The sequence below is a fragment of the Pecten maximus genome, chromosome 8 (genome assembly GCF_902652985.1).
Source record: "Pecten maximus chromosome 8, xPecMax1.1, whole genome shotgun sequence".
In the NCBI taxonomy this organism is placed as follows: domain Eukaryota; kingdom Metazoa; phylum Mollusca; class Bivalvia; order Pectinida; family Pectinidae; genus Pecten; species Pecten maximus.
The window spans coordinates 11,747,482-11,869,377 of NC_047022.1; the positions used below are offsets into that span (position 1 = coordinate 11,747,482).

Consider the following 121,896-nt stretch of genomic DNA (forward strand, 5'->3'; position numbering starts at 1 on the left):
TGCATTTGTAAACAAACATGGCGGCGCCAACACGTTGTCGTTTGAACGTCGGAGACCGTGTATTTTACAACGGTGCAAGACTGCTCTGTCCACCCAGAGCAGACTTTTCTAAAAAAAAAAAATATGTTTTAAGGTCAATATCCACAGGCAATTTCTACATGAATTGCTGGCCGACGTCCCCGAAAGCTCTCGTAACGTTGCCGTCAACTGCCTGGGATTGACGTCAGCTTTTGAATATTCATTAGCACGCGCGCCTTACCGTTTCTTGTGAATTGTAACAGTCATAAAGCGACACATTTCCCGGGGTTTCGTTGCCGTTTTTCTATTAGGAAGAGGAATATCTCAGAGCTAAACAAATAATCAACTTTGACTCGTGTATTGTTGCAGGATATACAACTCGGACTCGGATACTTTGCAATTTCAATTAAAAACTCCAGCCTGCTGCCTTCGTTATTAATTTAATTAGAAAATATCCTCGTCCTCGTTGTATATCCTGCATCTATACATGAATCATCTATAATTAATTCTTAAATAATATGTTTTTCTAGAGTATATAGATTATATATTGTAACAATACGATATTTACATTCAGTATTAAATTCTTTCGAGAATGGTATTAGAAATAGATTTTGGCTTGGTTTTGTTAAGTAATTCAAGGTGTGTGTACTTTAATAGTAACATTCTTGTAATATATGGGCAACAATGAAAATTGAAGACAGACGCTTAAGTATTACAAGTCATCATCCAGTGTAATTGATTGATGTATTTCACACGTACACCGTTACAATTTCCAGAACCTAACCTCCTGGACGAGACTACATACCATCCGGTGGATTCCGTAGACGAATTTTGGCTGTAAGTGTGTATAAAACAATTGTGTTTTTTAGAACTTTACAAGTCCCTGACTGGTTTTTTTTTCAAATTTATTTACGTTCTGTTTTCTTTCATCAGATATCAAATCCTGAGAACATCTGAAGGGATAAACGTCCTTGGGTCAATCAGTATTGTATTGGTGTTCGTACTGAGACTTATGGCTGGTATCAGTATTGTGAAAAGCGTCGCCAGTTTAGGCAAGGTATTAAAACACACACACAATGTCAATAAACAAATAATGCTTTCGTTTCCAACACAAGATTGGAATGTACACTTACACGAATTGTGCAGTACAAAATATGTTATTTTGAAATTTTTCTTATAGTACATTGATTATCTTTTTCTCTTCCGGTTGGAATCGACGTGGGGGTTAAATGTACATGGATGAAAATTTTACAGACGATTGTGCCAATATTACATTCTATAACATATTTTTGTTTCCGTTAACCTGGCAATATGTCATTGGGTTTATTTATTAATCATAGTATCCAGTATAGCGTTTTCAGTTTAATCTCAGTAGGTAATTGTTCTTCTTGTCAACAAAGAATTACTACCATGTGATTCTCAAAACATATACAAAAATATGAGACAATGTTACGACAAAAATATGATAATCTAATTACCTGTATATATATATATTGTTGATGCTGTAATAAACCTTCTGCACAATATTATTGGCATCCACTAGTTATCTTACAGATGTTGTATATAACCGCACTTCTACCCGTGGTTCTTGTCCTTGCGATCTGGATTCGAGCTTTGACATTACCAGGAGCTTCAAAGGGGATGTTGTATTTTGTATCGGCTGACTTCAGAAGGTTTGCTGACCCACAGGTATTGCATACATATAACAGGCACATCAGAATCTGAACATCTCAATAATGGACAAATATCACGTGTTGTATGAATTACATTCCTCATTTATGATTTTTGTTTTGGTCTTTGTTTCATTTTAGCTGTGGATAGAGGCCTCATTTCAGACTTTTCTTACTTTGGGTCCTGGCTGGGGAGGACTCATGGTGATGGGAGGCCACAACAAATTCCAGACAAATTCCTTCCGGTATGTGTCTTTCCTGATTACAAAATAGGGAACACAAACGGTAAAGTAAGAACAGATCTTGTGATCTAATAATGCTTTAGTGACAGCCTCAGTAAATATTTTCAATGTATGTATTGATATACAAAATAAAGTTTTATCCCTGAATCATAATGATTAAAATAGCATCAGCTTTGTTGTATTTAAGTTGGACATCGAATCAAATTTTATTCCAATATTAACAATTGTTGTACAATATTGCAAGATAACATGCTATATCAACACAATAGTATATCATAACTTTACATTCCATCGACAAAGAAATAAAATGAACACGATAATAATAAAAAAAAAATAATTACAGAGCGTCAATGATATCAACAACGGCGACCTTGATCTTCGGACTAGTCAATGGCCTCGTGGTGTTTTCCGTACTTGGTGTGATGTCATAGGAGATCGGTATTCCTATCCCAGACGTGATGACGTCAGGTCAGCTATGTTAGAAACATATAAACCACTCTTTAGACTAGACTCTTTATGCAAGAGTGAACAGATTTTAATTGCAGAATGTTTTATTTTATTCAAAGATTTTTTTTTAAATACATTTATATTTTTGTACATGATTACCGAATTTCCTCCATCCAGAATAAACTGCGTGTTAGTGTTTTGTGCATTATTTATAAAAGTTTGAGGGTGAAAAAATTTTACTTTTATATTTGTCGTCATTTAGGAGGCTTTTCCATAGGATTCATCGCCTATCCCAAGGCATTGAGTTCCCCTTGCCTCAGCTTTGGTGTGCCATCTTTTATCTGGTCATTCTACTTCCGGGTTTGGATACCATGGTAACTAGCGTTTGATATCAATACATGTTTTGGTAGTATAAGCCGGCTTTATATGGTAAATGGTTTCTCTGGACAGTCTGAAATCATTCAGAAGATCTGAAGAAATAACATCGTTCATTGTAATGTTCGGTTATATGTATTTCATAATTAACAAAAAACAATTAAGAGCAAGGAACACCATGCACAATTGATAAAATTTGCCTTTTGTAATTATCCATTAAGTACATAAATATATTTATTTATAGTTGGTGATTTTGAAATACTGAATACTATTTTCCTTTGTTATTTACTTATATAATATCCTTGCTGTGTTAATAACATACAGGCGATAGTTACAGAACCATTTCTGATGATCGTGGAGGAAATATTCCCGAAACTATTGAAAAATCGAAGGATCCCTCTATTGGTTTTCGTCAGTGTTGTGATGTTTCTGCTAGGTGTACCGCTTGCTACACAGGTAAATAGTATTTAGTAAAGTAGATTGTATATTACGACGTATTGGAAAGGAGGTAATTGTTCAAGGGTGTTAGGATAGCATATTTTGGCTACCAATATATCGGACTTCCGATGGTTCAGGGTAGTGGCTACCTAGCAAGGGCTCTTGGCACTGATACAGTGCAATCGGCTTTATCAAACAGAGCAAATCAGCTCCACACACTGTAGAAGCCAACATGTCGAATGGCCAACAGTGTACTCTTGCCCCACGGCTAATCACTTTTTCAGCAATCACTTCTCGATACCTAGCAAAAAAAAGTTTTTTCAACAACAACACGTATGGCTAATCACTCGTGAAATACATAAGGTATTACTGAAGACACTGTTAGATATTCTCTATGTATTGAATGACACTGGCACTGAACACCTAACCAGTACCAACACACGCTCACCCACAGTATATATTTATATAAGAGAACTGTAATATTTCTTTTTCATACACATGTAAGATATATTTACCGCATTGCCATGATTTTGTGACTTTGACTTGCATCAGTATTAATGTTGTCAGATAAAGTAAGACGCAATAGGAATGTGACGATAAAATAAGAGAAAATGTGTTTTTAAAAGGCTGGCGTCTACATATTTATGCTGGTGGACTGGTACACGGCAACTTGGAGTGTTATGTTGATATGTATGGCGGAGTGTGTCGTATTTGCCTGGATTTATGGTAAGTATAAGAATGCTGTTTGTGTCATTACGAGAAAAATTTGACTATTTGTCTTTTGGATTTGACGAGAGACATTGGGAGAAATTGAAGGCAAAAGTATTGAAGCAGACATTTATTTTAAAGAACTTTAAATATTTCTCGAATATATGAATATCCCCTCCACCCACTGACACTATGCAATGTATATATTCGCCCCAATATCAATACTAGGATACTTTGGATATCAAATTGCTCTCATATAGCATCAAACAATGTTGTAAGTAAAACTTCAATGTTCATTTTTAGAACTCATGAACACTTGCTTGATTTCTATTGAGATTACTTGGCGGGTGTAATTTATGAATCAGATCAGGTTTACATATCCCAAATACCTGTTCTTTTTTTCTCGTACTTTAATCTTGTATATTCACATTAAGATTTCTTCGGTTAAAAACAATCTGTTAAATTTTGATTTAGCGTTACCCAACGGTGCTAAAATTATCATAAGTATGATTATCTACAAACCTTAGTTACGAGTCATTGAATTGTGTTGTCACGCTTAGTTTCTTTGTTGTAGTCTAATACGTTGTCTTCATGATGAGCTTTCAAAGGAATATGTATTGTTAATTGCCTAGGATTTCGTTCACTCTGTACAGGTACACACAGAATAGATCGTGCTATCCGCCTGATGCTTAACCGGCCACTTCCTTCCATTGTCCGTATAAGTACAGCCTTCATTATGCCTGTTTTTCTCACGGTACCTATTTTGACTAATTGAAACACGGAAAGAAAAATATTTAAAAACGTGATTCGTAATGATTGACTTCATAAGAATGTTCTAGGGATGTCAAATCGGCCTTTCGGGAAATCCTTTGACACTGAACACGGTTGACATACTGTTCAAGCAAACAGATATTTATACAAGTCAAAATAAAATAGAAAATATAATAAGAAATGTTAAGAAAGGTAACATTGGAAACCAGTTCTATGTCAATGCTATTTCATTCATTCGAAATACAAAAATTAGTATAGCTATCTTCCACGAAAAACAATGCTTTATCGCGCCCCTGTAGAACATAGACCTGCGTATTGCTTACAAGTCTTAAAGACAAACAAGTGCATTTTGATATATCCTCGATATAACGTTGGAAAAGAATCAAGAATTTGTTGCCGAACAACTTTTTGGATGATATCTGAGATTGATACCGTGCATAAGAATAATATTGTTAATTGATATAATATGAAAACACAGTTTTAATTATTATTGAAATTAAGTATCATTAACCGATGTATCAATAGATAAGTGACATTTAAAAAAAAAATCAAAACTAGGTAAAGTCTGTTCGGCATACCATACGAGTCTTTCTTTTTTTCTTTTAGACTAAACAATAAGAAAAAAAGAATCACAAAGAAAACAAAAAAACCCCAAAAACAACAAAATAAATAACTAAATAAATAAACAAACTAATAAATGAATAAATAAATTAACGATCTTTTTCTTTTGTTAAACATTTTTTTATAACTTATGATGATATGTATTGTCATGTTTCCGCCAGTGTCTCCTCGTGATCAGTGTCTTTACATACAAGCCGCCGTCCTTTGGAGAGTATAACTACCCTGTGTATGCCCGGGCTATAGGATGGTGTTTTACAATGGCGTCCATATTACCAGCTCTTGGCTATTCTGTGTGGGTCATAGTGGAAGCGAAAGGAACTTATGGACAGGTATACCAATAATGCATTGATGAAATTTTATCAATAATGACAAATATTTTACTATAGAAATAAACATTCATAAATGTGTGTCCCTTTGGTCGCGCTGAATGCCTAAACATTTAAATATGGTGAAATGTTCTATAATTGCTGTAAACCACTGGAATTCCTAATCATGATTCCTTTTTTTGTACAAAAAAAAACCTTTTATTTTGACTTTGATGTGTTATAAAAAGTCATCAACATGTTCATTCAAAATCAGGACGATTCAGCTTTATTTTCACGTTGCACATTGATAGTGTATGTTAAAACAATAAAGACATGTTCTGATATGTACATAACAGGCAGCTTGCATTGTTCAATGTACGATTATCCCCCAAGCAATTAATTAATTAATCAATTAACAAATTGTGTGAGACATGAGGTACTATTCTTGTTAGATGGAAAGGTAGATGAATTATCACTGACAAAGAAGTTTATCACATATATGGTATATATAATACTATATACATTAATATGTGTCACTACTGATGTTTAAACTTCAAAGACACAATACATCATAAAGTACTCTATATTCACCTAAATATTTTGTAATTGCAAATACATGAAACAAACGATGGCAAAACAGATAAGCTACCTATAAAGGGTTCGGTATGAAAGAAGTTATATAATTACTTAGACATCAGATAAAACGGTATGTAAATATGGTTACAAACATATATATTTAACAAATATGTGCATTCTGTAATAAATATATTTAAATGATTCACGAAACTCTACGAGACACTGCAATACTTAATACTGATTTAAACGTATTTTATTTTTCAAAACATAAATGGGATAAGACACTGGTATAAAACTTATAATCCGTCTTTTCCTTTATAACATACATGTTGAAATGAATCTACATGACCGAAAATAATAAAGACAATTGATGATGATGTGAACATGTAAAACATAGCTACTAGATAAAATCCACCATATACATTTGTCATTTTATGAACTCACCGTACCCGCATGTCTGGATTGAATATGAATTAACTTACAATGTAAATCTATAGAGATATGTTTTAAGTGCATTTAGTTAAATTGCTTGCTTTAATGACTATCTTACTGATTAACATATCCGTATGTATGCTTGTATGCAATTACAGATAATATAGATAACAGATTGCTAGCTTCAATAGACATAGGATGATGAAATACATTACATTTAAGAAAAATAGCTTTTGCACATGTGCTGTAATAACTGATGAACTTTTTCAGGAATGTCTTGTATCGTAGAGAGCGCAAATTACAAGTCTAAGCCCCTGTCACACTTTACCGGATTGGGCCACCGGACGTGAAACGGATAACATTTTTGGATATCCGGTGATGTTCGTCAATATCCGTTTTATGTCCATTTTATATTCGGTTCATTCGTTTCATGTCAGGTGATGTACGGTGCGTCCGGTGGTATCCGTTGGAAAGTTTTGTGCAAGCACAAAACTTGAAACGGACAGTAACGGATAAGAATATTCGTTGGCTGTCCTGTGCATGTCCGTTTTGTCCTGTATATATCCTGTCATTGTTCGTTTATATGCGGTAGGTGTACGGAGGGCATGCGTTACCCAGTCCGTTGATGGAACTTGAACGCATACGCCACGCATAAACCGGACCTTCAGCGGACACATAACGAACACATAACGGACAAACACAGGATGCTTGCAGGATTAATACCGGACACGACGAATAGACAAACGGATTGAAAACGGATAACACGCACAGAACGGATGAATACAGAATACCTACAGGATACCTACAGGGGGAGGAACTGACTACCGACAGAAACTGATTAATTATCGCAGGCATATAAAAAGGTTCTTGGAAGCTTCCAAATTAGATTCACAGACAGTTGAATATCATCACCACCTTTATCATGCTCTGTTTTAGTTTCGGTTTCCTGTGCAACAGCATCAACAGCATCGACAGACACTTCTTCTGTGTCTTGCGCTTTTTCAGGAACGTTTTTTTTTTTTTTTTTTTTCTACCGCGAGGCATTTTGGCGAGGCAGTCAGCACTGTAACTTTTTGACAACTGATCGCCGGAGAAATGCATATATCTTGTTTTTTTCTGCACGCGCGCGTTAATGTCCGTTAGGTGTTCGGTTTGTCCGGAATGCATCCTGTACACGTCCTGATTCACCGGTTCATGTTCGTTTGTTGTTCGTTACTCATTCGGAGACACCCGGTTGGTATACGTTACATGTTCGTTATTGGTACGTTTTATCCGTTCCATATTCGGTGCAAGTACGTCGTCAGTTTGGATTTTTCTACCGGACTGACAACTTTGCCACCGTATACCACCGGATAACAAAAATTTCTATCCGTTGATGTCCGGTACACCAATCCGGTCAAGTGTGACAGGGGCTTAATTTTAACTAGAATGAGAAATTTAAATCTGCTATGAAGATGTAATGTCATAACAGTATCAAGGTTCGATAAGATTTGTCCTTTGTTTAAGCGGATTAAATATCTTGCCCAACATCATACATTGTGCTACAGATTAAAGATGAAGATGTTGTGTTCACATTAGTAGTAGCACGGATCAGTCATGTAAGGTACTTTTGTCCTCGTTTCAGCGGATCAATCATCTCTCACGTCACACACCACGATGGAATTCCAGCCAATGAGAGGGTCGCTAACATCTACAGAGAATCGGAACGTTCAGCGGAATTTACCTGGAAACAACTGTTCTGGTTTAATCTTACAGGACGGGGTGTCATTGTTATAAAGGCGTGTTGGGACTCTGTACCAATGTTGTAGATCATCTATGGGGATTATATAGCAGTTTAATCTGTATTCCCAGAAAAATGTCACTGTCATAATATATTTTAACATAACAAGGGAAACGCACGTGTAGCGTAAGGTAGGCATGAATTAATCAGTTTTAATCTAATATTTTGATTAAAATAAAATCTGCAAAGGTAAATTGTCATAGCAATTATTCTTTTAAGAAAGTTATATATTTATTTCAACAAATAATTGTTTTCCTTACAAACTTGACGTTTTTATGTCATTTCTGAGTATTCTCCCACCACTTATAGTTGTCTTTTTATTTTCATAGTGTAATGTCCTAGCGATACCTGTGGATGTTTAAGGAAAGCCTTGGCGGGCAATGACCTTTTGTCTTTAGAGTTCGGCGTATTCTTGGTATCTAGACTAGCTTGTGACTATTTCACCAAGCCTTTTCATCGGATGTTTTGGATTCTCGTTTACATTTTGATTACATGTGAATGAAATTCTGGTATGATAAAGACACAGTAGCTCTTCTTAACAAATCCAACATGTTTAACGCCTTGAGACAAATTGAAATCACGTATTCAGGTATAAATGTTTTAAATTAATAATATTGCAGATATTTTTGGTTTAAAGATAATTTATCAATGGAAGGATAACAAGAGAAATTAACACAGGACTGCATGTGTAGTAGAACGTGAACAGATTCGAAACCGATCGCAATGGGGTTAGTTTATTCTATATCAAATATACTTTTATTTTTCCTTACAAAGTAAAAGATGAAATATATATATATAAATATATGATTCCTGTAAGGTATTGGTCAAAAGAACTAAGCATGCCTCATTTCTAGTATGCAAATGCTCAGTCACGCACTTAAGTCTGAATAACAACATTAGGTTTTAGATAAATTACAATATTATTCCATAAATATGTGGACAATCGTTTTCTTTTTTCTTTTTTTTTCTTTTTTTTTTTCCTTTTTTTTTTTTTTTTATATCAACACAATATAGGGCATTTGATAATCGTCCGAATGTTCAAACTTCATATCTATTATAAGGGATTATGTGGTATTATTGACATCGGGCAGGTATATTGTGAATATGATAATACAAAGTCTGCTCGTCCCTCTGTTCAAGACTTTCCCAGCAAGTCACGTGTCAAATTAATCTATAATGCACAAATATAGACTTATCTAATAAACAAAGATGAAGTTGTTTTTTTTATTAAAGCCGATAAAATATTGTTCTCCTTATTTTCATACATGAAGGTGGTTGCCTTCACCTGCCATCAAAATTTTGGCATTTTGAGAGAAATGAATGTTTGTGGCATGCTAATTCTGTACACAAAGAAAATAACACAATAAGTTTTTCATTTTTTCATGACAAGTTTCATGATAAAAAATTTAATCAAACTAAAACATTTACTAAAACAGTAGTCTGTACTTGTTTTAGAGGCATCATTTTAAAATTACAATTCACTTTAAAAATTTAGACAAAACTAGTAGATGGGTTTCGATAAAAACAAGAGATCCCAGAGGGATCTTGGCGCCCACCATTGAATGATCTGCATAGGTTCCATGTCAGATTGATCTTTTCTCTTTTTCCCTTCCTCTTACTAATCTGTATAAATTGAGAAACATCCCTCCAGTGCTTTTTAAACAAGGGAAACTTGTATATAAAATTTGAGATTTGGCGATAATGGTTGTCTGTCAACAATGTTTTCAGATTGGTCCAAAAATGCAATACAACGGACCAAGGAGAACCTACATATGAAATTTGAGAAAGATACCTTCAGTACTTCCTCAGAAATAGCAATAACAAACTTCAATTGTCAAATTCCAAGATGGCTGCCTGTCGGCCATGTTGTTTTTCGATCGGTCCCAAAATGTAATATGCATAACAAGGCACCAAAGGGAACCTACATATGAAATTTGAGAAAGATCCCTTCAGTACGTTCTCAGAAATAGCGACAACAATCGTCAATTGTCAAAATCCAAGATGGCTGCCTGTCGGCAATCTTGTTTTCTGATCGGTCCCAAAATATAATATGCATAACAAGGCACCAAGGGGAACCTACATATGCAATGTGAGAAAGATCCTTTCAGTACTTCCCCAGAAATAGCGATAACAAACTTCAATTGTCAAAATCCAAGATGGCTGCCTGTCGGCCATCTTTTTTTCCGATCGGTCCCAAAATGCAATATGCATAACAAGGCACCAAAGGGAACCTACATACGAAATTTGAGAAAGATCCCTTCAAAACTTTCTCAGAAATAGCGATAACAATCTTCAATTGTCAAAATCCAAGATGGCTGCCTGTCGGCCATGTTGTTTTTCGATTGGTCCCAAAATGCAATATGCATAACAGGGCACCAAAGGGAGCCTACATATGAAATTTGAGAAAGATCCCTTCAATACTTTCTCAGAAATAGCGATAACAAACTTCAATTGTCAAAATACAAGATGGCTGCCTGTCGGCCATGTTGTTTTCCGATCGGTCCCAAAATGTAATATGCATATCTAGGCACCAAGGGGAACCTACATATAAGAAAGATCCCTTCAGTACATTCTCAGAAATAGCGATAACAAACTTCAATTATCAAAATCCAAGATGGCTGCCTGTCGGCCATGTTGTTTTCCGATCGGTCCCAAAATGCAATATGCATAACTAGGCACCAGGGGGAACCTACATATGAAATTCGAGAAAGATCCCATCAGTACTTTCTCAGAAATAGCGATAACAAGAATTGTTTACGGACGGAGGGACGGCCGGACGGACGGAGGGAAGGACGGACGGACGGACGGACGGACCACGGACCACGGACCACGGACGCAGGGCGATTTGAATAGCCCACCATTTGATGATGGTGGGCTAAAAACCCGTATGATTTATTTCATTTTCTTGACGCATTATCATTGAAAAAAAAAAAAAAAACATTATAAAAAACTCAACACTCAAAATCACCCAATAGATAAGCATGACGTCTTCGCTTCTGCTGAATGCCACAAAACTGTGGTGTTGTAGTTATTGGTATTATTTAGTCATGCCCTATGAAGTATAGATATCAAAACACGGAGTTCTTCTGTAGATTTTGGTTTGTTTTTGTTTAACGTCCTATTAACAACCAGGGTCATGTAAGGACGTGCCATGTTTTGGAGGTGGAGAAAAGCCGGAGTACCCGGAGATAAACCACCGGCCTACGGTCAGTACCTGGCAACATGCCCCGCGTATGTTTCAAACTCGCAACCCAGAGGTGGAGGGCTAGTGTTTAAGTGTCGAGACACATTAACCACTCGGCCACCGCGGCCCCTCTTCTGTAGAACGATTATATTTAAATACTTGATTGACATAATGGTATCATTGTCTAACACTCTCTGTACTATTGCATAAGCATACTCTATAATGTATGTCTACAATTCGAAGTGTCTTTAAAAAAAAAGAAGCAAAATAATCAGAATCTGAGAAAATGTATAGTGAGAGTTTCAGCCGTATACATTGATAACGAATATTTCAAGATATAGCAGCGTCGATAGTGTATACACTGCCTGTGTCACAAAAACGTATAAATTTGCACCAACGGTATCAAAACAATTAATACACAATACGTAAATGCGTTTTATAACCTTAATTAATTAATGTTATATTTACATTTAAACGACGGTGTTTGTTATTTTCTCTCTCATTTTGTGTATTTATATAGACACATTGAGTATGTGACAAAAATAACTCTATTTATTGTATTATTAACCAATAATGCATTAGGATTCTTTTTAAAGATCCGTCACTATTTCCAAGTAGCTTGTATAAGTAAATAAAATAACTTGTACATGTACGTTTAGACCGAGTTTCCTCTTATCCTGACACTCTGAACACCAGACAAGATGTCAGGGCCAGAGGAAACTCTGGTTATTGCGCGTTATGCACTCGTTGCAGAGAAACATGCCTACGCATAAATGATCACCCATGTGACATAGTGTACGTACAGAATACTAACTTGTACGTACAAGACAGATAATGAGTTGTAAAGGATATCAATTTGTGTGTGCAAGATAGAAAATAAGTTATACAAGATAACAAGGTGTACGTACATTTTTTTTTCTAATGACCCCTGACCCGGATGAATATAATTGGTATTTGTCACACATATTCATGTCTTTTCCTATAAAATGTAAAGCATTCTATGTTGAAACCTATATATTTTGCTCCTCGGATGTTGTTCTTGACCAGAAAAAGTTGTAAAAATTGAAAATATAAGTGTGACGATCTTTTTATGAAATTAATGTCATAATAAAGCATATATGGTAAAATTAATGGTGGTCTGTTCACAAAATCTAAGTTCAAAAGAGTTACTTCCCCTTATAAACAAATCGCCGAGTGATTGTCGTTATAGATTGTTGTATGCTAATTGTCACGTATGGCATGGATTCGACCTAAGGACAATCCGTTGCCAACTTTGGGCATACGCAGTTAAATTAGGTACAGTCTTTATTTGTACATCGAACAAGTCGTTTTGATAAAGTGGAATACGTTGAAAATAAAAAATAGGGCGTGTCGCGACGTTGTCTACAGTAGCAACGGCAGCCGTGGTTGCTAAGATAATAGATGTCTAGCTAGATTCTAGTTCAAGTAAGTCTACGTCAAGACACTAATATTTTAAACAAAATTAAGACACAACTGAATATTTTTGTTTTATTCCTTTTACATTTTCAATTAATCTATATATTCACAATCCATCATTCCGTCTCAGATTAAATATGGTGGTCAAGCGTGTATTGACAGATTTAGATCCAAGTAGTGACGTGATCAAATGTTCTCTAGGAACTGTACGCTTCAGCCATTTGATGTTAATTTTCCTCGTGGAGAAGTAAAATACGCACAAATTTCCGCAATATTCAGTTTAGTTTTTACCATAATACTCACTTGACGTTAGCTTTTGGTACATAAATCATCGAATAACAGGAGAAAACGCTAAAATTGCGTTGAACAGTCCGTCCAAAATGGCGTCGTCTAGTTGACATTTCTGTAACGTCACAAATAGACGACATCATGATTATGTTACCGATTCCCGCGCTTATTAATCCGCTGAGCCTGTTTTTACTATATTTACCATTGTATGGCACTGCCACTATATAACCCTACCAATTCAGTTGCGAGTTCACCAGCTTATGAACTGCCAACTGCAATTTGAATTTGAAAATTTCAAAAACAAATCGCACGACAAATAAAAAAAATCGCAGATGGTAAATATAAGCGTTGAACGGCTTTCAGGTGGCATTCATAGTTTTCTTATTGAATGTAAATACAGTTATATGCATCAATGGATTTTTTTTTCTGACATTCATTCGCAGTTCAGGCCAATGGTTTTTCTCGGGTTGCTCCGCTTTCCTCATTAAATGGCACTGGCTGTTAATAGGACGTTAAATAAAGTGAACCTAAACCTTAGATTAGTATGATATGGGAATGTAAAACAGTTTTACTTTCTTAATTTTTTCATGTTTGTGATTTTTTTTTTTTTTTAGATAATGATGCATAATACCAGAAAAAAAAGTGAAGCATAGCAATGACGGCATCCCTCTAAGCAAGCAGTGAACTGAGGACTAACTACTTCTTGAAATAAGGACCATCGTCTACAAGGATATAAAATGGCTGGCCTAGTTTCTTACATTTGTTCCTTTATCTTTAAAACTTCTACTAATAGGCGTTCCAAATACAATTTGCTACTTCCGTTAAACTGCCACCTCGTCTTAGACGATGACGTCATTGGAAATAGAAGCGTCTTTGTGATTGGGGACGTGCACGGTTGCTATGACGAACTTTTAGAATTATTGAGTCTAACGTCACAGGACCCCATTTGGTACAAGACCCCATTTGGTACAAAATTTGATAAAATAGCTCCCAAATCCTCGCATGTCCATTCCATGACCCAAGATTTTATGGCGTCATAATGTAAACATAAACGGTCATTTCAGCGTCAATTTTGAGGTATGCAGCGATCCAGCTTGCTTAATACAAGATATTTAAATGGGTAAGTTATAGGAAAACATCCGTTTTGTGCATAGTTTTGCCTTTCGACGACAGTGTTATATCAACTTTTGAAATGTTTTCCGCCACATTTATCACTCCAAATGATTTCTTATAGTCCTAAAAGTCTTCGTTGTTCGTATTACACAGGTACCTGCCTTATAAAGTGAACATACATTCATTTTCAGTGTGCTGTACCTGCAATTCGAACTTCCCCCGCTTCGCCATTGCAGTAAAACTATTTGTGCGCATGTCGGAAGTTGATCTCTAATACACTCTCACAGGTGCTTGATCAACGATAAGTCCGGATTTTTTAAGGCCTTTATTAAGAGTTATTTCCCTTTTACTATGAATACTTAACATAAAGGGGCATTCACTGAAAACTGAAGCGAAATAATTCAATAAATAATTTAATTCATAATAATCCTTCTTATACTTTTAACATGCATAAATGGGAAATATCCTCTCTGTACATTGGAGAAAAAGTAATTCACCATTTCCTTTCAATGATATGCATTATCATTAGCAATATTATCATGAAGAAAAAATAAATACAAATTAATATAATATTTATGACATGAATACGTATATATATATTTTTTTTACATTCACCCATTCCCACCAAGCTGATATTAACACCTAAAACACTCTGGGACTCCCAATTTTTTTTCCATTCAAATGAGAATATGAACCCATTTTTTTTTCTGAAAAAGACCCCATTTATAAAATGCCAAGCCCACCCTTTTGTTTCAATCTTTATGTCCTAACTTATGGCATGACTGTAACACATGCATGAACAGGCCGGCTAGGCTAAGTGATAAAATTGATCAACATATTATATTGAACAAGATCTTGCCGGAGTATGCAACATATTCTAACATATTATTTATTATTAGTTTTAATGAATGAAAACCCAATGTACAAGTAGAACCTGTGTATAAAGGACACCTAAGAGACAAGTGTCCTTTATAGAGAGGTGTCCTACATATAGATGTTCAACAAGTTATGTCCCTTATAAACAAAGAAACAAACCAAATCTGATTACTGTACATTACCATATATATCTCCTGATTTATTATATTTAAACAATAAAACAAATGAATAAAAGACAAATTCCTAATTAATTTTTAATTATTTATACGACACAAACACTGAACTTCAGAAGTTGATAGTTTTAATAATTTATAGTAAGCCAATAGTATAAAAAAATCTTCACAATATCATCCTATAATGAATGTCTAGTCCGACAAATACTCAACATAGAAAAAAGGTAAAGATAATTCTGATTAAAACAATTTTCATTAATCATCAATATTTTGGGAAAAAAAAGGTTTGAAATATCTTTTCTATTACAACATTAACCCTTTAAAATTAAAGAGAATTTTTCTCTGATAATTTCAATCCTAAGCGTTTATTTTGAGATATATTTTCTGAAATCCATGTTGGGATTTAATTTAATAAATACCCATTTCTGGTTCAGTCAATAACTATAGTGTATACAAAGACACTCGGAACTCTCCTGCTGTTCTGTCAGATTTGCATTTGGTTGTTTTTGTAAGTAAAACAATTATGACTGACATAACTATTGCTTTATCCTCTTTTGTTGGTCTTAATAATGATTTAATTACCACCTGACCATTCTTGTTGTCTGGGCCATGGTTGAATGGCTTGCTGTCACCAGTGGGGTTGAGGAAACAAACGCCTCTGCAGATGGCGATCGGTCACTCTCTTGTAATTACTTTTGATTTTTACAGGTAACAGGACAATTAGGGACTGATATAGTGGCTTCCTAAGTTAGCATTGCTGTCGGGGGAATTGAGCAGTAAAGGCTATGTTTTGTTAGTTAGAACCTTTTTACACACAAATAACAACACGGCTATGGTTTAACTCATACTTTAATCTTTCATCTACAGAACAAATGCAATGAACTTGCAGAAGAAATATTTACATGCAAAATTTGCAACATCAGTGATCGATGTAATGATGAGGAGGAAGATATCCTTTGGGTTAGATACGCTGGTACCTAATGTGGCTACTGGTTTCACCATTATCATTTGGAAAATCGTGCCAAGCTCCTGTGGGTGACATGCTACTTCTGTAAAAAGTCCTTTCATGCATATTGTTTTCCACCCAGAGTGTACCGCACATTTGAAATGAGGAAGGCATCAGATTCATCCTGGTGTTGCCAAATGTGCCCTGCAAGTTGAGAAACAATATGGTTAACTTTTAATTTCACTTCTGTTGATTGAATGTTCTTAACTCACACTATATTAGTGTTTTAGCATATAATCTATATATACATGTACATTACAATAGTATTATAACTATTTCTTTAGTCACACTTGTGAGAATTACTAGTACATTTATTCAAAAATTCAATATCTTTCATTTCATCCTAACTTCCTGTATGATGTAAGTGATCAATCTAATTATATTCAAATTAATTTGTTGACATTTTTACATGAACTGTGATATCTTGTTAAATCTTACTCGTGTTATGTTGCGAGAATAACACTTGTGCTAATGTCATCATGTTTTAAATACATGTATTCAATTTTAAATAAGGTTTCTTGACTTTCCATCAAGAGTGTTTTAATTGATTGATTGATTAAAATAAATTTATTGTCATTTTAAAGGTTTTTCTTGTAATATTTCATTTCAATAATTACCCCGGGAAAAAAATAAACAAAAGAAGGCAAAATTAATAAATGATACTGCCAGTAATAGTCACCAACATGAAACAAACTTTGTGTTTTTGTTATTTTATATTATAACTGTTCAATCACAGGGACAATGATACTCAATGTAACATGTTTATAACTTTAAACTGATCAGATATGACCCCTATACATTTTATGCATACTTTTAATATTATATTGTAACGTCCCTGTGGTTCAATATGTATCCTGTAGACATACATCTGAGCTGCCCGACGGCTAGTAGGAATGTCCTCACTGGAGCATTCGACATACCTCCTGACAGCGACAAGTGCCCCTTACTTCAATATTCTAATTAAGTAATCTATTATTTATATTTTTTTATGCAATTTTAATCATCCTAAAAGAAGTATAATGTATTGCCACTTATAAAAAGTTGTGAAACCACTTTACATACATGTGCATTTATGATATTTGTCACAAAACATCGTTCAATGAAATCACGTGGACTCGAGCTCAATGGAAAAAAATACGGGAAATACGGGCCGGGATATTTGTATTTCTAGCTATTGTATTTATAAACAAATGACTGATATTTTGGAAAAATACTGATGTCATAAGTAATAATATATGTATTACCATCGCAATCGCTCACATTATTGATGATATTTTTGGAAATAATTGAAAAAATCGATGTCTCACCACTTTGTACCAAATGGGGTCCTCTCTGCATGCTCCAGACCGGAAGTTACGTAACACAAAAAAAGCGGATCTATAAATAGCTATCACGTACTATTTATTTTTTGATCATGCAGTTGGAAGTACTAAAGGTTGTCTTAGTAAAATATCAATATTAATTTGAAATTCTCACGTGAGTATTTTCTATATTAGTATAAATGTGTAAAAATTGTACCAAATGGGGTCCTGTGACGTTAGCTGAAAATGAAGAACAGAACAGGCCCATTCTGCCCGTTTTTGTTGGAGATTTGATCAACAAAGGACCAAAAAATAAAGATGTTCTCCAAAAAATCAAAAGTATGGACGCATATGCAGTCAGAGGAAATCACGATGAAGCAGTTTTAAGACAGCTTTTAAATCGCAGAAATGACCCGGAATATGTGTTTCCGCCCAAATACAAATGGTGCGAAAGCCTGACCGATTCAGATGCGAACTTTCTGACTGAACTTCCCTACACAATATCAATCCCGTCATGCAATGCGTTAGTCGTTCACGCGGGTCTTGTCCCTGGGATTCCCTTGGAAAACCAAGACTTAACAGATATGATTGTTATGAGGAACGTTGAGAGAAAAAAAGATGGAAGTCTGAAAGCAAGTGAGGCCCGTTTTGTCGGAGAACAGTGGGCTTCAAAATGGGCAGTTCCCGAACATGTGTATTTTGGCCACGATGCCGTCCGAGGGTTTCAGAATTTCCCATTCGCTACGGGTCTAGATACAGGCTGTCTGTATGGAAAGGAACTAACGGGATTATTCATAAACGGATGTAATAAACGAATTTCAGTAAAATCACAAAAAGTGTATCGACTACCATTATGATGAAATAAATTGTTAAATAATAAATAATAATAAATAATAATAATAAGTAATTGTTATTATTTTTACTTTTTGTCTTTGAATTGTGCGTGGCACATATATATGCATGCGCGGCTTATGAAAATTGTCGATATGACTTGTGCGCATCAAATAAATAAAATGTTGCTAACAAAATGTTTTCCTTGATTTCCTTTAACGTTGATTTCGTTGTATGAAGATTATAAGATAAGTCGAGATCATTTAATTTTACAATCAACTCGAAAATTCTCGATGTAGCGATAATCGTGTATTCACAGATATTCGCCTCATCTGTTAATGCACTTTATATATATTCTCAGCCTTTTGAAACGACCCAATATCGAGAAAAATGTAATTGTCAGATAAACCGTTCAAGATATGCCGATGGAAATGGTTTCGATCGCAGACGGATAATCTTTCTTTACTTTGGCGACACAATATTAGTTCTTTCTTTGATAATATACATTGTATCTATTCGAAATGAGATAAGGGGGGGGGGGGGGGGGGGGGGGGGGGGGGGGGGATCAGATAAAAAGATCAAAAAAAGATCAAAACCAAAAAAACATACTCAAATTTATAATAAGAATCATAATATAATATGGATGAAAGGATATTAAAAAATAATAATGATAATTTATCTATTCTAGTACTATAATAAAAGGACTTCGAAGGTTCATATCACGATTTTTAACATTGGATTTTATTATCGGAAATGTATATATCCAATGATAAATATTAAAACTCACGAAATGAGTTTCCGAAATCTTTATCACAGTCTTAGAATAGATATACAATTGTAATCAATACCACAGAACTGCCGCTAGGCATCATGAAACACCGGGGACAACAATATTGTTATAGTCGATATGGCAGCAAGATGTATGGTGGACAAATGGAAACCTGTTAGGGTTTCCATGCTACATTTGTCCACCATACATCTTGCTGCCATATCGACTATAACAACATTAAAACACTGTTCAATACTTATATTTGCATTGTCTTACCATCCAAATACATGTATATATAAATCTCAAGTCCCTGAGCCAGTGATTAGATATGGGACAAACTATCAAGACCCCGGACTCAGCAATAGTGTTACAGAGTGTTTTCAGACCCTGATAATAAATTGCGAGATATCGATAATAAATTAAATGAATTGTTAACACTTCCCAATGTTAACAAGGTTGATATTAATAAGGTTGTTGATGATCTATGTAATGTACTGACAACTACTGCCTCGAATGTATTTGGGGTGATTTCTAATACACGATGTAAAGTTAAAACTAAGCAAGGGAGTAAACCGTGGTTTAACAAAGACTGTAAAGTAGCCCGTGATGCATTTAACAAGATAAAAAATAAATACAAAACCGTCACAAGAAAATAAAACACAGTTAAAGGTAAAACGTAGGGAATTACGTAAACTAATTAATGTACATTTTAGGAATTACCAGGATAAATGTGCCAAAGAACTAAGGACACTCTCCAAGAGTAACCCAAAGATGTTTTGGAAAATACTTCACAAATTTAGTATATCAAAAAAGAAGAGCCCATACGTACCTTTAGATTTGTTTTATAAATACTTCAAGAAAATAAATAGTGACAGAGATGATGATGATGATGATGCCTTATCTGATGATGATGATGATGAAGATGATGATGATGCCTTATCTGATGATGATGATGATGATGATGCATTAAATGTTAATATTTCGGATGATGAAATATTGAAGGCCGTCAAACAATTAAAAAACAACAAAGCCCCTGGTGTTGATAGAATTTTAAATGAATACTTAAAAAAACTATCCACCTATACTGACAAGTATATATCGTAAACTTTTTAATGTAATATTTAACACTGGAATTATACCTGAAAGCTGGACAATTGGTGTCATCAGGCCTATGTATAAAAACAAGGGAAATGAAAACGATCCAGATAATTATAGAGCAATAACTCTTATCAGTTGTCTTGGAAAACTGTTTAACTCGATAATAAATACTAGATTGAATGCATTCTCGAACCGAACAAATCTAATATTAAAAAATCAAGCAGGGTTCCGACAAAAACACTCCACAGTAGATAACATATGCATAATGCATGCGTTGATATCTATTTATCTGGATAGTAATAAAAAAATTATACTGCGCTTTTGTTGATTTTCGTAAAGCATTCGATACCGCCTGGCGTGCAGGACTATGGGATAAACTTAGAAAGAGTAACATAAAAGGGAAATGCTTTAGAGTAATTCATAATATGTATGATAATATAAAATCTTGCGTGCAATATAATTCACAAACTTCTGATTGCTTTCCATGTTTAGTTGGTGTACGCCAACGGGAAAATCTCTCTCCATTTCTTTTTTCAATATTTTTAAATGATTTAGAAGAATATATGGGGTCTGAAGGAGTTAGCTCCCTTGACATTATGTCTACGAAACTGTCCGAAACTCTACATTTTTTTATGAAAATATTGATATTATTATACGTAGACGATACCGTAATTTTTTCTGAAACGCCAAAAGATATGCAAAATACACTGGATATTTTTCAACAGTATTGCGATACATGGAAATTACAAGTCAACACTAACAAAACAAAAGTGATGATTTTTAGTAAGAAAAAAATAGACAAGTTTCTCATTTTGTGTTAAACGGGCAAGTACTAGAAACTACAGATACGTTTACTTATCTTGGTGTCAATTTCAAATATAATGGAAGTTTTTCCTCTGCTATAAAGAGATTGGGTGATCAAGCACAGAAGTCTATATACTCAATATATAAAAAGGTACGTAATCATGCTATACCTATAGATTTACAGTTAAAATTATTTGATTCATTAGTCCAGCCAATATTGTTATACGGCTCAGAAGTATGGGGTTTCGAAAATTGTAGTCAAATTGAACAAATTCACCTTTGATTTTGTAAACGCATATTAAAAGTTAGAAGCAGTACTCCAAATTATATGGTATATGGCGAATTGGGTAGGTTTCCACTAGAAGTTGATATTAAACTGAGAATGTTATCATTTTGGAACAAAATTATACAAAATGAACACAAATTAAGTAGCATATTGTATAAACTAATCTCAAAATTGCATGCTGAAGGATCCTATAGCTTTAAATGGATAACTTATATTAAAAATATTTTTGATGAAGCTGGTTACTCGAACATTTTTATGAACGATATACAAATGTTTGAGTACTTTTATAAATGTATCATGAGGCAACGCTTTCAGGATTAATTTATTCAGAAATGGTATCGAATGTTGAAAACTCGTCTAAAGGTCATACTTATGTATTATTCAAACCGGAATTTGGTTTTGAAAATTATCTTACTAAGTTATCAGAAAGAAATAGAATAATTCTAACCAAATTTCGCACGTCTAATTTTAAAATGCTAATCGAGACCGGTAGATGGCATAATGTATTAAAAGAAGAAAGGATATGTACTTTATGTAATGAAAATGTTGGAGATGAGTTTCACTATTTGTTTATATGTAAGCATGAAGGAGTCAAAATTATACGCTCAAAATATATACCACATTATTACTGTAATAATCCAAGCTTGCATAAAATGAGTGGTTTAATATCAATATGTAATATTCAATTACTGAAGAAAATTTCACTGTTTATTAGAAAACTGACGGTGCTTTTGTAAAGTTATTTATATATAGCAATAAAGACTGTAATCAATATAACTGTGTAGAAATGTAAGCTTATACATGTAGTTAGATCTTTTAGTATAGTCTATTTCACATTTCAATCAAGATGTGTAATATCTATACTGTATGTATTGATTCAAGATCAACTCATCAATTATAAGATTAGAGTAGGTATTGTTATATAGATATATGATACACATGCATATTCTATAATTATTGTCTAAAATTAATTCTAAAAAATCTACACTGTTCTACTGTCCATCTTGCCATGTGTTGTTTCATGATGTAATCCATGTTACACATATCAATGTGTCTGGGTGACTAAAAATAAAATCTGAAATCTGACTAATGGGAGGAAGTGTTTTACTTTATATAAACCATTTAATGTAACGGAAAACAAAATGGAAGGACCAGACCAGGACTCGAACCAAGCACTCTGAAACTTTTGTGTCTGGATTTTAAAAGCGATACCAACATGATAACAATGAATAAAAATTCCATGAAATATCATCTGTCGTCTGCTACCGGTGATCAACGTAAACAAACATTGCTTTCAAAATTGAGAGGAAGTCAAGCGAAATTTCAGAAAGTAGCAAAGAAACTATTGTGGAAATGAAATCAGTCGGACATAAAACGTCAGAATTGGTAAAATTAATGTGAAAACCGGAATCTACCGTTCGTTAGAACCGGAAAAGGTATAAACAACAGCAGGTCCAAACATGGCCACTCCGGCACAAAAAAAAACAATTGAGGGAGAAATTTAAATTGCATTAATCATAATTTAGATAAAAAAAATTACACTCTTGAAATTCGGTAAATCGGCAAAATGTGTAAATACTTTTACATACTGGTCAGCCTAAGTTTTTTGGTCGAAATTTGCCGGATTTTGATAAAATTCTGTACATTGTATGTATAACTTCAGTTTCACATTAAATGACGGCCAATTTCTGACCTCTGATTGGTCGAAATTCCTATATTGTCAGATTCCATGTTGGGATCCTTCTCGTAGCCTCATTTTCACATTTAATCAAAGTCGCAGCCATTTCTTTGCTTCTGCAAATTCAACCGGGTTGGTTTCGTTGCCATAACAACCATACTGAAGCTTCTGATTGGTCGAAATTGAGATATTGCTTGATATCATTGTAAATTCGTATATAGCGGTATTCGGGAACTGCATATACATCTGCATAGGTTTCGTTGTCATACATCAACAGGAAGGCTTCTGATTAGTTGAAATTTAAATTGTTTTTGCTATGAAGGGGTAAAGTTGCAAAATGGAATGGAATGAAAACGGAATGTGAAAAATGAAAGAAAACGGAACTAACTTTATTTTGACGAAAATTGGTAAAAAGGTGTAGTATGGAATTACAACAATATTGCGATATCAATTTCGTCATTTACCATTGCAGGGGTCATTTTGGGGACATATATAACGGTTTCTGTTACAATAAGCACGTGTTGCTAGTTGCGTTTGTTCCTGCTGTCCCTCATAATCCGCCATACTCGTTTGATCTGGAAGATTAGAGTTAATTACGAATGCATGCATTCTCCAACCATTGTTTACGAATAATTTTCCCTATTGATACTGCGTTGGCAGTATGTGAACTATTCTATATACTTTGACAGATCTATTTTTATATTTCTGTACTTATTTCAATCTTATCTTGATTAACACGTGTTACAACGTGTTGCCCATCAATGCGTAACATTTATATTATTGTATGTAGTTAAGGTAAATATTTTCAAATAGTTTATTTGTATTTTTAATGAATACTCTGCCAGTTATTACTCCTGGAACACTAAAGTGATGTTGTATTGGGAGAGTAGTACTTTATATAATATGAAAGTGAGATTATTGTTTGTACTGTAAATGAATTGTTAATTTGAACTCAAAATATCTAAATTTTAATTTTTCTACTCGACGTTCGTGCTCCGTTTCAGTAATTACGTCTTAATTGTCAGATTAGTACGACTTGATTATCTTGTAATTATGATATAAGTATTTCGCGATTGCCACACTTATCTCGTTATCACGAGACTTAATTACCTCATTATTACGACATAGCTGTCTGATAAATACGATTTAATCTTCTCGTTATTACAACGACTACGTTGTCTCGTAGTTACAACATAGTATATGTTATACAACACAATACAATAATCTTTATTTAACGTCGCATATACTATGTACTATACAGATAACAATAGCATTAACTCACGAAAGCTATTAGCGTGACAAGCAGATGTATATAGTTAATAATTGAGGAAAAATAGTTTATCAGAAAAAGGCATAAGGTAAGAATATTATGAGATAAGAATGGACACTAGCATTTAATACACAAACACATGCGTACTACATATGATACTAAAACACTATCTAGACAAGTGTAATAATATACACATACCGGTATATGCTAATATAGCAAAGATTAAAATTTGTCATGACATACATTTATGTAGTGTAGTTTAAAATTAATCATAAGGCAGAAGAATAAAATATTACATTATAATAAAGCTGAATAAGTTGATGGTCCAAAAGTAACTATATCTGTTATGAACTGATAACAGATCAGTTTTATTATGAAAGCTTGTGAGTGCCATATGAAGAATTGGTTTACTGTAGGATACCGATTTTTCGATAGAAAATTTCACATCAAGATAAGTTTTAGTTTTTTTTTTCTAGTTTTTAAAAGTGACGTTGATATTTCACAATCGAATAGAGAATGTTCATATTCAAGAAAGTGGGTCGTACCAACATCTGTTCCATACAATACACGCTATAAAATGAACCGAAACACCCTATAAGCTTTTTTTGTGACGTCATAATTACGATATATCTTAGTCGTAACTACATACTATCTTAGTCGTAATTAAAAGATATTACAACGACAATACGAGATTACGATGTCGTAGTCATGATATATTTATGTCGTAAATACGAAACCAAATGGCAGTAACCGGCTTCCGTAATAATCACAAACTTTGACCGGTTAAAAGAACACCCCTGTTGCCTGATCAGGAAAATCTTGATCCACCATACCACCGGGTGCATACATATGTTGCAGACGTTTAAGAAGAACGTGTTTCAGAAAACTTGACTTTTTGTTACGAACTCGCATAGAACCTGTGTTATTATTGAGAAATTTAGATTCGGACACAGAGTGCATCCAATACGTTTGTTATATGTGGACAACCTGGAGTTGAAAGCAGGGTGAGTAATTAGAACTTATTACTGTAGTTTGATCACAGGCGTCTGCCTCTGGTAAGTATTTATAGAAGAAATATATCAGCTACTACTCCAGGCGCCTGTGGTTTGATGATGTTCCGAAATGTCACAGCCAATCAAATTAAATTTAAATTCAACTCCCTTAACGCCTTCCACTGACAACGTAAAACAATGCATGCATAATTGCATTTTTTCGTTTACATGCATTTCGATAACTAATTATCCGTGTATTCCTTTTTCTGATTAGTACCAGATGTACCAAATATGTACGGTGCAATATAATGGAATGCAACTGAATATCAAGTGAGTTCCTAAGATGGCGGCCGTCTCTACAAACTAAACGCTTCAAATATATTTATTAAGAGTACAGCAGATTTGTACCGGTACAATTGGTAAGAACCCGATAAAAGAACGCACGGGACAATCCCAAATATTATAGCTTCACAAGAAATATCTTTTTTAAAAAGAAAAACGGCATAGTTTTAATGCTGGTGTTATAATGTAAAACTGCTGGTGAAATAAATCAACGTACTAATGCGTTTCAGCACGGATAACCAACGTATATCAGTTTGAATAAGTTTTGGTGATAATAAGACAGCATTTGAATCAGGAATATGATTTTATTAATGTGTCATTTGAAAAGATAATCCACTCTTTCAACTTGCATTCAATCTTAACATTGTTTCATTTTTAACTGCATATCTGTATTTTGAATCTACAGCTACTTTGACAAATCACATACTTCATCTTGACAGGTAACGCCACCTGTCGCGTCATATCCGGGGCCAAACGATTATGATACGGCTATGCCGAAGAAAAACTATTTTTTGCTAAATCACTGGTGGTAAAAATATGATTTTGTTGTTTTTAATAAAAATATATATTTACGCTATATATATATATTTGACCAAAGCGCAAATGCGAGAGAAGAACTTCCGTTTGGAACTGGCAAAAGTTTGACACCTGGTCAATAATGTCTGTATTATCTTTGATAGATAAAACATAACAATGACAAGACAAATTGCATTTGACATCATTTATAAATAGACTTAATAAAATCAACCAATTACAGGTTTATTTCCACAAGGTTGTGCCACGTTGATAGGCCAGTTGCAGAGTTGACTACTCTCGTCATATACCAAACCTGAAATATCAAATTATACCAAAACCCAATATTATTTCAGCTCTGGCGTATTATCAGTCTATTTATGGCTCAAATTTCCCCAAAATAAAATGGAAATAAAACTGACATGGAAATATGATGAAAACTTTATTATCTCACGTTTATAGCCCTTAATTAAAACTATTTAACCTGGAATTGCGTAATCTTGTGTGTATGTCTGTAGCAATCAATTTACGAGTTATATGACACCAGAATAAATAAATAAATAAATAAATATACATGTATGATATTCTAAAATGTCATTGCAATTTGTAGAAATGAGATAATCTTCTTTCTTTTTTTTCAATATCGTTCCATATTTTGCTTTTGATATAACAATAAATAAATATGTTTTAGCTTTCGCATTTCTAATGGACAAGTAACATGTTAATGCTCTTGTATTGGTACTGTCACCTATCCATATTAATGTATTGTGAAATAGAACACTTTTCCTATGAAGGAATTGGTATCAAAAGGTTCATTCGTCAAACGCGGTTCTGATGGACCTTTGTATAAAAAAACAGATGACAAATGTTTCCCACACTAGGTGTGTATTGTATTTAAGTACGTAGGTTAAAATCTAACAATAAAACTACCGCTGTACCAAAGAAATTGTGAAAAAAATAAATGATGACAGAACAGCAGGCAGGACATAACAAGAAATATCTTTAAAAAGATAAACGGCATAGTTTTAATGCTGGCGGTTATAATGTATACTGCTGGTGAAATAAATTATTGAAATGATTATACGTTTCAGCACGGATAACAAAGTTATATCAGTTTGAATCATTTGTGGGGATACGACTGCATTTGAATCAGGAATATAATTTTATTAATGCATCATTTGAAAAGATACATTCACTTTTTCAGCTTGCATTCAATCTTAACTTTGTTTCGGTATTAACTCCATATCTGCATTTTGCATTGACCGCTACATTGACCAATCACATACTTCATCTTGACCAGTAACGCCACCTGTCGCGTCATATCCGAAGCCAAAAGAATATTATACGGTTATGTCGAAAAGGCACACTAAATATTGACGTGTTTGTAAATCATGTAAATGCAGGAATGAGTGGAAAACACTCCACGCAGCTGTTCAATGCTGTCAGAACTTGAAAATTATGCTTAAAGTAAAACGGCCTAAAGACGCCAAACTGTAGGAGGGATGCATGAACAACAATGTGATTGAGTTCATGTTATTTCTTTCTTTTTATTATTTGTTTTGTTGTTATTTGTATGTACATTTGTATAATTAATCTTAATATTATTTGAAAACATTATCAAGATAATCATGGTTATTTGTTATGTTATTAAAGTAATACGTACCTGGATTACAGAAGTTGTGACCGTAGAAAAAGCCGTTATAACATGTATAGTAGGAATGGCAATTCGTTTCCAGGTCGGGGTAACGTTTGTCAGCTAAACCGTTACAGTTCCGGTTAAGGCTACAGGGCGGACTCGGCCTTTAAGGAACAAATAATCTCAGAGTAAAATATATATTTTGCATTGAAGGAAAAACAAGTTAATAATTTTTGTAGAAATAGTTATCATTCAGTAAACTCTTAATGATACATCCGACACAAAAAATATGAAAAGTTTGGTGGAGGATGTTTACCATCATATAATCAGCCGTGGATCAGACTGGAAAGTCAATTACAGATTCGACAGGTTTTCATTTTTTTTTTTTTTTTTTTTTTTTACACTAAAATTTACATCAACATTAAGTTACCGAATGATTTATCAACAACATATGTAATAACAAAAACGTAAAGATGAAATAAGACAGCCGTATACATGATAATAAATTACAGCAATAAAATAGCCGCAAAGGTATATCAATCTAGATATAAACATAACACTAATTGCAGTAACCTATTCGTCACACAAATTACGAATAAGGTGTGCTTGCCACGTTCGCCACAAAGATATGTGAGAGTGGTTCAAAAGGTTATCTGTCTTAGGTGCAATAGTCACACACAAACACTACACGTACCCTCCCTCACATAGTCATCTTACACAATAAGTTAACATATTCCTTGTCACATACAACGCTTATCATGTTTGGGTTACCGTTTACAATATGAAGAAAACAGGGCCAGTAGCTCACCTTAGCAAACTCATGAAATTATGCAATAGGGTATAAGTCATAGTAACATTATTCAGAATGATGTCAGAAGACTCTCCAACAGCGAGAGAATGAAGTGCATTTAAGTGAAAATTATTGTCTTTTATATATTTTCGATGCGATATAAAATTATTTATTCGCTATATAATTGATGACAAAATGCCAAAGTCGTTACAAGCAGAAGACATGATCACTTGTTTATTTTATAGAGGCCTCTACGTAAACTTAAATCTCAAATATTTAGAAAGGTGGTATGTAAAATGTCATATTTGAAACCCAATAAGTCTTCTCGAGATAAGGTTTTAGGCACCAAAAATGCAAAAGCAAACTCTTAAATGGTAACATATACTAACAATTGTAGTCATAGTAACGCCGATATGCTTACATAACGGAAGTAGCAAGTAAAGTTATCGCGCTCCTATTTTAGGATACAATTGAACCTTTTCAATTTTCCACAAAGATATTCTTGCAGTAAGTCATTTTTACTGGGGATAAGTTAGTTATTTGTTCTTGAAAGAGCGTAGATACATCTTTCATTTGTCAGTATATTCGTCCCTTCTCTGGATGTAAAACTAACTACCAAACCAGCTGTCAATCAGAATATATTTCGGCTACTGTGATTCTGTTCTTACATGAAAGATATCAATCAAAGTATCTAATTATGGGCAAATTAGTGAAAAATTTCATTACCGAAAGACTTTGGTTTTAGTTTTTATTTTAATCACACAAACTGTATGATTAAACAATGCAACGCCCTCAAATACGACGTGTATTTGCTTCAGCAACGTTACGTTACATTATTTCATCAACTGTTTGCTCATATCGAAGAACCTGACCTCGAGTTGCCAAAATCATTTTTAATGCATTCCAATTCTTCAGTTTTTCAGGAATTTCAACATGCAAAATGTAGTGAGGAAAAATCAATTGTTATCAAAATCAAAGTTACGGGAATTATCGGTTGTACACATCTTTAAAATCGCTAACAGTTGATGACTAAGGCCATCAAAATTATCAGTTTCTCGGGTAGATAAATCAATGTATCCAACAAAAAAGGTCGATAATTCTATAATAACATCTGTTTAAAATGACCAAATCGAAATCCTTTTAAAGATAGTTCTTGTATGTTCTACGGTCCACTGACACCTACAGCAACTACAACAAATTTAGGTTCGATTAAGCTGTTAAAGGATATCCATTGCCAGAGGTCTATCTCAGGAAAACAGCGCAATATATTCGAGACAGAAATAGGTTTGAAGTGAAAATGAAAGCATTTTCACATATTTGTCTGAAGACAAAGATTCACATATTTAATGTCTGAAGCTTAAATACGTACCAAAGGCATGGCTAAAGGAAAATGTTTGCCCCACAACACAAACGTAAGGGGTCAACATTCGAGTTATGAATTAGGTATTTTTAGCACCTGAACATTCGGTCTAAAAAGTTTTATATTTTGTAAATAAAAACAACAATGATAGCAAAGTGCTGTTGAGATTTTTATATAAGATCACTTAATGAAATCAACCGAGAAACAAAGGTTTCGTCCCACAAGGCTCCGCTACATTGTAAGGCCAGTTGCAGATCCCTCCACTCTCATCGTATACCAAACCTGCATTATCGGAATAAATAATTATCAAAACTTATCTCAACATCATTGTAATATCGGCTGTCGCCATTAACATCATTGTTGCATGTGGAGCATGCTTGGCAATTTGCTGTAAAAAGATCGTTCTACGTAAGCATTTTCGTAACACAACCAGTGAATATTAATACATGTCTGATGAAGGTGATAGTGTACATACCTTCTTAGTCATCGAAACGTCACGTATAAACATTCATTGGTTACATTACGAAAATCCTTACATAAACAATACTTGCAGAAAATGTTAAGAAATATCGTTCTTCCCCCTTTAAAGCTTTTCCTATCAGCTTTAGAGCAGGACTGTTTGAATCTTACTTTTTTATGCGGACTAGATCTATCGTTCTTTCTTTCTCAATATGAGTGTCAGATTAAGAGGTAACAAAAGAAGAGATTGAAAATAGTAGAATGGTTAGGATTTCAAAAACAAATCAAAGTCTGGAGAATATCCTAAATTGTACAATTTTTTTAATATGCTTAATTGCGTTCATTAAAAAAGCTACACCGCAGAGAGTATGATTGTACGTACCCGAATTACAGAAGTTGTGACCGTAGAAAACGCCGTTATGACATGTGTAATAAGATGTGCAGTTAGTTTCCAGGTCGGGGTAACGGTTGTTATCAAGATTGTTACAGTCTCTCTCTATGAGGGAACACTCGGCCTTCAAGGAAAACACCCACAGAGTAATTATATTAAAGCGAAGGAGTCAATTATATGCATTGAAAAAAGGGGCGATAGCTATTAATCTTTTGATAATGAATAACATTGTTGCTTGAATCATTCTGCAGTCTCACACACTAAGAAAAGTTAAATTATTTCATCACTAAAAGGTTAAGTTTCCTTTCCTGGTTCCGTACAAAGATCACTGTCTTGTCATTATCTCAACTTTCAACATCAACTTCACCTTAAAAGATAATTTGACTTACTCACTCTCACTTATTGATACGACTTTCATAACCAAATAATAAACCAGAGGCTGCTAGCTAAAAACAATTGTATATCAACGGATAAATGAATAAGGACCCTAACGTAAGAAAATATATTTCTATGTTCTAAGTTAGCAAAACAAAAGCAAAAACAAAAAACAAAAAACAAAAAAAAAACTTTCGCCAACTATAAATTGACACGTTGACACGCATATGAAACTCATCTCACGCTACATATCATTTCACTCGTCACAAATGATCTAATTGACTCATATAATGACTAAACTCACGCGCCACATTGTTTTGTTTCTGGGTTGTACATCTGGTGGTCGCTACAAGTACGGAGAATAGCAATCCCGTTCGAACACTGGGTGTATTTGTGGCACGTTATTTCATAATTCCCGTTAGTTTGACCATTGCAATCAACCACGCAGTCAACTAAAAAAAAAGAAATAGACTGTGATCATATCTGACATAACATAGCATATAAGAAAGCATCATTAAAAACTCCGAATGTGTATAAGTTCATTATGCAGAATTTTTAATGCCATAATTACCATTTATTTCGAGTTAAGCAAGGTCTTTTAGCAATCATGAATCGAGATAACCAGATTTGACGGTATGTTGAAACTACTTTCAGGTGAATATTAACTAATACTTTGACATTGATGTAGTAATTTTTACAGGTTTTGCTTTATTATCAATTTCAAATAAGAACACCCAAGCGTTTCGTCCTGTCATAACTTGTCAATGATGTTAGAAGTAGGAGCTAACCAATCAATTGTTTTTCCATATACTTTAATGTTAACGATTTGGACTATATCATAAGAATTCTTGAATTTAATCAGGCAACTATGGTTTATAACAAAAGTTTAGGGTCTCATATAACACTTAATAAAAAGGGGGGGGGGGCCTTCAGTTTAATTTTTTTCCATGGTAGCCATTTTGAAAATGAGTGAATTTCGCAGTAAAATTATCAAACATCTGAAATGTTTACCTGTTATTTATTATGACCTGAACTTTTGAACATAAATTCAACCGGACTTACGAAATTTATATCAACATTTTTGGATAGTTTCCTATCAGTCTATTATCTATTTTGTAACTTCATAACATACTGGTCAATCAGTGGCTGCCAGACATTTTATCCCTGTCTCAACTTTCTATACACAGGGGATGTTTCAAAAGTATATTTTTTTCAATTGGTTAGTTGTTTCCTAGTAAGCGAGTGTGAAAGTCTGAATAATATGTTAGAATATTGAAGCTGCTATACATTAATGACGCTTTTATACAATATAAAAATGGTTTTCATTTAATTCGCGATTCGGTTTCTATTGATATACATGTATGTATCAAAATCAAAAAAGAAAATAAGAATAAATACTTAAGAAGTGTAAATTATTGTTCCGTAAGCAGTGTATAACGCCAAAATATCTTTGAAATTTTCTTTTATGTTTGAAGCAGGTTACAATAAAACGAAACAGTAAAAAAACATTTTTATTAAAAAGCAAGAAAATGCCTAAGGGAATCAAATAAAGTTATTTTTAATGTTTTAACACTATTACAATTAATACACTAAACGTCATATTTAGATGTCAGAGACGCTTGTTATACATTTTACAATACCGAAATTCTGCTACCTTAAAACATTTTGAATCGCAAAAGAGAGTTTACATCAGCACCGTAGATTACATCATACATAGATAGATACCTATATAAATAATCCTGTCATGCAAACGTTAAGTTGATAGATACTTACCAAATCCTTGAGAGATGAAGATTAGGAGACATAGAATAATCATGGTGGCTGATGGTTGTTGAAATGTGGACGTCCTAATCTTGTCTACAAGCAACTTACAAGCTTGACCAGCTAGAACATATACAGAGATAACCTTTTAGTGACTTTATCTGAGACTACACCAAACTTATCACGCAGTTCCTGCTTGTTTGCTTCCTAAATGCACTTCACACCAACGTACCAAAACGTTAGAATTCAGAAAGACGATTTGAGAATTGTCTCCGTCTGTCTGTCGTTCTCTGTATTTATTTTTCACGATCGCATTGTGTAAAAGAAAGAATGAAAACGAAAACGAAAAACAAAACAAAACATTAATTTCATTCCAACAGTGGTTTTAATTTCAAAATATTTTTTATTTCAATCATTTATCGCTTTAGACATTCCGACTTTGCACTGCAGTAGTTTAAAAAAAAATAAGAATAGAAAGGAAACATTATCCTTTAAACCATATCTATTCCTGCTCAAATTACTGCTATGTACATAGCGATTGTCGTATTCATTACTTACTATCTTTTAATGAGGAAACATATAGTTATATGAATTAAATAAATTATCTATAAATGGTACAAACCACACTCCTCAAAAGACGAACTACACTTTATCTGATGATTACACCTATATCACAAATGTTTATTTCAAGCTTTAGTATTTTCAAAAACACTTTCAAAACAATTTGGTCCTATGTACGTGAATTCTATTAAAGTATTTTCACTTCCGGAACATCTCTTGTTATCCTTGCACATTTTCGAGGGTTTTGCAATAAATTTCTATTACGAATTACAATATGAGTACACGTTTAGCACAAAGAAATAAGGCATAAACATATGTGTATCTTATAATGTGTTTTTATAATGTGTACTATCTTGGTCTTATCTTTGAGAACACATCACCTGTCACTTGTAAACGGTAACGAAGGAACCCAGACGAGATAAAGACAAGACAAAAACAACACCATACCTTTCGTACGTAGAAATCTTTCTATAACTGTAGCCGTATGTGTTCTATGTGTGTAATAGACACGTTTGGACCTGGTTATTTACCCGACGATATGATATCTAAATATGACACCCTAAGATAGATTAATAAAGGCTACACAACGATTGGTTGCTTATATTGTATTTATTTTACTCAAGTTAATTTGTTTTCAATCGTTACAACAAAAATGAGCTTTAGGGAGTGTCTTTTATGTAAATTTGAAAAAATAACCAACTTAAATGTAATAAAAATGAAGCAAACATAAAGGTAGTACAAAGTAAAATATAAACAAGGGTTTATAGGCAGGATTCATACCTCTAAGTGATGGCATTCATATGTAAATAGACCATAGAGCTATGCACAGAGTTATATGCAGTGAATGAATTGATGTTAAACAAATCATTGCTGAAAAATAGGTAAATCAGAAGGAACATGAGCATATTGATGAACTTTGTTTTTAAAAAGGCAGGGTTGGGAGGAACTGGAATTTTGAACTAGTCATATGAAGTTTTGCATGTTGGAATCATCTAACTAACCGGGTTCTTGTGCTGAAAGTATAATTCGGATATAAAGTGTGGGTGTGTATTGGAGGGTTCTGGTTCAGAAAAACATACATATATCACAATATAACGTAGGTTTAGCTTAACATTTCTAACCTGTTTCCGTTTTACTAAAATTCCACGCAGGAAGAGATTTGTACCCGATGTTCAAATTGCATCGTTCGAGGCGACTAAATCTGGGATATCATATTTTCATCCGTTTCTGAATAACTTTCTCCCTTGACACTGTCCTACTTTAAGTCTTCAGTTTAGTGCTCGCTCCTATGAGGCTTACTTTGAATACTGTCGTCCTTAGGCTGAGTTATACCAGTAGTTATAAATGGTAGAGCTTCACGCCAAGTAATTTAAGGAGTTGGACGACTAAATTTTCTGAGCTAGACACGAGGAGTGGTGAGGGTTGGGGGGAGATGACGTTCTTAAATGACCATAGCTATTAATAGAAAATTAAACAATACTTAAATCTGTTTTACAATAAGTCTGAATACTATTATCGACCTTGGGAACATACACAAATCAGACTTCACACCAGTCACAATCTAATGAACAAAGACGACTTATCATATGGAATCCATATAGAGCCTAGTGGCATTACCATTTATATAGCCATTCTAAAGAATTAACATATCTATATATCCAATGTACATATAAAAATTAAACTTTATTTAAGAATTAAGTTTAACATAATTACTTGAAATACTAAAAGGAATAAAAGGAGCATTAACACATTAGTATAGTTGCTCATGTTACATCACTCTCAGCTAGGACTGGTTTCCACGCAGAGTGAAGGAACACTTTCAGCAGCAGGAATATTATAATGCGTGATAGGAAAATACAAACCTTTTATATGTAAGTGTATATACATACTGTTGCAAACGTAATAAAGTAATAATAAAGTACACATATTTGTTGGGATTTCTGCCGTTGTTTTTATTATTATTATCACAAGCTAACTGGTTAGAAGTATTTTATATATGATAAACGTTATATTCTTATACAGTATATAAAACACTGGACGAAGTCTGAGTGCATACAGCCCCACAGAGTAATTTGCATAGTAACATTATCCTTGACCTTTGAATTTTAAGTCAGAAGCTACATGCAGTATTCCAAGCAAATATTTTTCTTAGTAACAATGACATTAGCCACCAAGCCTAATAGATTATCGCGGCAAACAGGCACAATGTAGAATTTGATAAAAACAGCTCAGCAGAATTAGAAATGCATTGTACATCAACTGATTTTCAATGTACAGTGGAACTTCGTTAACTCGAAGTCGACGGAACCACGAAAAAACTTCGAGTTATCCGATTGTTCGAATTAAGCGAGTTATCGTTTTTGGTGAAAAGTTTGGTCAATATTTGTCAGCATTATATAATCATTATAACTTCGCTCTGTCGCTAATCAGTTTAGTGTGAAGACTGGTCAATACATGTAAATATATATGTAATGTTTCGTTATGTCACTTGTAATTTGGTATAGTATTGCCGATATACAGTCACGATAAAGTTTCTTTCACTTAGTCACTTCAATAACGATCTGATGTGCAAGTCATGTTTGCAAAAGGTAAACTTATAAAACGGAATTCGACAAAATAACAAGTTATTAATGTCAAAACAAATAACCGTTTAAGTTTAACACAGATTGCATACAAAATGTAACAGAACCATTACCTTTTATTGGACATATATGAAATACTGTTTGATCGGCCTACTTACTTTTTATTGATAACCACGCCATTTCCATGTGTATTAGCACCGGAAGTTGGGCTGCGCATGTGCGTATAAAATGTTACTGTAACTGAGTTGGCGTTTTATCCGATTTAATAGACAGCACTGACCGTTACAGTTGTACTCTGAACACCTCGGCAGTAATTACGCTATTGTTTCAGCAGTTTAAAGATTTAATAGGCGCCGGTGACTGTGTCATTTCTACACCTGTAAAAAAACATCAGCCGGGTAGATCTACCGGTGTGTCAGAGATTAGTTCCGCTTGAGCGAACGGGTAGATGAGTTGTTGACTATCGTGTGTACTGATATCGGCGACCGCCTTGGGAAATTACCTGATGTAAGTAAAGCAGTACTTTTTATCACCAAGACTTGTTGTTATAAGATTCAACCGACAATTTCTTTTATGAATTTATAAAACACTTATAATAGCATGTAGGTTAGTAGTGCCGATATGTTCAGTATTACAAACGGAATTTAGCTCTGAAAAAATGTCGGCGTTTGCCACCGATCGACGAAAATTATACTTCGAGTTATTCGAACATTTCAAGTAGGATTTTTATTGTTGGGACCAAATTTTTACTTCGTATTATCCGAGTTTTTCGTGTTATCCGAATTCGAAGTTTCCGAGTTTTTTTTACTAAGATAAAGAGAGAATTCGGCCGGGACCGGCGAGGTACTTCGAGTTAAGCGGGGTATTCGAGTTATCCGAGTTCGAGTTAACGAAGTTCCACTGTATATAAATAGTGACAATGACCTTTGATCTCTGTGCCTAAAAGAGTATTTAGGGTATTGTGCAGAAACCAAACAAGAGGTTATATGGTCCTGTATCAATCACCTTCATATCTGGACCTCTTTCCTTTTGAGCATGTTTGATACCTTGAAGGTTCATCAATGTTGTTCATTTTAATAAAGTTTATATCATGTCTCTTGGCCTCTGGGTTATTGAGTAGAAGCATTTCAAGGTGTTTACATGCTGGCCCCCATGGCCGTTAATGAAGTTAAAAGTCATTCATTCAAACAAACTTGTCAGTCTTTCAGGCAGTTGATGGAGTTAAAAATATATAGAGATCGTTTTACTTAAAGGCACCACATTCGATAATTCGAACCATAGCTATAGAGTGCTACGATAGAAATTAAAGAAAAACAACTTAACAACAATATGTTATGCTTGTCCAAACTATTCAGTATATGGGAAAATCCTAAAATTGACTAAAGTTAATGATAAAGAGGAAGTCCAAAACAGTAGAAAATGTCTCAAATGTATTTAGAGACATGAAAATTATTGATGTTTTGCAAAGCAAAAATCAAATTTTGCAAAACAACCAATTCTAATAGTTCACCTAATTATCCCAAGAAAACAGGAAATCTGTGGAAATGGGGGAAAATGAAAATATTTAGCAGTAAGAAATTACTTAGAAGAACAAATGCCATACATGTTTTTTTTACGTCTTTCTGTTATTTCCTGTCAAGTGTATACAATCTCATCTTCAATAACCAAAGTTTTATTTTTGTAATTCAAATTTTCATAGGTTACACTTAAAATCTTTATATCTCAAGGTTTTCAATCCATTAAATAAACAGTTCCATTGTTCTATATTTCAAATCTTCGTATGTTTATATTATTTTCACAATGTTGTTTTTAAAATATCCTACCTACCAATCAAACGTTTTTCTCTTTACCTGTAAGTAGAAGTAAACACGTAGTAAAACAGATCATGTGATCACATCTCATTTAGTCGATCGGCCGATCATCGCAATGCTTCATGGATGACAGGCCGGTGACGTAAATCTATGGTTATGTCCTTATATAGCGATCGACTCGACCTGCAATGATATGAATATGCTTGTAAATATGAAGCAATATGGATATAAACCTCATAAATTGTTGACTACTGTTAAAAACTGTACTCGTAGGTTACATGAAGCCAAATATTACATCCAAGAACAGGGGCATACATGGCGAAGCATGTTTTACGTAAACTACCACAACTAACATGGGTGCGGCCATATCATATTTCCATAAACAAGACGGCGAGTTCAACAAACAGCCGCAGTAACTTTTATAACAACTGACATTACTTGTTACTCATGTAAACTCTATATAACATCGTTATTTATAAGAAAACCCGCCCATTGTTAAGTATATCACCCAGATCAGTACAAAACACAGCCTTATAAACACATGCTTCATCAGCAGCCTAACTATCAGTGGCACAATGTACAGCCTCGTTCTGACACAATGTACCTGCGTGACATCAGATTATGGGGAACGTTGATATTGCGTTTTTGCACCAACACGTAACAAATGACCCAAAACGAAGTAGTCCTTCTTGTAGCATATCACTGTATCGTTTTCATACTTTTCCAGTAATGTTCCGAAAAAGTAACTAATCTATTCCCAAAAACAAAGGAAAATAACATTGAAATATTGACCTCGATTTGTACCCTTGGACCCAAAATATTTTTATCAAGGGGTAATCTCTATTTACACTGTAATGAGTCTTCATTATTCAGTCATGATCCAGAATAACATAACAAAATTTCCCATCTATATGTATCTAAACTGGGCACCGCTTTTATCTCCACTAAGGCTTGACACACGTCATATATCTTTAAAATCATCTTGTAGAAGAAAATAATTTTAAAGTTTTGCCATAATATAGATCGATGGGACACCCTTCGTCCATGGATGAGTCAGACCCTAAGGCAAAATTCAGTGAAGAGTTCATAACTAGGCCTCACCCAATCTCTCCCAGGGTTCCGTGCGCTCTGCTGAGTGTAAGGAACGATAAATCCGGTAGAGATTGGGTCTCACCATTAATATTAATGACAGAAAGACGGACAGACGACGGAAAATGCGCATTTTATGAGCTTATCGGTCCGTTGGAATTCTGTAATATTTAGCTGCAAATCTTTATCAGATATTTCATCCATTTTTTTTTTTTTTTTTTTTGTATTTTTAGATTTTCAAGCTGACCCCATTGATGAACTAAAACTGCAGCCTTACTTTCCTGATAAGTTGAAATACGCCGATGTGATGTCAGTAAACGATTGCGAAAAAGAAGAAGCAGACACATTACCGGACATCCCAAGGTTAATTATACGAAAATTGATCATACTTGTTTTTACTAGTAGGGGAAAATATTTAGATATATACTTCAACGAAATTAACAGAGTAGTAAGTGATGAATCTTTTAAAGCAGGCCAAGACGGCAGTTCGATGCCATCGAACGATGATTTTGATTCACTTTTTGTTGACGACGATATGCACGACGAGGATGTATCAAATGGTGTTAAGTATAGCCCTATAGATGTGTTTCTGTCGATCTTTCGTTGTTTACATCCCACATTAAAACAGAAGGTTTGCTCGAAAATGTTCGCGTGTCATCTCGCAATACCTCTCATGTTTCCGGTCCAAAAAGACAAATACCATGCAAAAGGTTTAAATTTTTCTATGTGGCCTCTACGATCAATAACTGTTCATAATGGTAAAACAGAAATATCTATAGTTAACTGTAAACAAAACGTTGTGTCATTTATAAGATTAGGACGCCCATTCATATCGAAATCTAAACTCGCTAATGAAATTTTGAACGATTCGCCTCACGATACATTTTTTAATTACGATTGTGCATTGGGTTCGAGTGATAAACATGCATGTCTCGGACTTGTTGAAGCTTCCTGGCTTGCACCTTCTCCAAAACAGCAGAGCGCATTTAAAAGAGTAACATTATTTCTTAATCTACGGGGAGATGCATTTTGTAATTCAGAACAAATTGATTATTTAAAAACTGTATCTCAAGTCATGATAATAGTTACAGATATACAAACAATGATAAATCAAAAAGCTTTGGATTGTTTTAAAGTACCTCATTTAAATGTGTTGTTCCTGCTAACAGGTAAACTACCAAAAACAGATTTCATCAGTAGATATAAACAACACTAGTTGGCTTCATGTCCAGATGGTTTTAACACTGAGTTTATTCCAATCACCGAAAACGGTAAAGCAATCAGTTCATCGGAAATAAAGATGGCAGTTCTAAAAATAACTGGACCATTGCTTTGTGGAATTAACTCCTGTAAAACCGTACACGACATGTGTAAACAAGCAAAAACAATGGGAATATATGTAGATGAGGACGTCCATACCTGCGAGACAGGAATCAAGATGGCGAATCTGATTTTTCGCCAAGTCAAGGACTGTGATCTTGCAGATATCAAAACGAGGTTTACACCATTACAGAAAGAGTTTCGTAAAGTATATACAGACACAATGAAAGAATTAAGTAAGACAAGAGATGACAATAAAAAGATAGAAAAACTGAAGCATAAAATGCACTTACAAAGCCAAAATCAATGGTATGCTTACAAAACTGGCGATCAATTTATGAAATGTGTTATCAGTATGATTTTTAAACTGGATGGTGATGATCTGGTTTACTTTCTGGACTCAATGAAATTTCATCTCGATGAAAAATCCAGAACGGAAATGCATATGTATCGTGAGTATTTTGCTAAAGCCTGGGATATATTACAGAAGCCCAATACAGATAATCCCGAGGCTCAAAAGAATTTTGACAATGCTGGCCAAAACCTCAGCGATGCCTCATTTGGTATCGAGCATATTTTTCGTGAAATGGGTCAAATTTACGAGGCCAGTCTGATTACAAATGAAAGTGATTTTGGATCCAAATTAGCTATTGCTGTTGCAAGGTCCATAACACTAGGATATCCATTTGAGTTAATGGATGGCGATGTAGCTAACGTCCCATTACATTGGATAGAAAGCGTTTTCAAGGAACTTCGATTTATGCTACATGACGAGCGTGTACTTACATTGTCTATCCTTGGACTACAAAGTTCCGGAAAATCAACACTTCTAAATGCGATGTTCGGCCTGACATTTTCAGTAAGTGCAGGTCGGTGTACACGTGGTATTTATTTGCAGTTATTACCTGTACGCAAAGGTGCCTTTAAATTCAACTATGTACTTGTGGTCGACACGGAAGGACTGCGCGCACCCGAACTACTTAATCAGAAATATCAACATGATAACGAGCTGGCAACCTTAGTTTTAGGAATGGCAGACTTAACGCTTATCACTGTAAAGGGTGAAAACGCTGGCGAAATAAAGGATATTTTACAAATCTGTGTCCATGCATTCCTACGACTGAACATGGCAAACCGACGTCTTAAATTACGCCAGTCTTGCATTTTCATACACCACAATGTTTCAGCTGTGGGCGCTAGAGATTCTATGATGCGCGCAAGAATGAAGCTTGACAAATTACTGAATGAAATTACTTTGGTAGCTGCCGAAGAAGAAAACATCAATGACATAAAAGTTTTTAAAGACGTGATAAACTTTGATAGTAATCAACATGTGTGGTACTTTTCTGATTTGTGGAAAGGGGATCCACCCAATGCACCAGTTAATCCTGGATATAACAGAGATGTTCAAAGCCTGAAATTATGTCTATTTGATAAAACAACCAAACATAAAAATTCTTATTTGACTATTTCAGAAACATTTGAGCATATCAGGGACCTCTGGAAAGGTATATTAGCGAACGATTTTGTTTTTCAGTTTTAGAAATAGTTTAGAGATTAAAGCATATAATGCACTAGAGTCTAGATATCAGGAATTAGTCTGGGAACTTGAAAGATTTGAAAAAGGTCTGGAGAACACTGCCAAAAACAAAATGATGACACAAGCTGCATTATGTAAAACAGACAAAGTGTATCAAAATGCACGGTTTAAAGATGTACAAAGCGAATATTAAAACGATTTTAACAAAAAAGCAAACAAATTGAAAGAGAATTTGCATACGTATTTTATGGTGAGTGAGAAAAAGGATGACATTGCTCAATGGAAAGATAACAAAATGTTGTTCTGGGATATGTTTGCCGACAAATGTCGAGATAAACTGGAAAAACAATTGACAGATATGCAATCACATTGTATAAACGATTATGCAATGACTATCTCTGTAGAAAAGCTGAAAAGGGACATTTACAGTAAGGCAACAAGCGTAGCTGAAGAAATGAGAGGAAAGCGGCCTTCCGCTGACGATATGACGAGATTTTTCGATGAAAGGTGGGTATATTGGATAAAAGATATTAATGTTGTAGAGAATCAACCGATTGATATCAAAGAGTCATTGATGTTAATGTTACACCAGACTTTCAAAGAACACGGAGAAATTGTTGATGCTGAAATAGAAAAACAACCCCTCGAATCTTGCGTATGTAACCAGACTTTGGAGAAAAGCCTCGATGGTTTTGACTTTGACGATAGTTTCATTAGCATTAAAACGTTATTCAAACGGTTCGCAACAAAAGTCAGTCGCACTAAGTCTAAAAAACAATACGATGTGGTTCAATTTACTAATACAATTCTACGGGACATTGACACAAGATTGAGAGACCTAAATAAAAAAGATTGGAAATTTAACGAGACAGACATTAAAGAAATTCCTATATGTATTCTGAAGCGCATAAAGCAATTTAACGATGACGCAAATAACAGTTTTACACTTCTCGAACCTTATAAAGTAAAACTTGTAGTGCATGTTTTGCGACAGGCTCCATTGTTGGAACGCCTTGATTCAGAATATATGGATAAGCATAGCTTGAAAACCAAATTAAACAATCATAAACAGGACATTTGGCATCATTTCCAAGACACTGTAGATGAAAAGTCTGCAACCATGATAGCAAGTAACAGATTTTGTGAAGTCATTGGCATCTATGTTGAAGAAAATGTAAGAAGCCAACTTCCTGATTTGATATTTCAAGATATAGTTGAAGACTTTGAAAGAGAAAAGTATGCCTTAATGAGGCGTGTAATGGAGGACCTAGCAAGGCAACACAATTTTAAATCCTACATACAGTATATCGAAGATCCTTACTCGTATACCTTCAACTGGTTAAATAATGCCATCAAAGACAAGTTATATGCCAAAAATGCATCAGCGAATCTGGAAAAGATATTTAAAATTATTTGTGCAAATATTGATAAAATATCAGCTTCGTCTTTGCAAAACTGGCTTGATGTTTTCCAACACGGAATAAAGGATACATTCTTGATTCCAATGGAGTCATTTTTCGCAGTTGAAGGTCAAACGGTAACAAATTTCGACGATTTTATAAAAACTGTCAAAAAAGGTCTAACAGATGTGTGTGTCGAACTAAAAAGCAAATTTGAAATAGAGACAAAACATACAATCAAATGGCATGGAACACCCGCCCAAATGGCAATGGAGAAACTTTGGGGTTGCCGAGCTATGTTTCCCTTTTGCAAGGAGCCATGTTAAGGTAATTTTGGTCATAGCAATAGTCATTCGTGTATCATGCATAGACCAGAAGGTGTCGCAGGATTTAGAAGGGTAATCACAAATAAACTTTGTGTAGAAAGTTGCAGTAATCTTGTGAACTCTTGGCTTCATGCATACAAATGCTTTCCCCATCCAGACAGTATATGTAAAAAAAATCCCACATTCTCCATTTCTACAGAAATTACCAGTACTTTTTTCCGGACTGGGATATTCCTCCTTGCAATGACATGTCGTCATCATCCACATATTGGGCATGGGTTTTATGTACCTTTAATGAAGAGCTAGCTAAACATTACCGTGTACAAATTGCACCTATTCCATCATCGTGGAAATTAATTACTAAACAAAACGCCATTGACAGTCTTCGGGCAAATTACTAATCGGAAGTGTGAACAATACCGAACAGGATTGATGACCAGGAATGTAATCAATTGCTATTATATATTTATGTTGGCGCTGGTAACTTTCAGTATATTACTGAATGTAAACAGATAAGCGGAGTGATAAATTTAAGCACTCTCAGTACTTTCTGCAAAAAACAATATACAGAGAGTGCAATTTGGCGCAATCAGGATTCAGCAGAAGACTTTCCACGCGAATTAAATTTTTGATAAAAGTCCATTAAAAACAACCCGGATTACTACGCGTTGAGCCCACAATCAAACATTGCGTGTCTAAGTAGACCTAGAGAGGGAAAATCTTGACGTATGCATGGCTTAGCTTGTGGACTTGTAACAGTAAGTTAATTAAATCATATTCAGTTTGACGTTAAACTGGGAGATCCGGACACGGTCTGGCTTCTTGTTTGACCAGTGTTTTGATTGGTGAAATCAGCAAAAATTTTGATCTTTTTATCACTTGTATCGAATGAATATGTCTTCTATTCTTTACTGGTAAACAAATCAGTAATATATAATTTTATATTCAGAAGTGGACATAAACTGTAGGTATTTCCATGAATGTATTCGCTTGTATAAATAGATCAGGACGTTAACTTGTTATTGAAATATTTTACAGATTATTGTTTTAATTCTATGTACTGTTTTTATTATATGTTTGTTAAAACTATTTGTTATTTTCTTAAGAGAAAATGTATATGATGTATAATAATTGCAATGGATCAATAAGAGTATTCCGATTGCATTCGGGCCCTGAATTTATACAAGGACATTTACCGTGTTTTGCTTAAAATTGATCACATACAAGTTTATATTGGTTAAAAGAACATTATATGTTATTGTGTATTAATCAGATTACATGTTTTCGTGTTTATCTATTGCTAAAAATAATTATCTTTACGTAATATACAGGGAGAAGGTACATATAATATGACTTTTTCGATATTTCCGATATTTTAATGATTTTCGACATGATGTTCCAATATCATCACACTTTATCTATAACTGTAATGTGAAGTAACACCGCGAATGACTCACAGTATCTACAGGAGAACACTTAATTCTCGTTTGGAAAACGTTTTCCTTTAATAGTTTTTGTGTCATTATTGATCAATTAATTTGGTTAGTATATTTATCTAACGTCTGAAAAATATCAATATATACAGTGTATGTTTATTATGAATATGATAACGGCCATATTTGCTTTTTATTTATTCATTTATTTATTTTATTTTTTTAATTAACATATTATCCAGTGAACTTGTGCGTATCGCCAATTATGAAAACTTTAAACAAGCCTGGAAAGGCTTTGCGATATGCAATAATTTGAGAATTTACTTTGTTTGTGTTAAAATTCATATATTGAGGGAAATTGAATTGATAAGCTTCAAATGACCATTATCTCTCATTGAAAGAATATGATAGTTTCATCAATCGTTTGAAATTCTGCAGAAATATGATAATTTTATCAATTGTTCGAAATTATAATACATATTTTTTTTAAATGTTTGTTGATTTGATTATAACAGATATGCCGATATTTGAGAACATCGACACAATGCGTTGAATTATTGAGTATTCTTGTCTAACAATGGAATTTCGTGTAATAATTGAGTTTGTTTTTGTTTGATATTTCTTGCTTTGTTTTACTATCTAATCATTGTGAAAATTGAATTCGTAGTAAGTGGACACTAACAGTATTTAACCTCTTAACCTCTCCGTGATTGTCCTTATTTAATTATGTTCAATCCTCTGTCTGTATTGTCGGTACTTCTTATCCTTGTATGTAGATATAGGATACAGGTATAATCAATGTATGTAATGGAAGTGGTACTTAATAAAGAGCTTGAAATATTACCAGTTCCATTTGTGTTTATTTCATTACTGATAACGTTCCTTTTATTGTAAGAAAGCAATCAAAGAAAACCGCTATAGCACATCTTGTTTCTGAAGATACTGCATAAATATGTATATATCATTATACTGCACCACTTTTTTCAATTTTTTTTTTTTTTTTTTTTTGAAACGTTTTGCAAATCAAGTAAATGAAGTACAGTGAAAACTGACTTTACCGAATACTTAAACGACATCCTGAATCATATGTCCGTATGCAGAAAAGCGGCACCATGCTGTTTTGTCATTGCCGACAGTGACTTTATCGTCACACTGTGATTTCCGACACACTGTTGCGGCCCCATACAGTGTCAATAAAATCAGGTTTCTTTCTACATCTATGGGATATTGAATGTCGCAACAAATCAAAGTTTAACTGTAACAGGAGACGGGTATTGCTTTGCGAGTAAAAGCTAGTCTGGTATAGCATTGCGTATACGAGGTTTACAACTACATTCTGACATAATAACGAAATCATGATTCAAAATTAATAAAAAGGGACAAAATATTTATACAAATATGAATTGGCAAAGAGACTTCTGAAAAACAACAAGGAACTTCAGACCAGGAGAGTAAACGACTTAAACCTCATCGACGACAGTCGTCATACAAATCTTCATCTAATCCGGGTTAGGTCACAACCTCAAATGAGAGTTAAGGTGACAACGGAATCACTATATGCTTATCAAACGGCATCAAACGGCATCAAACGGCATTATATTTGCGTTAAACATTAGTTTGAACAGTTAAGCTGGAGATATTGGCCTCACACGACATGTCGATGACAGCGGCATTCCGACTGTTACGTCTATCGTAAGACCTCTGGTGTCATTCACACGATGTCTAAATTGTGATAGGTATATAATATGTCGATATATTTATTCACCTGAACACTATTATCATTTACTCCAAAATAGCGAGGAGTTACTGTACTTTACAAAAACATTTCAAGATTGATATAGGACAGAAACGGCAAAACGTCAGAATGACCACAAATACAAATATTAATACAACAATGTATTTTGGAAATAGGGTACATGATAAAAGCCTCTTTATCACGTCAGCGGTAATGAGTGACAATGCCGTATGAACAGTGACGCCTTAGCAGTGTATTCCTCGAATATCCTTTGTCTTTTTATTTTTTAGATCTTAGCCTATTACGTTTGTGCTGTAACAGTAACTGGATACTTATACGTGCTCAAATTGTAAAATATTTGACGTTCTACTCAAGATGGACTCAGTGAAACTACCAAAATTAACCTCTTTCATTTGTCCATGGATTTGACCAGACTAACATTAATATACAGGTATGAAAAAACATACATTAGGTCTAAACTTATGTGAAGAAAAATTCTCAATATGTTTATTTTGCAGGAACAGTTCTGAGTCAGAAATAATACAAACATTGCAATAATTATGTCCAAGTGTGGCGTTTTAAAAGTGAATATATCCCCATCTTTTGGACAATTTTTATGCTCAGGATGTATCTATATGTGTTAAGTCATATTTCAATTATGGGCATTTAGAATGATAAATTTATGTAATACATAAAGCAATTTATACATTCTGTTATCTAATTCACAGGCGTCTGCTTCTGGCTAGTACGAATAGAAAAAAACCTCCTACTACATCAACAAGATGTAACTCTTGAAGATCTACGATGCATCGACTGTGGAACGGAAGTAGGCTTGATTGGTCGACAATCATAACTAGTATTGGTTATAGAGCTGTCGACCAATCAGATTGACCCTTGCATACCGCTCTAAAATATACAGACTACTTCGTTCCACAGTTGATGCATCGTCGGCTATCACGACCGCTTTTGATCCATTTTTTCATCTTTGAATCATTTTCACACGACAAAATAATAACATGCATTGATATTTAAGGAATATAAAAAAAAGGTTCGCTACTGAAGTATGTGTGCATTGAAATTTTAGTCGGATTGAACTTAAATTCCAAGTGAATCGAAGCACACACCCTCCTTTCAGTTTTTCGAGTGTTACACCTTGTTTGTATAGTAGGAGTAGGGGGTGATATATTTGTTCTATAAATACTAATCAGAAACAGACGCCTGTGATATAGTATTAATAGAAAACATATCAGCCACAGATGGGTACTTATAATTTGATATATCTTCAACTAGTTGAAATGTGTTTTAGAAGAGAATGACAAATCCTGAAAATTAACCAGAAAGAATATATATACAATAAAATACATTGAACACAACACGGTAAATAATTCTCAACCCAGTAACACTTAAGCAATACATAAACGATATATTTGTATCGCAACTCGGACAGAATATCAATTATGGCATTTGATTGATTTAAATTGGGTGACATAGTGACCCCGTGTCTATCGCTTCGAAACTAGACAAATCCGTTCTTAAGTAGGCCTTCCCAAATATCCACGAAAAAAAACACTGTGTATTTATCTTATTTTATTATATTTATTTAATTTCATAATTCTTTTTTTTTTCTTTTTCGCACAGAATCGTCCTTAAATTTTTAAAAAGATGAATAAGGGTTGCTTCCCGTACGCCTGTTAAAAATAGTCGATTTCAATAGGAAAACTACTCGGTCTCTGCGTCATATCTTCTATTTTTCGAAGATATGACGGAAAGGCCCAAGTGGTTTTCGATTGGCTGGCTTAGTTTATTAACAAATGTGACACGTTTTGGGCAGACGATTCAAGCAGAAGAGTATTCACACGTTGAAATGTAACAATGTAACAGTCATGAATTGTAGGGTTATATCGAAGTATTGGTTGAGTATTCATATCAAATATGAAACCTTTATATTCCAAATGTTATAGACAGGTTTTAGACTAATTGCAGAAACTTGAACAGGAGAGAATAAGTCCCAAATGTATCAAAATTGGTGTTCAAAAGTCATCGGTGTGATAAATTCATCACATGTTATGTTACTGGCCTACTATGATTTATAAAAAAAACAGTAAAATTCAAAGGAGGTTAAGCATTCGGCCTCAACCCCTTTGAATTGTGCTGACCCCCTGATCAAAACATATTTCATTTGCTTCAAAACAATTTTTATACAAATGATAAAACAAATCAAAAACAAAAATCTGATTTACATCAAATCATATTACCGACCCCTTCAATTTCTATCGTAGGTCAGCAACAAACCATACAAATAAATAACCTTCTATAGAAATAATCATTAGTGAGGTCCTGAATGATTGGGGATAGCTATCATACAGCTTGTCTGGAAGGACCAGCATCTCCCAAATACATATCCACCGTTTAACACAATAAACTCTGGTTTGATAACTTTGAAATTTCTCAATAACAACCTTTAATCAAATAATAAGTTAAATGAATATCGCCAATGAAGCTAAAAATGAATACCTCCCTTTCAGAACACTAATTCTTCTTCTCTTCTCTTCTATTTTTACGAGGGTCTCCATAGAAATCTTCATTATAGTGTATTCAAAAAGCCTCACGATTTCATTGATGTTTATACCGTTGATAAAGAAGACTGCGAATGCGATATATGTATGCATTTCGATTCCTTTCCATCATAAACACCATTACATTCAAAATCTCTGTTATCACGTCTTTTCCGTTTGTTTGTGATGTTATGAAATTATTTTTCGATATCCAGGTTTATTTATTATTTGAGGTGTAAATCCTTTCTTCAGTATCGCTATCCTTTCTCCACAACCTTTGTTATTGATAACTGGAGCTTAGCCAAGTTTGTATGCTAGTATGCCTATATATCGTCTATGGGGAAGTGTTTTGTATATCGGATGACTGTCCGTACGTCCGAAACAAAGTCCATGGTTATTATGACTGTACCAGCTTCCAGGAAAGGCGAATATCTGCCCCATGTGTACTCAGACACTGGAACATACCACTTACTCGTAATGTTACGATATGGTTTAAATGCATAAATTGTTCATCCGATGTACAATTGAACACGTGAGCTCAAAGGTAATTGATGAAGGAACAAAACTTTTGTTTTTAGTGATACGTAGATATCGTCGTCTACTAAAACAACAAAGTGTGCTCTCGGTCAGAACTTGGTACCCAGTTAAATTCTATGGAGGTCTTTCATGTATTGTTAAAATAAGTGCTGTAGAAATCCATTAAAAGTATGCCGTTGAATTGCCTAATTCCATCCGAAATGAAATTAAGCGATTTGTTCACATGTGAACCTAACTAAAAAACTGTTTTAATGTTGAAATTATTAAATGATGTTCATTTCCCCATGTTTGTCGGATGACATTCCTTTGTTGCCGGTGACTTCTGGATTTTACTACACATAGCACAAAGTCCTCTGTATGATATTGAACTAATCTACCAGTAGGCGAACACATGTTGGCCGGATTATGAAGGTGACGTTGTGTAAAGATATTGATAACATGATGTTGTACATATCCAGTACAGTACTGTACTTCTATATTCTTCTATAATTTTCACCATATTTACATCTAACGGGTAAGAAAAATCACTAAATGGAGTCTCTTTGTATGAAGTTGATATTTTAGTCTCATTAGAGACTGTCACCCGTGATTTCTGCGCTTTGCTCTTTGTTTAATATTTTTCAATGGTGCTGTTCTGTTCGATATAACAATTCTAGTCTTCACCCGAGACTTTTAAAAAAAATTAGACAACAAATTTCTCAATTTGTTGTTAGATACATAAACCTAATTCATTTTGAACTGGGCGAATAAAGCGGTTGCCTATGTCAGATTTCTTTCTCGCTTGCTTTCGTGCAACAAGCAATATGTACTTATCCCAATACATTTCGATGCAGCTACAAAATATAAGTTCTTAAGTATTTTACGGAGCCCCTTTTTCGACATGCTAATATGCATCTCGCAAGGATGAGCTATTCCATCTTGAAATGAAGTGTATAAAAAGATCTTTGCATTCATCCACATCTTTTACAAAATTTCCTTTTATATTACAGTCGTATCCAGGTATCAAATTTTAGATCGGGGAGTTTTGATATTCCCCGATTAAAAATATTGTCATTATCTGGTATATTGCAGTTAGGGCGTACGAAATATATTCAATGTCCTAATAGCATGATCGTAAGATCGTAAATTTGAGATCTTCGATTTAGTTTCTTTCAAAATAACTCCATTCTTCCCAATGTCTCCCTTGACATTGCCTCACTTTCGCCCTTTAGTTGAGCGTTCGCCCCTGTGATGAAGGCATTGGATTCTGCCACTAGTGGCCGAGACATTGTACAGTCTATAAAAAGGGTAACAGTTGCTACAGCTGCCAAGCGCCTAAGCCTTTTGGAGTGTGATGACTGGTGGTGTATCCTGTTGGATGCCCTCGATAAGTTGGCATCAGTTCCGCACTATCACAAGAAGACTTCCAAAACCACCAACTCACAGCACACCGGAATCTCGCATACAGGACCATAAATAACCCTAGGTGTTGATAGTACGTAAAACAATAAACAAAACAAGTCAATTATGATTCCTATATTTATTAAGTATCCATGAATAACAAATGATATTGCAAATAATAATGTGCTTTTAAAGAAATTATTACATGAGTGTTCTCTATATAGAAAGCAAATGGAGACAACGTCACTTAATGACATGGAACATCTACCATCATTACATAGATATATATAACGACCAACTGCAACCTCTCCAACTGACATCTCTATATACATATATAACATAGGTAATCAAGTACAAATGTAGATAAGCGGGTCATCCAATATAAAACAGGCGGTGCACTAGCCCTCGAACCTTACGACACGCATTACACGCCACGAGACTAAAAAGTTAAAACAAAGTAATAATATTCATCTGATTGGTTTCAAATGGCCATGAAAGTCAAAGGAGTCTGTGACCAAGACCACATGCATCACCTGCGATGTCATGAAGAAGATTCGTTGTGAATATCACAACGAATCTTCTTCTTTGCTGGTTGTATGGTGTAGCCTGCTATACGGTATAGCGGGCTGTACGATGTAGCGGGCTGCACGGTGTAACTGACTGTACGGTGTAGCGGACTTTGCGGTGTAACTGACTGTACAGTGTAGTGGACCGTACGGTGTAGTGGACTGTACGGTGTAGTGGACCGTACGGTGTAGCGGACTGTACGGTGTAGTGGACTGTACGGTGTAGTGGACTGTACGGTGTAGCGGACTGTACGGTGTAGTGGACTGTACGGTGTAGCGGACTGTACGGTGTAGTGGACTTACGGTGTAGTGGACTGTACGGTGTAGTAGACTGTACTGTGTAGCGGACTGTACGGTGTAGTGGACTGTACGGTGTAGTGGACTGTACGGTGTAGTGGACTGTACGGTGTAGCGGACTGTACGGTGTAGCGGACTGTACGGTGTAGCGGACTACGGTGTAACTGACTGTACGGTGTAGTGGACCGTACGGTGTAGTGGACCGTACGGTGTAGCGGACTGTACGGTGTAGTGGACTGTACGGTGTAGCGGACTGTACGGTGTAGCGGACTGTACGGTGTAGTGGACTGTACGGTGTAGCGAACTGTGCGATGTAGTGGACTGTACGGTGTAGTGGACTGTACGGTGTAGTGGACTGTATGGTATAGTGGACTGTACGGTGTAGCGGACTGTACGGTGTAGCGGACTGTGCGATGTAGTGGACTGTACGGTGTAATGGACTGTACAGTGTAACGGACTGTACGGTGGAGTGGACTGTTCGGTGTAGCGGACTGTACGGTGTAGCGGACTGTACAGTGTAGCGGGCTGTGCGCTGGAATTACGGTCAATATATATTCACTTATAGAGAGGATATACTGCCCAACGTTACAACATGTAAAACTACTTCGCAAATAAATTCATATACATTAATGCATTTCAAAATAAACTAATGTCGTCAATATGGACAGATAAACAGTGAAATATGTTCCTGATAAATTATCACGTTGTCGATCAGATAACAAACAATTAACAAATTATATGGCTCTTTTTCTGTAAACAGTTATTATTTTCCTTTTGCTAAATTCAAAACAAAACTTATCCCGTTTTCTGTTTTAGCAAGACGCAAAGAGAAAATTCAATGATAGCTTAATATTCAGTAATTAAACAAAGTGCTATCTTGTCCTTACTGCGTGATTGAATGTTAGATAAAAAAAATGTGTCAACAGTGAGCTTACAATTTTGTCTGTATCAAATAGAGTTAATCAACGCTTCCAAACCCTACCCCGTACCACACCCAAACCCCACCCCGTACCACACCGAAACCCCATCCCATCCCACACCCCCTCCACCATCCCAACCCCGTCCACAAACAAACCCCCACCCCTCCCCAACACACCCCCCACCCCACATCCAACCCCACCCCTCCCCCCAACCCAAATCCCCCACCCAAACACCCAAACCCCACCCTCCCACCCCCAAACCCCCACCCCTCCACACAAACCCCCCACCCCGTCCCACACCCCCCCCCACACCCCACCCCCCCCCCCCCCCCCCCTCCAACCCAAACCCCCCACCCCCCCCCCCACCCCCTCCCCCATACCAACCCCCCGGTCCCCACACCCTCTCCCCCCCCAACCCCCCAACCGTCCCACCCCCCTCCCAACCAAACCCCCACCCGCCCCCACACCCCTCCAACATCCGACCCCCACCACGTCCCACACCCCCTCCCCCCCGCCCCCCCAACCCCTTCCCACACCCCCCCCCCACCCCCAAAAACCCCCACCCTCCCACCCCCCTTCAACCCCACCCCAACCACCGTTCCCCCCCAACCCCCCCACACCAAACCCCACCCCGTCCCACCCCCCTCCAACATCCAACCCCCACCACGTCCCCCACCCCCTCCCACACCCAAACCCCCACACCCCCTACAACATCCAACCCCCCACCCACGTCCCACACCCCCTCCCACACCCAAACCCCCACCCCGTCCCACACCCCCTCCAACATCCAACCCCCCACCACGTCCCACACCCCCTCCCACACCCAAACCCCCACCACGTCCCACACCAAAACCCCAGTCCGTTCCACACCCCTACCACACCCAAACCCCCAACACGTCCCCACACCCCCTCCAACATCCAACCCCCATCACGTCCCACACCCCCTCCCACACCCAAACCCACACCCCGTTCCACACACCCTCCCACACCCAAAACCCCTCCCCGTCCCCCCCCTCGTCCCACACCCAAAACCCCCACCCCGTCCCACACCCAAACTCCGACCCCGTCCCACACCCAAATCCCCACCCCGTCCCACACCCAAACTCCCACCCCGTCCCACACCCAAACCCCCACCCCGTCCCACACCCAAACCCCCACCCCGTCCCACACCCCCTCCCACACCCAAACCCCCACCCCGTCCCACACCCCCTCCAACCCCCATCCCATCCACTATCCCAACACCTTTTATAATTGTATTACTACTATAAGACGAAATATTGGATATGAAGACGATAACTATTCCGTTATTTAAAGAAAATGAAAATGTCTCCGCTAATATATTCCAATGAACCTATATGGTAGCACATAGCATCCAAAAACGAATATATTTCCCAGCATAATGCATTACGATCTCGCATTCATAAACCATAAATAAATATATTCTCCTTAACAATATAGTACCACCTCGTGTCCAAGAACCATTAATAAAATATATTCCCATGAACAATATAGTACCACCTCGCATTTATGAACTATCAATAAACAAATTCTCCTTAACAATTCGGTACCCCCTCTCGTCCATGAACCATGAGTGAAAATGTAAAACCATGACATGTCAACAGAAGTGCCTGGGACGGTGTTATACACAATCAACATCAGTATTTATTTCTGAAGAATATTGACAAGGAAGAACAAATGATTCTAACGAGTAAGTGCTGGTTTAACAAATCCTCTTCCTTTGGTCTAGTCACAGATCATTTCTACGAATGTTCAACATGTTCATATAATAAATAATAAATGCGTCAGTGTATTCAAGAAATGTACTGATTGGTATATCACGAAACAAAACCAAGTAATTTTTATAAAATGGACTCGATCAATGTTGTACATTGTTTTCGACAGCAATACACGCTGTAATCATCGTCGATGACATCAACGCTCTCTTTCTTTAAAGGAACACTGCAGTAATCCAATCTGTCGATGTTTATGTTGTCACTTTAATCCCTCTAAGTCCAACAATGGGCAGCGATCATGATTGCAGCAGCTGGATTAGGACGTTGTCTGTAAGACTTCTTAAATGCTAGGATGGCCTGCCTTGTGTTCCCTAACAGTTGGTGACATATCCCGACCAGATTGTGTAAGATGGGATAATGACATACACCGTAGATAGGATTGGTCCGTACAGCCATGAGATCCCCGAGGATTGTCTGGGACTGGTCGATGTTACCGAGTCTGAAGGTAGACAACACAAGAAGGAAGAGGGCGTACGGTAGTGGTGGAAGAAAGATGGGGTACTCATTTGTTTGAACCTCGACTTGTAATTCTGGTGGATACAAATTGTGACTCTCTTTACATGTTATAAATGGTAATACAAATGAACGTTTTGCCTTCTGTAGTAGTGTGTATCCTTTACCGCACATCTCTGCCATGTATTCCAAATCATCACCGTGGTGCTGTAGTAACCCCGTCCTCTTACAGGACAACACCACTCGTGTTGCTACGTCAGAAGCTTTATTGTAAGTTCCAACATTGTAATAAAACGTTGCCAGTGATAACAACCCATTACAGACATCTGTGGCTAACGACAAGTGGAGGAAGCGTTTGTACCTTCTGATTTTTTCGTACGCAGTTTTATTGCTGTTATGGTGGGTATGAGTTAGGTTGGCAATACTGTTACCAGAACTGTGTGATATGGCCTGAATAAAAAAAAACAGCAATCCTATATCGAGCATGTTGTCGTCAGAATATTTCAGAAATACTTTGTGAATTAATCTCAATGCGATTGCACTATCTATATAGTTTTCAGTATATACTTTTGGTTACTTACTACAAAAGAATCATTTTTGAATTCTATATATAAAGTTCACCTGCCAATGGATACGTTGATTGATTTTCTTGTATGATTCGAGGTAAAGCCTGAAGACTCGGACACTGAAACAGACAAGTGTATCCCTGACACTGGTATCTATTCAGGACACGGAGTAGTCTTCTCCTGTTGTCGCCAGTTACTTTAGATAGAAATATGTTGTTGGTAGGTACAAAGTAGTTCGGCAAGTATCCGGTCTGTACACATTCCAGGAGTATGGTAAAACAATACCAAAAACACTGGACAATGTTCTCGTCCACCCACATAGATGGTGAGGAATGTTCTATCGCATGGAATACAATTGTCTTCATGAAGTAGGAACAGAGCAGTTCATTTATCGACTGATCGCGTTCGATGCACTCTTTTAGGAACATTTTCAATAAAGCATACGTTTTCAATTGTACGTGATTGAACGACCAAACAAGATATTTTTCGGCTGATGCAAAAGAAATCCGCCATTGCATTGCAAAGAGTCTAGATTGTTTGTCACCAATTGCAACAACATGACAACCACCTTTAACGATATAACTAGCCAGATGTCTGGATGGCCAAACACAGTATTTTGTACGATAACTGAAATCGCTGAGGTGATATGGCCATGACCGGCAGTGGAAACAGTATGCACAATCAATCTCACTGCCAAACCTCTCACGAGGCAATGTCGAACAAGGTCCGTGAAGGAAACTATCATGTCTCAAGAGGATACTGCTGAAAAGAACACTAGACAAGTACTTTGATCCATTGAAATCTGTCAGCGAATCTATGACTGCATTGATCGTAAACGTACTTCGGAGCAATCTGAGTAAAGTATACCCCGGTCTGCAGTCAGTGTTGTCCATGACCAGGATAGTTTTACTGGCATCTCTATCTGGTATCTCATCATGTGGTTGAACAATGATCACGCTATTCGGTATTACCATAATATCGTAATCGGAACTGGCAAAATCCAATCCCTCTGATCTTGAACCAGTAGATATGAATGTGAACCCTTCAGAATTTAAATACGATTTCTCTGAAATATATTTCACAAAACGTCTTATATTCACTGTCTTCTCAGAACCTACGCCGGGATGCCGATCAAGATGTTGGGACAGATACCTGGACACTTTCCTTGTGTCTGTAAGATCCATGTTACAGCGTGCCAATTTGGGAAACTTGTACTGACATAATTCTGAAAGAAAGAATATTAGATAAATGTTATGTAACTTTTGATATGAATGTGCATCAAATATATCCTTCGGATCCTAGAGAAGTAGCACACGTGTCCTTTTGAGAGTGAATATTGATAATGTGCATTTTGTAAGACAAGGATTTATTTGGTTTCAGGATATACCTTTACTGATGCAAAATGTCCGTAGCGAGAACCTTTGGTAACTTCCACAAGGGCCAACAAGAGTAACTGATAAAAGTATTGGATAAAAGAGAAGTTTTTTGCAGCTAAAATTTATCTGTTACAATTTGTCATTCAACGCAAACAAAATTAAAAAGAAAATTAAGTCTTATCACTGCTTTTTCTCTTTTTTGAATATAAGACTAGACATCACCCTGTTTAAGACAGAGATAAATCGATCGCGAATACATACAAGTAATCAATGAATACAGCCCATGAACATATATTATATTTCTATAGAAGAACTAAACAAAGACCTCAATAGTTTACACCCGTCGATTAATTATACAACGGAGGCGAGTGATTCTTCACTTCCTTTTCTAGATGTGTTGGTTGCAATAAAAGGTGATACTATTTCAACAGATTTATATAGAAAGCCTACAGATTCGCATAATTACTTAAATTTTTATTCTAATCATCCTAAACTTATCAAAACTAATATTCCTTTCAATTTAGCGTCACGCATAGTATCTATCGTTAGTGAAAAAGAAACAGTAAATACAAGACTAAATGAACTTACAGTATTCTTAAAATCACAAGGCTATCCTAAAGAAATGATAGAAAAAGGTAAACAATTAGCAATCGATAAGGGACCTTTTACATCCCGTCATTCTGTTGACGACAATAAATCAGTATTGCCTTTTGTATCTACTTTCAATCCTCGTAATTTTGATATATTTCCTATTATTCGCAATAAATGTGAAGAACTTAAGCAAAGTAATGATAGAATGGGTAAGGTTTTAAACAAGTATACTTTAATAAATAGTAAAAGACAACCTAAAAACCTACGTCATATTTTGACAAGTTCTAAGTTCAATGATAATTTCAAATGCACAAAGGTTTCTAAATGTAATACACCGCGTTGCGGTACATGTAAACTTATTGTGGAAGGTAGCACTTTCAATTTCAAAAATGGCTTCACTTTTAATGTTAAAAGAAATATAGATTGTAAAAGCCGTAATGTTATTTATGCTATGATTTGTTCTCAATGTAGTGATTTTTATATTGGACAAACTGGTAATGAATTGAGAACCAGAATGACAGTCCATCGTCAACAAATACGTTCGGATAATCTCAGATTTTTAAATGTTAGTAAGCATATTCATAATTGTAGTAATGGTGATTTTAAAATTTTCCCTTTATATAAGATGGATACTTCTGATACAATAAAACGAGAATCAAAGGAGTCAGAGTTTATTAAAGTTGTTGGTATTGTATGACGTAACTGTTATTATGACGTCATGATCATTATGACGTCATGGTGCAATTGAAAATAAACAGTCTGAAGAGTCCCCTAGACGGGACGAAAACGTTAGATGTTGTCTGAGTCATTTTTTTAATTTTTCCATATATTTTCTTCCACAAGGACTACTATTATTTTTTCTATATATATATATATATCAGAATTCCAGTTATGAACTTACCTCAGTGAAGTATAGATGTTTCCCATGAGGCTCTTCTTCTGGTTAATCAGGTGTACCAGGAAACCCATTATCTGGCTGTTTCGTGCGATGTACAGAGTTCCCCTGAGAAGATGACGCTTAAGTCTGGTAACTTTAGGTGATGTCACTGTTCATTTTGTGTTGGAGAATCCTGTAAAGTTTTAGTAAGACGTTCGGGCAATACATCCTCGTAAATACCGCCCATGTGGCGTCAAAACGGGTTTTATTAATCAAACATCGCAAGTCTATAACCATTACCAGAATGGTCGTTAAAATGAATCATAACTTCGATTGTTGGCTGAAAGATGGGTTCCCATACATCTTCGAATTTTCTTCTTCCACGAGAACACAATATTTATGATGGAACATCTTTATGAATGACTTGATGAACGAACTTCAAGTTAATATTTCCAGCACCTTTTGTCGGAGAATAGGCACTCGCTTACCACCGTATTCGCTCCATTAGTATGTATGACAGTGTGTAAAGTGATCGTTAGGAGCCAATGAGCTTGTAATACGTATGTTGTGAAATCACTATATATGGAGGTTAGCAGAAATTTCCATGTATGGAAGTCAAAACTTATATTTCGATTTGATATCTATGTGTATATTTAAGTTTATTTCCGTTGAATGATGTTGAATAGTATAGACTTTAATTCAAACCATCTCAATGTTTTCACCTCCTAGTCCAACAGGATGGTAATCGATCCGTATAACGGCAATATACCAAAATGTACAAAATTTTATTTAGTATCAGTTGATCATGTTTTAACAAAAGACTAACATTTATTAAAACTAGAAAATATGATAAAGAAATTAAGTAATAGCTACAGTACATATGGTTTGTCTTTCTTTGTCTGGTTATATTGCATGCGGTCAAACCTGTGGAAATATAGACGGTTAGTTGGGGGGCGGGGGGGGGGGGGATTGATATGAGAAAATATGAAAATGTAGCAATTCGACAGGCAGGGAATATTGTCTTGAATATAAAGTCAGATAAGGTTAAAACATACGCTAGTTTTAAACCCTCTGTTACAGGAATGATACCTTCGAATATCAGTTACATTTGAACTGTTACCAATCCCATATCAGGACAAAGAAATCGTATTTTGAAATTTAGCTTGATAGTAGGATTTTGGGGAAAATATCGATAAACGCTTTAGAATTTTGTTCCAGTCTCTGCGATTTTTGCTTTACAGAATAATCAATTAATGATTAGATAATTAGGTAATTAAGCATTAGTTAAGTCCACACAAAATCCTTCTTATATATGAGTTTACATATCAATACATTACATATAGACATCATTTTTAAAAAAAAGTACATAAGGGTTAACGTAAATATTTTTCATATTATGGAAAAATGACACACACGCAAAAACGGAGTAAACATATCCCAGTTTTTGTATTATAGCTTAGAGTACACTCCTGGTTTGTGTTACAGCTACATAGATAAAATTATATTCAAGTTCATCCTTGTAGTTTGATTAACTATAAACAATACCTGTTGGAATCCACCTCACTTTTATTGATGGACTCTTTTTCTTAAACATTATTACGTCACTGTATCAATCAATCAATCAAATGCGACGTTACAAACAGCGACGCCATTTTTAAGCTATGATGAAAATGCTTGTTATAAGCAATATTAATGAAAACATTTAATAACATTACTGTTTTAAGATTATTTGATATTAATGCTGTTATGTTAAAAGGACTATTACCTTAGATTTCAACCTCAGAAACTATAGAGTCCGGCCTATGAAAAATATGAATATTAAAAATAATATGAATAATAAGATATATATATCAATACTCAATATAATAGAAAGTGTTAGTTTTGTAACACACTAGTAGAAAATATAACATTTTATATCCTTTTCTCAGCGTTTTTTAACAATATGGTCCTTTTAAATTTAAAATAAACAGAATAAAACGACAGAATATGAACCTTTTTAACGTCGCAGGTTTTACAACAAGGCTGTTTGGATAGAATAAAAATTCCTATCAGATTTCCACGATGACAATGTAATAGCGACTACATGTGAAGTCATAATGTTGATCTCCCATTTGAAGATTGCTTGTATTATTATACAAACAAATTATCAAAAGGTGTAGATATATCGCAGTCAAAGAGTATTACTAACGATTTTTTATCTGCAATCCGATGTCATTCTTGTTTTAATGGCAGTCTATATTCTTGATCTTCAAATCTTAAGACCTCACCTTTTTGTATCTTCATACTCCAATTAGTCAGAAAAATAGCTACTAACCTAACAAACAGATTTTCTTTGGGGGCTTATTTCCCAGTGAAACAGCAGCTCATTGGTTGCATTGCCATTAGAAATGTGAGACCTTAACCTTTACTCACTGTTGGGTCTGTAGATATTGGTTACTTATTACAAATACATTGACAAGTCTGCAGAAATATTTTCTTAAAAGCAAGTTTATTCTTCATGCACACTAGAATTTCCAAGAGAATACAGACTAGTGTTGAATGGTTTTTATCCATAATACAATCCGATCTGTACAAACAATACTTACAAATTTAATATATATATATATATATAAAAAGGTACAAGTACACACCAACATTCCGCTCGCCATACATACGAAACCAAATATAAGGATCAATATCCATGAACTTTTGTCATCTTCAATGGTTCAGAACAAACTACAACAGGCAGTTTTAATGGTTTATAAACATGAACAACAATCTGCCTTGAAATCATCTTAAACTCATCAAAGAGTTATAAGTTATAAAACATCATTTCCCATTTTGCAAATGCCTTGAATGACTGGATTTCAAAACAAATTTATTGCAGCAGAGAGGAATAAATTAAATGTTCACAAATGATTTTGTATTTCATTTTTACCTATTGAATTCATTGTGATGATAAAACCACCTAAGTTACAGTGAAACCTGACATACACATGTTATGTATTTTGTATGTACAGCCCCCATAGGCAAATTTCTGTATTTCCAGCTGAACTAGATTCACACTGCAGCTAATTGCTATGTAAGATGAACATTTTGCTTAACATTAAAAAAAAAAATTTAAGTTTCTGTCGTGTTCATCACCCAATAAATATGCATCCCTACTAACCTTCTTAAAAAGATGAACATTTCTGTTCATCAACCAAGAGTTAAGCAACTCTGCTCACCAATTTTTTCGATGTTTTCATTTCCTGTATATTTTGAATTATGACTATATGTTTGTATAATTTACATTTATTTAAGCATTGTTGTCAATCTTATTAGTTTCACTGGGGTATAATTTTTTTGTTTTGCAAACTGTATGAATACACGTAGCGGATTTTTTTACAAAAGTTTCAAACAGATTTTGTTTTCATACCCCTATAAACTAGAAAACAATTAACATCAATGCTCATAACTAATTTTTAAAATTGATTTTTTAAATCAAAACATGTTTTATGTTTTACAATCTAACTGATCTGATAATGGATTCTTTTCAAAATCAATATGCAACGTTAATGACCGTATTGTGACGTTACATTTTTCGCGCCATTTGCGGATTTTTTCATAAAATTAATTTTGAAAATTAAATTAGTTACTTTACTGTACATACCTATAATAATTTTCAATTTTGATTTATCTTAACTTTATAGGAATTAGGTCAATTTCAAATTTAAAATGTGATTTATTTTTACACATCTCTATACTCTAAAACCCCAATGCTTCAGGTCAAATACTATTGCACCTCCAAAGAATTAGAACTTGAGCTATGGAATTGTATTTAGTAAGCCAAAGTTTCTTTTTAACAGCTGTGATACATACTGAATACATAGTATATATACTGATGGAGAATTTTTAACAAATTGAGAATATGAATCATTTATTTTCTTTTGACCCTTGTTATATCAAAAGTAGGTCATGGTCATTCATGTGAACAAACTTGGTAAGTTCTAAAAATTCATTTTGACAATTTCTTCTGAAGAAGTTGGAGGGAAAATATTTCTTGAAATTCCAAAAACACAAATCTGGTATAACTTATGCATGATTTCTTGTTATGCACACACAACATCAAATTACAAAACCCAGACATATGTAACAACCCAATGGCATAGCTTTAACATGTACAGATACATGTTCTATATCCAAGTATCTGAAAATTAAAGAATCATCAAAATTTCACAGAATAATATATGGAAAAATGGAATATCACAGTTTAGAGACATTTTCATACATAGTTTTTTCCTCAAAATTAATGTAACAGGATATACATGTAAATTCTTTTGTATCGATATACTATACTTATTTTCCTCCTACAATCAAACACTCTGGATTAGAAACATGCATTTGTAAAGTAATTACAAAATCCTTGTTTGCAGAGATCTACAAGACATTTAAATACGAGCAGACAATGACCCTTAGTTTTAGAACAGAGAACATACAATTTCTATTTTCATATGACAGTCATGAAATACAATTTCCATATTCATGACAGTCATAGCATACAATTTCCATATTCATGATAGTCATAAAATACAATTTACATATTCATGAGTCGTAGCATACAATTTACATATTCATAACAGTCATAGAATACAACTTCCATATTCATGAGTCATAAAATACGATTTACATATTCATGACAGTCATAACATACAATATCCATATTCATGACAGTCATAGCATACAATTTCCATATTCATGACAGTCATAGAATACAAGTTATGACAGTCACAGTGTCCAGCTCAAATAAAAAAAATTAAATTTGAGCAAAACGTATTTAATATCAAATCACACCAATCCTTGGAACATGCTTTTAGTAGTAGATGCTTCTGGTTATTGTCACAGCACTAGTTACCAACTACACTAGCCTTCAAATACATCACAAAGACAATCATCATTTCTTATCTTTATGTCCTAAATCCACTGGTTCAAACCTCTGAGGGACGGACAAACAAACAAACCCCAGTACTCCTATAACAGAATAATAAAAACCAAGAACAGTTAATAAGAATTTACCCTATAAGATGTATTGGCATGGACATCAACTCATGATTATATGTTGTGACACTAAAGGTATTAAGACTTATGCCATGACCTATTGATATGCATAATCCAGATCATTTTAAAAACTTTTTTTAGTCCACTTCAGCATTTTACCAAACCAGATGTGTACACATCTCACACCTGATATGCTCAACCAAACACAGGATGATATGTAGATTCATTGTTTAAAATAAAGGTGAAATTACCAAGGTACTCCAGGAGGCTGGCTGTTCTTTAAACCCTAACTCAAGGTCAAACAAGGTTAAGATGACCTGTACCTGGCCTTCTACACAATCTACATGTAGCTGCATCGATGCTTCAGAAATTGATAATAAACCATTTGCCAAAAAACTAATTTAGAATCATTTTTCACAATCCAGTGATCAATATTATTGTCTAAACAGTAGATATCAAACTGTTCTCTCACAGTGGAACCGAAAACATTGTGGGTACTTTTTTTCATCACTTTATATTTCTAAAGATTTGTTTGTGTTTTTTGTTTTTGTTGAACGTTCTATTAAAAGCCAGGGTAAGTAGTTAAGGAATTGTCAGGTTTTGGAAGTGGAGGAAAGCCGGAGTATTCGGGTGGGGGGGGACATTGGCCTACAGTCAGTACCTGGCAACTACCTGCCGTAGGTTTCGACCTCGCAACCCAGAGGTTGACGGCTAGTGATAAAGTGTCGAATACCTTAACCTCTGGGCCACTACAGCCCTTTAATGTCAAAATAAAGATACCACATCATCGAAAAAGAGTTATTATGATCAACTGAAATCAAGAATAGGCTGTTGTGATTTTACAAAACATTGATATGTAAATACCATATGCTCCTCCTGCCCTCTTTATCAGTTACGTTACTTTCAGCTTGATATCTAGGCGATCATTTTTTTCAAGGACGCCATCTTCATTTTTGTTTTTATTTCGTCAATTGGATATATTTTCTTACCATGGGAGCCATTTATGTATTTTCATGAAAAAGGTAGTTGTCAGCGATGTAGTTACTTTAACGGTGTCCACAGAAGAATGTCACCTATACTAATATCCACAGACGATAATCCTTGTTTATAAATGTAATATAACACCGTCCATGTTTATAAATGTAATAAAAAAGCACTGTCAGTTACTAACTGGACATTTTTACACAGTACTATAAAGTTAATACATAAATACTCTAATATATATTATGGTAACAGTACTTGTTCAATACTCTAAAATACAAAGCACTGTCGGCAAAAACAGACAACAATCTGTTACACCAATATACCTAATAAATACCAATAAGGGCTTTTCCAATAAAACATCTACCCCACTTTAGGTTTGGTTAAGGGGTTACGGTACCACCTATAGAATTTATTTTAAAAATTACATAGAAGTAATAGGAAGGCAATCCAACCATTGATAGAAGTGATGTAATGTGGAGTCCTGGGGTCAGTTAGATATTTCAATGGAATAGCCCTGACAATAGCTATATAGTACTGTTGGTAAAATTATTGTTTCTTTATCTTAATTCTCCTTTAAGCATCATCTTTCCGTATCATTTTGAAAACTGTAACAGTATTTTACATGGTGTACTGAATTGACATTTTGTATGGTTTATATACATTCTGCCTCAAGCCATTTAGCTCCATACGTCATGAACATTTGAACAAAAGAATCTGGTCGAAAAGAATATTTATCATTTAAATCTACATTAAATGATGCTTCATCTCTGACAAAAATTATCGATTGAAAGCAGGAGCAGAATGCTGTTTATTTTCATCCTTTATGCTATTGCCTCCCTATAAAAGGTTTAGCTTATTGTATTCTTTAAAGTTCAAATGAATAATCATTTTTAATTTGGTCCAGAAAAATGTTTAATTGTGCCTAGCCCCAATATTTGTAATGCAAGTATCAGTCTTATAGGAGATCTTTCATTTTTTTGTGTGTGTTAATTATAATTAGAAATCTAAATTATTTTGGTACCGTGTATGTCGGTGCTTCAGTGTTTAAGCTGTTGGCAGTGAAACATCTTCAACATGTTAACTGTAGCAGTTGTTAGGCACATTCCTAGAATACCAAACATCATCTGAATATTTGTATCTATGATATTGCTTTATATGAGTTGGGGGGAGATATAGTTTAAATGATGAAGATCTAATTGCATTAAAAAAAATATTGGTAACAATTGAAATCAGAATCTTTTTTCTTTAATATCCCGGATATAAATGCATTTATTCATAACCCATTCACATTTTCCACAATGATAACAGACTAATAATTGGTTGACAGGCACACAAACACGATAAAAGGGTTACTCCTTATCACCAAGGATTGAAATAATATAGAGATCAGAAGGAATTCTTCACATAGTTTTATATTACTTTATATGGTAGAATGTTGACGATGGCAGTACATATACCAAAAACTAGAAAATGTTTTTAAAACATAAATGCTCATGCTCTTATGCAACAATGCACTCCGTGCAGGCGAGGGTCAAAGATGACCTTTGACCCTTTAACCTTGACCACCAGAATGTGACCAGGTGTAGAGTTAGATGTTATGACACAATGGTGTAAAGAATAGATGAACCCCAATCTGTTCCAGGTTTCTCAAGATATGTCACTGATTCGGAACGGGATGGGACGGGATGCCACATGATGAGATGGGACAGACAGACATTGGTAACACTATGCGTGACCCCTATAAAACAGTGGGGCCACAAACACCGTCAGTTATCTGTACTACAAGGGTAAAATAGCCCAGCTGAAATCTGACAATGTATCTATGGAACAGTTGGCAGTATACTGGCGTTAGTCTGATTGTCCTTGTGTCTGTATACAAACACACACATCAAGTTTATATTATATTATGCATATCACAGTCGTAGTGTGCCCAGGTACTGCATTTTGTTGCGGAGAAATTCTGTGACTTCTCGTGCCGACACCTGGTAGCTGTTTTCAACCTTACACCACATCTCTTTTTCAATAGCACTGTCTTCCTGTCAAATTGAAATAAAAAAAATGTTAGTTACTAACTTAATAAAGTTATAATGCTGTTTGTAAGTATTTAAGTATTTTAACTTTTTTAAAGAAAAGAAAGTCGTCAGAGGAAAGAATTAACAAGCTAAAGCAATAAATGTCTCTTACCGGCCCCTGCTAAACCTACAGTTGTATCCCAAGGGATAATTAATACCCCCCATGGGTGTCTACAGCTGAGTAGGCTATTGGTGAGTGTAGTTATATCTAATCCAGTCAGTTATTACATTTTATGAACAACAATATTAAGACACCAATCGATCCAAAACCAGATCCAATTTATAAATATACATGACATACACCATCCAATACTGCAATTGTACATCGGTTTGGTAACAAATGACTTTTATCTTAGTTGGGCATAATTTCATGCCAAGTTTGGTTAAAATCTCTTTTGTACTGTCTGGAGAAGCCTCAACCAATAATAAGTCGGCAGCCGTTTTGAAAAATGCAATATCGTAAAACAAAGTCGGGATGCACAGCTACATGTTGTACTGATTATACATGCAAAGTTTTGTTGAAATCGGAACAGTACTTTAGTAGGAGTTGTCAGCACAAGATTATGGGACAAAAGACGGACAGACAGGCAGATTCCAGTAACCGCCGCGAACTTCTTTCAGGGAGTATAAATAGTAAGTGACATTGACCCAAAAACCCTGAAACTTGATCTTGATATGTAGCTTCTCATACCGATGTTACATACAAACTTTAACCAACATAACTTGAAGCATGGCTGAGAAAAGTGAGGAAAACTGAATGGATGGACTGACTGACAGACAGACAGACAGACAGACAGAGTGACAAACAGACAGACATGGAGGAAAACTATAGTATCCCCTGGTTTCACCAGTAGGGGACTAAAAATGATTCCTACTGAGAAATAGCTTTATTGAGGCAAGTCTGAAATGCAGAGAAAAGTCACATACCAAGACTCTGGGCCAAAAAGTTCAATGGAAATTGTTTAAAGGGAACAATCAGAACACTATTCACAAATAATTTATACCTAGTGAAATGTTATTTCAACTAACCTATCAACAAAACATGTTTTGAAATTCATGTACCAAAGTAAAATCTCATCCTGTACGAACCTCATTTTCACATAGACTTTGTGTAAGGTTGAGCTTGCTTAGGTCAAGGGTCAGAAACACTGGATCCATGTCCCTGATAGCTTGGTGTAGCTCATTTCATGCATCATACCTTCTTTATGTATATTGACCATGGGTTGGAAATATGGGCCAAGTCCTCATGAGTTTAAACAGTAATGGCAGTGCCAGTACAGTCATCTTGTCGACTATGTCACACTTATTTGTTAAGAGACAAAAGAGGAATAATATTTGCGGAAATATTTCCTGCATTTGATTTGTTTACAGTTGATGTCAATGACAACCACTGGAAATACATAGGCAGCCAGTGCTGACACAAGATTTGTTCAGTTTTACTGGTAAAGAGTGATACATCTCCACTAGGTGGCAGGGAAAGGAACTATGAAAACCAAGCTCAAACTGCCAAGGGTGAATACAAAGTTATGGGGCGATGGCTAGTGAGGATGAGATCTGGCCAGCTATTTATAGTGGTAATATATGCGACAGGGCTGAACAGACAGGTATCATATTGTGAGCTAGTGCAATATGTTGTTTGTCTGCATTGGCGGCATTTATAATGACCATAAATACCATAGCGATGAAGTTAATTGCTTACAAGGTAAGTCATTCGTTTCCATCAACATGATCCTTTAGATTGACAGCCATTTGACAGTGAAGCATTGTCATCGCCATGACTACAATTACGATGCCATAAAAGCCATGTTTTACGATATTTACAGCACTTTAAAACACATACTTTTTTGCCATGGAAATGAAAATATTCTGTTAGTACAAAATTTTTGGCGCTCAAAGATATGTGACTAATTAATAACTAAAGTTTTATAATTTATTTTCTATTATTCATATTGTCAATGAATTAATCTTTGAATGCACTTCATTTTCAAATTTGATCAAAATTACAAATTGATAGCAAGTTAATTTTTAAGTAAAGGCACAAACAATTCTTTATTTACGGAATTACAAAATCGGTTACTTGAAAATTTATAATGCTTGTTCTAAAATGAACCCAGCATCACCATTTTTACCTGAAAACACTAGGAATACTTACAGCCTCCAAGGGCGCTCCTTTTCTCTTTTTACTCTTTTTGTTCCACTGACTCTTTAAAGGCTTGAGGATCCGATGACAAACTCCGACGAGAACCGTATCATGGGAGAAGGTCTAAAACAAGAGAGAATATTTCGTAATTCAATCATGTCATAAACCTCGCAGATGATACATGTTGACTGGTATGAAAATTCCAATACAACCATGTATGTTTGTGATTTCTTTGATAAAGGTGAAAGGGATAATAGCGAATCTAACAGGATCAGGTGAAATTGGTCCATAATCTTAAAAAGACATTATTAACCTTGAGCGAGGTGGTCAGTTTTTCTAGTCCAAATCAAAATGCTATCCACCAGCCTACCGTTTTGTCATGACATATTCCAAGGAATCAGATGGTAAGAATATTAAAATTGAAAGACGAAAACTGGCAGAAAGAGGGATTCATTTTTTTAAATAACTTTCTGAGAATAAGAATTGACTTTATATGTGTTATATCCAGATCTTCTCAAAATAGTTTAGGTTAATACATACATGTAGTTTCACAATTCAGTTATTGGAAAAACTCATTTTCTTCATCAACTCTACACAACAGTACTTGATAGCTAATTTATTAGACTAAGATGGCATCTTTGATTTGTCTCTGATCTTGTGTGGAAATATCAGGATAAAGTAAATCTCCGACTTAAGAGTTGGATCATAAAATGGATTGATCGGTTTAAGGGTGATATTTATGTCTGTATGGTCAGTTATGCTGAATCAAAACACGGAGGCTGGAAGGAAATTGTAAACAGCCAGTTCTAATGCACACAAGGACGAAAATGTAAACATCTGGCGCTGCGCATATGAATACACTGTACAAAGTTCATCGTTGACCTCTAGCTGATTCTCACAATTTTACTTCATTAAGCATTCACATTCATCATGGATATAAATTTCATACGCTCATATATCTGCAAAACGATCTTCCGAATATAGTTCATTAGTTTGAGTAAAATTATGGACTTCTGTGTGAATCTATCGCTAAGTGATTTGAAGCGAATGTTTTAAAGTCAGCCATATTGAATTGAAAACGGATGTAGGTGGTGCATGGTGAAAAAGTCACCAAATATGGGCATACACAGCAATTCTACTTTGGATAATAATAAACGAACATTAACGTTCATTTAAAAACAATTGATGTTCAATTGTTGAAAACATACGACAAAGCACCGGTCTGCCTTTTTCCTCCCTTTTCACAAGATATTTGGCCAATATCAGATTTTTAGAAGGCTAACTAATAACAGAAACATTCGGATTAGATGAAACCTCGTGCTATAATGGCCGGTAATGACCTACCTCAGCTATAAGGACTAAGTTTTCCAGAATACTTGTGTTGATACGGTTTTCTCCATCTGTCACCACACTACCTTTGTGCTTGGATATTAAACCTATGCAAAAAAAAAAAAAAAATCTACAAAATTGTTAAATTAATGCCACCATACTCTTTCTTTTTAATTATGAAAGGAACGTTATGATTACCCAATCGGAATACTTAAACCAGCTTTTTGGTAATTAAAAGTTAAATAGATTTTGAGCTATTTGCAAATTAAAGTTAATTTTTAGTACAGAATACAATATATGAATACATGTATATGATACTTACCACTAATTAAATATGAATACATGTATATGATACTTACCACTAATTAAATATGAATACATGTATATGATACTTACCACTAATTAAATATGAATACATGTATACGATACTTACCACTAATTAAATATGAATACATGTATATGATACTTACCACTAATTAAATCTGGTACAGATGCTCTAAATTTTTCTTCTTTTTCGTTGTCTATTGTATCTGAAACAACATATAGTACATTTTCATGACCACTAGTAATAATCAGAAGAAAATTTCCACAATGTATGATATGTTTTGCACACAATTCTTTTGTAGATTCATTGCCCCATGAACAGCAAGGATCATTCTGAGGATTCATTGCCCCATGAACAGCAAGGATCATTCTGAGGATTCATTGCCCCGTGAACAGTAAGGATCATTCCAAGGATTCATTGCCCCGTGAACAGCAAGGATCATTCTGAGGATTCATTGCCCTGGAACAGCAAGGATCATTCTGAGGCAGAGTGTTTTTGTAGTAGCTGGATGCTACCTCACTAAACATTAGCGTGGGACGGTAGGTGATCTCAGCCTCCATGAGAAACACAAAACACCTAGGTGGAGATGAAGCAATCACTATAGATTTTCACTACCTAGGTGGAGATGAAGCAATCACTATAGATTTTCACTAACAGTAATATCTGGTCAGACTGATGGGACGGGGACAGTGGCTGTAGAGCGTGTCCATTTTCTTTACAGGACCATTACATTGTCCAGTATATGTGGACAATTTATATAAAATCAAAGGGCCAAAGGCCCTGAGAAATGTCAGGGTCCGAGGTCATAAAATAAGAAATTTAAAATTGTATTTAATAGTCAGACAGCTACATTTGTATCAGATGAAATGTCTTAATCTGGTTATTCCTATTCTGTAAAAATTCAAGAAAACATGTATAATATATTTATCTGCTGACAACTTTCCAATAGCTGAGTATAGTTCTTTCCCTATTTCTTTAATGCTCGTGGAAGATTATTGTTATACTTCTGAATCGGTAAAGCTGCTTGTAAACTTTGAACTTGTAAACTTAAACTTATAATATATTTATCTGCTGACAACTTTCCAATAGCTGAGTATAGTTCTTTCCCTATTTCTTTAATGCTTGTGGAAGATCATTGTTATACTTCTGAATCGGTAAAGCTGCTTGTAAACTTTGAACTTTTGAACTTTGAAAAAATCAACTGAAGGACAAATCGGTCTATTAACACTTACATGTACATGTACAACTAGAGATAAAATCCAAGATGTACACAGCTCAAATTTTTATGTTATACTTCATGTATAAGATGATAATTAGGCCTAGCGAACATCTATTTTATGACCCCTAGTAACATCGAAATTGCAAATATTTTAACCTCGGATAGAAAACTGCGGTCGTGCTGTCGGTCAAGCTGTCCGACGAGCCAAGTTTATATATGCCTACAGTTTCGACAAACAAGATGCCAGTACATCAGTCATGGATCACAATTGTGAGATTCTTTTCAAATCAACAAATAATAATCTTATTTAATAAAATCCTCATGAAAAACAGCAATGTAGTTTGTTACAAGTTGTCTTCAATTCCTGTTGATATTTCTTGCGTATTCAAGCGACATAAAATAAATATGAAACTGCGAACGGTCGCTTACAGTGGACATAACCGCCATTTTGGCCGATTAGTGATCATGATGATCACATGATTAGTCACATGACAGCTGAAGTGGTTTGCTGCAAAGCTATTTATAGAATTGTTAACATTTGACTACATAAACATGGTTGGTTTTATGAAATGTTCCTGCACATGAACTCAGAATGACCATATGAGTCTATGACATGTGGATAGTTTCTCTGTGAACGCATTTAAATTTCAAGGCAATCAAACTGATTTTTTTACTTTCATTTTCAAGACAGGATCAAAACAGATCTACGTAATCCTACGCCAACAAAATTGCATTATACTGGTGAGGAAAATGTCTATATCTATAATCTAAAATAGTTTAGAACACCAAACATTTATATTTCATTTTAAATAATTGCAGTTAACACGGGAACCATCAGTTAAAGCGTGTCAATAATTGCTTTCAAAATACGAACTTTATTAGGCTGCGAATGTATATCATTTGTATTACAGAAAAGAGAAGTGGTTAGCCGAAAACAAAAGTGTGACTTACAAAATTTACCCACCACGACTATAACGGCAGGTGCGAAAGGCATCCTGACATTAATTGTCTTACCTAGGCCATTGTCGTGTAGGTGGAGGATGTACATCACATTGTTTTACCTAGGCCATTGTCGTGTAGGATGTACATCACATTGTCTTACCTAGGCCATTGTCGTGTAGGATGTACATCACATTGTCTTACCTAGGCCATTGTCTTGTAGGTGGAGAATGTACATCACATTGTCTTACCTAGGCCATTGTCGTGTAGGATGTACATCACATTGTCTTACCTAGGCCATTGTCGTGTAGGATGTACATCACATTGTCTTACCTAGGCCATTGTCGTGTAGGATGTACATCACATTGTCTTACCTAGGCCATTGTCGTGTAGGATGTACATCACATTGTCTTACCTAGGCCATTGTCGTGTAGGATGTACATCACATTGTCTTACCTAGGCCATTGTCTTGTAGGTGGAGAATGTACATCACATTGTCTTACCTAGGCCATTGTCGTGTAGGTGGAGGATGTACATCACATTGTCTTACCTAGGCCATTGTCATGTAGGATGTACATCACATTGTCTTACCTAGGCCATTGTCGTGTAGGTGGAGGATGTACATCACATTGTCTTACCTAGGCCATTGTTGTGTAGGATGTACATCACATTGTCTTACCTAGGCCATTGTCGTGTAGGATGTACATCACATTGTCTTACCTAGGCCATTGTCTTGTAGGTGGAGGATGTACATCACATTGTCTTACCTAGGCCATTGTTGTGTAGGATGTACATCACATTGTCTTACCTAGGCCATTGTCATGTAGGATGTACATCACATTGTCTTACCTAGGCCATTGTCGTGTAGGTGTAGGATGTACATTACATTGTCTTACCTAGGCCATTGTCGTGTAGGATGTACATCACATTGTCTTACCTAGACCATTGTCGTGTAGGATGTACATCACATTGTCTTACCTAGGCCATTGTCATGTAGGATGTACATCACATTGTCTTACCTAGGCCATTGTCGTGTAGGATGTACATCACATTGTCTTACCTAGGCCATTGTCGTATAGGATGTACATCACATTGTCTTACCTAGGCCATTGTCGTGTAGGATGTACATCACATTGTCTTACCTAGGCCATTGTCATGTAGGATGTACATCACATTGTCTTACCTAGGCCATTGTTGTGTAGGATGTACATCACATTGTCTTACCTAGGCCATTGTCGTGTAGGTGTAGGATGTACATCACATTGTCTTACCTAGGCCATTGTCGTGTAGGATGTACATCACATTGTCTTACCTAGGCCATTGTCGTGTAGGATGTACACCACATTGTCTTACCTAGGCCATTGTGGTGTAGGATGTACATCACATTGTCTTACCTAGGCCATTGTCGTGTTGGATGTACATAACATTGTCTTACCTAGGCCATTGTCGTGGAGGATGTACATCACATTGTCTTACCTAGGCCATTGTCATGTAGGATGTACATCACACTGTCTTACCTAGGCCATTGTCATGTAGGATGTACATCACATTGTCTTACCTAGGCCATTGTCGTGTAGGTGGAGGATGTACATCACATTGTCTTACCTAGGCCATTGTCGTGTAGGATGTACATCACATTGTCTTACCTAGGCCATTGTCGTGTAGGTGGAGGATGTACATCACATTGTCTTACCTAGTCCATTGTCGTGTAGGATGTTCATCACATTGTCTTACCTAGACCATTGTCGTGTAGGTGTAGGATGTACATCACATTGTCTTACCTAGGCCATTGTCGTGTAGGATGTACATCACATTGTCTTACCTAGGCCATTGTCGTGTAGGATGTACATCACATTGTCTTACCTAGGCCATTGTCGTGTAGGATGTACATCACATTGTCTTACCTAGGCCATTGTCGTGTAGGATGTACATCACATTGTCTTACCTAGGCCATTGTCGTGTAGGATGTACATCACATTGTCTTACCTAGGCCATTGTCGTGTAGGATGTACATCACATTGTCTTACCTAGGCCATTGTCGTGTAGGATGTACATCACATTGTCTTACCTAGGCCATTGTCGTGTAGGATGTACATCACATTGTCTTACCTAGGCCATTGTCGTGTAGGATGTACATCACATTGTCTTACCTAGGCCATTGTCGTGTAGGTGGAGGATGTACATCACATTGTCTTACCTAGGCCATTGTCGTGTAGGATGTACATCACATTGTCTTACCTAGGCCATTGTCGTGTAGGATGTACATCACAATGTCTTACCTAGGCCATTGTCGTGTAGGATGTACATCACATTGTCTTACCTAGGCCATTGTCGTGTAGGATGTACATCACATTGTCTTACCTAGGCCATTGTCGTGTAGGTGGAGGATGTACATCACATTGTCTTACCTAGGCCATTGTCGTGTAGGATGTACATCACATTGTCTTACCTAGGCCATTGTCGTGTAGGATGTACATCACATTGTCTTACCTAGGCCATTGTCGTGTAGGATGTACATCACATTGTCTTACCTAGGCCATTGTCGTGTAGGTGGAGGATGTACATCACATCGTCTTACCTAGGCCATTGTCGTGTAGGTGGAGGATGTACATCACATCGTCTTACCTAGGCCATTGTCGTGTAGGATGTACATCACATTGTCTTACCTAGGCCATTGTCGTGTAGGTGTAGGATGTACATCACATTGTCTTACCTAGGTCATTGTCATGTAGGATGTACATCACATTGTCTTACCTAGGCCATTGTCGTGTAGGTGGAGGATGTACATCACATTGTCTTACCTAGGCCATTGTCGTGTAGGATGTACATCACATTGTCTTACCTAGGCCATTGTCGTATAGGATGTACATCACATTGTCTTACCTAGGCCATTGTCGTGTAGGATGTACATCACATTGTCTTACCTAGGCCATTGTCGTGTAGGTGTAGGATGTACATCACATTGTCTTACCTAGGCCATTGTCGTGTAGGATGTACATCACATTGTCTTACCTAGGCCATTGTCGTGTAGGATGTACATCATATTGTCTTACCTAGGCCATTGTCGTGTAGGATGTACATCACATTGTCTTACCTAGGCCATTGTCGTGTAGGATGTACATCACATTGTCTTACCTAGGCCATTGTCGTGTAGGATGTACATCACATTGTCTTACCTAGGCCATTGTCGTGTAGGATGTACATCACATTGTCTTACCTAGGCCATTGTCGTGTAGGATGTACATCACATTGTCTTACCTAGACCATTGTCGTGTAGGATGTACATCACATTGTCTTACCTAGGCCATTGTCGTGTAGGTGGAGGATGTACATCACATTGTCTTACCTAGGCCATTGTCGTGTTGGATGTACATAACATTGTCTTACCTAGGCCATTGTCGTGTAGGTGGTGAACATACATCACATTACTGATCATATCTGTGAAAGCTTCGCAGTGACGTTCACTGAGATATGAACACAATCGCGTCCTGAATGGAACGTGGACAGGGTACTGAAACAGAATCAAAACACATGCTACAAACACTACAAAGACATTGCAAAAAAGATTTGAAAAATCTATTTAAATAAGAATTCTCCATACTGAATATAATTCAAGCCTTTTATTTTTAGATTTGTGTATATAAAATTGTACAGATTGTTCTTGATCCAATATTTTGTATATATAACTGAGATACAAACCTGATACGGGTTGGAGAACTCCTTACAAGAATCTGTGTGTTGGGACAGTTGTGACATGAGATCGGTGAGGACCTCGTGTGGAGGTTTTTTGTCATTTTTAATTCCGTTGTTGGTATGACTGTCCGATTTGACACATTGTTGGCCTACCATCGCACTGGCGGTGAGGATCCGTAACGTCAACTTTCTCACCTTTAACCATAGTATCTGGAGTACAAAACAAATTGTATTTTGTAATACAAGGGGCCAGTAAGTTATGCAGACAAACTGTGTCGTCATTTTTAATTGTAACATTTCAGGCATAAATTTTGAGTGACTTTCAGATACTAATACAGGCATTGAAAGTCTTTTGTCAAAGCTAGTCCAAAAGAGACATAAAATCACAAGGTTTATCATTATTTAAAGAGGCTTGCCCGCAGAGAGATCAGAAAAATTGGCTAATAGAAAAAGATTTTTTTACACATGACAGATTGTTGGAATTGTTGAGTTTTTCATTTTATTTTCCTTATAAAACGCTGAAAAGTGATATTAAAACCTCATTTTTTAAATATTATTTATTTAATCGCAACCCGCAATAAGTCCCCGCTATAAAGTGGAGTCTAATTTGATTGACACATCAAAGAAACAAGCACGTGCACATGCAGTGCCGCACAGTGATAACTTCAAAGGCAGCGGCGATTTACAAAGAAGATTTGCCGTTATATTCCATACATTTCCCTCTCAGGTTGAGTTTTAAAACGTCTTTTAAATACATATTCTGTAATTGTTTTCAAGAAATAAAGTCGGAAAGCCTCTAATTTTGTCACATAGAAACGTGTACTGAAGTTTATTTAGTGATCGGAGATGTGCCGTTTACCGGTCCGTCTGCCCGTAAGCCTCTTTAACAATTTATTTGCTGGGTTTATTGCCCGATGAACAGCTGTGGGGTGTACGCAGTAGTTGGTAACTACTTCACTGAAGATACAAGAGGCCCGTTCTATGCAATCCAGAGCAATTATGGTCAAGTGTTTTGCCCAAGGATACAACAATGACACCACAGATTGCAGGTCCATTTCTCAGCTTCCAAAGAAACATAAAGTGACACAGGCAGGCACCCTGGGTACTTACTGGAGGTAATATGACTGGCATTCTAACCAACTGAGCTACTATTCAAGGATATGTTGGTTCCCGGGACTATTGCAGGATAATTACAGTAAAACTTTCTTGATAAACATTGTAATTCAATTATGAAACTAATACAACCATAAAAGGTTTTTTCAGATTGGAAAAAAAATTCATACCTCTTCCTTTCGAGAATGTAGTTTAGCCTCTTCAAGCCTACACCTGAAACGAAAATTTAAATACATGACTAGTGTATTATCAGTATATAATAAATAGTAATTAACCTAGAGCAGATAACATGCATGGACATATTCTCCAGAAAGGGATGTGTTTTTAGCACAACAAATTGATATTAATTCTTATAAAGAGAAACAATTGAACAAAAGTTTTTGCCTGAGCTTTCACACAGGAAAAGATACAGATAAGGTAAATTCCAGGAAAAATTGATAACATTGGGTGTAATTCCCAGGATTCCATGACAAAGAAATCCCTATTGTCACATACCGTGAGTGAGGTTCCCAGAATTCCATGACAGAGAAATCCCTATTATCACAGAGATCATCATATCCATTTTTTTCTGGAATTAAAAAAAAAAAAATATTCATTAGTTACAAAGGTATTTTCCTCAGGACTGTATAATGCAATTCATGCCAGGTTAAAACAATGTGTATACTCTAACTTACATACTTTTCAGAGATAATTGAGGGAGCTTTGGGTCCACATCTGGTATTTCAAATATATTCCAATTAGTTTATGTAGAGCAATTTTAACAACATTCCAAAGGAGGTGGTGCATGGCGGCCCACCGCCGAATCTTATTTTATGCATGATATTATGATAGACTTTTACCAAATACATGTCATTTTAGACACTAAAACGAAAATAGGCAAATGCTGTATACACAGCGCCACCTAACATGATTTCTTTAAAAAATGCGTACCCTCCTTTTTAAATTCAATATATTTCTCGTACAAAAGTACTTGATAAATTTTATATTGCATTGATAGTCTCATGTGATGTTATATTTTATAAAAACATGTGTGTTTAGTATGAATTTGTATAATAGAAAGTGAAATTACAGCTTTTTTAACAAAATTAGTAGATAAAATGTAATAATCGTTTGAGTACTATCAAATTTTGCTTTTAAAAAAACATCTTTGCATATCAATCTTAATACACATCCAAAAAAAATCATCAAAAATTACTGGATAACAAAAGATTTTTGCATAATAAAATCTTGGCATATCCAGTAATTCACAAAATAAATTTGTTTCATTAAATGTTTATGAATATCCATAGATTATTTCTAACCGGAAATTTTGATAGTACTCCATTAATAACTTTGTGGTATTGGACTTTAAATGAAAAGTTAAAAACAATGATTTTCACAAAGAAGACATCAAATTAGGCTGAAATTCAATTTTAGTGTCACAAAGCGTGATAATTCATATACAAAATTAAACCTTAAACAAATTGGGTGAATTTGTTTCACAAATAGGAAATAAAAATGTGGTCTATAATAATTAGTGGTCAAAACCTTAGCTTCTTATACAGTTTGATGGGGAAATAATGAAATCACCAGAAAAAGAATATATACATTGAGGAATGGAACTTAATTCCTCCCACATAATCGGAGATATTATGCTTTTGACAAAAATATGTTTCCAGGAAAAAAATCGCCGTGGGCCGATTTAGCCCTCCTATGCACCACCTCCTTTTGATAATAATTTTTTCGAGAAATTCATAGTTTACCAATGCAACTTCATCAAAATAAAAAAAAGATAAATAAACATAAAGATATTTTGTTGTTGTATATAGCGGGACACAAGCCCGTTTTCATATGTGACACTCCTCATTGCCAAGATGACTCATATAATATGTCAAAACAAAATAGTAAACACGCAAGGATATTCGTCCTAAACATCATATCAATTTTATCAACATCTCTCTATCGTAAGTTAGTTTAGCGTTAACAACAATTAGTTTATGCTAGCAATTTACCTTTTTCTGGATCAATTTCCATATATATCACCATCTGTTCCGTGCTTAAATGGCTGAAAATGACAATAAAAATATCCTATTTAGAATGCACAGAGAAAAAATTAGATAGTCTAGGCTTGCTGGGTGATGTTTGGCCTTCACAACACTTTAGTGTCAAAACCAATACAGATATTCATAGATGTTCCTCAGTTTGGTTTTCCTGCATACCTTGGGATGTTTGATTTTTCTTAAATGTAAACAATTTGTCGGTCCTTAAAATCTTTCCTGTGTGGGTAGGCTATCTAGAGAGAAATAATTATAAGAGGTTTGAATCTGAGAAGAAAATATTCAAATATAATTGGAAATGGCGTTAAATATACATACAGACAAAACACACTGGTCTACCACCATTCAAGATGTTATCTAAAGTATAAGTGTACCCTTACTCATTAAAACAAATCAATTTCTAAAATACATTATGAATAATTCAATTTTCCACTCACTGAGAGGTTTCTAGCACCAAATCCAACAGCATACTCTCAGTCATTGCAGAGGAATATTGTAAAGACTTCTGTAATCGCTCGCGGAATATCACAAATTCATGAATCTGTAACAAATTCACCATCAATATAATTATATATACTCTACAAACAACATAAACCATGTACTGGCTGTAAAATTACCATAACCTTATCATTTTTGCAAAATCATCAATTTAATATAAGCCCTACCCAAACTTTAATACTGAACTTTTACACAAGGGGATGGGGTAATATTTGAGTATAAATACAATACTAAACATTTATACAAGGGGGGTGGGGGTGGGGGGGTGTTATTTGAGGATAAATACAGTACTAAACTTCTTTACACTAGGGGAAGGGGGGCTTATTTCATGATAAATACAGTAAGAAGCCTTTAATCATTCAATTTTCCTTACATTGTGTTACCATTACTTCAAACATTCAAACTAAGAGGCACCAGGTATACCATGTAATTTTAGGCATGTACAATTCTTAAGATACCCGAGTAAAAAACAATGTCTTGCAAAATGTTATAAAGAGAAAAAAGTTATTCAGTATCAAACATGAGAATTAGTATCGCTCACCTTGCTGAAAGAACCGTACTTGTAGGAGGCTATCAAATACTCAGCTGTCTGCAACAATATTCAAATTACATTAGTTTTACTGAAAATTTAAAAAAAAAAAAAAAAAAAAAAGGAATACATGCATTCAATCCCTTCCCCAACCAACAACGAAATAACATGATTATTTAAACATTATTTTTTTAAGAGGCTATTACTTTTGGGAATTAAGGTATTATCTAAATTTATGGATAGATCTTGACCTTTGACCTTCAGATTTGAAGAACAATTTCAAGCAAGTAATTTTGTTGGGGTAGCACGGTATGGAATTTTAGCAAATGAAAACCAAATTTTCATTAATAGTAAAAGTGATATCAGCACTAGACCCCTAGTCACTTATGACTTAGCTATTAATAGAATTTCCCAGTAGTTTATTTGGAACAGGAATCAATTTGTGAACATTAATTTCAGGTTTCAACTAATATTATACATTCCAGTGTATATAAACATTCACTGGGTATTTTTTTTCCCGCTATCTTTAATGACCCTGAAAACAGCAAACTTGAATCTTCTACTAGTATTATGATCTATACAGTAAAAACCTTGTGTCATTACCTCTTTATGGTTGACTGCAAAAAAGCGCAGCATCGTTCCGTATATAGCACAGGCTGCAACAAAATGTCCCAGGCGTCCAACATGGTTGGCTATTGTATGCCTGCAATATACAAATTCTTGATATTTATACTTCAACATATTGAATGCCTTAAAGACAAGCCTGAGCTTCATTGAGAGTAGAGACTGATAGCATGGTGTTTCTTATGGGTAAGCAGCATTACTCAAGGGCAACATCAATATACAGATCTCTTAAATACGATACCCCTCTTTAAATTTGTTGAGAGTTGCCTGCATTCAGAAAATGCAGTTTGTCTCCGAATTAAAAGAATCGACAATATAACAGATCCTGGTTTCATCAACAGTCCATCAATAATCTATTAAGAAAATTCTACAATTTAAAATATCCCATGGGAAACCATAACAGAAGTTACAAAAAGTTGCTTACCTACAATTTTCCCCTTAATCTAATATTACTTTCCTTTAAAATATTTTTAAACTAAGAAATTTCCTAAAATTAAGGAAGTGAATGAAACTGGGGCCAGGTCTAGCAATACATGTTTAAATCAAAATAGATCACTCATTTCATGTCAGTTTTTCATTTTCCCCAGGCAATTTTTTTTCTTTATTAAACTTTATTATCAAAGACACATAACTGATACTACCAAATTTCAATCGTAAAGTCTATGGAGAGCATTTCAAGCTAGGATAGTTAAGCTGGAATTGACAGCTAATTTATACTGATAATTCTCTGACATTATTTCTTACATACCCGAGGGTATCGTTCATCACATGTTTCACCTCCATGGACTCGTACACTGTGTGACAAGGACCATATGCCCCTAAAAGTAGATTAATACAACAACTTAGACACCATGCAGAAATCTTAAGACCTAATAGTGGGGGGGGGGGGGGGGGGGGTCAATTTTAAGGAACCTGGAACCTAGCCCCTTATTTAAGTGGGGAAAACGTTTTAAGGAATCTTCCTTCTCCTTTTTCTTCTTCTTTTTCTTCATCTTTTTCATAACAGTTGGCCATCAATATAATGCTGATTATTCGTTACTAGGCATTGGTTAAAAGATTGAAGTAAAACTTTTTTGATAAATGATAAAAGTAATGAAGTGACTTCAGTTTGTACGAGAAAGGGTACTGTGATGGCAGATTTGAAGGTATCAACAGTGCTGACAGAAACAAAAGGCTTAGAGAGACAATTCCACTGGGTTATAGTTCTGGGGTAGAAGGAGTATTTGTATCAGTCTCTAGACCATTGAAGATTTTTAAATGCAAAGGATTATGACGACTTGCATGAGAGCAGGGGTTAACAGGTTGGAAATTTCCTGGTTTGAGCGCCATGGTTATGAACAATTTTATAAAACATGATTAGTCTTAATGGACTTATACCTCATATAAAAGGGATTATTATTTTAAGGAATTTTATCACTTAAACCTGCAGTGAAGATACTTTTTGAAGGAATCTTATCTCTTATATTAGGGAGAATAATATAGAAATTCAAAATAATTTGTTTTTTTAATTTTTTACTCCCATTAAAATCCATACTCACCCATGATACAATATAGGCGCATCAGGATCAACTTCATATGGAAGTTGGACCGACTGTTTTTAATGCCTTTTTCTAACTGCACTATTGCCTGCCATACTAGAGAGTCGTTTTCTACAATAACAAAAACAAATTTCAATATTATTTGATAAAAATGTGATGTTAGATATAGTCCTAATAATATGTATTTGAAAAATTATGTTGCTCTATATATAGCAAATGTGACTTTTTTTTTTGTGTGTGTTGATAGCAAAATTTTGAATAATATTAAAATGACCTTGTATTTGGCAATAGGGTGATGATAATTTTGAGATCATTGTGTTATATTTTCCTAAGATTACAGAGGAGATTGATGACTTACTAGACTCCCTCCAGATATCCAGCAACAGCAGCACGGCTAGCAGGAGGTAGTTATCACAGTACTGTAGGTCTGTACTTAACAGTTCTTTACCTACACAAAACATACAACACAACTAATAGGAAATTAAAGGAAATTATCAACAGCTATTTTCATTTAATACTGGATAAGTAGGTTTTGTGGAAAACACAGGTATTTACTTTGTAAAGTTTTCTTTTAGTCTAAAAGATTTTAATACATTAAATGTTATTGATTTAAAACTGACCATAGCTTAGACAATGATGATAGCGCTATATGTATTCCTTGACCAAGATAAGTCTTCCCTCTGTCGACTGTTTGTCGTAGTACCCCATGTATCACATCAGCTGTAGTAGTGTGATGTGTCGCTGCATCTGTTTTACCTATCAAACCATAAAACGTTATCACATCCAGGATTCATTCAGAGTTATATATTCACATTTGCTCCACATTTCCCCATTGACACAATGCTAAGAGGCAATTGCCTTCATACGCCTATAACACCCAGTGGGTCACGTGACATTTTAAAAGGTGGGATTTTTTTGTGTTTAGTTTTTTTCAGAGTTGACGAAAATGGTAAGACAATGTAAATATAAGTATTGAACAGTGGTTTTAATGTTGTTATAGTGGAGATGGCAGCAAGATGTATGGTGGGCAAGAGGGCAAATGTAGCATGGGAACCTCAACCGGTTCCCATGCCATTTGCCCATCATACATCTTGCTGCCATATCGATTATAACATGAAAATCACTGTTGCTTAGATAGACATTTTGAATGATGTTGCAGGTGTATTTTAAACTGCAAATGATAAGAGATCGCTGTCATCTCCAGCATTGTTAAAATTTTGTGTCATTGCACGGAAGGAAAAAAGGTTCAGCATCACTAGTCCTTCGGGTAAGTTTGGGTTTAAGAATAATTTCGCAAAGACTATAAACGATAGAGATTGTTGTCATCTCCTGCCCTGTTAAAATTTTGTGTCATTGCACAGAAGGAAAAAGGGTTTCAACATCACTACTAGTTCTTCAGGTAAGTTTGGGTTTAACAGTACTTTCCCAAAGATGAAATATAGTGGGCAATTAATGTGAATTCGTAGTATCTTAAATTGCTCTAAGGAGAAGGTAAAAATTATCAGAATTTTTTGCACTTGCCTATCAAGCAAGTAGTCACATATATATATTTACTTGCCCACAAACGAAATCTACTGGGCCCTGAACCATCTGACCTGGGTTTTCCCTTGCCATGGTTATTTTTTGTTAAGTTTGTCTCAAACTCAAAGAATCATCAAGTAATTAAGAGATCTGATAATATATGGAATTTATAAAACAAGTTCAATAATTTGCTTTGTCAAGAGCACTTGGCGGTACAAATTAATGAAGGATTTTTGAGAATTTTATATCGCATAATAATGAGGGTGAATATGACCAAGTTGTATTACATAATAGAACAGAATGTTTATATTTGGTCTGGTTTATTTGGTTTATTTTGTTTGACGTCCTTTTAACAGCCAGAGTCATTTAAGGATGTGCCAGGTTTTGGAGGTGAAGGAAAATGGAGTATCCTGGGAAAAACCACCAGCCTATGGTCAGTACCTGCAGGCAACCCACCCACATAGGTCTCGAACTCGGGACCCAGAGGTGGAGGGCTAGTGATAAAGTGTCAGGACACCTTAACCACTCTGCCATCACGGCCCCAATGTAATAAACACTTATTCCAATGAAATGTATTTATTCTAGCAAAGTGTAAGTCGGCCATTTTAATAAGGGGGAAAAATCTACTACTAAGTGTTTGCAAAATATCAGAACAAAGACTGAATTAAAGTGTTAACCACTAAATAATACCAATGTTAACAACAAGAAATGACAATGTTACACCATGTCGCTTTTTACAGGCAACACAAAAGACAATAACTTAAGCTTCTAGGCAACTATGAAATAGAGTGTAACTATATACAGTTGATATTGGCCAACTCAGGAAACAAGATCCCAGAGGGACTTCGGCATCTGTTTCTGTAAGATCTTTCCTACTTTTCTGATCCTTTCTGTTAATCATCAAACTTAAAAAGTCAGATTTCAAGATGGCCACTTGTCGGCCATTTTGTTTTATCAGTCTACAAATTAAACATGCACAGCTAAGGACAAAAGGGACCTATTTATGAAATTTGCTTTTTGTCCAGCCTACTATAGATATTGAAGTGTTGTAGATATTTAAAATAACTTCAAAAACTATAGTCATGAATCCAGTTTCAAGTTCAATTAAAGAGACAGGTTTATGACACCATTGCTATTTAAATTGGTACTAAAGAAAGTACTAAAACCTTTCAATGAAAACTATGCATAATCTTCTACTTTCAACCATTTCAACATTTCAAACCATCAATTCCAAGCATATATGAGAAATTTACTTCAACAAACATTCATAAGTTTAGCAGAAAACTTACACTTGAGGCATATCCTATGGACTCCTCCTGTTTTGGGTAAGTCAACAGATTCTGTTACCACGGATATCAACTGAAAAGTACTGTTTGTGCAATGTTTATATAAGATATCAAGTCCAGACAAGTAAATTCATGGAAATTATATTCCCCGCTTTCCTGACATATTGTAGGTAACCGTTTTTGAGGTTAGGAGTAAACATGTCATTAATATATCTCGACAGAATGATAAAGTCTGTCAAATCAAAGAACAATAACCCTGTTACTAAGTTTGATGATAATCTGGTAATATTTATGAGAGCAATAGCATGGAAACAGCAGGAAACATTTTTTACATTAATCAAGGGGCCATAACTCCACAAAATAACATACAGTAAAAGTACTTAAGGTTTTTTAACCTAATTATCAAGTATGAGGGAAATATGTTAATTATGTTCCAGTTATTTTAAGGAAACGGCACAAATTGTTTTTAGTTAATGAAGTTAATAAAAATGTTAAATTAAACATAAATTGCCTGTGACCTTTGACCAACAGACTGGGGATTTTGGATTGGCACAAGAACATCTTATTGCACATCAGGTGCTTACTTTTGCATATACAAAACGATAATTTGTCCTGATTATAAATGAATAATTAATAATTATGTAACATTTCTGTATAGTTATACCTTTGTTTCTTTGTCCTCTGTGAGAAGTTTAGTAAATGTTTTCATATCCTCAAAACAACATGGTTTATCTCCAAATAAGTCGTAGTACCGTAGGATTAGCTGTAGAGGATCCCCTGGAAATATTTAATCAATATGCTGTATTTATATAGAGGATCCCTGTAAATATTTAATCAATATGCTGTATTTATATAGAGGATCCCTGTAAATATTTAATCAATATGCTGTATTTATATAGAGGATCCCTGTAAATATTTAATCAATATGCTGAATTTATATAGAGGATCCCTGTAAATATTTAATCAATATGCTGTATTTATATAGAGGATCCCCTGTAAATATTTAATCAATATGCTGTATCTGTACAGTGTATCTGTAAAATCATTAGAATTCATACAATATCGTTTTCACTACTGATGTCAGTAGTAACTGTCAAATCCTTAAGAAATTATCTCTAATCCATGTCTCTTTCCATGGCTACATAGTCAATATATAACTAAGTGACCCTGGTATGATGGCCTTGGGCGCTTTCGCTATGGACAAAAAATTAACCTTTCTTTCGGGAATTTTCAGTGGCAAAGGAATTTTCTCAAGATTTTCTTTAGGGGAATGGGTCCTTTTAACGAACCCAGAATCCATGGTAAGAAAATCCCTAATATCAATGCCTTTTGTTGGCCCAGATGGAGAGCTTTCTGTGGGAGAAAACTGATCATGAACAGGCGAAAGTGAATGAGTTACCAGTACACAACCCACACCTCCCTTCAATAGGCTGTGATGTGTAAGAACTTATCATCGACTCTTACCAAATTGTTCACTTTCAGTATGGTCGGTTTTCCACCTGTTTTTCTCCTTCATCTGCCTGATGAGTTCTAACTGGGCCAAATAAGGACCCCTCTGGGGACGGCCACCTTCACACTGCTTGATAGTCTCCTGTATAAACGTGGCAGCCATGTCCTCGGTGTAGTCAATGTCTTCTTCACTGTAGTCGCAAACAACAACATTGTACATAAACGAAAACATTGTGCAGAAATAACATAACTAACATAACATTATACATAAACAGCATTGTACATACAAACAACAATTTGTACATAAATAACAACATTATACATACAAAACATTGTACATGTATATAAATAACAACAATGTACATAAACAACATTGTATATGAATAACATTATACATAAACAAGAGGCCCAGAGGGCCTGTATTGCTCACCTGGATTTCATGAGGTAGCACACCACAGTAAGACAGCCTGGCCATGGGCAATTTTTTTGTTAAGCAAATAACTCCTGTATTATGATATGTATAAAAAATGAAAAAATAAATGTACACTATAATTGGTATATCCAGTATGAAGTAGTACATACAGGCTTCACATTTATTAAAACAAAAATCAATAAATTGGTTCCGGATTTTAAATATCCGGATTTTCCGAACGTGTGTTTACACAGGAAATTTAGTTTCGCCTACAGCGCAAAATGGAAGCCCACAGAAAAGGTAAGATAGCGGAAAAAACTTAATTTACAACATATGTCCAAACAAGATTAATTCTGTCTTTGGGATAGAGATATTTAATTTTAAATAGGTTTCAGAAAAAAAATTGTGTAGAGAATTGTGCCATTTTGGGTCAAATATCATAATATTTTGCAATTTTTGAGAATTTTTTAAGCTGTTACCATGGTATTCACAGCTCTAAAAATCACAGAAAATATCAGTTTACTTATCCTTCAGAGCTCTATTAAAATTGCAAATGTTGTACAGATTTCAAATATATATACTTTATTAGAGGTTATATGTAAGGTTAACTGGCAATGTTTACATATCTAAAGCATGTGCCATATTTTTCAGAATTTGGCATTTTTACTGTACACTGCTACCTTATAAGGGCTGAAAAATGTTATTTTTTGGAAATTGTGCTTAATTATGCTTGATTAAGCTTCATTTTAGTTCATTATTGCTCAAAAATGCATAAAAACAATTTAAAACTTGTTTATTATCAGGCTTGTCATATTAGAGGAATCAAGGGAGGTAACTCGCATATTTACCCATTTTAAGGGTGGGTTAATTAAGCATAATGTTAATGAGTCAGTGTAAATTGAAAAGATATTCTATGTTTTATAACAAACCCAAAATAACTTATTGGGTATCTAACAAACCATATAGACTGAATTCTGGTTTGTTTTACCTGATTTATTACCCCGTATCCATGGAAACTATTACAGTAAGTGTTATTTTTTGAAATATTTGGTGAAACCATTATTTTCAATTTATTTATACATTGGTAAGCATGTAATTTCAATTGATGGAGTGTACGGTTGATACAATATTGTCAATTATTGTCACTTCCTTCGGTAAAGCAGAAAAAATAGCATTTTCCGCATGAAATGGGATCAGCGGACACTTTCATATGATCATTGGTACATATCTGAATTACCGGGGTGGAAACAGATGACTGTGATGTCATAGGCATGACATTTTGAAATCTTGGATGTCATGTCATGATTTATCAGTTAGAATATTGCATGTGTTGCTAAGCTGAGGTTTGGAAAGGAATTTGGTTATCTATTATGACACCATTGAGTATTTATGACGTCATAGATACCATCTGATGACGTCATAGTTACTGATGACGTCATGGTAACTATGACGTCATATTACAAGGCTAAATTTGATAGTTGTATAGTATTTTTTGCTTGATTACATGCACAGAGACTTAAAGTACCACATTCAACTCAAAACACAACTTTATTCAAGAGATATACAGAATTATGGGAGTTTTCATCTTTAAAATTACCTCCCCTTATTACTGGATTGAGAGAAAAAGTTGTCAAAATACACCTCTCAGGGAAATCAGCAATACTCGGTGACTATTAAAGATACACAGTAACCCGATATGTCATTTTGTTCGTCGGAACATATTCTAGACATTCATGGGGTTTTTAGTAAAATTAGAATTAACAAAAGTGATGTATAAGGTAGCACACCACAGTAAGACAGCCTGGCCATGGGCAATTTTTTTGTTAAGCAAATAACTCCTGTATTATGATATGTATAAAAAATGAAAAAATAAATGTACACTATAATTGGTATATCCAGTATGAAGTAGTACATACAGGCTTCACATTTATTAAAACAAAAATCAATAAATTGGTTCCGGATTTTAAATATCCGGATTTTCCGAACGTGTGTTTACACAGGAAATTTAGTTTCGCCTACAGCGCAAAATGGAAGCCCACAGAAAAGGTAAGATAGCGGAAAAAACTTAATTTACAACATATGTCCAAACAAGATTAATTCTGTCTTTGGGATAGAGATATTTAATTTTAAATAGGTTTCAGAAAAAAAATTGTGTAGAGAATTGTGCCATTTTGGGTCAAATATCATAATATTTTGCAATTTTTGAGAATTTTTTAAGCTGTTACCATGGTATTCACAGCTCTAAAAATCACAGAAAATATCAGTTTACTTATCCTTCAGAGCTCTATTAAAATTGCAAATGTTGTACAGATTTCAAATATATATACTTTATTAGAGGTTATATGTAAGGTTAACTGGCAATGTTTACATATCTAAAGCATGTGCCATATTTTTCAGAATTTGGCATTTTTACTGTACACTGCTACCTGATATATGAAACAAGAATGATGATTAAGTATATTTGTCACTGGTATTGCTATGTCAATATATCATAGTCATTTAAAATGGGTACGTGAGGTATGCCAAAAAATGCATTAATTCATGAAATGAAATTGACTTTTGGCACAACCCCTTAGGGATGATACCACACAAATGTGAGTGATATCCATTGTTTAGTTTCAGAAAAGAAGTTGTTTAAACCAATTGACCCCTTTTGACCCCGCCCTCTGCACCCGGGAGGTCAGTTCCTTCCTTTATAAAATTTTGAATCCTTACCCAAAAGAATGCTACCAGTCAAATATGAGCTGTTTCAGAGAAGAAGTTGTTCATATCAATTTAGCCAAATTGACCCCTTTTGGCCCCACCCCTCAGCCCCTTGGTGGGGTCAACCCTAAAATTTGTACAATTTTGAATCCCAACCCCATGACCATGCTACCATACAAATGTGAGTGATATCCATTGATTAGGTTCAGAGAAGTTGTTTATATCAATTTAACAAAATTGGCCCCTTTTGGCCCTTCCCCTCAGCCCCAAGGGGGTAGGCCCCATCAGTTGATCAATTTTGAATCCTTAACCCACTGGAATGCTACCAGTCAAATATTAGAGATATCCATTGCTTAGTTTCAGAGAAAAAGTTGTTTATGTCAAATCTGCCAAAATGACCCCTTTTGGCCCCGCCTCTCAGCCCCAAGGGAGGTCGGCCCCACTATATGTACAATTTTGAATCCCGACTCCAAAGGAATGCTCACAGTCAAATATGAGCAATATCAATTGCTTGTTTTCAGAAGAGAAGTTGTTCATATCAATTTAGCCAAATTGACCCCTCTTGGCCCCATCCTTCAGGCCCCCTTGGGGTCAGCCTCACCATTTGTACAATTTTGAATCCCCACCCCATAGTGATGCTCACAGTCAAATATGAGCAATATCAATTGCTTGGTTTCAGAAGAAAAGTTGTTCATATCAATTTAGCCAAATTGACCCCTCTTGGCCCCACCCCTCAGGCCCCCTTGGGGTCAGCCTCACCATTTGTACAATTTTGAATCCCCACCCCATAGTGATGCTCACAGTCAAATATGAGCAATATCAATTGCTTGGTTTCAGAGAAGAAGTCGTTTATATCAATATAGCCCAAATGACCACATTTGGCCCCGCCCATCAGGCCCCCAGGGGGTCAGCCCCATCATTTGTACAATTTTGAATTCCCACCCTATAGTGATGCTACCAGGCAAATATGAGCGATATCAATTGCTTGGTTTCAGAGAAGAAGTCGTTAATATCAATATAGGTATATTGACCCATTTTGGCCCCGCCCCTCAGGCCCCCAGGGTGTCAGCCCCACCATTTGTACAATTTTGAATCCTCACCCCATAGTGATGCTACCAGGCAAATAGGAGCGATATCCTTTGCTTGGTTTCAGAGAAGAAGTTGTTTATATTAATAGAGCCAAATCGTCCCCTTTTGGCCTCGCCCCTCAGACCCCTGGGGGGTCAGCCCCACCATTTGTACAATTTTGAGTCCACACCCCATAGGGATGCTTCTGACAAAATTTGGTCAAATTCTGATCAGTGGTTATGAAGAAGAAGGTCCTTCAGACCAGGTGAGCTAACAAAAGGTACAATGGGTCTGTATCCCTCACATGCTTCTAATGCAACTTTGATGTTTATGTGGATGCTTAATTAAAGCTAACTACCACTTTATTCAAATATAAAAGTAGGCAAGCAAAACTAATTCATTTAAATGAATTTTGCTGTGTTTCATCCAAATATACTCCCGGCCAAATATCAGGTCACTGGACCTTTTGGTTATTAAAAGGTTGTTTGAAAGGTTTAAGCCTATTTGACCCCTGTGACCTTGAATGTAGGCCAAGGTCATTCATTTCAACAAACTTGATAGCTCTTCACCCTAACATTTACAGGTCTAATATCAGGTACTTGGGCCTCTTGGTTATAAAGACGTTGTTTAAAGTTTTTAACCTATATGACCTTGAATGTTGGTTGGACCACAGCGTAAACTCATTTCTCTTTTGGGCAGATGAACTAAAAACACCTTACATGTGTCGTAGAACAATTTATCAGATTCTCTGTATCATTTTGATTGAATAAGATCTTACCTATCTTTATCTGGTGTCCAGCTAGCCTCAACCAGATGTAGACAGGAACGGATATAATCCTGCCAGTTATTCCAGTGGTCTGGGCTGAAATTGATAACAAGAGGCCCATGGGCCTTAACGGTCATCTGACAAACACTTACACTTACAGCAGGGACACACACCCCAATCCAGCATTATTACCATAAATTATTTATCGCAGCCAGTTATGTTTTAGATCAAATTTGGTTTTTATCCATTTAGCTTGTCCAGGAAGAGCAGCATCATAAAGCAAAATTTTAGCCAAGTTCCCATTTTTGGGGCATGCCCCTCTGTCCCAATGGGTCAGACAAGACTCATTTATATCAATTAGGATTGCCTTTCCCCAATGATGTTTCATACTAAATATGGTTGTAATCAATTAAGGCATTAAGGAGGAATTGCATTTTAAAGAAATGTTTAACCTAAGCACTCCTTTTGCCCCATCTTTTTTTCCCCAGGGGTCAAACCTGTCTCATTAAAAAATATGATTGCCGTCACCTAATATGTTTCACATCAAATTTGGTTGTAATGCACCAAAAGGTTAGGAAGGATTAGGATTTAACAGCAAATATTCACCAAAGTTCCCATTTTGGGGCCCTGCCCCTCAGGCCCAAGGGGTCACACTAGCCTCGTTTATATAAAATATGACCACCCTTCCCAAAGGATGTTTCACACCATATTTCGTATTAATCCACCCAAGGGTTAGAGAGAAGTAGATTTATACCAAAAATTCACCAAAGTTCCCCTTTTGGGGCCCCGCCCCTCTGGCCCTAGGGGTCAAACCAGCCTCATTTATATAAAATATGATTGTCCTCCTCCAATGATGTTTCACACCAAATTTGGTAATAATTCACTATGGGTGTTAGGAGGAATAGGATTTTATAGCAAAACTTCATCCAAGTTCCCCTTTTGGGGCCCCGCCCCTCTGGCCCCAGGGGCCACACCAGCCTCATTTATATAAAATATGACCACCCTCCACCAATGATGTTTCACACAATATCTGGTTGAAATCCACCAAAGGGTTAAGGACGAGTAGGATTTTATAGCAAAATTTCATCAAAGTTCCCTTTTTTGGGCCTGTCACTCTGGCCCCAGGGCTCACACCAGCCTCATTTATATCAAATATGACCACCCTCCCCCAATGATGTTTCACAACATATCTGGTTGAAATCTACTAAAGGGTTAAGGAGAAGTAGGATTTTATAGCAAAATTTCATCAAAGTTCCCCATTTGGGGCCCCACCCCTCAGGCCCCAGGGGTCACACTAGCCTCATTTATATAAAATATGACCGCCCTCCCCAAATGATGTTTCACAACATATCTGGTTGAAATCCACTAAAGGGTTAAGGAGGAGTAGGATTTTATAGCAAAATTTCATCAAAGTTCCCCTTTTGGGGCCCCGCCCCTCAGGCCCCAGGGGTCACACCAACTTCATTTATATAAAATATGACCGCCCTCCCCAAATGATGTTTCACAACATATCTGGTTGAAATCCACTAAAGGGTTAAGGAGGAGTAGGATTTTATAGCAAAATTTCATCAAAGTTCCCCTTTTGGGGCCCCGCCTCTCAGGCCCTAGTGGTCACACCAGCCTCATTTATATAAAATATGACCGCCCTCCCCAAATGATGTTTCACAACATATCTGGTTGAAATCCACTAAAGGGTTAAGGAGGAGTAGGATTTTATAGCAAAATTTCATCAAAGTTCCCCTTTTGGGGCCCCGCCCCTCAGGCCCCAGGGGTCACACCAACTTCATTTATATAAAATATGACCGCCCTCCCCCAATGATGTTTCACACCAAATTTAGTTGTAATCCACCCAAGGGTAAAGGAGGAGTAGGATTTTATAGCAATATTCACCTAAGTTCCCTTTTTGGGGCCCCGCCCTTCTGGCCCCAGGGGTCAGACCAGCCTCATTTATATAAAATATGATTGCCCTCCCCCAATGATGCTTCAAACCAAATTTGGAAGTAATCCACCCAAGGGTTAAGGAGGAGTAGCGTTTTGAAAGAAAAAGTTTACGGACGGCGCACGGCGCACGGCGGACGACAACGGACGAAGCACGATGACTATAGGTCATCCTGACCCTTTGGGTCAGATGACCTAAAAACATCTATAATGATTTCATATTAAGACTAGAAATTGCTAGCAGATTATAACTTATATAAAAGGGGACCTCAGTACAGTATAAATTATTCTGATATACCTTTTACACTTTACTATACAATTGAATATATTTTAACACTTGATACACCTTAAATGCCCCCAAAGGGTCAGCCACCAGCTGTGGCTTGTTTTGATTGTGGTAAAAAAAATCTCCCAAGATTTTCCCGTTGTTAAGAACTTCTGTAATAACCATAATAGTCAACCTTTGTCAAATACCACTTCTGCAACTACCATCAATAAATCTGTCAGATAAACTATAGGCTTAAGAAATCCATAACACAATATAAATATCCTACCTGTCCTTAAGAAGTTTCTTGTACTCTCTGTTGACTTGTGGCCATCGCTCTAATTTGGCATAAAGATCTGCGGTTTTATTTTCTCAAAAGTTGAATTCACTTGTAAGTTTTGCTGTGAAACAGAAAAGATTCATCACTAACTTTTATGGAACATCATCTAATACTGGACATATTTTTGCAAACACTAGACACAACACTTGTGACATAAAATCGTCCGAATCATTCTAATTTTTAGTGTATTATATTTCTACCATTCGCTTCAGGTCAATGATATTTAGTAAAGTGTGCACAGTTACTTTATCATCTGGTAACTGAAATCACTCAAAACAACACACTACACTATTTTATATTCTCAGTTTATCATTACATGTAGAACATTCTATGTTAATTGTTTTACTAAGTGTAAACATGTACATATACATATATGTAGCGGTCGTCCAAAGTTAGCTCCAACTGTCTCTGGACTGGAGCTCTCATAAATACCGATTTTTCAGTAACAAATATGAGAAAGCATGCAGAAATGTCTAGACTAAAATAATACAGAAGATCGCTAAGATAGTTTACCTCCAAGTGACCCTTCAACAACTTCCAAAGCATCCTCCCACTTCTCGAGAAGTTCCAGAATTATGAGATATATCTGTACCTCTGTAATATAATGTTTACATTTAACATTTTACTAACCTCATGTATTAAAATTACACAAAAAATTGCGTGAAATACACCAACATCTTAACTTTCTGACAATGATGAAATACACCAACATCTGAACTTTCTGACAATGATGAAATACACCAACATCTTATAACTTTCTGACAATGATGAAATACACCAACATCTTAACTTTCTGACAATGATGAAATACACCAACATCTTAACTTTCTGACAATGATGAAATACACCAACATCTTAACTTTCTGACAATGATGAAATACACCAACATCTCAACTTTCTGACAATGATGACATACACCAACATCTTATAACTTTCTGACAATGATGAAATACACCAACATCTTATAACTTTCTGACAATGATGAAATACACCAACATCTTAACTTTCTGACAATGATTATCAGTTTTTTTTTATCAGATCTCAAAAAATAACATAATGAAGAATTCCAGCATTTCAAGTCAAGATCTCCAGCTAAAATCATTCAAGAACAGTGATATCTACAGATATTTTTCATATTTTAAATGATGCCTCTTCATAAATTTAGGGAATCTCACAAAACCAGACTCACATATATGTTGTCGTTTGTAAATGTTTTAGCATAACAAGTAAGGTTAACTAACTGGGGTTAGCATAACAAGTAAGGTTAACTAACTTGGGTTAGCATAACAAGTAAGGTTAACTACCAACGTTAACCTTACTTATATGTTCTCCTGAGATTCCAGACAAAGGATGTATTTGTGCATAGGCAAATGAATATAAGTGCTTTGTTAATTTGTCAGATGTTAATCCCTAAATTCTTAATACTGCTTAAACAATTGATAAGCCCTGTTACTAACAGATATCTTATAACATGACCCCAATCCTAACATTCATGGATAACTTTTCAGAAAATAACTGGTAAATATCTTTATCACAAATATCACTGTATTAAGTACCTGCTTCTGCAGTTATCTTTTCCTCATCGATATATTTTTTGGTCATTCGCTCAGCAAGTGGAAGGAACATGCCGTGGGCTAACTTCTCATCTTGGTGACCCTACAAAGGATCACAAAACATTCAACTTTTTATAGAGAAAAAATCTGTATCCCACAGTTCTTAGTAGTCACATTACATGCTCAAAACATTTTCAAAATACAATGGTACAAACTACAATTTGTGTTGAAAAGCATACTGTCAGGTCAAGATGAAGGTATAGCTCTTCCAAGTTCCTGAGTTACACATGATTTAATAGGAAATTCATTTTTAAAACCTAAAAATATTATGAGAATACTGCTTAAAACAATACATGTCCCCTGTCATTCTCTAGAGACAGTCTGAGTGATGACATTATCAAATGACAACAAATTGTCAATATCCTAATAAAATCATTAAGTGAAAGGTCAAGCAATACAAAACTTAATATCATGATTTAATAAAGGTTATGTGGTCGGCACTCTTAACAAACTGAGCTATTTGGCCCCCTTCCACACTGAAGGCATGCTCCTAATTCACGACTTGGATAATCACACCCTGTTCATGTTTTTTTCTTTGGCAAGTATTTTGGGTGCCCTACCAGGGTTCACCCTGGACCCAAAAATCATGGGCCATTTTGACAAGATTTCATAAATCGTATGGGCCAAAACATAGAAAATTGAAGAAATTTGTGAGTTTGGGGGGGGGGCATTTTGGAAAGTATGGGGCAAATGGCCCCCTCCAGAGTTATCTCTGCCCTACTTCATCACTGCACAAACCTTTCTTTTTAATTTAAAGATTTTTAGCAGAACTGTACCTGCATCACAATACTCATGACGGCCCAGAAGTAGTAGGGGTTTTTCTGGGGCTGCAGTCTGTGTAATGTCATGGCGGTTTGCTGCTGTTTCTTGTAGTCTCCAAGTCGGACATATGCCATAAACAATGAAGACAAAATGTCTTCATTGTCCGGTCGACGCTTGTGAGCATTTTCATAAAGATCAGCAATAAGTTCCACTGAAAAGAAACCAGATATTATAATCAAATTTTACATGAGAATCAAACAACACTTTTATCCAGAATCTATGCAGTAGAATTTGTTAAATACTTGGTAAGATAAAAGAGCAATTATAGAGAAGTGATGCTGACCAATGGATTCAAATGGAAAATTCAGTTGCTTGCTCATTTTTTGCATGTCACAAAATCTTTAAAAAATAAGTGTAATATTCCCATGCCCAGATTTTGACAAAGGCTGGTATTATCTAAACATGGTCTGAATTCATGTAAAAGACCAGTTCTTTGTTCACAGCAATAGACTTGTGCATGTATTTTCTGTACAGACATATTTCACGAAATCCTTTCATGGGGCAGTGAATTAATTATAAATTGACCACAGTGGACATTGACTATATGATCATGGTCGACTAGTGTTCCTCTAACACTGTAAAGCTATGCATAGTTATATTACCAGTTGAAGCCAGATATTCAGTGAGAGAATAACCTACGTTTATAGACCTCCCTGTAGCAGATGGACATGGCCTGAAGTGTGGCCTCATCTGTTGGGTTTTGGGCATGTATGTCCTTCAGCAACACAGAACTTTCATCATGTCGTCCCAGTCTCAGTAAAGCAAGCGCCTTGAGTACCTGTAGGTTCAGGTTATATTGCAGGTTAAAATGTTATAGATCTTCAATTAAAATTTGTTGTATACAACTGACCATTTTACATATCTAATTCTTTTTGTAATAGTGTTAATATGCTCACTCTTCCCCATATACAGACACCATTTAGTTGATTTGCTGGGAACAGCAGATGATACATACACTAACCAAATCAATAGATATATAAAAAGAGGATTACAATTTCCAAAACAAACACTTCTGTTGCTAAATTCATGGGTTTTCAGTAAGTCTATTGTCAATCGGGGTAATAGATGAGATTCAGAACAAAGGTTGCTGATGTAAATAATATGCCAGCTTCATTGCTCCACTTTCACTTTGGATCTGCAACAATATGTGTTGCTCAATACAATATTTAATTCAATGTAATATAATTATTACTTAATAATGCTAGATGATTACATACACACCTGTGTGTTTCCAAAATGAAGAATATATACAACACACCATATTGTACAAGGTAGCGAGCTATAGACCACCATTTTGTTTACGCTTTTTTGGGCAAGCCTAACAACTTCATCAAGTGCCTGGTATACAGAAGTCAGAAAGAAGCCTTAAATTACAGAAAAAGTTCATGGATAGCTTATCAATCCAAAAAAAATTGTTTGGATAAAATAATCCAAGTAAGATTATTTATCTCTCCATTGTAAAGATAATATAGAGTTCAAATTAACTTACTTTTGCACATTGTAAATCCTTCTGTTTCTTCAATACTTTGTCCGCTTCTTGAATTGCTTTCTTGTTGTTTCCGTTATCTAGACAATCTGAAAGTGACAATGGAAATAACGAATTATCATGCATCAATGCTCAGTTTTACAGTATCTGAATATCTTAATTCTGCATATATGTTGTTAGAACGAATATTCATACCCTGCCTACACTGCTCTCCGGCAGGGTATGAAGTCCCTCCCATTGCCGATAGTGTAGCAAGCCCTGATCAGCTGATGTGATTCACATCGGGCAGTATAAGCAGAGACATATATACAGATATGTCTCTGGTATAAGCAGTGGTAAAAAAATTCTCGGATAAAAAAACACATGTAAATTGATGATTCTGGTATCTATTATGAATATTCAAGCAACAAACCTGCACATTACTTCAAATGTTTGACAATAAATAGTAAAATCCAAAACGAGCAAGACACACGGAGATATCAGTTTAAACATACCGCCATCTTTGATACAAGTGTAAAGGTCAATTTCCTTATAAGGAAATCAAAATAAATTGATGCTAATAGAGGTTTCCCGCGAGATTTCAACAGAAAAACAGATTCGGAGTAATATATCTCCGTAAGGAAGGTCAATTCATTCTGAAATTATTTAATTACGCAAAGTAAGATTCGCTTTCTTCACAAGAGTTACAAAAGAGTGGTTAAATATCTCTGATTATGTATTTATTTATCGTAGTAGCTTCATCCATATATGGATCACGGGTTCCATATTTGGGTTAGAATCCTCGCGAGAGTTCTTCGAGAAGTATCATGGCGGATCACGGAGACAACTCCGAGCAGTATGATATCAGAATATGCGAATTAAAGATTTCTAGATTAGACGGTAGGCTAATACACTGCAAAATTGTATTAGAAATGTTTAATTATACGAACTATTACTCCAAAGTTAAACGATATCCGCTATTTGTAGCATTTTCGAGGTTCACTGTTTTGCTACATTACGAGCAATGGGAGGGAATCGTAGCTCTGACGACGACCATCTGTCAGAAATTGTCCGTCCGTCGTCCAGAGCTACGTTATCGCAGTAATGTGCAGGTTTGTTGCTTGAAAATTTACATGTGTTTTTTTATCCGAGAATTTTTTTACCACTGCTTATACTGCCCGATGTGAATCACATCGGGGCTTGCTACACTATCGGCAATGGGAGGGACTTCATACCCTGCCGGAGAGCAGTGTAGGCAGGGTATGAATATTCGTTCTATATGCACCCTACATCAAATGTCACAGCTAGCTACTGACGTCGCTGGACAGGCCCGGTGATCCTGGAAATGGCCACCAGAAGGTCCATACATGACAGGTCCCCATCACAATACAGGCTCCATATAGCTGGAATAGACCAATAGGACCTGACCAAATACACGGCAAAATTCTTAAACAACTCAAAGACCCCATAGCACCCATACTCACAAAAATCTTCAACACTTCACTCAGCTCAGGGACACTACCACATGACTGGAAACACGCAAATGTAAACCCTATATACAAGAAAGGAGACAAACACAACCCCACTAACTACCTCCCAATCTCACTCACCTGCATCGCATGCAAAATCATGGAACACATAATCACAAGCGCAAAAATGAAACATCTAGAGGACAATAACATACTCTACAACCTCCAACACGGCTTTCGCTCCTCAAGATCATGTGAAACACAACTCGCCACATTCATACACGACCTAACACTAAATAACAATACAAACAAACAGACAGACCTTGTCATAATGGACTTTGCCAAAGCATTTGACAAAGTCCCACACAAACGCCTCCAGTACAAACTCAAATACTACGGAATTACAGGGAACACACTCACATGGATAACAGACTTTCTGACACACCGCACCCAAACAGTATTACTTGAAGGGAAACAATCGGACAAAGTCCAAGTCACCTCAGGAGTACCTCAAGGAACCTGCTTGGGCCCCATACTTTTCCTCATATACATCAACGACCTACCAGACTACATCAAACACAGCACCCTCAGACTCTTCGCCGACGATAGCATCATCTACAAGACAATCCACAACATAGACGACGCACACAAATTACAACAAGACATAAACGCAGCAGGACAGTGCATGGGAACAAGACTGGCTCATGAAATTCCACCCAAACAAATGCAACATCATATCCACCTCAAACAAACGCACCAAAACAACATATAACTACAAACTACACGACCACACACTGCAACAAGTCGACGCCAGCAAATACTTAGGACTCACATTACAGAAAAACCTCAAATGGGATACACACATCAATAACATCACTGCAAACGCCAACAGATCACTGGGCTTCCTAAAACGCAACCTGAAAATAAACTCACAACATATAAAAGAACATATGCATACAAAGCCCTAGTGAGACCCAAACTAGAATACTGCTCTTCCATATGGGACCCGCACAACATAAACCAAATCAGTCAAATAGAAAAAATTCAACGCAGAGCAGCACGATACGTACAAAACAGATACCACAACACAAGTTCAGTACAAGACATGATGGACAAACTCAACTGGCCTACACTTCAAACACGTAGACTCAAGACCAGACTCATACTTCTATACAAAATCATTCACCATCATGTCGCAATAGACCCACACGGCATCATGCACCCAGCTGACCCTAGGACAAGGCAAACACACCCCTACACATTCAGACACCTATCTGCCACCAATGACACATATAAATACTCCTTTTTCCCACACACAATAACACAATGGAACCTCCTCCCGGTGGCAGCAGTACAATGCACTACACTAGAGATCTCCAAGGCACATATACACAATGCAGCCCTTGATGATCTCAAACACACACCATAAACACACCATCAAATGCTTTTATCTTATAGTTTCCACTAAAAAAAATTAAAAAAAAAAAACAACCCTCTCACTGTACCCAAATCCCTGCACTTTTTTTTTTTTTAAGAGCATTGGCAATGCCTCCCATTAGCCGTAATCGTCATTTTTTGACGGAGGCCGAACGACAAAAGAAGAAGAAGAAGACTAGAACGAATATTCATACCCTGCCTACACTGCTCTACGACGACCATCTGTCATAAATTGTCCGTCCGACGTCCAGAGCTACGTTATCGCAGCTAGGAATAGACGTCCTTGCTGTAGATTGACGTCCTTCCGCTGCAGTCTGCACAGCGTTCCCTGCGCCACCATCAAGGCTTGCATCGGAACCTTGCTGGCTTCCTCGTGAAGAAATGGGACTAGTACGTAAAACGGCAGAACAGCGTCGTTGGCAGCATGGTTGAGGCGACGATGCCAACCCTCACAGTCGTTGTTGGTCCTGGTTGGCCTGCCGAATACGCTCCAGGATGGGATGGGGAAGCAGGTGCTGCCGATCCAGGACCTCTCCATGTAAGAGATGAGGGAGTCGACCCGCGGATCGGAGGGGCTGGCCTCAACAATGGCCTGGAATGCTGCCTCAATCTTTGGTGCCGGAAGGTATGGGAGGGCAAAAAGTTGAACAAACGAGTAGATCTCGCCCTTCTCGTTGTAGGGAACCTATAGAATATAAATACGATTTGTTAAACTTCAAATTAGCATGACAAATTAATATTAATGTGTTATGTCTACGTAATTTCGAATGTCTTTTAGTATAACAATGTATAACAGTAGACAATAGACATGTATATATAATTAAAACTGTTATTGTCGAGGAATCGGAAAATATGTTGTATACTAAATTCAAGTTATCCGAACTCTGTAACTATAAATGAGCAATAAAATATTGAATTGAATTGACATTTCATTTCATTTTATTCCATTCCGTACGTATTTACCTGGAGTCCAACTTCCTGAACCTTCCGCCATACAGCCTGGCTCCAATGGAAGTGGCAGCCTCTCACAGTAACTCTGGGAATCACTTGCTGTGTGGTGGCGAAGCAGGAGGCAGTGGCCGTCTCGATCCAACGCAGAGACAGCATGTCCAATACAAATCTAATTCGCCCTTGTTGATATGTCTGTAGTCTTCCCTTGATACCCCTAAAGATGAACTTGATAACGATATTCTAACATATATATTGCACATAACTACACGTCCCGATATATACGTCCCGTTGAACTTAAGAATATATAGAAAATGAAACGCGGTATATACGTCCCGTTGAACTTAAGAATATATAAAAAGAAACATGATATATACGTCCCGATGTACTTAATAAAATATAAAAAGATATATCCGTTCCGATGTACTTAATAAAATATATAAAAGAAACATGATATATACGTCCCGATGTACTTAATAAAATATAAAAAGAAACATGATATATACGTCCCGATGTACTTAATAAAATATAAAAAGAAACATGATATATACGTCCCGATGTACTTAATAAAATATAAAAAGAAACATGATATATACGTCCCGATGTACTTAATAAAATATAAAAAGATATATACGTCCCGATGTACTTAATAAAATATAAAAAGAAACATGATATATTTGCCCCGATATATACAATAACATGTATTTAAAAATGAAATATACAAATAGAACGTGTAATGGAACGATAATTGGTGAATATAATTCAATTCAATTTATTCATTTTGCACATTTATAATTACAATTGATTACAATCAAGTAACATCAATAAGGAAATACACATTTTAACATATCGTTCCAATACATTTCCATTTATTCAACTAGTTATTTTGTTGGTATACTTACCAGACTTGAATGTTCTGTGCTGCCATCTATGACAGATGTCGCACTGAAGCGCCCCCTGTCGCGGTCTCTCCACACGGGTACACTGGACACAGTCGTAAGATACATGTACATCCGTATCGAATGGTAATACTCAGTGTGATAGTGTTAGTGTACATGTTCCTATATTTATATTCTAAGACATGCTTCTGTTCATCGTTGATTCATTGATTGGTCCGTGTAATGCACTTTGATGTGTCGTGTGTGATGGGAATAATATCTCTATTTTATATAGTAATACGAGGCTATATAGTATATATATACAAATGTAATTTCTTACCCCAAGTACCTGTGTTTGCAGCCACATCAACACAACAACGTAAGAGTTATTCCCCTTTACATAAAAACTGGCAGAAAATAAGATAGACGTCGCAGTTTGCACATAAATCCCTCGTCAATAGCACTGCACAGTAGTCACATAAATCCCTCGTCAATAGCACTGCACAGTAGTCACATAAATCCCTCGTCAATAACACAATAGCACTATTGGGGCATTGTGGCATGGGACATTGTGACATTGGGGCGAAACGTCTGTAATTCCGCAATATCGATACAGGCTAGCGAGGTTTAGTAAGCTCCCGATCGACCCTGACCAGTAAACAAGCATGGCGGGTTGGAGTCGGCTGGCACGGCGAGGGGTCATAATTTTAGGTGGTGTCGGGGTTGCGGTGGGCGTCATTTACAACGAATCACAGAAAAATCACACAAGAGCCTCCTGGACATCCAATTTTGAACCGAGTGTGAAATGGGACTACAATTGGGACAAGTATGTCAATGTACGAATGTAGTGCACTTGCATATATATACATTGTATCGCATTCACAGGGGCATGTCTAGTCATATTAAAAAATAGCCAGAAATATCTAATATGAATGAAGGCAAAGCCTTAGAAGAGCGCAGCTATGACCGTAATTACTCCACGTTAATCATTACAGTTCATGTAACGTTACATGTATATTAGGATCTGTCTCGGTGTGTATAGACTACCACATTTTCAGTTGTTGTTTTTTTTTTTTTGGGGGGGGGGGGGGGGGGGGGGGTGTTAGTTTAAAAGAATGACACACACAGTAAGCTACAAACTAGGTCAAAATATAAAGGGTGATTATACCACCCTTCCCCCACCCCAATTTAATCTATATCTTGACATGTACATGTAAACACATTGTAACATAAACTATCCATTACATCTGTAGCAGGCCGGGTTTGAATTGTAAATACTGTACATAGTTGTATGGTCGCCTTCTAGCTTCAGGCTAGGGTGAATTTCCCTTTATCTCAGTTGGTAGAGCGGCGGAACAGGAAGCTGAGGGTCGCGGGTTCGATCCCGGCTGGCTGCACACTACTTCTCCTTGAACTTTTACATTGGTGCCGCAGACCACTCCAAGTGAAAGCAAGAGGCTTCCTTGGAGATAGAACCTGGGTTTGTGTGTTCGAGGGCGAACACGTTTGAAGGAGGGAGTAGTGTAGCAGGCTGGGTTTTAATTGTAAATACTGTACATACATAGTTGTATGGTCGCCTTCTAGCTTCAGGCTAGGGAGAATTTCCCTTTAGCTCAGTCGGTAGAGCGACGGACCAGTAAGCTGAGGGTCGCGGGTTCGATCCCGGCTGGCTGCACACTACTTCTCCTTGAACTTTTACATTGGTGCCGCAGACCACTCCAAGTGAAAGCAAGAGGCTTCCTTGGAGATAGAACCTGGCTTTGTGTGTTCGAGGGCGAACACGTTTGAAGGAGAGAGTAGTGTAGCAGGCTGGGTTTTAATTGTAAATACTGTACATACATAGTTGTATGGTCGCCTTCTAGCTTCAGGCTAGGGGGAATTTCCCTTTAGCTCAGTCGGTAGAGCGACGGACCAGTAAGCTGAGGGTCGCGGGTTCGATCCCGGCTGGCTGCACACTACTACTCCTTGAACTTTTACACATCTAAACATCTATACATATATCAACTGAAATTCTTATTGTTTATCCTGATGTGACTTACAGTGTCTTCACTCTTCACTTTGTGCTGTCTGATTCCAGATGATCGTACATATTATATCCGTGATGACATGTGCACTGCATAATGACATCAGTATTCTACTGCCAAATTTCTTTTGATTTAAACATATTTATTGTATCTTATTATATACAAGGGTTCTATTTAAATGAATATAAACGAAGATATAAATAAAAAATATTCATTGATGATTATAGATTATCAAATGAATAAACAATTCAAATAAACTTTTCCGATGCTGATAGCAGATGTTCACACTATTCAGTATTCACTTTTCAAAACACTCTGCTGTTTCTAAAGTTCATCACATCCTGTGCCATGGTTTGCTTTCTCCGTTCACTTCCTTGCCTCCTGGAAATTTGTTTCTCTTTTGCCATCGGCATCAGAATAGATATGATAGATACACATAAATTTGCACAGATATATATAGAGAGAGATAAGAGGAATTGAAATCTATACAAATTTCATATGCTACTGACAATGTAAAAGGACAGAAGATACAACAAGATGGCCATGATATGTATAACACAGGGGATCGAACCCACGACCCTCTGCTTACTGGTCCGCCGCTCTACCGACTGAGCTAAAGAAATTTGCCACTTCAAACACTATGTACACTATTTACAATTAAAACCTGCCTCACTATTCCTCACTTTTCAAACATGTTCGCCCCGAAAACACATTAACCCAGGTTTTATCCCCAAAGAAGCCTCTCATTTCCCTATAGCTTGCACTTGGAGTGGTCAACCGATGTAACAGAAAAGCAAATAGTGTGCCTCCACCAGGATCGAGTCCGCAACCCGCAGCTTTACTGGACAGCCGCTTTACAGACTGAGCTAAAGGAAGCTAGTCTAAGGCAATCGTATCACTATATAAACTAGTTACAATTAAAACTTGTGACGTATATCTATATTTTATTTTATGCATGTCTTGGGTTTTGTTTTTAGCTCACCTGCCCGAAGGGCAAGTGAGCTTATGCCATGGTGCGGCGTCCGTCGGCCGTCCGGCCGGCGTCAACTTTTTCATTTAAACAACTTCTTCTCAATAACCAAGAGGCTCAGGAACTTCATATTGGGCCTGTAGCATGCTGGGGTGAAGGGCTACCAAGTTTGTTCAAAGAAATGACCTTGACCTTCATTCAAGGTCACAGAGGTGAAATAGGCTATAATCTTCAAACGACTTCTTTTCAATAACCAAGAGGCCCAGGGACTTGATATTAGGCCTGTAGCATGCTGGGATCAAGGGCTACCAAGTTTGTTCAAAGAAATGACCTTGACCTTCATTCAAGGTCACATGGGGCAAATAGGCTGTAGTCTTCAAACAACTTCTTCTCAATAACCAAGAGGCCCAGGGACTTGATATTGGGCCTGTAGCTTGCTTGGGTGAAGGGCTACCAAGTTTGTTCAAATAAATGACCTTGACCTTCATTCAAGGTCACATGGGGCAAATAGGCTGTAGTCTTCAAACAACTTCTTCTCAATAACCAAGAGGCCCAGGGACTTGATATTAGGCTTGTAGCATGCTGGGATGAAGGGCTACCAAGTTTGTTCAAATAAATGACCTTGACCTTCATTCAAGGTCACAGAGGTGAAATAGGCTTTAATATTCAAACAACTTCTTCTCAATAACCAAGAGGCCCAGGGACTTGATATTAGGCCTGTAGCATGCTGGGATGAAGGGCTACCAAGTTTGTTCAAATAAATGACCTTGACCTTCATTCAAGGTCACATGGGTGAAATAGGCTATAATCTTCAAACAACTTCTTCGCAATAACCAAGAGGCCCAGGGACTTGATATTAGGCCTGTAGCATGCTGGGGTGAAGGGCTACCAAGTTTGTTCAAATAAATGACCTTGACCTTCATTCAAGGTCACAGAGGTGAAATAGGCTATAATCTTCAAACGACTTCTTCTCAATAACCAAGAGGCCCAGGGACTTGATATTAGGCCTGTAGCATGCTGGGGTGAAGGGCTACCAAGTTTGTTCAAATAAATGACCTTGACCTTCATTCAAGGTCACAGAGGTGAAATAGGCTATAATCTTCAAACGACTTCTTCTCAATAACTAAGAGGCCCAGGGACTTGATATTGGGCCTGTAGCATGCTGGGGTGAAGGGCTACCAAGTTTGTTCAAAGAAATGACCTTGACCTTCATTCAAGGTCACATGGGTGAAATAGGCTATAATCTTCAAACAACTTCTTCGCAATAACCAAGAGGCCCAGGGACTTGATATTGGGCCTGTAGCATGCTGGGGTGAAGGGCTACCAAGTTTGTTCAAAGAAATGACCTTGACCTTCATTCAAGGTCACATGGGTGAAATAGGCTATAATCTTCAAACAACTTCTTCGCAATAACCAAGAGGCCCAGGGACTTGATATTAGGCCTGTAGCATGCTGGGGTGAAGGGCTACCAAGTTTGTTCAAATAAATGACCTTGACCTTCATTCAAGGTCACAGAGGTGAAATAGGCTATAATCTTCAAACGACTTCTTCTCAATAACCAAGAGGCCCAGGGACTTGATATTGGGCCTGTAGCATGCTGGGGTGAAGAGCTATCAAGTTTGTTCAAATAAATGACCTTGACCTTCATTCAAGGTCACATTGGGCAAATAGGCTGTAATCTTCAAACAACTTCTTCTCAATAACCAAGAGGCCCAGGGACTTGATATTGGGCCTGTAGCATGCTGGGGTGAAGGGCTACCAAGTTTGTTCAAATAAATGACCTTGACCTTCATTCAAGGTCACATGGGTGAAATAGGCTATAATCTTCAAACAACTTCTTCGCAATAACCAAGAGGCCCAGGGACTTGATATTGGGCTTTAAGCATGCTGAGGTGAAGGGCTACCAAGTTTGTTCAAATGAATGACCTTGACCTACATTCAAGGTCACAGGGGTGAAATCGGCTTAAATCTGTAAATAATAATTTTGCGATAGCCAAGAGCCTTTGAGACCTGATATTAGGCCAATAGAATGCTGGAATAAAGGACTAGAAAATTTATTAATATGAATAAACCTAGCCTACTCTGATATTTGAATAAAGAAGTAATCAGCATAGTATCTGTAGAAATGACCTCAACCAACTTCAAAGTTGCTGTAGAGCCAGGTGAGCGATACAGGCCCATTGGGCCTCTTGTTTATTAAAGCATGGACATATATTAGTATGTATATCTAAGTCCGTGGTTGAAGTAACAAGAAACAAAATCACTCGCTTATACTATTATTTGAGATATATTATAAACATCCAGGTTTTTAATCTGAAGTGAGTGATTATTGGACAAATTATGAAATTTTATTAATACAAGTTTTGATGAAATCTTAACTACTGCAGTAAATACAGTCTATACCCACTTTGAAATACAGAAGTCATTCATTTCCCGTAAAATATCACATATTTCACAGAAATCTGAACGACGAAAAATTCTTAAAATATATGGGCTTAGAAAGTGCAGGAATCAGTAGCATAATCTTTGACGTTGAATTCTTATGACGTCGCGCTCGACGACAATACAGCACCATTCAGAATGGGGTGTTCAACTCAGTAATATTTCAGGGTTTTCGGTTATAACCTGGAAAGTTGTGCTTACAATTCCATGCTTTTATCTAATAATAAAACAATTAAAAACTGTTCAATTTAAAGCACATATGCAACAAAATAACCTCTTATTCTACTCTTGCTCTATTTTGATCAGCACAGAAACTGGGAGAGTTCCGATTTAGGTAACCAACAAAATATCTCAAGCCAATCAAATTCGCAAAATATATTTACCTCGTCGGTCAAAAGCAAAATAGAAATTGTAACTTTTAAATGAATCAGGCCTTTGACATGGGTTGTGTGGATATTTCGAGAATTAAGTAATTTGAACTAACTTTCAGTTATTTGTTTTGACGAGAGAGAAATCATTCAGATCTTGTCGGGCATGTATCGAGATTTCAAACATGGCTGCCTCTACTGGAGGTGCGAGACTTTTCCTGCGCGACACAATTTCAAAGTTGAAGGGGTATATAATTGATTGGAAATATAGCTTATACACATGTTGTCTTAAAGAGAGCTTCGAGGGCGTGATGAGCTGCGCTCTTATAATATATATATATTACTATATAAGTATTTCTGGCTATTTTTTCGGCATAGCCGTATACTATTCTTTTGGCCCGGGATATGACGCGATAGGTGGCGTTACTGGTCAAGATGAAGTACGTGATTGGTTAATGCAGCGGTAAATGCAAAATGCAGATATGCAGTTAAAAACGAAACAAATTTAAGATTGCATGCAACTGAATAAGTGGTATCTTTTCAAATAACGCATTAATAAAATTATATTCCTGAATTAAATGTAGTCTTATGATCACCAAGAATGATTCAAATTGAAATACATGTAATTTTGTTATTCCTGCTGTAAAGTATTAGTTCGTTAATTTATTTCGCCAGCAGTTTTACATTATAACCACCAGTATTTAAACTATGCCGTTTATCTTTTTTAAAGATATTTCTTGTTTAATATAAGACTTGACATGCCCCTGTGCATATATGTATGTTCTGGTCCTAAATGCCTGACACCAGACTCGGACATTCTGACAGATATGCTTAGATGTCTGATGTAAGTCCAGAGCTCATTTCTGATTAACTAAAATACTAAAATACTTAGATTAAAAGAATCAAGTTCTTTTTATTAACTGAACCATCGAAGAAGTGAAACTACATTTATATTTATGTAGGTGACAGATGCAGGTCCATATGGCCTTTTTTTATTTCTTTTTAGCTCACCTGCCCAAAGGGCAAGTGAGCTTATGCCGTGGCATTCAAGGTCACAGGGGTCAAATATGCTAAACAAAATTTAAATGATTTCTTCTAAATAACCAAAAGACCCAGGGAGTTGATATTGGGTCTGTAGCATGCTGGGATGAAGGGCTACCAAGTTTGTTCAAATGGATGACCTTGACCTTCATTCAAGGTCACAGGAGTCAAAAAGGCTACAATATTTAAACAACTTCTTCTCAATAACCAAGAGTCACAGAGACCTTATATTTGGCCTGTAGCATGCTGGGGTGAAGGGCTCTCAAGTTTATTCAAATGAATGACCTTGACCTTCATTCAAGGTCACAGTGGTCAAAAAGGCTAAAATCTTTAAACAACTTCTCAATAACCAAGAGACCCAGAGACCTAATATTTGGCCTGTAGTATGCTGGGGTGAAGGGCTCCCAAATTTGTCCAAACCTTGACCTTGACCTTCATTCAAGGTCACATAGTTAAAAAATGCTAAGATTTTTAAACAACTTCTAAATAACCAAGAGACCCAGGGACTTGATATTGGGTCTGTAGCATGTTGGGGTGAAGGGCTACCATGTTTGTTCAAATGGATGACCTTGACCTTCATTCAAGGTCACGGGGTCAAATATGCTAAAATCTTTGAACGACTTCTTCTTGATAACGAAAAGGCCCAGAGACCTTATATTGGGCCTGTAGGATGCAGGGATGAAGGGCTACCAAGTTTGTTCAAATGGATTACCTTGACCTTCATTCAAGGTCACCAAGTCAAATATGCTAAACTTTGAACTACTTCTTCTTGATAACGAAAAGGCCCAGAGACCCAATATTAAGTCTGTAGCATGCTGGGATGAAAGGCTACCAAGTTTGTTCAAATAGATGACCTTGACCTGTGTTCTAGGTCACAGGTGTCAAATATGCTAAATGTATCAAAACTCAGGTGACCGTTAAGACCCATGGGCCTCGTTTTTAAATTCCTCGAAACATTCATTTTTCACTATACTTCTGAAATATTTGACATGAAGATAATATGATTTATTTCTGCCTAAAAGATAATGAAGAGGACTGTTATAAAAGACCTGTTACAGGTTACATTGATTTTGCAGAAATGGCCCGACGCATGATTTCAATGTCAAATAGTGAAGATAATTAACATGATGGTCCAAATAATTGCCAAATATTTTGGGTGTAAAAGAACCGGAAGTCGTTGTACCAATTCCGTAAAAAGTGAACATGGCTTAAAATTGGCTTAAAAATTAAGGTATTTTTGGGGTTTAAGATTGTGTAATCTTTTTAATAGATATTTTTTTTGTTGCATAAATGCATCTATGTTTTGCAGTAGATATCACTCTAAAGAAAATTATAACTTTTTGAAGTAAAAAAGTTAAATGTGCGTTATTTTGACTAAAAATGGAACCCTGTCACTACCATGTAGGGTGATATTAAAATGGTCATAGAATAGACCCCTGGGACCTTTTGAATTTTTTAAACATATTTCATGGGTTGTCCCATATAGTACTACAAAAATCAACCAATAGTTATTAAATTGGCTCATGGGCAAAAATCAATGTACCCAGGTAACCTGTAACAGGTCCTTATGATAGAGGCACAAGTACATGTATAAACATTTCATAGGTAATTAAATATATTTCATATGCTCTTAGATGTGAACCAGCCAGTTTAGTGAAACCGTCCAAAAACAAAAATTCCTTGGATGAAAAAGATGCAAAAGATGCTGAAAATGAACTGAAGAAACATACCCCAACAGCAACACGTCATCTACTGTTAATTCGGCATGGTCAATACAACACAGATGGAAAAGAGGACAATCAGCGATACCTCACAGAATTAGGTTAGAGTTGTTGTTTCAGATCCAGACAGTGTTTTACCTGCCTATATACTAGGGTCGGCTCACACGGACTACATTCCCAACTATGTATCACCCTATTTTAATGACTCAAAATGTTCTGTCTTCAATTATATACAAGTCTGGGCGATAGATTATCTCAGTCATGAATACATGTAGATGCACTGTGATATTATTATGTATCTATTTTGAAATTTACACATTGACAAAAGTGCAATTAGTTTCAATTTGCTTCAAGGGATAACTTGAACTTGTACAGTGGACCCGCGATAATCCGGACGCCGATAGTCCTGAAAACTCACAGTCCGGACGGAAATGCACGGGAACGGATTTCCGTAATGTTATAGGTAACTGATATATTATTTTGTGTTGTTAATTCAGGGCGGAAGCAGGCAGAATATACAGGGCAACGTCTCAAAGACCTGGGTCTATCCTATACCGTCCTCATATCATCAACCATGACACGGGCGAAGGAGACTGCTGATATTATACAAAAGTTCTTCCCTGATGTTCCACGTAAAGAAACAGACATGCTCCGTGAAGGGGCACCCATACCTCCAGAACCTCCAATAGGGCACTGGCGACCAGAAAAGGAGGTAAACTAGATGTTGCCTTTTTAGTTCATTTGACCCGAAGGGTCAGGCTGACCTATAGTCATCGTGCTTCGTCCGCCGTCGTCCGCCATGCGCTGTGCTTAAACTTTTCACATTTCAAACTTTAGTTCCATTAGTGGGATTGAGCTGACACTTGCCTGGAATGATCCTGAGATGGTCCTGACCAAGTGTTGTTATTTTTCAGGTCGATTTGAAATCCAAGATGGCAGCCATCTTAAAAAACACACTTAACTTCTTCTCCTATTCCACTGGTGCTATTGAGCTTGAAATCGGTGTTGTTATTTTTTAGCCTTGTAAAAACTTTGCTTTGACATTGCAGTTACAACAGCCATTTTGTAACATGATTGCGCAATCATGATTTTCCTTAGCAACACCTATTTCACACTTCTTCACAAGCTCCACCAATATGATTCAGCTCTAGTTTACCTGAAATGATCCCAAGATGGTCCTAAGTGTTGTTATTTTTTGGCTCAGTCCGAAGTCCAAGATGGCTGCCATGGCCAACAGTGCCACCATACTTGCTACTGAGTATGTATGCTACAATAGTACAAGAGTCTTTAAAGTCAGATGACAGTTCAGGCCCATGGGCCTCTTGTCTCACTGATCTCCCTGATTTGTGGCCAGCCTTAGCTAATTCTTAGTTGGATTCATCATTCTTGTGTATTATTTTTTCTAAGAATGTTGTATAACAGGACTTTTACTTGATGCTCGATATTTAACATATTCAAGTAGAGATATCCTTGTAAACTCTGGGACCAAATCTAATTTTGAGGAGTTGAATATATGGTCTGAAGGGGTCTAGTGAAAGCCTGGCATAACGGGCAACTTTCAAACTTAATACATATCTCTGGTGTTCATTTTCAGCAGTTTCTCCAAGACGGAGCTAGAATAGAAGCTGCTTACAAAAATCTGTTTCATCGAGCAGATGCCTCTCAGGAAATTGACAGCCATGAGATTGTGGTGTGTCATGCTAATGTCATACGATACTTTGTGTGCAGGTAAGTTGTGATACTTTGTGTGCAGGTAAGTTGTGATACTTTGTGTGCAGGTAAGTTTACTGTGATGTTTATGTATCAGAATTTAGGGGACTAAGAGTGTTTGATTTTACTAGTGGATTAAGTGTGTAGAGAAGATTTTGGTGAAAAAAATTTGAATGTTAAATTAGATGCCTTAAATTGAGCGAGATTTACAATCTGCAGTCAACATTATTGTGCATAAATAATTTAAATTCTCTCCAAAATTACTAGTATTGAGATTTATTTGATAATAAATATGACTAAGAGTAATCACTCCTTTTTGAATAGCATGACTTTAAATGATCTCCCCTTAGCACTTGAAAATTTCAGGCTGTTGGGACGCTGTGTTTGAGTGGTTGTATTATCTATGACCTGTTTCCAGACTTGAAATATTGAATATGCAAAATCTGATACATACAATATTTCAAGTCAACGGATGAAACATACAATATTTCAAGTCAACGGATGAAACATACAATATTTCAAGTCAACGGATGAAACATACAATATTTCAAGTCAACGGATGAAACAAACTATTGTGATATGTGAAGTTTTTAATGGTAAAAGTTTGTCTGCTTGTCATTTCAAGACATGTAGAATCATTGCACAGTAAAATATTACATAGGTAATGATGTTCAGAAAAGGGAAGATTATATGGAGATCATTTTTGGATTCTTTATTCCACACAAGTATTGAGGTTGGGCTCTTAGTAGTAAAATGTATTTAGCATGCAAATTTATATGTACCTGGTACTATATATATTTTGATAAAATGATTCATTACTGTATAGTTTAATTTTGTGGGGAGAAAATTTCGTGTTTTTCCCTTTGCGACTAATGCGGGGAGAAAATTTGCCACATTTTCAATTTCTTACAATAGTAAATCAATACGAGCTATCTTTCTTGACAATAGTATCATATACAGTGTAGGCTATACATACCCCAAAAAAACGAAAACGAGGTAATTATGGAATCTATTCACCAGAACAAAGGGCACAAATGGCAAAATATACCATAGACACAGTGGATCGTCAGGTTGTTTACATTATACCGCGCTAGGCCCGGTCAGCTGGTTACATCTACGATGGTATAAAACATCTTGCTATGAAAAAATTTAAAACTGATATATGTGTGTTGTATGTTTCAGGGCTCTACAATTTCCCCCAGAAGCTTGGCTTCGAATAAGTTTAAATCATGCGAGTATCACGTGGATTACTATACGACCTTCAGGCAGAGTTTCCATACGTCACCTTGGCGAGTCTGGGTTCATGCCAGCTGACAAAGTGTCTGTCGTGTGACAAACACTGCCGTATGACATTATCGTGTGATAAACACTGCCGTATGACATTGGATTTGACATTTTGGATATGAGTGTATGCTTGAACAGTCAGTGCTCTTGTATCAGATAGACTAGTTATCTACTAATGAGATTCACCCTGTATTTCTATGGCAGGTTACTATACTTATTAAACTTTTTTTCATCATTGCTTAAGACTGTTTATTAAATTTGTACACCAGGGCCCAGTTATTCAAAAAGCTAACTAGGCTTATTGCAGTTTAACATCAATGATATAATAATGATAAATAGTTTATGGTAACACTAACTTGACAAAATTTTACCTACCAGCATATTTTAAGGAATATACTCGCACTGGTTTTGAAGTACGGGAGAAATATAATAAAATTTTCACTAATCATTAATCAAGTGATTAAGCTTATCACCATTTGAACAACTTGGCCCTCTATGCTGATGACAGTGATAGAGCTGTTGCATTTTAACCATTCCAACCATCTGACACACATATGTTGTGTTTGGTGTTAAATCTATAATTAACTATAATTAGGATATCTTGTGGACTGAAACTTCTTAATATGATATAACTGAATCCACAAGCTATCAAAGTGATTGGTTAGAAGTTGAAAAAGATCTCCAAACAAGATAACAAATTCTGAAAAATAACCAAAGGGCAACAACTGCTTTTAAAATGTAATGAAAACGAAAATGCACCAAACATGTCGTGATAATCAAGTCTATTAACTTAAGTTTCTTATAGATCTGTCAGGGAAAAAAAGAGAGAAAAAACGGAGAAAAGGAGATTGTGTATGATGAAAACAGTAAAAAGGAAAGACAATGACTCTTCAAAAATCATCAAATTGAGCTAAGATTCAAGAAAGCACAATTGATCATTTTATTAAAGTCTGATAAGGATAGTAGTCAAGAGGGGATTTCTGGAGAAGGTTAATTGCTAAAAAATCAAAGTAAATTATCATTCCTCCGAAAAATGAGTTAAATTATCCTAATATTCAAATGTAACGCAGGTGTTTACACTGTAGCCTAGCCAGATGAAACGCACACAGTTTCCTATGACAAAATAAATCTTCAAAAATCTTCCGGGTACTCGATATGAGACCGAATCGCTACTAAAAATACAAGGGATTATAACACTTATCAATTTAGACAGTAAGGCGTGTGTAGCTCTCTTAAGGACAGTCTAACATATTACTTTCATAGTCGATGTTTGACTAGCGAATGAGCGTGTTTAACACCTTTGGTTGACTAAGGTAGATCAAACAGAGGAAGCGCTCAGGTGATGCTCGCGAAAGGCAGTAAGTTCTAAAGAGATTGGTCAAAAACATGACACCCCATAAAAGCAAACTACGATAGACAAATATACCACAGCACAATACCGAAATAGCCCGACGTTTTGATTTCTGTGCAAGTTATAAATGACACACAGAATTTCTTCCACAGAATTACAATGATTCTTTTGGCCTGAAGTATATTAGGAAAGCTGCTCCAAGGATTACTAACTGCCATAGTATGTCAGAAAAGACAGCAGGGTAGATGGACTTGTCCCAAAACCGTCGTAATGGCTTTTAAACAACCATGTTGTCCTTCATTTTATACAGTCGAACATATTTTGGGAATATTCTACAGGACACTGATGAAGAAGAGTAAATGTTAACCAAATAACCACCACCATCATGATCTATCACAGAAAATGCGAAAAATTCATTTCGGGAGAGACGTTTTGACGTTTTGAAACGGGAATGTAACCCAAAGAAAATTGCAAGCATTCTAACTACTGAGAGTAGCAGTTTTTTTTAGCCCACCATCATCAGATGGTGGGCTATTCAAATTGCCCTGCGTCCGTGGTCCGTGGTCCGTCCGTCCGTCCCTCCGTCCGTAAACAATTCTTGTTATCGCTATTTCTCAGAAAGTGCTGAAGGGATCTTTCTCAAATTTCCTATATACATTGTAGGTTCCCCTTGGTTCCTAGTTATGCATATTGCATTTTGAGACCGATCGGAAAACAACATGGCCGACAGGCAGCCATCTTGGATTTTGACAAGTCAAGTTTGTTATCGCTATTTCTCCGAAAACACTGAATGAATCTTTCTCAAATTTCATATGTAGGTTCCCCTCAGTGCCTAGTTATGCATATTGCATTTTGAGACCGATCGGAAAACAACATGGCCGACAGGCAGCCATCTTGGATTTTGACAATTGAAGTTTGTTATCGCGATTTCTCAGAAAGTACTGAAGGGATCTTTCTCAAATTTCACATGTAGGTTCCCTTTGGTGCCTAGTTATGGTAGCACACCACAGTAAGACAGCCTGGCCATGGGCAATTTTTTTGTTAAGCAAATAACTCCTGTATTATGATATGTATAAAAAATGAAAAAATAAATGTACACTATAATTGGTATATCCAGTATGAAGTAGTACATACAGGCTTCACATTTATTAAAACAAAAATCAATAAATTGGTTCCGGATTTTAAATATCCGGATTTTCCGAACGTGTGTTTACACAGGAAATTTAGTTTCGCCTACAGCGCAAAATGGAAGCCCACAGAAAAGGTAAGATAGCGGAAAAACTTAATTTACAACATATGTCCAAACAAGATTAATTCTGTCTTTGGGATAGAGATATTTAATTTTAAATAGGTTTCAGAAAAAAAATTGTGTAGAGAATTGTGCCATTTTGGGTCAAATATCATAATATTTTGCAATTTTTGAGAATTTTTTAAGCTGTTACCATGGTATTCACAGCTCTAAAAATCACAGAAAATATCAGTTTACTTATCCTTCAGAGCTCTATTAAAATTGCAAATGTTGTACAGATTTCAAATATATATACTTTATACGAGGTTATATGTAAGGTTAACTGGCAATGTTTACATATCTAAAGCATGTGCCATATTTTTCAGAATTTGGCATTTTTAGCCCACCATCATCAGATGGTGGGCTATTCAAATCGCCCTGCGTCCGTGGTCCGTCGTCCGTCCGTCCCTCCGTCCGTAAACAATTCTTGTTATCGCTATTTCTCAGAAAGTACTGAGGGGATCTTTCTCAAATTTCATATGTAGGTTCCCCTTGGTGCCTAGTTATGCATATTGCGTTTTGAGACCAATCGGAAAACAACATGGCCGACAGGCAGCCATCTTGGATTTTGACAATTGAAGTTTGTTATCGCTATTTCTGAGAAAGTACTGAAGGGATCTTTCTCAAATTTCATATGAAGGTTCCCCTTGGTGCCTAGTTATGCATATTGCGTTTTGAGACCAATCGGAAAACAACATGGCCGAGAGGCAGCCATCTTTGATTTTGACAATTGAAGTTTGTTATCGCTATTTCTGAGAAAGTACTGAAGGGATCTTTCTCAAATTTCATATGAAGGTTCCCCTTGGTGCCTAGTTATGCATGTTGCGTTTTGAGACCAATCCGAAAACAACATGGCCGACAGGCAGTCATCTTGGATTTTGACAATTGAAGTTTGTTATCGCTATTTCTGAGAAATTACTGAAGAGATCTTTCTCAAATTTCATATGTAGGTTCCCCTTGGTGCCTAGTTATGCATATTGCGATTTAAGACCAATCGGAAAACAACATGGCCGACAGGCAGCCATCTTGGATTTTGACAATTGAAGATTGTTATCGCTATTTCTGAGAAAGTACTGAAGGGATCTTTCTCAAATTTCATATGAAGGTTCCCCTTGGTGCTTAGTTATGCATATTACATTTTGAGACCAATCGGAAAACAACATGGCCGACAGGCAGCCATCTTGGATTTTGACAATTGAAGATTGTTATCGCTATTTCTGAGAAAGTACTGAAGGGATCTTTCTCAAATTTCATATGAAGGTTCCCATTGGTGCCTAGTTATGCATATTACATTTTGAGACCAATCGGAAAACAACATGGCCGACAGGCAGTCATCTTGGATTTTGACAATTGAAGTTTGTTATCGCTATTTCTGAGAAAGTACTGAAGGGATCTTTCTCAAATTTCATATGAAGGTTCCCCTTGGTGCCTAGTTATGCATATTGCGTTTTGAGACCAATCCGAAAACAACATGGCCGACAGGCAGCCATCTTGGATTTTGACAATTGAAGTTTGTTATCGCTATTTCTGAGAAAGTACTTAAGGGATCTTTCTCAAATTTCATATGTAGGTTCCCCTTGGTGCCTAGTTATGCATATTGCGTTTTGAGACCAATCTGAAAACAACATGGCCGACAGGCAGCCATCTTGGATTTTGACAATTGAAGATTGTTATCGCTATTTCTGAGAAAGTACTGAAGGGATCTTTCTCAAATTTCATATGAAGGTTCCCCTTGGTGCTTAGTTATGCATATTACATTTTGAGACCAATCCGAAAACAACATGGCCGACAGGCAGCCATCTTTGATTTTGACAATTGAAGTTTGTTATCACTATTTCTGAGAAAGTATTTAAGGAATCTTGGATTTTGACAATTGAAGTTTGTTATCTCTATGTCTCAAAGTACTGAATGGATCTTTCTCAAATTTCATAAGTAGGTTCCCCTTGGTCCCTTGTATTGCATTTTTGGACCTGAAAACAACCTGGCAAACAAACAGCCATTATCGTTAAATCTCAAATTTTTTATATAGCTAGGATTCCCTTGTTTGAAAAGTACTGGAGGGATGTCTCAATTTGCACAGATTAGTGAAATGAAGGGAAAAGTAGAGAAAAGATCAATCTGACATGGAACCTATGAAGATCATTCAATGGTGGGTGCCAAGATCCCTCTGGGATCTCTTGTTACTGTACACTGCTACCTTATAAGGGCTGAAAAATGTTATTTTTTGGAAATTGTGCTTAATTATGCTTGATTAAGCTTCATTTTAGTTCATTATTGCTCAAAAATGCATAAAAACAATTTAAAACTTGTTTATTATCTGGCTTGTCATATTAGAGGAATCAAGGGAGGTAACTCGCATATTTACCCATTTTAAGGGTGGGTTAATTAAGCATAATGTTAATGAGTCAGTGTAAATTGAAAAGATATTCTATGTTTTATAACAAACCCAAAATAACTTATTGGGTATCTAACAAACCATATAGACTGAATTCTGGTTTGTTTTACCTGATTTATTACCCCGTATCCATGGAAACTATTACAGTAAATGTTATTTTTTGAAATATTTGGTGAAACCATTATTTTCAATTTATTTATACATTGGTAAGCATGTAATTTCAATTGATGGAGTGTACGGTTGATACAATATTGTCAATTATTGTCACTTCCTTCGGTAAAGCAGAAAAAATAGCATTTTCCGCATAAAATGGGATCAGCGGACACTTTCATATGATCATTGGTACATATCTGAATTACCGGGGTGGAAACAGATGACTGTGATGTCATAGGCATGACATTTTGAAATCTTGGATGTCATGTCATGATTTATCAGTTAGAATATTGCATGTGTTGCTAAGCTGAGGTTTGGAAAGGAATTTGGTTATTTATTATGACACCATTGAGTATTTATGATGTCATAGTTACTGATGACGTCATGGTAACTATGACGTCATATTACAAGGCTAAATTTGATAGTTGTATAGTATTTTTTGCTTGATTACATGCACAGAGACTGAAATTACCACATTCAACTCAAAACACAACTTTATTCAAGAGATATACAGAATTATGGGAGTTTTCATCTTTAAAATTACCTCCCCTTATTACTGGATTAGGAGAAAAAGTTGTCAAAATACACCTCTCAGGGAAATCAGCAATACTCCGTGACTATTAAGGATACACAGTAACCCGATATGTCATTTTGTTCGTCGGAACATATTCTAGACATTCATGGGGTTTTTAGTAAAATTAGAATTAACAAAAGTGATGTATAAGGTAGCACACCACAGTAAGACAGCCTGGCCATGGGCAATTTTTTTGTTAAGCAAATAACTCCTGTATTATGATATGTATAAAAATGAAAAAATAAATGTACACTATAATTGGTATATCCAGTATGAAGTAGTACATACAGGCTTCACATTTATTAAAACAAAAATCAATAAATTGGTTCCGGATTTTAAATATCCGGATTTTCCGAACGTGTGTTTACACAGGAAATTTAGTTTCGTCTACAGCGCAAAATGGAAGCCCACAGAAAAGGTAAGATAGCGGAAAAACTTAATTTACAACATATGTCCAAACAAGATTAATTCTGTCTTTGGGATAGAGATATTTAATTTTGAATAGGTTTCAGAAAAAAAATTGTGTAGAGAATTGTGCCATTTTGGGTCAAATATCATAATATTTTGCAATTTTTGAGATTTTTTTAAGCTGTTACCATGGTATTCACAGCTCTAAAAATCACAGAAAATATCAGTTTACTTATCCTTCAGAGCTCTATTAAAATTGCAAATGTTGTACAGATTTCAAATATATATACTTTATAAGAGGTTATATGTAAGGTTAACTGGCAATGTTTACATATCTAAAGCATGTGCCATATTTTTCAGAATTTGGCATTTTTACTGTACACTGCTACCTATGCATATTGCATTTTGAGACAAATCGGAAAACAACATGGCCGACAGGCAGCCATCTTTGATTTTGACAATTGAAGTTTGTTTTCGCTATTTCTCAGAAAGTGCTGAAGGGATCTTTCTCAAATTTTATATGTAGGTTCCCCTCGGTGCTTAGTTATGCATATTGCATTTTGAGACCAATCGGAAAACAACATGGCCGACAGGTAGACATCTTGGATATTGACAATTTAAGTTTGTTATCGCTATTTCTCAAAAAGTACTGAAGGGAACTTTCTCAAATTTCATATGTAGGTTCCCCTTGGTGCCTAGTTATGCATATTGCATTTTGAGACCAATCCGAAAACAACATGGCCGACAGGCAGCCATCTTGGATTTTGACAATTGAAGTTTGTTATCGCTATTTCTCAGAAAGTAATGAAGAGATCGTTCTCAAATTTCATACACAGGTTCCCCTCGGTGCCTAGTTATGCATATTGCATTTTGAGATCAATCGGAAAACAACATGGCCGACAGGCAGC

General features: G+C 35.9%; 2 protein-coding genes, 1 long non-coding RNA gene and 1 pseudogene across 5 annotated transcripts; 1 reads left to right on the forward strand and 3 right to left on the reverse strand.

The window, feature by feature from the left end:
* Window positions 1-16,285: 16,285 nt before the first annotated feature.
* LOC117332383 lies at window positions 16,286-17,907 on the reverse strand. The gene is made up of 2 exons (XR_004533721.1): window positions 17,768-17,907; window positions 16,286-16,604 (listed from the first exon to the last, which is right to left on the reverse strand). It is a non-coding gene; the product is annotated as an uncharacterized LOC117332383 (long non-coding RNA).
* Window positions 17,908-26,537: 8,630 nt separating this feature from the next.
* On the reverse strand, window positions 26,538-33,334 carry LOC117333294. Its single transcript, XM_033892525.1, has 4 exons — window positions 33,129-33,334; window positions 31,660-31,807; window positions 28,008-28,144; window positions 26,538-26,660 (listed from the first exon to the last, which is right to left on the reverse strand). The coding sequence occupies exons 1-4, from the start codon at window positions 33,169-33,171 to the stop codon at window positions 26,575-26,577; spliced, it is 414 nt and encodes a 137-aa protein (XP_033748416.1). The 5' UTR covers window positions 33,172-33,334; the 3' UTR covers window positions 26,538-26,574.
* A 27,957-nt stretch (window positions 33,335-61,291) lies between these two features.
* On the reverse strand, window positions 61,292-103,853 carry LOC117332119 (annotated as a pseudogene).
* Window positions 103,854-103,894: 41 nt separating this feature from the next.
* Window positions 103,895-115,059, forward strand: LOC117332463 (serine/threonine-protein phosphatase PGAM5, mitochondrial-like). 3 transcript variants are annotated; one of them, XM_033891381.1, is made up of 5 exons: window positions 103,895-104,085; window positions 111,739-111,926; window positions 112,323-112,537; window positions 113,423-113,553; window positions 114,718-115,059. In XM_033891381.1, exons 1-5 carry the CDS (start codon window positions 103,925-103,927, stop codon window positions 114,866-114,868), a joined length of 846 nt encoding a protein of 281 aa, XP_033747272.1. In that variant the 5' UTR covers window positions 103,895-103,924; the 3' UTR covers window positions 114,869-115,059. The 3 variants fall into 3 exon arrangements, with proteins under 3 accessions (XP_033747272.1, XP_033747271.1, XP_033747273.1); XM_033891380.1 differs by having other exon boundaries at window positions 103,896-104,085; window positions 113,420-113,553; XM_033891382.1 differs by having other exon boundaries at window positions 103,961-104,095; window positions 113,420-113,553.
* The last annotated feature ends 6,837 nt before the right edge of the window (window positions 115,060-121,896 follow it).

What these genes read in the sequence shown, in the direction of transcription:
- LOC117333294 (XM_033892525.1), bottom strand. Translation starts at nt 33,171, where the DNA reads ATGATTATTCTATGTCTCCTAATCTTCATCTCTCAAGGATTTG. An exon ending in CTTCATCTCTCAAGGATTTG is followed by an intron (nt 31,808 to 33,128) that starts GTAAGTATCTAT and finishes CTTTTTTTTTAG; the next exon opens with TTGACTGCGTGGTTGATTGC. An exon ending in GAAACAAAACAATGTGGCGC is followed by an intron (nt 28,145 to 31,659) that starts GTGAGTTTAGTC and finishes TGTTCCTTAAAG; the next exon opens with GCCGAGTCCGCCCTGTAGCC.
- LOC117332463 (XM_033891380.1), top strand. Translation starts at nt 103,925, where the DNA reads ATGGCGGGTTGGAGTCGGCTGGCACGGCGAGGGGTCATAATTTTAGGT. An exon ending in TGGGACTACAATTGGGACAA is followed by an intron (nt 104,086 to 111,738) that starts GTATGTCAATGT and finishes ATATGCTCTTAG; the next exon opens with ATGTGAACCAGCCAGTTTAG. An exon ending in ACTGGCGACCAGAAAAGGAG is followed by an intron (nt 112,538 to 113,419) that starts GTAAACTAGATG and finishes GTTCATTTTCAG; the next exon opens with CAGTTTCTCCAAGACGGAGC.